Source organism: Brachyhypopomus gauderio, chromosome 4 (assembly GCF_052324685.1).
Source record: "Brachyhypopomus gauderio isolate BG-103 chromosome 4, BGAUD_0.2, whole genome shotgun sequence".
Taxonomy (NCBI): domain Eukaryota; kingdom Metazoa; phylum Chordata; class Actinopteri; order Gymnotiformes; family Hypopomidae; genus Brachyhypopomus; species Brachyhypopomus gauderio.
In genome coordinates, this window is record NC_135214.1 from 8,757,622 (window position 1) to 8,901,800 (window position 144,179).

The 144,179-nt window shown below is 41.1% G+C and overlaps 3 protein-coding genes and 1 long non-coding RNA gene across 12 annotated transcripts; 1 reads left to right on the forward strand and 3 right to left on the reverse strand.

Annotated features, from left to right (window-relative positions):
* Positions 1-25,330: 25,330 nt before the first annotated feature.
* LOC143512092 (uncharacterized) lies at positions 25,331-27,073 on the reverse strand. The gene is made up of 3 exons (XR_013130364.1): positions 26,977-27,073; positions 26,332-26,444; positions 25,331-26,044 (listed from the first exon to the last, which is right to left on the reverse strand). It is a non-coding gene; the product is annotated as an uncharacterized LOC143512092 (long non-coding RNA).
* Positions 27,074-37,103: 10,030 nt separating this feature from the next.
* Positions 37,104-47,973, reverse strand: arsh (arylsulfatase H). The gene is made up of 11 exons (XM_077002003.1): positions 47,163-47,973; positions 46,915-47,013; positions 46,666-46,809; positions 46,449-46,570; positions 41,982-42,104; positions 41,466-41,889; positions 40,716-40,852; positions 40,351-40,485; positions 39,352-39,514; positions 38,887-39,008; positions 37,104-38,025 (listed from the first exon to the last, which is right to left on the reverse strand). Exons 2-11 carry the CDS (start codon positions 46,932-46,934, stop codon positions 37,655-37,657), a joined length of 1,761 nt encoding a protein of 586 aa, XP_076858118.1. The 5' UTR covers positions 46,935-47,013; positions 47,163-47,973; the 3' UTR covers positions 37,104-37,654.
* A 3,200-nt stretch (positions 47,974-51,173) lies between these two features.
* LOC143512096 (uncharacterized) lies at positions 51,174-94,019 on the reverse strand. Of its 4 annotated transcripts, XM_077002010.1 has the most exons (20): positions 93,997-94,019; positions 91,659-91,750; positions 67,611-67,697; positions 63,563-63,592; positions 62,841-62,903; positions 62,348-62,377; positions 62,088-62,132; positions 61,963-62,004; positions 61,756-61,803; positions 58,948-58,983; positions 58,679-58,729; positions 58,233-58,268; positions 58,078-58,113; positions 57,863-57,898; positions 57,356-57,400; positions 56,694-56,726; positions 56,419-56,448; positions 53,855-53,971; positions 52,357-52,407; positions 51,174-52,022 (listed from the first exon to the last, which is right to left on the reverse strand). In XM_077002010.1, exons 1-20 carry the CDS (start codon positions 94,002-94,004, stop codon positions 51,994-51,996), a joined length of 945 nt encoding a protein of 314 aa, XP_076858125.1. In that variant the 5' UTR covers positions 94,005-94,019; the 3' UTR covers positions 51,174-51,993. The 4 variants fall into 4 exon arrangements, with proteins under 4 accessions (XP_076858125.1, XP_076858128.1, XP_076858126.1 ...); XM_077002013.1 differs by lacking the exons at positions 91,659-91,750; positions 93,997-94,019 and adding an exon at positions 68,694-68,709; XM_077002011.1 differs by lacking the exons at positions 91,659-91,750; positions 93,997-94,019 and adding an exon at positions 68,206-68,251.
* Positions 65,842-101,885, forward strand: LOC143512094 (polyprenol dehydrogenase). 6 transcript variants are annotated; one of them, XM_077002006.1, is made up of 9 exons: positions 65,842-66,253; positions 66,473-66,568; positions 77,152-77,259; positions 79,290-79,535; positions 80,212-80,280; positions 92,107-92,208; positions 94,113-94,320; positions 99,197-99,404; positions 100,961-101,885. In XM_077002006.1, exons 4-9 carry the CDS (start codon positions 79,490-79,492, stop codon positions 101,150-101,152), a joined length of 825 nt encoding a protein of 274 aa, XP_076858121.1. In that variant the 5' UTR covers positions 65,842-66,253; positions 66,473-66,568; positions 77,152-77,259; positions 79,290-79,489; the 3' UTR covers positions 101,153-101,885. The 6 variants fall into 6 exon arrangements, with proteins under 6 accessions (XP_076858121.1, XP_076858122.1, XP_076858124.1 ...); XM_077002007.1 differs by having other exon boundaries at positions 66,510-66,568; XM_077002008.1 differs by lacking the exons at positions 65,842-66,253; positions 66,473-66,568 and adding an exon at positions 75,843-75,858.
* Positions 101,886-144,179: the final 42,294 nt, after the last annotated feature.

Below are 144,179 nucleotides of genomic sequence, written 5' to 3' on the forward strand. Positions count from 1 at the left end.
GCCGCTCAGAGTCGCAGTCGCTCCCCACATTAAACACAAGACACACGGGGAGCGAGGCGACCGTGATGAGCGGCGACCGCGTCACACACATGAAACACTAAAAACATAACGACGCGCACGCACACTGATCCTCCGGTCCGTTACCCGTACACACTTATCACTCACACGAGAGTTTTCCCAGGCAGACACCCTGGTCCTCACCGTGCCACACACAAACAAACGCACGGCGGAACTCTCTCAACACACAATGGACACGAAGGGCTTTCCCAGGGCAGACTGCCCTGGTCCTCGCCGTGCTACACACATACACACACACACACACAAAACACAAAAGCACGGCGGAGCTCTTCAAACAAAACACCACGTAGGCAAACACTTACCACGAGACATGGCCACGAACGAAGGAGAAAGAAAAAGAGACTCGGCGGCTTCCGAAGTGTGGCTGGTCATTCTGTGACGGGCGGTGTGAGCAACTGAAAAGGAAGCGATCACGCCAAGTCTCAGGGAAAAAGGATGGTTTAATAGAAAGTGTGCAAACCAAAACCCGTGCAAAAGATCCAAATTAAGGATATAATGACCAGCGGTCAACTGGTACAAAGACAAGACATATATAGGCAAACAAACGACCCTCAGGTGAGACGAATCACGGGCTCCGCCCACCTGAGGGACGCACATGACGTCATCAAACAACAACAACAACAGCCGCTCTGGACGGAGGCGGCCGGTAGGGGGCCGCCTCACCGTGACATCTACCTGTAGCTCTGGAAGGACTACAGTGTATTACCGAGCATATTACTCCACCTTGCAAAATCCTCATACCTCTCGGTTTTAATATAAAAAACATAACAACAATCCAGGACACATATTTAAAACTGTATCTAGCTTAACTAGGAATCATGACCAAATCGAATCCCTATTCCCACAGGAGTGCAGCAACTCTTTCTTCTTCTTTCGGCAATTCCCGATTAGGGGTCGCCACAGCAGATCAAACTCCTCCATCTGGCAGCAGTAAGAGTTTTATGAAGTTCTTTAATGATAAGATTGATAAAATTAGGGAATACATTTGTCATGCTATCTCAGAACCTGTCAACCTGCAAATGCACGCTGACAGCTGTCTGGTGAGCTCTGACGCTCATTTGGAGTTCTTTTCCCCAATTGGTTGTGAGGAGCTTATTTCAATGGTAAATTCTGCCAAACCTTACACATACATACATGCAGTACAAACTCATCTACTCAAATTACTGCACAGTAATGTAGAACTTGTGTTTACTATAATTAACTGTTCTCTGAGCCTAGGCTACATCCCAAAATCACTTAAAAGTGCAGTCATCAAGCCACCAATTAAAAAAACGAATGTTCAGAATGTCCAAAGGTAAAAAAAAAAGTTTTTCCTTGCCACTGCCACCTCTGGCTTTCTAGGCAGTGTAAAAATTCTTCTTTATTGTAGTTTGTTCTAAATGTTCTTTAGCAATATCAAATCATTGTATTAATTAATAATAATGTATTAATATTGTATCCCCATTACAATTATAAACCCATTTAGAAATTGTAAGTATTTAATAGCTTTTAAAATAAACATATATTGATATCAGGTTAGTAGAGTGAGAATGTACACTGTTCATTTGATTTTCTTTATTAAAAGCAGCGCTTACATGGCAACTTTCAAAAAGCATGCTGAACCCCAAAGAGAACTGATCTTCCCTAATAGGATGGTATAAACCAGTAAACACTGAGAAGTAAATGTGACAGATAGTGCTGTCCAAGTCTGATGGAAAATATACACCAGAACTATCAATACCTGACAATATACTAAATAATAACTAACAACAATAGATGCATTTAAAATTACTTACATATTGTCAATCTTAGTCATTACTTACTTAATAAATTGTACATAGTCATTACTTACATTAAATTTGGTGTGCTGGCACCCAAAGACAAACTTAAAAATTGTCTGCCTGTTCAATTACTTACACATTGCACAGCAAGTGACTCAATAAATAATGTGAACCATTTATTTCACTGTGATGAATAGCATCAAGTGATGGGTAATCCTCTCAGAGTGAATTTATTGGACAGCTATACTGCATGTTTTCTAGGTCTGATCTGCCATATGGACAATGTTAGTGCTAACACATGCTAGCACTAATCAGCACACCCCCTTCCCCCAATCCAATCATTATGTGAGCATCAAACATCAAAGTGCCCTTGGAAAAGATGTCATCATACAGCACCCACTCTCAAGTAGGGAGATGCAATGAAACTTTTGAGTGGACTTTTGTTTTTTGGAAACACAGATCAAAGTGTCTTTATGGTAAGTTTATGGAACTTATGGGACACATTTAATTAAATTTTATTACACGCTACATGTTACTGATGGACAAGCAAAACAGCTAATGTAGGATGATATTTAACTTAGATAAACATAACATTTTACTGTTGTCACGTCCAACCCCTCCCTCCTCCCGCCTAGCTTCCCTGTTCCCATGGTTTCTCCCTCTGTCTGCCACGCCCCTGTCCTCACCCCCCACCTGCGTCTCGTTTCACCGTCATGTTGTCTGTGTATTTAAACCCTTCCGTTCTACACTCCTGTCTCAGTCATTGTTTGTACGTAAGTTCTCCTTTGTTTTTTTGTCAGCCAGCTATTATGAGTTTTCCTTTTGTTTGTCCTTGTTCTTACTTATGTTCCTAGTCTTCGTTGTTGCTACATGTTTCTCTCCGTTTAGCAGTAGTTTGGTTTATGTATGTTATTTTCTCCTGACGTCCATGGTCATCGGTTATTTATTTCCTGGTTGTCCGTTTAGTTAGTCTTTCATGGTTTGATGTTTGTGCCCGCTACCCCCTTTAGTCGTTGCTCCCTTTATGTTATAAATCTTCCCGTAATGTTTGTGCGGTCTTATGGATTAGTATGTTCTCATGTGTATTCTCGTTCCCTAGTCGTCTTGCTTGCCCGTTTGTTTGTGTCTCCCCTTCAATATTTAGCTTAGTCTTGTTCTGCCTTTTGTGTGCTATTGTAGCGACTACTACTCCTCGCAGCGAATTCCCTAACAGACAGGCACTTGGCCACTCAGGGAGTTTTAGCCCTGGGGGAGCGGTGCCTGCGTGCGCCAGGGGAAGAGGAGAAAACAGTGCTATTGTTTGAGTTGCGTAGAAAATAGTTTCCCTCCTCGGGATTTCTGGATTAAGCAGTTTCTGCCTCGGTTCCTGAACCCGCTTTAGTGGTGACCCCGACGTCTATTCGGACGATTCTGAAGTATTCGCATCATGTCGGCGAACGCAGTAGCGCTTAAATTACCAGAGTTTTGGGAGCAGCATGCCACCGTTTGGTTTGCTCAAGCCGAGGCTCAGTTCGCCATCCGGAAAATCACGGTGGATGACACGATGTATTATTATGTCGTCGCAGCCCTGAACAACGGCACCGCCTCCAGAGTGGTGAGTTTTCTTCAAGACCCTCCGGAGGACGATAAGTATGAAGCCCTTAAGTCGCTGCTCCTACAAATTTTTGAGCTGTCGGAGTCGGAGCGTGCCCGCAGGCTTCTTTCGCTGTCTGGTTTGGGCGATTCCAAACCTTCGGAGCTGATGGATCACATGCTGTCCCTACTGGGCGACCACCTGCCATCTTTTCTGTTCAGGGAGATTTTCCTTTAGCAGTTACCCAGTGACGTTCGCGCAACCTTGGCGGGTTCTACCCTCAGGGATTATCGTGCGTTAGCTAGGGAGGCCGAAAAGATTTTCTTGGCCAAGCAGTGTTTTGCAGCCACACATGTCTGTACACCTCTGCTCACCTCTGGCGCTGCCGTCTCCATGCCTCCACCCTCCCCGGCTCTATGTTTTTACCACGCACGTTTCGGAGCCAAGGCCAGAAGCTGCTGCCCGCCATGCGGTTTCAGGAAGGCGGGAAAAGTGAGGGCCGACGCCTGCTAGCGGCGTCGGCCGTTCCAGTAGCCTGCTTTTCCTTAAGGACGTGGTCTCGGGGACGATTTCTCACGTCTCCTCCCGGAGTTTCTTGGTCTGACAGAACCCACGTTTTCTTCGCTATCCTGTTCCTCATGTGCAAGATTTTTCTACCTGTCTGGCCGGAAAAGTCATATTTTCAAAGGTGGACTTAGCCCGTGGCTACCACCAGGTCCCCATGCATCCCGCGGACGTTCCGAAGACGGCAGTGATCACTCCATTCGGCCTCTTCAAATTCCTCCGCATGCCTTTTGGCCTCAAAAATGCTGCCCAGACATTCCAGTGTCTCATGGACAGTGTCCTACGTGATTTGCCTTTCCTTTTTGTCTACCTGGATGACATTTTGGTGGCCAGCGCCTCAAGGTCGGAGCACCTGTGGCACCTCAGGCTCCTGTTCGAGCGTCTCAGACAGCACGGCCTGATCATCAACCCGTCGAAGTGCCAGTTCGGACTTCGCCTTATTCAATTTCTTGGCCACCGCATCTCCAGGGCCGGTGTTGTTCCACTCCCTACCAAGGTGGAAGCTATCCAGCGTTTTGCCCGTCCTGGGAATGGTGAACTTCTATCACTGTTTCATCCCATGAGCAGCCGGCCTCATGCACCCTCTCTACACTGCCCTCAAAGGCAAGGCCATCAAGCACATGGTGGATTGGACTAGTGAGCGGCTCCTGGCTTTTGACGCAGCTAAGCACGCGTTGGCGGATGTCACTTTGTTGGCGCACCCCTCTCCTGATGCGCCCATCGCCATCACCACAGATGCTTCGGATTATGCCGTGGGCGCGGTGCATGAGCAGTGGGTCGATGGGGCTTGGCAGCCCTTGGCATTCTTCAGTCGCCAGCTCCGCCCCACCGAATGCAAGTACAGCACATTTGACCGCGAGCTACTCGCCCTGTACCTGGCTGTGCGGCATTTTCGTTTTCTTCTGGAAGGCCGCCCGTTTACTGCGTTTGTGGACCACAAGCCATTGGCATTCGCGATGGCTAAGGTTTCTGAACCGTGGTCTGCTCGTCAGCAGCATCAGCTGGCCTTCATCTCAGAGTTCACCACGAACATCCAGCACGTTGCGGGGAGACTGCCGACTGCCTCTCTCGTGGGGTCGTCGGCACCGTGCACCTCGGCATCGACTACTCCCGTATGGCAGCAGACCAGGAGTTGGACCCAGAGGTCCAGGCCTACAGGACGGCAATCACCGGCCTGCAGTTGGTGGATGCTCCCTTCAGTGATGCAGGTGTGATGCTCCTCTGTGACGTGTCCATGGGCCAGCCTAGGCCTATCGTCCCCGCCCGCTGGCGCAAACTGGTTTTTGATTCCATACATGGTTTCTCACACCCCGGTAGGAGGGCGTCGCAGAAGCTAGTGGCGGACAAGTTTGTCTGGCATGGCCTTAGGAAGGATGCTCGCAATTGGGTTAGGGCTTGTGTAGCCTGTCAGTGTGCCAAGGTGCACATACACGTTCATGCCCTGGAGTGGCGTTTCGACCACGTGCATGTGGATTCAGTGGGGCCGCTGCCACCATCCCGTGGTTTCTCTCACCTCCTCACCATCGTCGACAGGACCACAAGGTGGCCGGAAGCCATACCGTTGTCCTCCACTACGGCCTCGGAAGTGGCCTGGGCGATTATTGGCGTGTGGGTTGCACGGTTTGGCGTCCCGTCGGATATGTCCTCGTACTGCGGGCCTCAGTTCACTTCTGCCCTCTGGAACGGCGTGGCTGCGGGCCTTGGAGTACACTTGCACCGAACCACGGCCTACCACCCCCAGGCCAACGGGCTTTGTGAGCGTTTTTATCGCTCTATGAAAGCTGCACTCCGGGCCAGCCTCCGGGACGGCGACTGGGTTGATAGGCTCCCATGCTGGGCCTCAGGTCGTTCCCCAAAGAGGATCTCCAGGCTTCCTCGGCTGAACTCATCTATGGCCAGCCTTTGCGGGTCCCCGGAGATTTTCTCCCTTGTCCTACTGCTCCGTGGTCTGCTGGCCACCAGCGGCAGGCCCGTCTGAAGCCGGCCCACTTGGACTTGGATGGTGCTGTGGTGACGGCACGTCCAGCGAGCTGTGGGCGGCCCCCGGTCGTTGGTCCTGCCCGCCCTGCTGGTCAACCGGCTTGTGCAACTGCTCCGCCGGCGGGTGGTGTGAGCCGGTCTGAGCGGTTGATTTGTCCCCCTCGCCGGTTGGACATGTCTGTTTTGTGAATTCTGGGGGGGCGTGTGTAGCGACTACTACTCCTCGCAGCGAATTCCCTAACAGACAGACACTTGGCCACTCGGAGTTTTAGCCCTTTAAGTGACACTGAGGGAGCGGCGCCTGCGCGCCAGGGGAAGAGGAGAAAACAGTGCTATTGTTTGAGTTGCGTGGAAAATAAAGTTTCCCTCCACGGGATTTCTGGATTAAGCAGTTTCTGCCTCGGTTCCTGAACCCGCTTCAGTATTTTAGTGTGTATTTACTTCTTTTACAATAAATGTTCTAATCTCTGCAATTGCGTCACTCCTGCCATTCTAAAACATTACAAAATGACCGACCCAGTTGATATGACGCAACAGAGTGGAAAAACATTAGTTGTACCGATACAACTGTTTGACATGGATGCTTTCAAGGAGCAGCTGGACTCTATCCAAGCATTGCTTGTCAGAGACACTGAGGGTAAGCCTGTGGCGCTGCCCTCCCTATGTCTCTGTCCGGAGGAATACGATGGTGAGAACGGGTTGGTCAGGATATTTCTTTTCCAGTGCGAGTCTTACCTGCAATTTCTCACTGTTCCTAAACCATCTGAGGACATACAGGTGATGTTTATGCGGTCTCTATTGAAAGGAAAAGCCCTAGAGTGGGCTAACAATATCCTGGCACACCGGGTTACGGATGCCTGGACAGTGGCAGGATTCTGCCAATCAATGTGTGACAGGTTTGGTGGGTGTACGTACATGTCTGCTCCTCAGCCTCGATGGGGAATACCTGCCGACCTGTCGGTCAGAAACAGGCTCAGGGCCTCTACGCCTCCAGATGACTTTGACCCGGTGGCCACGCCTCCCAATGACTTTGACCCGCCTCCTGATGACTTCCAGATTGGCTACCATGTATGTCAATCAAAATACAACCAGCCTATCATTCATCCACTACTTTTTAATGTCATGCGATCTATCCACACTTCCTTCGAGATCGTCCCACACGTAATGGACACCCCTGCTGTAGTGCCTTTCAAAAACCCAAGGTCACTTTACAATTAGCACAGGTACATTCATGACCAAAGCAGAACAAAGTGTTGAGGGGAATTGAAGATTCAAGTTACATCAACCACACCCACAATTCCAACATACCTGAGTGCTGTCTAATTACTTAACATTTCTAAGAGAGGTGAAATAAGGAATTTCCCTGGCTGCATTGCAAAAAGTGTTATTATGGTTTTATTGTAAGAATGTGCATCAGGAAAAAAACCACACTATTTTCAGCAAAACCATAGCCTGTCATCATGTATCCAGTACTGGCATAGTCAACTTGTATAAGTACAATTGTCCAGAGCTTTGGCAAACCATCAAGCAGACAACAGGTACCGCCTGGGACAATAGTCAGTTGTAGTGATGAAAACATTACTACTCACTGTTTTCACTTATTCACTGTAGAGTTGAATATGATTTCAGATGTTTTTATTAGTATTTCAAATATAAATGACCATTCATTTATTCATTGAATACAGCCAAAGTTAGCAAGTATGCATTGTGGGTTTGTTTATTGTCAGTGAAGACTTAGTGGAAGCCAATGACAACGCTCTGGAGATTTCCCAGCCTGCTAAGAGGACAAAGTCTGAAGTATGGTCATGAGACTTCAGGATGGGGGAAATGTCATGGCTTGTCAGTATAACTTTCTAATAGCTTTTCAGTAATGTAAACTGAAGCTTTTAGTGCTACATTTGTAAGAAATCTACACACTGTCATAGTGGAGTTGGCACTTTTTCACCTTTGTATTTGTAAACAGAAGACCAATTTATTTTCTCCTTCTATATGGATTTTTCTGCATAACAACTATGTGACAACATTATTAATATTTGTCTTTGGCTCAGAAAATAGCCTTATGAACTGTCGGGGGAACTGAACATTGGAAAACAGAGGCATTTAATTTGCCCTATTATTATTATCATTATATTCTGAAACAATCTAAAAGGACACGTAGAAAACAACATGACCCCAAACTTTTGACCGGTAGTGTACAACACAAGTTTTGTGTTTTCCCTGAAATCTCATACTTTTATTTATCAAATGAGTTGCAAAATGAATAGAAATATAGTCCAGACATTGACAAGGTAGAACATTTTTTTTTTATATATATAATTTTCTTCTTTAAACTTTGCTTTCATCAAAGAATGCTCCCTTAGCAGCATTGCAGACCTTTGGCATTCTAGCTGTTAATTTGAGGTAATCTGGAGAAATTTCACCCCATGCTTCCAGAAGCCGCTCCCACAAGTTTGATTGGGTTAATGGGCATTTTTTTTTGTACCATACTGTCAAGCTGCTCCCACAACAGCTCAATGGGGTTGAGATCTGGTGACTGCGCTGGCCACTCCATTACCGATAAAACACCAGCTGCCTGCTTCTTTTCTTTACTTTTTTGGAGGTGTGCTTTGGGTCATTGTCCTGTTGCAGGATGAAATTGACTCCAATCAAGCGCTGTCCACAGGGTATGGCATGGTGTTGCAAAATGGAGTGATAGCCTTCCTTATTCAAAATCCCTTTTACCTTGTACAAATCTCCCACTTTACCAGCACCAAAGCAACCCCAGACCATCACATTACCTCCACCATGTTTGACAGATGGTGTCAGGCACTCGTCCAGCATCTTTTCAGTTGTTCTGCGTCTCACAAATGTTCGTCTGTGTGATCCACAAACTTTGATTCGTCTGTCCATAACACTTTTTTCCAATCTTCCTCTGTCCAATGTCTGTGTTCTTTTGCCCATATTAATCTTTTATTAGCTAGTCTCAGATATGGCTTTTTCTTTGCCACTCTGCCCTGAAGGCCGGCATCCCGGAGTCACCTCTTCACTGTAGACGTTGACACTGACGTTTTGCTGGTACTATTTAATGAAGCTGTCAGTTGTGGACCTGTGAGGCATCGATTTCTCAAACTTGAGACTCTAATGTACTTGTCTTCTTGCTCAGTTGTGCAGCGGGGCCTTCCACTTCTCCTTCTACTCTGGTTAGAGCCTGTCTGTGCTCTCCTCTGAAGGGAGTAGTACACACCATTGTAGGAAATCTTCAGTTTCTTGGCAATGTCTCGCATGGAATAGCCTTCATTTCTCAGAACAAGAATAGACTGTCGAGTTTCAATTGAAAGTTGTCTTTTTCTGGCCATTTTGTGAGTTTAATCGAACCAACAATCGTAATGCTCCAGATTCTCAACTAGCTAAAAGGAAGGTTAGTTTTATAGCTTCTCTAATCAGCAAAACTGTTTTCAGCTGTGTTAACCTACTTGCACAAGGGTTTTCAAGGGTTTTCTAAATATCCAATAGCCTCCTTACATAGTTAGCAAACACAATGTACCATTAGAACACTGGAGTGATGGTTGTTGGAAATGGGTCTCCATACATCTATGTAGATATTGCATTAAAAACCAGACGTTTACAGCTAGAATAGTCATTTACCACATTAATAATGTATAGAGTGTATTTTTGATGCATTTAATGTTAGCTAAATTGAAAAAAAAAACAACTTTTCTTTCAAAAATAAGAAAATTTCTAAGTGACCCCAAACTTTTGAACGGTAGTGTAGGTAAATGCAGACATTAGTTGGTCCTCTCCTGAACAAGTTAGATATTGTTTATACAAATAAATGTTCTTGGTGCATATCAGGCAGAACCCCACCCTCATCTCGGATACTAAAACCAAATCTATGTTTTTCTAGTCCCAGCATACAGACCACTCATCATACTTTACAAGCTGGTCATGAAATGTGTGGAAGCTTTTCATCTTCTGTCATCTCTGCTCTTCAGAACTGTTTTGGGTACACTGACTGACAAATATTTATTAATGCTCCAACCGACGGTGACACCACCAACTTGGAGGAGTACACGTCATGTGGAGGATTACATATCATCCGAAGGAGTACACGTCATCTTGAGGACTATAGATCATCTGAAGGAGTACACATCATCTGGAAGAGAACACGTCATCTGGAGGAGTATAGATCGTCTGAAGGAGTACACATCATCTGAAGGAGTATACGTCATCTGGAGGAGAACACGTCATCTGGAGGAGTATAGATCGTCTGAAGGAGTACACATCATCTGAAGGAGTATACGTCATCTGGAGGAGAACGCGTCATCTGGAAGAGTATAGATCGTCTGAAGGAGTCCACGTCATCTGGAGGAAAACACGTCATCTGGAGGAGTATAGATCGTCTGAAGGAGTACACGTCATCTGGAGGATTACACGTCATGTGATATGTTACATTGCCAAGTGCATAGATGACATCACTGTCGCAAAGAACATTATCACATGCTCCAGCCAGAAGCCATGGATGACTGCAGAGGTGCGTGCTCTGCTGAGGGTCATAGACTCTGCTTTCAAAGCCAATGACAAAACGGCCCTGAGACAAGCAAGGGCTGAACTTTCCCGGCCATAATAAAAAGGAAGTGCACAGCAGAGCATACACAGCCACTTTGAGAACAGCAGACATGCAGCATATATGGCGGGGCATCACCAAATACGAGACAACACCGCCTGCCTGTGACAGTGATGCCACCCTTCTAGATACGCTGAACAATTTCGATGTGTGATTTGAAGCACAGAATGATGTAGCAGTGAGAAAGGCAACCCCTGCTACTGACGATCAGTTGCTGTGTCTTACTGCAGCTGATGTGAGGATAGCTCTACGCAGATATTGCTCAGAGGATGTGCAGACCAGCCGGCAGACACCTTCTCAGACATTTTCAACATCTCTCTGAGCAGCACCATCATCCCAACATGCTTCAAGGCAACAACCATCATCCCCATGCCAAAGAAGTCTTCAGTGTTCCATCTCAATGACTACCATTCCGTTACACTCAAATCCATCATCTTGAAGTGATTTGTGAAGCTCGTCATGAGGCCCATTAAGATCCTGCTGCCACCCTCACTGGACCCCCTACAGTTTTGTATCATCCCAATCGCTCTAGAGACGATACCATAGCCACTACTGTCTTTATGTAGCACCCTGGTCCTGGAGGAACGTTGTTTCATTTCACTCAGTACCATCACACTCTTTATATGGTTGAAATGACAATAAAAACCCACTTGACGACTTCAGAATCACCTTCAGAAATTATCTAAAAATTGTCCTATTATACCAACACTTTCAGAAACCACCATGCAGAAGCAGTCTTGACTCTTTCCTTTGTGCTTGATTTGCAATGAATAACGCATCCTGAACTCTTATGGTGCGGAGCCAATGTGATGTAATTGAGGATGAATGAGTCAGGCACAGACTGCTTTCAAGGACTGGAGAGTGGGCATATACCACTTCAAAATGTAAAACAATGTTTTCTGTCTGTTTGGTGATGCAGACATACACTGATCATTCATTAGCCATGAAAATAATCTAGCAGGAAGTATGAACAGGTGAACAGTCAAAAGATTGTATGTAAATACCTTGGCATTTGGAAGAACCAAAAATGTTGCACGATTGTTTTGGACGAGCACACCAAGTTCATTCAGCTGCCTTGGTGTAGTGTTTAAAGGGCATCCGTCTCATCACATTCTCTGTCTGTAAGGCCATCTCAACAAACATTTCTATTCTTTGAACAACAGCAGCTGCAATCTATGCACCATTATGTCTGACTGTGTGTAATCACTATATGTGTTTGGTGTCTGTTTCTCCTGTTCCTCATTTACTGTGTGTGAGGGAGCAATGTTAGGCTCCCTCCTGGAACAGCCTTGTCCTACAGCGCCATCCTAGCTGAGGTTAAGAATAGGAATAGATCTAGTAAGAGCATTTAAACAAAATAGTGTCTTAGCACTCTTCACTGCCATGGACCCACAACCAATTTCTTTATTAACCCCTTTTAAAAAACAAATGACAGGAGAAATAATAACAAGTAAATCACTTTCCTTCTCTAAATTCATGAATGTATAGCTTTGGAATATTCAAACCATACGAAAAATCATAAAAGCTGCCTTTTTGGTTGCTTTTAATGTAAAAAACATCAGGTCAGTATCGCTGTTGGTAAAATCAAATGCAAAGTATCAATAAAATATCACTAATCATTTTGACTATCTGACAGTTTGGATTGTTCGATACCCACTGGACCACTGGACTTTCTTATAAACACAGTTCCATCTTCATCATGTCTAGAATCCTCCTCCCCCAATGCTCTCTGTGTGTGCCAGTCAGCATTGCTGGTGAGTGAGAATCCAAACAATGGTCACAGGCTCTGCTGTGCCACAGATGAAACTATTTACGTATTAAACGCACATTCTACACTTCAGAATTAACATCCTGTCCTTGTTGTTTAAAGTACAGTCAGCAGTCGGGACCCCTACTGGCCTGGGGCCCCAAGCAGTTGTCTGCTTTGCCTGGTGGCAAGTGGAGACTGTGCTTCTGCAACTGCAATACAAACTTTATTGCAGTCAGAAATCAGGAATGTATCATGAGGACATAAGTAGCATAGCTCTACTAAAATTATGCTACATATCAAGCAAAACCCTCCTTTTTAAGAAAAATGCTTGAAAAAAAAACTTAGTTATTTCTTGTTATAATGTTATTTCTTACTGAAACATGGCACACACCAAATGACTTCTTGCAACTGAATTCACCTTTAACTATTTATCTAAATCGTCATTTAAAAGTAGGTGAGGTTTTAGAAGTTATTGTGATGATGGATGGAGACAGGCACGACGACGGCTTTAGTGCTGACACGGTGATTTATTCAGTGATGACAATGTGAAGTCCTGCGCAATAGCGCAAGCACACGAACACATGTAGCTCACTCAAGCACGAACTTTAGACAAAGACGAGCACAAGACACTGCTCGAACGCACATTAAATAGGTGATTAACACAGACCCTCGTGATCTTGAGACAAGGCACAGGTGAGACTACGAACACGCTCACAGACAACCCACACCCACGGAAGTACATACATGGACATAACGACATGCAGACAACGTAGCGGCACGCCCACAGGGAAGGGTCCGGAGCCGTCACCGTAACAGTTATATTCAGAAATAATTTAAATCTTAGTGCCATAGACACTCATAAATTACCCTTTTGAACATCCGTTTGTAAATTTGCTGTGCTAATCTGTCGTCCACCTCTTGTGCAGATTATTAATCGGATCTGTCTGAACTACCTACTAAAGTATGTGCACTGTGGTTTCTGTTTGCTTTCACGCAGCATGTAACCTTTCTTAAAAATGAGCATGCTTATAGACTGGATTTCATTTGTATGACTGGTCTGGTTACCAATATATGTATATCACACCATTTTATTGATATCAGTTTTAATATTCAGTGACAGACACTCTACGATAACTATGGTGAATTACAGAATTTTTTCATCTCTGGATGGTTTATCTTTCTCTGTGAAACTTTGTGCTTCATCACTGTCTGAGATGAGATTCTGTGTGTATATAATAATTCCATCTTGTATACTTGTACTTACTAAACATAGACTATTACATCCTCCTCCTTCTCACCTTGTTTACCACTGAGCTCAGGGTCATGAGACCACTGCCAGACGTCTGAAGTGGCTTTATAAGAAAACTGACCTTACTCTCTAGTCTGTGCACACTATATGTCTAGACACATAGATGCGATAAACAGGCTCATTTTGCTTATTTATTGGTCATTCAACCAGCCCAATTCAATTATTTTAGTAAACTTCTACAGCTTCCTTTTGTAGATACAGTTAAATTATGCAATGCTTTTATTTTGTTTTTCAGCATAAAATGAAAATAATGTGTTATCCCATTAATTTAGTCCATTATTCTTTTCCTGGTGTATTTTTCTGATATTATCTGCACACTCTCACTCTCAATCCTATCTCCTTTGATCAAAAAATCCAATTCTACATAGTGTAGATCCTGCTCTAACCTTCCTTATTAAGGAATGTGTGATAAATATAGCCACATCTATCTCATACCCTTTTAATAGATGTTTTGTAACTGGTTGCATCCCTGTACATCTGACAACTACTGCTGATACCCCCGTACTAGAAGTCAGGTTTAGATTCTGCTGACAAATAATTATAGGATAATCTAACTTTGCATTTATAGCCAAGCCACTGGAATGACAGATGCCCACCTGGAAGCTAACCTGGAAATCTTTTTAATGTAGTTTTTGTCCTTTATGCAGTAGTAGAGAACATAGTTATCAAGCATGTGCAGATGATTCTCAAGCATAATGCTTTTTGACCATAGCTCCACTTTTGGTATGTAATGATATTTTACTGTCACATGCACAACATTGGTAGTACTAAGCATTGGTAGTGCTTTTCCTTTTTCTATTTACAATTTTAAAAACCTATGCGTCTCTTCATAGGGGCATCCCACAAGGCACTTTTCACTACTCTTTACTATGTACATGTTGACACTCGGCCATATAATACACCTGTGATGTTCGCGGGTCGGTGAAGGACGAGACAGGAATCCTCTCCAGGACGAACGTTACGTTTATTTTAGGGGTGGGACACAATTAAAAAAATTTATCGAATTAATCAGAAGCTTTGTAATTAATTAATCTAAATTAATCGCATTTTAATCGCATTTCAGTATTTAACATGAGAAATATTAATTTAAGTTTGAATGATGAATGAATCAATGAACATAATCATAAACTTCAACATCTTGTTTATTTTTCCACCAGTCTAATACACAGACCAATAGATGAGTGCAGAAAACAGTTCAGAACACTGGAAATTCTGACCAAAAATGTTGTTTAATTTTGGGAGCTTTGCTCAGGATATTGGAAGAATTTAAGTAAATCAGAAGATGTTTTTTAATACCATTTTAGATGGTATATTTTTCTTTAATTTCCCGGGCCTCTGCCACAGGCATCTCCATAGTGCCTAGAAGTGTCTTTTGCATGCTCAAAGCAAATGACTGGATCTTCATCATCTATAGATTCATCATATATAATATGAGCTGTCACACCAAGATCATTCTTGTTGCTAACAGAGGTCCAGTGATCCCCAGTCAGAGCCACATTTGTGGCGCTCTTCACAATAACCTGTTTTACTTCCCTTTCCTCATCATACAGCTGCTGGATTTTCTTCGACATTGTCTTTCTGGACGGCAGTTCGTAACTTGCATCAGTTGACGCAATGTGCAGCGCTTCTTGTAAGCGCTTCTTGTTCTGAGAAATGAAGTAAGTGAATAGACTTCATTTCTCAGAACAAGAATAGACTGTCGAGTTTCAATTGAAAGTTGTATTTTTCTGGCCATTTTGTGAGTTTAATCGAACCAACAATTGTAATGCTCCAGATTCTCAACTAGCTTAAAGGAAGGTCAGTTTTATAGCTTCTCTAAGCAGCAAAACTGTTTTCAGTTGTGCTAACCTACTTGCACAAGGGTTTTCAAGGGTTTTCTAAATATCCAATAGTCTCCTTAGACAGTTAGCAAACACAATGTACCATTAGAACACTGGAGTGATGGTTGTTGGAAATGGGTCTCCATACATCTATGTAGATATTGCATTAAAAACCAGACGTTTACAGCTAGAATAGTCATTTACCACATTAATAATGTATAGAGTGTATTTTTGATGCAATTAATGTTAGCTAAATTGAAAAAAAAAACTGCTTTTCTTTCAAAAGTAAGAACATTTCTAAGTGACCCCAAACTTTTGAACGGTAGTGTATACACACACACACACACACACACACACATATATATATATATATTGTAACGTTCGTTAAAAACCAGAACAGTTTACTGTTTACAACTTGTCTATTTTATTTAAACACTAATACAAGCGAACTCACTCGAGGAAAAATAACTGAACTCTCTCTCTCACTCTCGCTCCTCGCGCACCTTTTCCACTCACACACACAACTTAACTTAAAGAAACAGTAACCCAATAATCCTTTAAGGATCATTACACTGCCCCCCCAACAAAAAGTTCCTCGTCCTCGAGGGAACAACACAATCTCTGAGGCGGGGAGGTAGTTTGTGTTGCCTCTTCGGCCTACCAGTGCTCTGAGGGGTTGTCGGAGCTGTAGGGCTTAGAGGAGGGGATGTTTCCTGTTGGGACCCCCCCTGTGCAGGGGTATGAGGGCTTTGTACCCGTCCCTCCCTGAAACGGGGAAGAGAATGTCCCCTATAGGGAGCCATTCTGTCTCTGTGTAGGACTACTTTCCTGCCTCCTGGGGGCAACTGCACCCTATACACCACTTCCCCGACCCGTTCCAGAACATTACAGGGCCCAACCCAGCTATTGTCCAGTTTAGGACACCGTCCTTTTCTCCTCTTTGGGCTAAAGACCCACACCAACTCTCCAGCCATGAAGTGCCTCCCTCTAGATGTGACATCATAGTTCCTCTTTTGGCGCAGTCCCGCCTTGGCTAACTGATCCCGGGCGTAGGAGTGTGCAGATTCCAGCCGGTCCTGCAGTTTCGTCGCATAATCTGGGCCTGATAGTGCCTCTAGTGCATCCTGTGGCTTCCCGAAAGCCAGTTCGGCAGGAGTCCTCAGCTCTCTTCCCAGCATGAGCAGGGCAGGTGTGCACTGTGTGGAATCCTGAACTGCTGACCTGTAGGCCATGAGGATGAGGGGAAGATGGGTGTCCCAATCCTGCTGGTGTTCTGATGTGAGGATAGCTAACTGCTGGACCAGTGTCCTGTTAAACCTCTCCACCAGGCCATCACTCTGTGGGTGGAGTGGGGTGGTCCGAGTCTTCTGGATCCCGAGACGTTCGCACATGGCAGCAAACACCCTGGATTCAAAGTTCCGACCCTGATCGCTGTGAAGGGTCTCCGCTGCCCCAAACCGGCTGAACATCCCCTCCACTAATGCATCAGCCACCGTCTCTGCCTCCTGGTCTGGGATGGCATATGCCTCCGGCCACTTAGTGAAATAATCCATGGCCGCGAGAACATAGCGGTTTCCCCTCACAGTGCGGGGAAACGGGCCCATGATGTCCACAGCCACCCGTTCCATTGGTGCTCCTGCCAGTTGCTGTTGAAGCTGAGCACGGGACTGATCCAGTGGTCCCTTGTGCGAGGAACAGGGGTCACAGCTGCGGCAGAAGTCCTCCACATCCCTCCGCTGCTGACCCCAGTAATAGCCTTGGCGGAGGCGGCGCAGGGTCTTGGAGACACCGAAGTGGCCAGAGCCCGCGCTTCCATGGCAGCCTTCTAGCACTGCTGACCTCAGTGACTTCGGCACCACAACCTGCCATCTCTCCTCCCCTGTGGCTGGGTCCTTCCACGCACGCTGTAACACCCCCTCGCTCATCCTCAGAGTATTAAACCTGGCCCACAGTGCCTTGGTGCTAACAGACAGCCCAGCAACCTCATCCCGGTGGGGACGCTGCTCACCCTCGAGCCATTGCAGAACCGGCATCAGGTCGGTGTCCTGCTCCTGCTGTGCCCTCCATTCTGCAGCATCTATCACCTGGAGCACCCTGCATGACAGTTGCACCCCACCGTCTGATGCTGTGAGCTCTCTTTCCCTCTCCTCTCTCTTCTCACAGTAGCGGCAACCAGCTGCGGCGCACGGGCGGCGAGACAGGGCATCAGCGTTGGAATGGCGTGTCCCTGCTCTGTGCTGCACGGTGAAGTTAAAGGCCTGGAGCTCCTCCAGCCAGCGAGCCACCTGCCCCTCCGGCTCCTTGAAAGACATCAGCCACTGGAGGGCAGCGTGGTCGGTCCTGACGACGAAGGGTGTGCCACACAGATAGTACTTAAAGTGTCTCACCGCCATCACCACAGCCAGGAGCTCCCGCCTCGTAACGCAATAGCGCCGCTCACTCCTATTCAGGACCCGGCTGAAATATGCCACCACTCTCTCTCCATCGGGCCTGACCTGGGACAGCACAGCTCCAAGTCCTACATTACTGGCGTCTGTGTCCAGGACAAATGGCAGATTGGGGTCTGGTGGGGCAAGGACCGGGGATTCTGTAAGGACTCTGCGGAGGGTACTGAATGCCTGCTGGCAATCCTGGGTCCAGCTGAAGTCACAGTCTTTCTGCAGCAGGCGGAACAGTGGCGCAGCTATGGAGGAGAAATCCTTCACAAATTTCCTATAGTAGGAGGCCAGCCCAAGGAAGCTCTTAAGCTGGACCTGGTCTATCGGAGTGGGCCAGACCTTAATGGTGTGAATTTTTTCCTCCAAAGTGCTAATGCCCTCGTGACCCAGCTTGTGGCCTAGGAACTCCACCTCATGCCTCATGAAGTGACACTTGCCCGGGTGTAGTTTCAGGCCTGCAGCAGTCACTCTCCCTAACACATGCCTCAGGGAGCTCAAAGCGGCGTCAAATGAGCTCCCGTGCACCAGGAGGTCGTCCAGATAAACCAAGCATTGCTGGCGTGGGACACCAGCCAGCACGCTGTCCATAAGCCTCTCGAAGGTGGCAGGGGCATTGCAAAGGCCGAAGCTTAGGACTCTGAACTGCCACAGCCCCCTGTTGGTGCAGAAGGCTGTCTTTGGTCTGGACTCTGGGGAGAGTGGTACCTGCCAGTATCCACTTCGCAGGTCCAGGGTGGAGAACCAGGAGGACCCTGCCACCAGGTCCAGAGACTCATCAATCCTAGGGAGGGGGTAAGAGTCTTTTTTTGTGACTTTATTGAGTGGCCTGTAGTCTACACAGAAGCACATCCTTGAACTGTTTTTCTTAGGCACCATCACCACAGCAGAGGCCCACGGACTGTCAGATGGCTCTATGATGCCTGACTTGAGCATCTCGCTCAGTTCTCTCTCTTCAGCCTCCTGATGAGCTAATGGCAAGCGACGGGGACGTACTTTAATAGGTCGGGCATCCCCTGTGTCAATGATGTGCTCCACCATGTGTGTCAGACCTACTTCGCTCTCTTTAAGGGCAAAGGTGTCCTTAAACTCCAGTAGCACCTGCCATAAACTCTCCTGCTGCTGATGTGTTAGCCCCTCACAGTTCTTGGACCAGATGTCCCTCACAGCAGACAACCTCTCATCCTCTTCAACCTGCTGCACAGCTGATGGCAATTCAGGAGTCTCTGCAGCGCTAGCAGCTATTGCAGCAGGGGCTGCGCATACCGAGGGGGAAACCAGCTGTACTCTCTCCCCTGCAGGGAGTACTAGAACGCCCTTTCTCAGGTCTAATACACCACCAATGGCTCTTAGAAAGTCCAGCCCAAGGATGCAGGTGTCCTGCACATCCGCCACCCAAGCAGCGTAAGGCACGATGACATCTCCTACCTTAAACTGAAACACTCCCCTCCCTCTTATAGGGACCAGGTCCCCAGTCACAGTCTTAAGCTGCACATCAGTTGCCTGCACAGCAGCTCCGGCTGGGATGACATCAGGTCGAACCAGTGTTGCGTTAGACCCCGTGTCCAAGAGTGCCGTACAGGGCACCCCGGAAACTGTAACAGGGACGTGGCAGAAGTCACCAACCTGGGTCCAGCCCACAGCAATGACTGTGCCTGGTGAAGATGGCAGAGGACCGGGTGTGTTGATCTTGCAGGCCCGTGCACTCCCACCTGCACGGGCCCTTACTCGTTTCCCTGCACAGTTGGGAACCTGGGGCACTGTCTGATCAGGTGACCAGATTGTCCACATCCCCAGCAGCTCTGGGGTCGACGGCGTAGACCACCCCGAGACCCAGGTGACTGGAGGGCAGCTGCCTGAAACGCGACGAGTGGTCCCTCTGGCCTCCCCGGCTGTTCGACAGGGGCTGTCGTCACTCTCACTACCGGTGAGTCGTCGGTTCCCCCAGTGGATCTCGTCAGCATCTCCCTCTCCAGCGCAAACTCTAGAGCTGCATTAAGCGTGGCCGGATGTGCGAGCTGAGTCTGTATGCGGAGTTCTTTAGGACAGAGAGCCTGCAGGAACTGATCCCGAGCGAGCTCTGCCCGCACTGCAAGTGGCATGTTGTCATAAGCCCGTCTGCACAGGCACTCGATGTCATGGGCCAGAATGCGCAGGGGCTCCCCGGGCAGTCTGCGTCTGTTGTGGAACTCAGATTGCAGCAGCACAGGCTGGTTATACTGCCCGAACCGTCTCTGTAGTGCCCCAACTAGAGCAGCATAGTCCCTCCGCTCCTCCTCACTCAGCAGAAGCAAACAAGCGGCCGCGTCCTCACAGAGGCACAAAGCTAACTGCAGTGCTTTATGCTCCTCAGCCCAGCCAGCTGCAGCAGCTAACAGTTCAAACTGGGCAATAAACACCTCCCATGGCGTCTTACCATTGAACTTCGGTGTTTTTATGTTCGCCGCAGCGTTCTGGCCAGGACCTCCTCCGTCTTTATTCGCGTCGCGTGATGGTTCGAACCCGCGGTTGTGGCGCGAAACATTTTCAAATCTAGCGAAACCTGGCGAGAATCCAGCCTCCGCGGACATACGCAGCGCCGTCTCCCTCACTCTGCGCGCAGCAGACCGTGGTCGGGCACCCATCTCCTGCTCCTCCTCTTTAATCTTGTCCGCAAACATCGAGCTTCGGAGTTGGTTCGTCGTATAAGCTTCTGACACCAGTGTAACGTTCGTTAAAAACCAGAACAGTTTACTGTTTACAACTTGTCTATTTTATTTAAACACTAATACAAGCGAACTCACTCGAGGAAAAATAACTGAACTCTCTCTCTCACTCTCGCTCCTCGCGCACCTTTTCCACTCACACACACAACTTAACTTAAAGAAACAGTAACCCAATAATCCTTTAAGGATCATTACAATATATATATTAGTGGTGGGACTTTAACGCGTTAATTTCGATTAATTAATTACAGGAAAATTAACGCACTAAAAAAATTAACGCATTTTAACGCACGATACACTTTTGCATCGTGGAATGTTTCTCAGTGCACGAGTTCCAGGCATACAGATTATATGGACGCACGATAAGATGAGCATGATGCAGATGACTGAAGAGGCTACGCTGGTGGATGGGAAATTTAAATATAAGAAACTTCCAGATGGAAGTTCAAACAAAAATAGTGTTATTTACACTTTATGTAGGAAGGAGTTCGCTTATCACAGGAGCACTTCTACCCTTCGTTACCACCTCAACGCAAAACATGTTGCAGCTAAAGCTGGGCGTACACTGTACGATATTTTAAATCGTGTACTCAGCTCCAGCTCAAACTGTACGACTAACTCGTTGCGGAAAGTCGGCTCGTGGAGCTGCTTCAACAGTGCGATACTCTCACGAGGAGCGATTTGAATTTCAAACATGTTTGATATTCTTGCGATGCTGCGATTTCTGATCGGGAGTTGGTCGTGAGGTGTGAATCGCTCCTCGTTTACCTGTGTAAACTATACGATGCACGACACGCGATTGAGCCGAAACGAGTGAAAAATCGGCTGAAAATGGGCCAAAAATCGCACAGTGTACGCCCAGCTTAACGCGCAGGTCAGTAATGATAACTTAGCTGCTAAATGTATTCCTAGTACGATAGGGTGACCTAAACGTCCGCATTTCACATCTTGTCCCGGTCGTCCCGGTTTTTTTTAAAGTGAGGAAATGTCCTGGTTTTTAAAGTACCTTCATTGGACCATTAAGACTGGATTAAACTTTCGCGAGTGACCGTAGCGCGCAACTCCGCACGCGTTTATACATGACGCGTCATATTATTTGTGTTGTTCGCTCTCTGTGGTCGAAGATAAAGGCTTACAAGAAGCGCTGCACATTGCGTCAACTGATGCAAGTTATGAACTACCGTCCAGGGGTGAGTTTCCCAAAACGTTCTTAGCGCCAAGTACTTCTTAACCTCGTACGTAAGAACGAGGGGAAAAAAACAGGTTATTGTGAAAGGGAAGTAAAACAGGTTATTGTGAAGAGCGCCACAAATGTGGCTCTGACTGGGGATCACTGGACCTCTGTTAGCAACAAGAATGATCTTTGTGTGACAGCTCATATTATAGATGATGAATGGAAGATCCAGTCATTTGCTTTGAACATGCAGAAGACCACTTCTAGGCACTATGGAGATGCCTGTGGCAGAGGCCTGGGAAATTTAAGAAAAGTATACCATCTAAAATGGTATTAAAAACATCTTCTGATTTACTTCAATTCTTCCAATATCCTGAGCAAAACTCCCAAAATTAAACAACATTTTTGGTCAGAATTTCCAATGTTCTGAACTGTTTTCTGCACTCATATATTGGTCTGTGTAGTAGACTGGTGGAAAAATAGACAAGATGTTGAAGTTTGATTATGTTCATTGATTCATTCATCATTCAAACTTAAATTAATATTTCTCATGTTAAATACTGAAATGCGATTAAAATGCGATTAATTTCGATTAATTAATTACAAAGCTTCTGATTAATTCGATTAATTTTTTTAATCGCGTCCCACCCCTAATATATATATATATATATATATTGGGCCAGTCTGTCAGGAACTCCCGGGCCACTTTTTCTCCCCAGTCCGCCCCTGGCTGTGCCCTCCAATGGAGGATGAGTTCCTTTTGGTCCTCCTCAAAGTTTGGGAGTTTTTCCTTGCCATTGTCTCTCCTGGCCTGCTTATGTGGGATCTGGATCCATGAGCTTGTAAAGCTGCTTTGTGACAACATGTGTTGAGCTTCACCTATAAGTCCTTATATACATATAGTAAGATCGCTTGAAAATGTGGTCCTCCTTCACATTCCAAAATGTAATTTAATGTCTAAGGGTGATCAATTATTTAATCTTTGATAAAGACTTACTTGTGTTTATTAAGTGGTCAGTGCTCCTCATGTAAGTTAGTATTGCATGGTGGGGCCCCTAAGAAGATCCTTGGCTACTCATCTCCCTGTCTGGAGAGCTTATTCAGCTCTCCCTGCCTAAGCAGAGCAGCTAACATAGTGAAAGATCCATTCTACCCTTGACATCATCTATTTCACCTGCTTCCCTTTTGCTTTACGTCTATCATATCATGGACAAACAGACTTTAGAACAGGTTCTACCCCAGGGCCATATGAGAACTGGACACTGCCAAACACTAATTCGGACTGTTTGAGACACATTTGCAACACAATATATTTATAGAAAGGCTACAGATGTTACATTCCAACAGTACCTATGTATATATTCACTCCTAAATGACATTGTTTGGATAAAGAGCAAACCTCTCGAATCCCACATAAACCAGTTTTATTGTTCTGATGAAGAACAACTGTGCAGAACTCAAACATAAATGATTGTTAATTAGCTAAACTACTGTTGAGAAGACCATACGGAAATGGTTCCAAATATAGCATATATACTCTCAATGTGTAATATAAATAATATGCACTATGCAGTCTTCTTTTTGAATAATGTGCTAATATATATTTTTTTAATGGCATAATTAATTGGATTTATATTTTATCTTAATTGTAAGCCCTTCTAAAATAATCAGATTTAAAATAGTACTGAATTTTAAAGGTCTGCCAGGAAAGCCACCAGACATTGGTGAAAATCAACATAAATTGTAAGTGTTTTAAGTTGTATGTGATCTATATGCATTCCTTTGTGTTTTACAAGCACATTACTGTGGAAAGTCTCCATCTGCTGGGGTCCCATTTCCTGTGACATAAATGTTACATCTGTGCACACTTACACAGCCTCCTTTTTACATGCATGGCACCCTGGTTCAAATATGTTTCATTTAAGGGTGTTATATGTAGTGGAGAAAGCAAAAACTTTTCTATTACTTCACTGATCACGACACAGAGATGACCTTCCCTCGCAAAGTGTGAGGGACGTCCCTTAAAGCGCTTGGCAAAGGTAACAAGGAATGCAAGAAGGTTTTCTATCCATCACCTCTGCTCTGAGAAACTCATAGAACACAACCACAACAATGATCTCCCTTCCTAAAGTTTAGAATCCTAACCTTATCTGGTTGGTCCCTTAAACTCAATGCGTCAAAAACAGAACTCATGGTTATTGGCACCAAGTCAGCCATCTCTGCCTTTTCTGAATGCAGCCTACGTGTTGATGACACCTCCGTTAGCCAGTCGCCTACTGTGAGTAATTTAGGTGTTCTGTTTGACTTCTGTCTCATGTATGTACCACTCATCAATTCTGTCTGTAAGTCTGTCTTTCTCCATCTCCGGAACATTGCTCAGCTTCGACCCATACTCTCACCTACAGCTACTGAAACCCTGGTCCATGCTTTCATCACTTCTAGATTGGATTACTGTAACTCACTGCTCTATGGTCTACCAGTGAAAACACTTCGCCCTCTTCAGTACATTCAAAATTCTGCAGCCAGAGTCCTTATGTCAGCTAAAAAGTTTGAACATATCACTCCAATCCTCCATAAACTTCACTGGCTCCCGATCTCAGAACGCATCCGCTACAAAATCCTCTTAATGACTTTTAAAGCCCTCCATGGCCTCGCACCTGTTTACCTCTCCAACCTGTTGCACCCTCACGTTCCATCGCGTCAGCTCAGGTCCTCTAACTCCGGTCTATTAACCATCCCAAGATACAGATTTTCCACTATGGGTGGCAGATCTTTCAGTGTTCAGTGTTCCCTCTCTCTGGAACTATCTATCTTCCTCTGTTCGCTCTTCTGCATCTCTTCTATTTTCAAAACTCAGCTAAAGACCTTACTATTCTCTCATTACTTCCACTCTCGCTGATACTCCCTAACTCTCCTCTCTTATATATGACCATGTTCATGTAAAGCGATCTTGGGTTTTATAATGTTATTTAGTTATTTAAAATAAACTTAAAAAAATAAATGTATTATTATTATTATTATTATTATTATTATTATTAATGAGGGGTGTGTGGAAAATTCTTACATAATTTTTAAAAAACTTTTTTTTTAAAGGCAATAGCTGTTTTTAATATTGTAGCGTCGGTCCAATGGGGGACGGTGCTACTCCCCATGAGTCCCTGCGGCTCCGGTATTGCTTGTATGTCGGTATGTGTTTGTGCATGTATTTATTGATAATGTGTTTGATTATATGTGCTGTTAGTTTAAGTTACCCCATGTCAGTTTATATAGTTGTACTCTGTCTGAACCTCCTGCCATGTTTGTGTAATGTTGTCGCATTTATGACATCCCCTCATGTTTCACAAACAAGTTGAGTCTGTTCTGCGTGATCACAGCTCCATACGTGATTACGTTGCTGAGGCAATTTGATTAAAAGAGCCTTGTTGCATTGCAATGGATCTGTTTGCTGCCTCTCCTTCCTACACCATGCCACAGTATTATATTGAACACGATGGTAACAGACACAGCACATGTTGATATTTATCACTGAAGTTATGTATGTGAGTGACTGAGTGTGTGATAAACAAGAACAGACTGATGAAATGCTTGAGAGTTTATTGCTGAATGGAAGAGCAGCAGTAGTGAACAGGAAGCAGAGAGAGACATCAATGAAGATCTCTTTTAGCGTAAAATGTAAATGAAGGCAGGTAAAAGTCTGTTAGCAAATAAATTTAGTGCACACACTGATCAGGAACAGTTCCTTTACCAGTAGTAACACAGCGAGTACAACCGGCGTTGTTACAGCGGTACACAGGCACATCATTATTCATGCGCACAATGTTCTGTCTCAGAAACTGATTGTTAGGATTAGTTCTGTCCGCTGACCAAACCTGATTGAAAACAAAAGCTGTTGGACCTTTATGTTTTCTGAACATGCTGAGGGCGGGAAGGATGCTGTTGGGTGTTCCAAGTGATGAGCAGCTTCTCGTACAGGGAGAGTTAAATGTGTAGAAGACTACACAGCCATTAGGGTTTTTATCCAGGAGGGTCTTCATGAGGGGGTCGTCTGGGGACTCGTTTGGTGGGTTTGAACGGATCAGCAGGAGGTACTCAGAGTGAAAATTCTCTGCTATTCTGGGTTTGGCACCAATCAGCTGCTGACCATTGTAGACCCTGGCAGGTGTGTTCATGTCTGATTTCACTGTCTGTGACAAATCATCTGGGAGGAAGTTCTGATCAACTTGTGCACCAGTGGCACACCTGTCAGCCGGGACATTAATGGCCACTGCAAACTGATCAGTACCACTTCCATAACTATAAACAAACAGAGAGAAGAAATAAATCACTGAAAGCAGCATAATCACAGGAATAAATAACAGCTAAAGCAACAACAACAAAAAAAGACATGAACAATATTCTCTGGTGGGATTAATCTACCATTAATGTATTTAGATCACACTGGGGGCTGGTAAGAATGGTGGAGGCAGTGTTATGGTTTGGCTGAACTGGCAGGTCTTAGTCATTGCCTTAATTAATCAGGTCTGAACTTACATAATAACCTCTAAATCTAGGTTTTTTGTAAATAAAACTGTGGCTCTCACTTGTCCTGGAGGTAGGTGGTGATCCTGCTGAGAGTTTGGAGATCAATTTGAGCCCTGATATCAGAAAAGAGCAGAGAGAACAGGACGAGTCCTGTCAGGACTCCACAGCGAACCTGGACAAAACACACACCAACGTTAGAACCTGAGCAAAGCATAAATCGAGCCTTAACATCAACCTAAACATTTCACTATATATCCAAATAATAATCCATATAGACCAGGCAGCAGTCAATTAGTTAATGTTTTACTCAAATCAATCATAATTTTTGCTGATGTCTTTTAGTAACTGAATAATAATAATAATAATAAGAAGAAGAAAAACAACAACAAAAAAGAAGATTAATATGATGATGATGATGATACTGATGTATCATACTAACCCTAACCCTAACCCTAGGTTAACAACCTAACCTAACCTAACCTAACCCCAACCCTAGGTTAACCTAACCCTGCTCAGAGGGGAACAACAGAAAAATCAATGAGCAGAAATCTAAGAAAAGCAAAATTTACTGCTTTTAATTAATTGGAACTAAATGTATCGAGTTCAATATGTTTTTAAATTGAGAATTAAGAATATACTTATTACTTGAATAAAAAACTTGTATGTTACAGAAGTTACAGAGGTGTTTGTGTAGAGATACTTGCCATGCTGAGGTTCTACAATCAGAGAGAAGTGAAGCAGGTTTGTGATGAACTGGTGTTGAAGTTGTGCAAGAGGCTTTTTATATAGAGCTTCAAAAACATCATAATTACAACATTACAGTTCTGAGAAAAGAAGCTGTTCTCCTTTTCTCAGAACTGTAATGTTGTAATTATGATGTTTCACAACTGTATGAGCAACATTTATTAACGGTCAGTTTAATCTCACAAAGCACCTGTTGATAAGAGCAAATTAACAAAGTGTGAATTTTTGTAAATGTAAAATTTTTTAAAAGGGAAAGGAAAATCCTCCTCAGATTCCTAAGAGTTCAGTGTTTTCATTTTAGTTTTTAGGTTCAGTGACTGAGAATCAGTTTATTTAAATTTAGTCAGTTGTATGTGTGTATGTGTGTGTATGTGCGAGAGAAAGAGAAAGAGAGAGAGAGAGAGAGAGAGAGAGAGAGAGAGAGAGAAAGAGAGAAAGTGTGTGTTGGGAAGTTTTAATATTACATTTAATATTGGGATTAATATAATATACAGTCTAAATAAAATGTACTGTAATATATATATTTTCTGATGTCAGTAACAACGCTGTGTTTACATCACTAAAAATCAACCAGTACATCATTATTTTGAACCAGTACATCATTAATTTGAACCAGTACATCATTAGTTGGAACCAGTACCTGATTTTCATCCTGAGGTTTCAATGGATTATTTGATGTAAAACAAAGTCTCTGCTACAGAAGTTTATAAAACATCATATATAAAACTGTGTATAGGGCTTTTAAATTGAAATGACACACAGTGAGCAATAGCCTAGTGAAGAACATAACAAGATTTACAAATAAGTACATTTAATAAATTTGTGTGCAGACTTTATACACAGTCGTCAGAGGTGTCCCTTCAACACACACACACACACACACACACACACACACACACACACACACACACACACACACACACACACACACACACACACAGGACTGTATGTAACCAAGGGGCTGTAATATTTATACACTATTTTAAGTTTTTATAAACTCTCCCCACACACTTATACACTTCAGAACACTTTCCCATTCCCTTAATAACCTTTCCCACTGCACCTGTTTCTTTTAAAACACTTTAAAAAAGGAATTGCAGAACATGCATCTCACAGCTTGAAACGGAAGAGTGGAGAGGGGGAGCTGAGCTCGCACAAAAAAACTCCAACATGCCACGTTTACTGAGCCAATCAGCAACTTGAATACAGAGCAGCATTCTCTGGTTGGGCGTTTTCCATCAGTCAACTAATCATGTCATCTACGGCCGCTGGTGTAAGCATGCTAAAGGACTGTGCTTACCCTTAACGCAGTAATGTGATGCTTTCCGTCGTAGTGTATACCGGTGATGCTTGTCCAAGACTTATCAATAGTATCTGGAGATTCAGTGGAGTCACATATTCTGATGGTGGCCATCAGAATTGTTGACCCCAGTTAAAAGGCTCACCTCTCCATCCCATTCATAACTATGGTTACATCCCATCCCATAACTATGGTTTAAAGTGCTGGGAAGAGGATAACCTTTCTCCTGAGGAAACAGAGCTCATGGACCCAAAAAGGACCTTCACGCATAAATTGCAGAATCCAGCCTTATCTGACTCCCCAAGGTTTCAGCCCTGATTTGCCATCTCTTGGAAATTCCTTGTTAAACTTATACCAAAGGATGCAAATGTTTCAGAGGTCCTTATAACTTTACATCCAAGGCAGGAACTGGATCAAAATCTAGCCGAGAGGAAGTAACTCAGTGAAAGCAGACTAAAAACACCAACTCAGCAGCCTTCCAACCAAGAGAAAGGTCATTACCCTCAAAATCAGTGTCTATTTTACCAGCTCATTAGGGACCCCATGTAAACACACGACTTAGGATTCCTCATGTGTTAGTTATTAATAGATTCCACCTTTTATTATATAATCACAGAATACATATCTATGTATTCTTGTGTGTTCCACTATTTTAGGCATGCATGTCAATATCATAGACACCTGCATACCCATGTATTCCTGTGCTGCGCTATTTTACACACACACACACACACACACACACACACACACACACACACACACACACACACACACACACACACAATGTAATGTATAATGTAAAATATGTATTTACCGCTGTGATCAAAATGATGAATAAATGTTCAAATTTACATTGAACACAAGTCCTTCTCATTATATATATATATATATATATATATATATATATATATATATATATATATATATATATATATATATATATATATATATATATATATAATGTATTGATATATGCAATTTAGACATGTAATTTTGCCTTCATATAACATGCACAGACTTGATCAGAGAGTTTTGGTAATATAAAGGCTGCATTATATAAAATAGTAAATTTCCTTATTTTACTACAGAATCCGTAGTTTTGTACATTCCAGTGTTGGAAGAATTTTGATGAAATAGACATTGGCTGACACATAGACCAATGCAGCATCTTTTCTTGGACTGTGTTGTTTTGTTTTTAATTACTTATAGCTGTCCGATATAGTTTCACAAGCATACAGTATCCTGTATGTGATTTTAAAGTGAGCATTAGAGGGCATTCAGCAAAAACAACAACAGATGCTTTAAAGGAACATTTGCAACAACAAAGACTGAAAGAATGAAACCAATGTGCGTGATGTCATGCCTGCTGCCTACACCCACTACTAGTTATTGATAGTGTAATTAGTTTTGTTTGGATAAAGTATCTCTTCACCCAAACTCAATCACACTTCAGTTGCCCACTACATAGACTTATTGAACGAAGGTCCCCTAATCTAGTCCCTAATCTAGTAGGTCCCCTAATCTAGTAATTTAGGTGTCAGATCCACTACCTTTCACCCCCTCTCCTCTCCACTTGTTGGGAAGAGGCTTGAGTTTGACTGGTTTCTGGAGTGAGATGTCTATGCCATTAGTCTGCTTCCCCCACAACAATCTCCCTCATCCTCCTCACACAGCTCTTCTCATTTCAGCCAAGTCTGAATGGCGTACACCAGCAGCAGCGCTGTGGGTGCTTACCAAACCACACATCCCACACACGCTCATACACAAAAGGTGCCCATTATTCATCATGCCAAGGATGCAGTCCAGCAAAGAGTGGAGACTATTCAAATATGGTGGGAGAAAAACGTTTCTTCTGTGTTTCATGGCTACTTTCTTTTTTTTGGTGTGCAATAGTGTGAAACAGCACCAAGGTCATGACTCGGTCAGTGTACACTATCACTAGTCTGGTCCTTCTACTGTATGTAAATGTAATCAATCATTGATCCAGTGGGTGAGTGGATTAGCATATTATAAAATTCACCTGTGGCCACAATTTAAAATACTGAACCGTTTGAACTATACTGTTCCTTTTGAACTCCCAAGAGATGCTGATGCTAGCACTTGTTTGCTGTACTTGCAGAATTGTTGTACTCATTATTATGTTTTTTGTATTTTCTGGTTATAACTTTGTTACAGTTCTGAGAATTGGCTTGCAGTTTGAGACTGTCAGCTGTGTACATACACATTAGGTAAGTGGGGTGGCGTAATGGGGGTGTAGCAGTAGTATTTTCATCCAACAATTTAGATGAACTTTTATTAATTTGAGGAGAGATTGTGACTTAAAGCAGGAAGATGTGAGGGCTTAATATCAAGGCACTGGCCTTGGATGCTGTCACGGTACGGCGGGCCCCCTACTGGTCACCCCCGTATACAGCCGCAGTTGTCCTGTTGTTGTGGGTGTTGTGTTCGTCCCTCAGGTGGGCGGAACCCGCGATCCATCTCACCTGAGGGTCGTTTGTTCGTCTATATATGTCTTGTCTTTGTACCAGTTGACCGCTGGTCATTATATCCTTCATTTGGATCTACGTCACGGGTTTGTGCACTTTTCTATTAAACCATCCTTTTTCCCTGAGACTTGGCGTGATCGCTTCCATTTTGTTTCGCTCACCCTGCCCATCACAGATGCCAAATTCAAACTTTGACCGGTTGACAAGGACTTGTGCAAGACTTATATCACTTTTATGGGTTCTTCTAAAGACAACATTTTATATTTGTATATATTTGTATTGTCTATGTTCTTTAATTTGTTTAAATATAATTGTTTGTATATATGCAGGAATGTTGGAAAATAATAATCACAGTGGTCCCCCAGAGCTGGCCTAGGAATATGAGCAAAAAATACTTTAGATAAGTCAGTGATGTGGGATAAGCTAGGTGCTTCAGGCTTCAGAATGCAGGGTCTGGAAGCAGAAAAGGAGGTGGAGCTGAAGTGTGGAGTAAGCCCTCCCAGTCTGCCACACACCACTCTAACACTGGGTTTCAGAAGTTGATCATGTTTGCCATCACTTTCTGTTAAAATTGATTACATTTTGTACAAGAGAAACATCCGCTTTAACTTTAAGTTTAAAACAGTCAACAGTATATAAAAATTGTAAAGAAAAACAAAAAAAAACGTATTTTGCTGCATTTGTAATTTTCCAATATGTCTTTATTTTGTGTAAAATAAGATGTAATTGATCTCTGCCTTCTACAGAATAACCTTGGAATCTATTACTGCTTTACAAATCCCACAGAAAAGGTCAGTGTAAGTGATTTATGCAGCACATGGAATTTTAGTTGTAAGAGTGTTATGGTCTGAGTTTGAATACTTTACTATTTCCTTCTTTCACTGTCTCATGTGTATAAAGATGAAAGCTGATTGTTCATTCGCCGTTATGAAGTCCAGGAAGGACCCTGCTAATGGTACTGTCAGCCCTTGTGCAATACACTTATTCCCATTCAAGGCAGAGGCCAACAGCAGTGCCTTTCACTAATCAGCACTAACATTACCATGGTGCCCACGTCACCCTTTCCACTGAGCTCATCCCACTGAAGTCACATACTCCTATATACATACACCAGACGTTCAACTACACCTCTAGTACAATTACAATAGACACTTTTCTGATTTTACCTTACAAGATAACTGTGCAAAATTTGCAGGCACCCAAAATAAGAAGCCATTTATTTCTAAACAGACTTGCAACAGACTACAAATATTCAAATAAAAATTAATACAATAAAGGTAAACATGATCTTTTGTCTGTTTTAGTGGAAAGTACAGACAGATGTTGGAGCCTGTACTTATGTCTGACCTCCAGCCATCCTGACCTCCAGCCATCCTGACACACACAAAAAACCTTCAACATGAGAACACTAAAAGGTTACACACATTGAAACACAATTAAGAACTACATATGTCTCCTTAGAGAATGGTCAAATCACCAGCCCTCCCCACCCCACGCCAATAAGCATACCCCTCCAGCGTGACTACGTGAGAAAGAGAGCAGTGAGATAAGGATGGCCAACAAGAGGCATCTGCTCTCCACACTGGACAAGGACTCCAGACATTCAAACAAACACCATGAAGCACACAAATACTGAAATTACACTATTCAGTTTAGAAAAGGTAGGAATGATGTTTCACTATAAAGTCTTAAAATTTGTGACTTGATAAAAGAATGGCTGACAAGATATTTTCATAGGTGACTTAGCTTGAACTTTAGTGCTTCTCGGTCAGATATTTGCATCTCCCTTTCTCCAAGGTTGCATTATGTGAAAGCATTCGAAAATAATTTAATTAGTTTTTATCTTGTGCTCTAAATATCTGTAGGATTTGGATGTCACTTCCCTGTACAAAGGATGCTCAGACTTTCAGAAAAAAAGATTTGACTAACGAGCTATGTCTAATTTTCCAAAAGTTATAAATCAAGTGAAGGTATTGAGTCTTCTTTTTTATTGGAATTTCAATTGATTTTGATGTGGCCACAGACCAACTTTTGGACATTTGCTTTCTTTATACAGTTTTGTTTTTCAAGTTTCTTATAAAGGCAGCAGACCAAATCAATGACAAATGCAGGACTTGACACTGTAAATCTTACAGATCCCTGCTGCAATGGTCTCAACCCCAATAAAGCCAGCAGGAGTCCGTTTGCTTAAGAAACAGAGAATGACTCCCTTAGCATGCTTGACCTAAGTCAAGTTAGCATGCTAGCTTCCCCAATTCATCTTTAAGGACACAATGCTAGTAAAGACATTAGATGTCTTTAAAATCCACGTTTCAGCAGACATCTGGCAATATCTTAGTGAACAACAAAGGAATTATTCAGCAACCTCAAAAGTATATCTTTTCAAGTTGGGTGAATGCCATTTCTGAATAGAAACAAAGCACCCCGAGGGACAAGATGAGAGAGTGAATGCTTTATCCTTTCTGGAGTGATGCTGGGAACTGCCTCCTAGATTCTCTTCCAACAAGCAATTACATGGGTGATAAAAAGCTCTCTTGCATTGTCAGACTCTCATCAGTCACATTTCTAAAAAGAAATTCCATACGAAGCTACAATGTATTTCAGATGTCCAATTTAATGACTAGATGACTGAAAAGCATCCTGGAATATCTATGCATGTTGGTGCTTAATATCTGACTTTGTAAACACATGCAAGGTCATTGTAATCAGTAATAAGCCTATGGTACATGGATTGGATCTGTACAGATACTTCACGCACATAAGAGCAAACAAATAGCATATATTTCTCCTGGCCAGTTTGAGATATGAGGATGCAATCTGTTTAAGGTCACCACATATTAGATGTCACAATTTGGGAGGCCTGAATGGAATTATTCAATTTGAAATATCTTAAAATTTAAGAATGTGAATATAGGGTCCTCGGGTTGTGAATGCTCAGATGCATATGAAGCACAGTATGATGATCACATCTGTTACCACTGTAAAGATGAATGGATTTAATATCCAACCTTCACTGCCCATGCATTAAAAGAACAAAAATAAGCCTAATAAAAAATGGCTTAAGGCCATCACTCAACTATAGTACATAGCTACAGTAAAATACAAATTTCAAGCACTTCAACATGACCAACACCATTGATGATTTGTGGAGTTGACAATTTAGAAATTTCAAAAAAGATTAACACCATTGTTGGTTATTATGTAGGAATAAAGAAGCAAAATTCAAACCTTTTTTGGTCTGGAAATAAATATATTCATCTTTGGATTACTTTTCGGTCAATCCTCCCATGGCTGATGCTTGCTGGGCAGTCATGGCCTGGCGGTTAGGAAACTGGTCTGGTGACCGGAGGGTCGTTGGTTCAATTCCCAGACAGGCCATGACTGAGGTGCCCTTGAGCAAGGCACCTAACCCTAACTGCTCCCCGGGTGCCGGGCAAGGGCTGCCCACCGCTCTGGGCACGTGTGATCCACAGCCCCCTAGTAATCACTAGTGTGTGTGTGTGTGTTCTGACTGCACAGATGGGTTAAAAGCGGAGGACAAATTTCGATTGGGGTGTAAAAATCACAATTGACAAAATATGGCACACATTTTCATTTCATTGCTCATTGAAATCTGTCATCTGCTGATGTGTATTTCAAAAGTTATTTTAAACCTTTGTGAACTCAACTAAAACATCTCAACACTATGCAACACTATCCAGATCCTCAGAGCCAAAGGGATCAAGTGGGTTGGTTCCAAAACAAAGAAAGAAAGGGAGTTTGTGGGAGGAAGAAACCTTACCTACAACTTCAGTGAAGATCTGCTATTTCTGACAACAGACATTTGACCTCTGTCTTACCAAGTAAAGATGACAGTCCTTAACCAACACATATGGTTAGACGCAGTGTTGTGTGTTGTGTGTAATTCACTGTAATCAAACCATCACTTTCTACAAAAACCCAAGCAAACAGTAATTCAACAAAAAAAAAAAACTGAAATAAAAATTTATCTTCACAATTAACCATAACCCACATGGCTTTTGAACTAATTCTGATTCTATAATTCTGACAATGACAGAGATGTGATCAGTTACATGTGTATAGTGCAAAAATGTCTAATTCCTCCAAAAGCTACCCTCCTGCAGAGTTGAGTTCCAAGCCATAATCCAAAACACCTGATCCAGCTAATCAAAGTCATAAGCCGTCTCTGCATACTACAACCAGGTTTGTGTTAGATTATGTCTGAAACCAAACCCTGCAGGAGTTTGCTCCTTTGAGGGCAGGGTCACACAGCGCCTGTGCAGTATGTTTGATCGACTGAAATCTAGTAACTGGCTATGGTGCCCTCTGTTGGCAGGGGGTGATTTTGAAAGGCAACAGGCCTGTACTAGAAAGTCAGATTAATCTTCTCAAATTCATCAATGTGTGTATATTCAATTCAACTGTGTTAATATTCACTTATTCCATCAACCCTCCATAGAAATTTTCTAGTACTGTTTCAGTCACAGTGGGGTAACTGTCTTGTTATTTTTCAATGGAAACAGTGCCTCCTAGTGGCTATTGAAGGATATACATTAGTCATTTAGTTTGTAAATCTAATTTTTCAGCTTTTTTAACAGCTAAACAAATTAATGGTCAATTTAACTGCATTTTTTTTTGCAAGTAGAGTATAATATGATGTAAAATTAATACGATCTTAATTAACTTAATCTAGAATGTAAAATATGGTGCACAACTTCCAAAACTTGTTGCAGATCCTAGTTTCACCGTTTTATAGTAAGTGCTCCTTGAACTACATGAGGTATCACTCTATAGTCTCTAAGGCTGATTTACCACTCCAAAAGATGTTGCTCCCATACATAGGTAAAGCACATTAATAATATTTTTTTACATTTAAAGAGTTGGTAGAATGCATGTTTTTGAGAAGCTGAAAAGCATTATTGAAATCATGTGAACTGTGTAATTACTTGATATGAAGGCCTGTAAAATATGCATTTTACAGTAGATTTAAAGCATCTTCTATGGATAGGACACCTGTTATGATGATTGCTAATTTTCTTTCTTAATTTTTTACAAGCCAAAAGAGGTTTGACTACAAATAACAAATGTTAGCTGCAGCTGTGGAGTACACCTGGTGCGGTGCTTCAGTGACTAGTGTCATCTGTTTTACTGTGTATCTGGGTGGATAACAGTTCCTTCCTTGATCCTGTACCAACTCAGAGTATGTCTCAATCTAGATGGGACACACTCAATCACAAAATCCAGACTGGACAACTACCTACCTGCCCAACATTCTGTGTTACTTTTTACTATTTCCACAATTTCACACCACATGATAGCATATACTATTTGTGTATGGAATAACTTAGACAGCATGACCTTAGGAAAAAGTTCATGTATGGTCAACATATTTTACATTGCTGTCGTAATCCTTTTTGACAGAGAAATACTAATGTTGATGCAATCCCCCCTGCTTTTTGTCCTTTTGTTGTTTTCTACTTTTCTTGTGTGTTTGTTTTTTATTTATGGTTTTGTTCTTCCTGCAGTTCTATCCAGCATTGAACAGAGAAGGATGAGTCTTGGCACATCTTGAGGTTCCTTCCACACTCCTAAAGAGATTTTCTGAAAAATCTGTAATGCTGCTTTGAGATAAAGCCAATACAAAAATAATTGAATGCTTTCCTAAACTTGGCAGTTAAGGTTATATGGAAAAAAGTCTTTTACTGACACCACAAAGCAATGGAAAATTGGTGAATCAATTTAGAGAATCAAATTAGCAATCACCATAAATATCTTGATAGCTAATGCTCATCTGTTTTGGATAAGGGAACAAAACAAGGTCATCCAGTAAAAATAAACCAGGCAGCAGGACCATGGATACCAACTTCTGCAGTATCAAAACTAGAAAGAAAGTTTGTGAAACTTTAACTTAAAACCTTGTCTATGTTAACTGAGAAAAATTGTGTAATAGTTCCCAGGAGGGTCTAGTTTTTCTGTGTTCTGTGTTTGCAGCTTTACAGCAGTTTAAAATCAATGGGTTCTTATGGAAGGATAAAGGGATGAATGAAATGATAGAGGCGTGGTTAGTTGAGTGCTATCAGTATGAAGCGCAATTGGACCTAATAGTTCAATGAGTACAACATATTTAGTTACTCTATCTTTAATTTAGCTATTCTATTAGAGCAGACATGCTATATATATATATATATATATATATATATATATATATATATATATATATATATATATATATATATATATATATATATATATATATATATATGTATACACATTTTATTATTATTATTTTTTTTTTTGGTGGATATATCATATACATAGGAGCAAAAAGACACTTAAAAAAATTTATTGAAGCTAATGGGTGAAAAGCTAAAAGATAAAGAAGATAGTGATAGAGGTGACATTTGACAAAATGCCCATGTATGTCAATGGGATAAAGTGATGATATAGAGGGATGAAAAAGAATGATAGAAGCAAGGGATCACTATAAATTCCCAGGCAATTCTTTCAAGAATAGAACAAAGGTTTCTTGTTTGATGGTTCTACCTATAAAACTGTAGACAAAGTGTCTTCAAAATTTTTGAAGTGGAATAATAATAAGAAATTAAATTTTTTTAAGCCAACTTAACCATACTTCATATTTAAGATATGTCCTAAATCTCTCTGAGTGTCTAACTGAAGGGGAGGTGGTCGATAATAGGTGCCAAGCTCATACTTTATTAAAGAGCATGTTAAATTCTTCCAACTCTCCAACCTTTCTGAAATCCTGGAAAGGTGTTGTTCAATACTGTTTACATCATCTGAAAACCTGAAGAAAATTTGTGCTGGTATAAAATATATAGCTTTGGAATTGCCTTATGTTGTGTGTATGGAGGTGGAGTTGTCCTCGGAACAGGAGCAAAATGGGAATGTACCACAGCATGGCTGCAGCCAGGGCTTCCACAAAACGTTGCTCCAGGAGAGCTGACTTTCTACGGGACTCAGCGTTTGATGGTGTATCTCCACAGCCTCCTGGACCCGCTGCAGCACCTCTGCATAGCGGGGCTCTGTTTTTCCTGTCAGGGGAGCGCTCTCTGATGGGTCCCTGGTCAGGTCGAACATGAGCGGTGGGTCATGCTGGGTGACAAACTCGCCATGACACATGCACACCTTAGTGTGGTAGCAGCCTATGGCTCCAGGAGGGAAGAAGTTGGGTGTGAAGAAGTGCACCTTGAAGACTGAATTGCCTGAGAAGAAAAGTAAGATCAAAGACTTCAAATCCTCTGCTGACTGCTACTGATCCACTAGTATGCCAAGTAGTTGCTGACCCTCTTGGTTTGATTTTTGGGGTAACCAGAAAAAAAGAAATCCACTCACTGGCCACTATGTTAGGTACACCTGTCCAACTACTCATTAACACAAATGTCGAATCAGCCAATCACATGGCAGCACCTTAATGCATTTAGGCATGCAGACATGGCCAAGACGATCAAACCGAGCATCAGAATGGGGAAGAAAGGTGATTTAATTAACTTTGAACATGGCATGGTTTTAGAATACTGCTGATCTACTGGGATGTTCACACACAACCATCTCTAGGGTTTACAGAGATGGTCCACAAAAGAGAAAATATCCAGTGAGTGGCAGTTCTGTGGGCGCAAATGCCTTGTTGATGCCAGAGGTCAAAGGAGAATGGCCAGACTGGTTTGAGCTGAACAGCAACAGTAACTCAAATAACCAGTCGTTACAACAAACAATGCATTCACTGTAATTGAATGGCCTCCAGTCACCAGATCTCATTCCAAGAAAGCACCTCTGGTGGATGTGTGTGATGTGGTGGAATGGGAGATTCGCATCATGGATGTATGCATGGACTATGTAATGCTATCATGTCAATATGGACCAGACTCTCTGAGGAATATTTCCCGTACCTTGATGAATCTATGCTACAAAGGATTAAGGCAGTTCTGAAGGCAAAGGTGGGTCCAACCCGTTACAAGGTGTACCTAATAAGGTGGCCGGTGAGTGTAAATATATATGTGTATGTGTGTGCATATCTGAAAATACCACCTACAGTCCGTCAGTATGTGTATGTGTCTGACACTCACTGTCTGGAGGGTGCCAGCGCACAGCATTCAGGTACACGCCGCAGTAGTGGAACATGAACTCATGCTCTGAGCGCTCAGTCTTCCCCTCCAGTAGCGGCATTAGGTCATGCCCATCCAAAACTCTGAAAACACACACGTACACATACAAACCAAGACCAGCAATTGTACCTTATTTTTATACAGTAATATTATGATACAACAGTTTCATACTGAGGAACACAACTGGATCTCCAAACTTGCATTTACAAGAGATGCAGCACATGTAAGAGATGTAAATGATTAACACAAGCTGACTTGCAGTAATGCAAAAAACCCTGCAGTTAACCACACAAAGTGAAAAGAACCAGAACTCAGGAATGAGATCAGATGCAACCTCATTTATAGATAACTGGAAAAATTATTAATTATGATGCACTTTAAAATGCCACTAGTACTTAATCTAGGATCATCACCATTTCCTCTCACCGGTCCTGAGGCAGTTCTCCCCCAGCAAGCTTCACCAGCGTGGGGTACAAATCCATCAGACTCGTGGGTTCCTCCACAACTCTGCCTGAGGGCAGACGCCCGATCCAGCGGAATATTCCTGGCACACGGATGCCCCCTTCCCAGCCCCCCATGGCTTTCCCACCTACAAGAACAAATGCAAAACAAACCCTGGAAATGATCTCCAGGTAGCCTTTCCCCAGTTTAAAAAGCCATTGAAATATGTTCTGGAAATCAACATTTCAATGAATCTTTTACTGCTTTGTCTTACACTGTTTAACTACCATGAGCAGTCTTGTAAAAGCATGTTGACACAGAGAAATATGTGAAAAAGCTGTTACATACAATAGCCACAAGCAGGGAAAAGTGCAAAATCTAATTTGTGAAAACATTTGCTGTAAAGACTGGCAACACTGCTCAAACATCTGAGCTAAACATGTATTGTAAATTTGTTTTGAACAATCTGATAAATGTCAAAAATAGCGCATCTAATTATCCTGCATTTAGTTTTTCTTTTATAATTAAATAATGAATTAGTTCATTAACATGTAAAAAGTTCATGTTGATACCAGGAAGCCCAGACAACTGGGCTCTAAATAAACTGATTAGAGAAAAGGGGAATAAAGTAAGGTGAATTTTGATTAAGACCTGCTGACCTTCAACTGTTGTTCAATTTATCCTGGCTAAAAAATGAACCAAATGGTTAAACATTGCCGTAAAAGACTCTACTGGTGGATTGCTGTGGCTGACAAAGATCATCCTTCATAGCACAGGAAATTAGAGACTACTCAAGATGAATATGTGTATTTTAAAGCAATTACACAAAACAAGACTATATACATGAGAGAAGAAATGGAAAAATTGATAAAGAATGTATTTATTTTGACAATTTGTTTTTTAAATTTGTGACTCCACAAGTGCTTGCTGTTAGCAGTCACAGTCTGACCCCAATGATCAAAAATTTGATCTTGCTCACGTTACCTCGATAGACCCCATTCCAACCCCCTTTCTGGCCTCGAGTGTCTGAGTCTTCAATATGACCTCCGTGATCAGAGGTGAAGTACATAAGGGTCTTCTCAGAAAGGTTACGGCTTTCAATAGTCTTCACCATTCTGCCTGTAGGAGGAACACATGAAGCAGCAGCATCCAAAGATATTTCCTCAAAGGACAAAATACAACTGACTGTGGATCAATCATCAAAGGGCATGGCTAATGATGGCACAAACATGGAGACATCTGCTTGTGCTTAAACCGCTGAACAATGTGTAGAGAATGACAGAAAGAGTAAATCCAGGTTGTCTGCAAAAGGCAGAATAAACTAACACATGGCAACAGATTTGTCTCACCTATCATCCAATCCACCTCCTCCACATTGTCACCATACAGACCATGCTTGCTCATCCCTGAAAAATCCCTAGATGTGAACAGTGGTGTGTGGACATGTGCCAGTGAAAGGAACAGCAGGAAGGGCCTGTTCTGATTCCTACAATCATAAATCAAAGTGTGCATTTGTATTTATAAAGGTGGATCACAGTTACCATGTTCCTTGAGGCAAAGTACATTCTGTGTGGGAATACAGCAAAAAAAAATTTCACATGCTTACTTACACTTCACGTGAAGTTTATTTACATAACATTCCACTATTAAATGCAACAGGGATGATTAAGTAAATAGGCATGCGTTTTGCTGCTGTATATGATCAGTTCTGCCATATGTTCTGACAAATATTTTGTACTTCTGTTTTTACTTTATTATAAAATATGTCGCCTTCTGATTCTCAAACCCTTAAAATGTGTTAATTAACATTTAAATGGATTGACTATTGAAATCTCAATAGTCAGTTTTCCCAACAGGCAGTACCATTCATATCAGTGAAGAAGTACACAAATAATGAAGAACAATCAATCTTTAAAGGCATTTATCGGAAAAAAGTCATTATTATTGAGCCATACAATAATTAGAGATACCTAGAATTTCTGCATTCTGATGCTAGTGTATAAGGCACCATGAGAGATCTCTGAAATACTGTATTTACTGACCACAAACAGGCCTCAGGCCATTTCAAGGAAACTTTCTGGTGACTGGTGTGAACTCACCTTTCTACAAACTGCTCTGCCTCTGTCATAAGCCGTTGGTTTAATGTGTCAAGGTTCATGGGCTGCTCGACAACCTGATGGTTCCTCATGATGATGCAATTCCAGGTCCGCAGAAGCCCAAGGGGAACATACCATACCATGAAGCCCAGGAGGCAGAGAGCTGCCAGAGTTATGAGCAGCTTCACACCCACCTCCAGAAGTCCGGTGAACCTTACCAGAACCAGAGTCAGAAAGCCAAGTCCCACTACCATGGACAAGTGCCACAGTGCCACCTGAAGATCTGCTAGCACATCCTTGCCTTCCCCAGGCTTGCAGTCATTAAAATTTGTAAAGGGAAGGCCATAGAAGTAGTCAAAGCCATGGTTGTTGGGGTGGTGGCAATGATCGTGCCTGCTGTTGCAGTTCACACCCAAGTGCCACTTACCTACAGAAAAGTTCATACTGATCATGATCCAAGAAACATGACAAATGCAACCTCAGAACTCAGAACTAACCGATCTGCAGTGAGTGCCTCACCCACAATGCCTGTGGTGTAACCCTGCTTCTGGAGAAGTCTGGCAAAAGTAGTCTCATTGGGAGGAAGTCCTCCTGAGCCTCCAAGAAAGAGAATCACCTGCACTCTCCCTGTACTGCCAAGACCTTTGACACAAATCCATTTTAAGATGAGCATGAAGTACCACATTGTGTGCATGCCATACTTCTTCAGTATGTCAGTGATGCGTGTGAATGATGGATAGCAGGAGCTCTAAGATTTAATCACATTTTTTGTTCAAGATTATTAGTCCACTCCTGATCATTAAGAGACCACTAGTAATAAAAAGTGGTGTAAGTAGTTGTAAGTGTATATATATATATATATATATATATTGTCACGGTGAGGCGGCCCCCTACCGGCCGCCTCTGTCCACAGCGGCTGTGTTGTTGTTGTTTTGTGACGTCGTGTACGCCCCTCAGGTGGGCGGAGCCCGTGATCCGTTCCCACCTGATGGTCGTTTGTCTGTCTATATATGTCTTGTCTTTGTACCAGTTGACCGCTGGTCATTATATCCTTAATTCGGATCTATTGCACGGGTTTTAGGTTTGCACACTTTATATTAAACCACCCTTTTTCCCTGAGACTTGGCGTGATCGCTTCCTTTTTGTTGCTCACACCTGCCCGTCACAGAATGACCAGCCACCCTTCGGAAGCCGCAGAGTCTCTTTACTTTCTCCTTCGTTCGTGGTCATGTCTCGTGGTAAGTGTTTGTCTGCGTGGTGTTTTGTGAAGAGTTCCGCCGTGCTTTTGTGTTGTCTGTGGCACGGCGAGGACCAGGGCTGTCTGCCCTGGGAAAAAACTCTTCGTGTTTGTCGTTTGTTTGTTGGAAGAGCTCCGCCGTGCTCGTGTTGTTTGTGGCACGGCGAGGACCAAGGCAGTCTCCCTGGTAAGCTCTTCGTCTTGTGTGGTGTTAGTGTGTCCAGGTGAACGGACGTGAGGATCTGTGTGCGTGCGCGTTTGTTATATGTAAAGTGTTTTGTGTGTGTGACGCGGTCGCCGCTCGTCACTGTCGCCTCGCTCCCCGTGTGTCATGTGTTTTATGTGGGGAGCGACTGCGACTCTGAGCGGCGCGTCACCGTCGTTTATGTGTAGTGCACGCAAGTATCGGTCCCGTTCGTTCAGTGTCTGCGCACTAAGTTCTGTTTGTCGAGTCTTTGTGTGCATGTTGTGTCCTAACGTGTTGTCTAATGTTTGCGTGTAATTCCACGCATGCTCCTCCCCCTGAATGTGTGTTTGGGGGAGGACCGGCTGTGGTCCCGTGCCACGGGGAGTGGCACGGAGGGCGTCGCTCCCGAGGGAGGCCCTGACCAGGTAAATGGGGGGTTCTCCTGAGTTAGGATGGAGACCCCTCCCCCCTGGAGGGGAGATCAGGGTAGTGCGCGTTTGTGTTCTGTGTTGGTGTGTGTGGGTGTGTGTGTGCATTTGTGTTTTATGTGCAGGTGCTTCTCCCTGGCGTTGAATCGTGGCATCCCTGGACCTTGTGGGGGTCTCCAGCTGGCAGGAGCCCCCTTATGTTGTGGGGTGACCGGAGCCCGGTCGGAAAGAGCCCCTCCCTAGAGGGCTGGGGCCCCCGGATGTTTGGGGACCATGGGGCTCCGGTCTGAAGAGCTCCTGCACAGGACGGAGACCCTTCCACGGGGTCCTGGAGGTGACGTAGCCACGCCCCAGGGAGGTAACCTGCACACACATACACCCCGGACGGACAAGGAGCCGAGGCCCGCCGTCCTCGCACCTGTGGGGCTATGCGGCTTAAGGCCGGTTAGGGCGTGAGGGCCCTGTGACCGACCGGGGCGTGGTTTTGTCTTGTTGACGGCCCAGTCGGTCCAGGGTCCCGCCCAGGGAGGTGAGCTGACTAATGTTATGTGTTTTGTGTTTCAGCTCGTGGACTGCAGGAGGTGTGTCCCTGCCTGTCCTTGCCTTCCTGCCCCTTCGTGTTGTTGTGCAGCCGCTGTGTGCCACACACCCAGTGGAGGGGAGTGCGGCTTGGTGGGGGGGTCTGTCACGGTGAGGCGGCCCCCTACCGGCCGCCTCTGTCCACAGCGGCTGTGTTGTTGTTGTTTTGTGACGTCGTGTACGCCCCTCAGGTGGGCGGAGCCCGTGATCCGTTCCCACCTGATGGTCGTTTGTCTGTCTATATATGTCTTGTCTTTGTACCAGTTGACCGCTGGTCATTATATCCTTAATTCGGATCTATTGCACGGGTTTTAGGTTTGCACACTTTATATTAAACCACCCTTTTTCCCTGAGACTTGGCGTGATCGCTTCCTTTTTGTTGCTCACACCTGCCCGTCACATATATATATATATATATATATATATATATATATATATATATATATATATATATATATATATATATATATACTGCTCAAAAAAATTAAGGGAACACTTAAACAACACAATATAACTCCAAGTCAGCCACACTTCTGTGAAACCAACCTGTTCAGTTAGGAAGCAACACTGATTGTGAATCAAGAAGGAACAGGAGGAGCACTGCCAGAGCCCTGCAAAATGACCTCCAGCATGCCACAAATGTGCATGTGTCTACACAGACGGTTAGAAACCGACTCCATGAGGATGGTATGAGGGCCTGACGTCCACAGATGGGAGTTGTGCTCACAGCCCAACACCGTGCAGGACGCTTGGCATTTGCCAGAGAACACCAGGATTGGCAAATTCGCCACTGGCGCCTTGTGCTCTTCACAGATGAAAGCAGGTTCACACTGAGCACATGTGACAGACGTGACAGAGCCTGGAGACGCCGTGGAAAGCGATCTGCTGCCTGCAACATCCTTCAGCATGACCGGTTTGGCAGTGGGTCAGTAATGGTGTGGGGTGGCATTTCTTTGGAGGGCCGCACAGCCCTCCATGTGCTCACCAGAGGTAGCCTGACTGCCATTAGGTGCCGAGAAGAGATCCTTAGACCCAGTGGCGGACTTAGCAATTTGGGGGCTCAAGGCGAATTTAGCTAGGGGGCCCATCAACATTAATATGCGAGAAATAAGTTCAGGTTCACACTACACGATTTTAGGCTGGTTTTTCAGTCGCCGACTGTTTTTGTAGATCGCCGACAGAAACTGTGGTCGGAGGCAAATCGGGGATCATTCGGCGCTCGCTCAGTCGTGTAGTGTGAACTGCTGAAAGACGCTCGCCGAGCCGTCGCCGAGTGGTCGCCAACTCATCGCAGACGACCGGCAGATATCTAGCATGTTTAATATGTAGCCCAGTCGGCGACTGAGAGTCAACAGCAGCGTCTAGCTTCATACAACTTTACTACAACACTGTGTTTAAGTTACTGTGACAGCACTGGAGAAATAGTGCGATTGACTATATCTGTGTTCACTGCAACGGAGAGATGAAATAATTCTGGCAATTTGGGACTATGGAGTGGTTAAACGGTACAAAAAATAATAATAATAACGAAAATGTGGAGTACATGTACATTGTTTTTATCTTCTTCGTGGTGTTGCTGGTTCTCGCGAGTGTTTCGTTTTCGTGTTCTCGTGTTTTTGGACGGCAGCCAGATGAGTCGGCGATTCCCAAGTCGTGTAATTCGTGAGCCCGCGTCGCCGATCAGTCATGTAGTGTGAAAGCCACAACAACTGAGAGACTCGCGATTACAGCACAACCAGTCGTGTAGTGCGAACGGCACAAAAACCTGACGACTGAAAAGTCGTGTAGTGTGAACCTGGCTTTAGCTAGACAAGGGGGCCCTACAGTGGGAGGGGCCCAAGGCAATTGCCTAGCAACGCCTCTATGCAAAGACCGCCTCTGCTTAGACCCCTTGTGAGACCATATGCTGGTGCTTTTGGCCCTGGGTTCCTCCTAATGCAGGACAATGCTAGACCTCATGTGGCTGGAGTGTGTCAGCAGTTCATCAGCAAGATGAAGGCATTGAAGCTATGGACTGGCCCGCCCGTTCCCCAGACCTGAATCCGATTGAGCACATCTGGGACATCATGTCTCGTGTGATTTTGTTGTCAGCACATTCAACTTTGTACAGAACAAAGTATTTAATGAGAATATTTCATTCATCCAGATCTAGGATGTGTTATTTGAGTGTTCCCTTTATTTTTTTTGAGATATATATATATTAGTGCTGTCAAATCCAGGTGCCGCGATTAAAAGTCCTCACCAGGATTTTGCTCAGGCTTCCTGGATTGTGTTGATTCCACTAATTTTACCTGGATTGCTAATTAGAAAATCTAGCAAGCTTGAGCAGAATCCTGGTGAATCAACACAATCCAGGAAGCCTGAGCAAAATCCTGGTGAGAACTTTTAATCGCGGCACCTGGAATTGACAGCACTAATATATATATATATATATATATATATATATATATATATATATATATATATATATATATATATATATATATATATATGAGAAATGTGCATTTGGTCTGCTTGGAAAGAATAAAAAGGGGAGCATCATAACAGACACGCACCTGAGCGCAAAGCATACCGCCCCGTCATGAATGCAGTTCTACTGGGTGTGCAGAGGGGAGCAGCAGCGATGTGATGAGTTAGCTTCACCCCGTCCAGTGCCAGCCTGTCGATATTTGGGGTTCTGGGGGAAACTCAGCGACACACACAATCATATTACAGCACAGAAATGGTAATGTTGCAAATCAGAATCCATGTTCTTTCACCAGGTTCATTCACCTGATCGTATCATTCCCGTAGCATCCAACATCCCCTATGCCAAGGTCATCAACCATAATAAGAACAAAGTTGGGCTTGGGAGTTGCAGCACTTGAGAGACATTGGCTTTGGATGAGTAGGACGAATAATCCAAGCGACTGTAACCTAATTGTGCAAATATTCATTCATCATCTCAAAAAAGTGTGCTGATTATGATTACACGGTATATTGTAAAGATTTGGTGCAGGAACTGACACAAACAGATCGTACCTTACGTTTATAGATTCCATCAGGAGAGCTATACAGTTCTCCTTTAAGACATGCAGTAGTTGACGGGTTAAATTCCACTCTAAATTTCCTAGCAGGAAGCTGACAGGAAAGTTTAAAGGACAAAGGCCAGTTCACAAAATCAATGTGTAATGTAGTCTGACAAAAAAGTCTGAAAAGATTGTTTGCATAAGATGGGTAGCCAGTTTGCAAACATTTAGAATGTAATTTCCATTGAATCGGTCTCTTACCTTCTTTCACTCTGTATTTGCCTACTATCCCCGGGACCTGTCAAATATCTCAGGTCTCCATTAGTGACGTTTTAGACCGTAAATTTTCAAAATATCGTGAAGGTGAAGAAACCATTTGCACATCGACCGCTTTTACTACGACTGCTTGAATGAGCGCTTACCAGAAACACAGTCGATAATACAAAAATGTGCTTCCATTTCCTACTCACAAAAATAGATACCAGTTTGATATGTTATTTACGGTAAGGATAGGACTCAAATGGGTTTGATTGGTCGCTGATGTTTACTCTGCATTTTCTCTACTATCGCTTCTGTTTATTGTTGAAATGGCACGCTTATGTTTTTGAAAACCCCAATAATAAGTACAGAAAAAAAAATTAATATTTTAGGTTTCCAGCACGACGTTACTTTTTCGCAACATCCGATTCGGTTACATATTCGCAGCTTCTTATTCGCCGACTGACACTGGTTCCTTATTCATAAACGGTGTGTTCAAGACGCGTATTTGCTCTGCGTTTTACAACGATGGGTGAACCAAATTAATATGGGAGCATACATTTAAGAGTTTGTTATTTCCCATACTGATATTGTGAATGAAGAAAAATAGAAAGAAAAATATATATTTTCCTAGTGCTAAGGAGAACACTAGGCCTGGGCGAAAAACGATAACGATAATTATATTGATATAGCGTTGTCTCGATAGAAATATAAGACGCATTCGACAGAAATCGTTCAAATTAAATTCCAGCCATGTTTTGACAGACAGCATCAATAGCCAATGACAACAGCGCCGCCCAGACCAATCAAGCGGTTGAACGAGAGATCAAGCAATTTCAGGATTGGTTGAAGCACACAGCGCTGAATGTGGGCGTGGCGGTGGCTTGGCGCACGTGCTGATATTTTGGTTACCGCAGGCGCGAGCACGTCAGGACTCCGGCAGTGGTACTGAAAGAGAAAATGGCAGAACCAGAGTCCTATATAATATATACGGTCTCTGGGCAGAACAGCATAACGTGAGCGACACCAATACAGAACAAACGAAATGTCCCCCTCCCCCAATTACGTCCGTGTGCTCCACATAAAACGGCCAGTGTTTTACCGGCGCAACAGACCATATTGTCCAGCTTCTCCAGCGCCACCGTATGACAAAAAAAACGAAGAGACACAGTGAGATCACTAAAGCATACCTGTCAAGTTTTGTATTTAAAAATACGGGACATTTGCCGTATATGGCGTCATTGCCTAATTTGCATAATTGTTATTTGCATATAGCTGCAATCGAGGCTGTAGGAGAGACGAAAACATCTTTGGAGTGGCAAAAAGTGAAGAAAAAACACCCCAAATATGTTTTGAACTACAAATGTGACTAAACCCACGAGTTTTCAATTTTTATTTTTATTTTTAAAGCATTCATGTGCCTGTCACTAGCCTCGCGAGAACTGCCACCTGCAGTAGTCTGGGTAGCAGTTCTCGCGAGGCTAGTGACATAATTCTGTTTGCAGCGGCACATGAATGTTTAAAAAAAAATAAAAACTGAAAATACAGAAAAATAAAAATACTGGATGACACCGAGACAGAGCAGTAAAATACGGGACTTTCCCGGCCAAAACGGGACATGATGCCACTAAATACTGTAGAAAATGGCTAATTAAAATCATCGGTCCTCCTTACCAACTACCTGTCCGTAAACATTTCTCTCAGACGGCACTTGCACAGCTATACACAGAGAGAGACCATTGAAAAGGGAGTTGGAAAATGTCATACTTCGCTACTACATCAGAGTTGTGGTCAAGTCACATGTCTGAAGGATATATCAGCCTCACTGCTCACTTCTTTGACCAAAACTGGAATTTGAAAAGCAAATGTCTTCAAACTGCCTACTTACCTGAAGACCATACAAGTCATAGCATTAGGATTGAAAGAAGCACTTCAAGAAAGAATCACATCACTTAACAACTGGGAACGACTAGTGCTTTGGGCATATATTTCACACAGCTATAGGTAAGTTGTTGAGCAGAATTTTTAATAACAGTATATGCCTAACTCAAATAAAGATGGAATAATGAACTTGAAATCCCACGTTAATGTTAAGCTTGTTATTAAGAGTAATAAAAATGATGCTAATAAAATTATATTGAGTATGGATATTCAATTAAATCCTTAACTTAAGATTCATAAATAAATGACTGGTTTATAAAAAAAACTATGCTGCTTGTTATTTGACATTTTCATGAATCAATTTTAAATTAAATATTAATATATTAAATATTTTTATTTAATCTTTAATTTATTTTTCCATCTCTGCACAAAAATCTTTAATTGTATTAAACTTATCTGTTTACCTTTTTTTCTCAGAGAGAGCAGGGAAAGATAAGAGGGTGGAGCGAGCTGTGGGTGTGTGTAAAAAAGTGGTGTCTGCTTTCACTTTCTCTTGGAAGAAGAAGAGAGACTTGGCTATTGCCCAGGAACAGCATCACCTGCCCCAACACAAGCTGGTGACAGAGTCCCCCACCAGGTGGGGTTCACGTCAGAGAATGATTGGAAGGTTGTTGGAGCAGAACAAAGCAATCTCTCAGGTACTAGGTGCAGATAAGAAGACCATGCACTTGGTTCCCTCATGGCAAGATGTGGATGTGATGGAGTCAGTGCATGAGGCCTTGAGTCCACTAGAATTCCCTGACTCACACTCTGGTGAATCTTACGTGAGTGTGTCCTACCTCAAGCTGATGATGCATATCTTCAGAACACAGATTCTGACGACATCTGAAGATAAAACACAGTTCACAAAGGACATCAAGATTACTGTCATGGCATACCTTGATGAAAAGCAGAGCCAGAGTGGCTAATCGGGAAATTCGGGAGGATTTCCGATGGGCCGGCTCATGTCAGTCACTAGTTTGGACCGATTGGGAGGGGAAAATAATTTTGGGCCGGATTTGGGCATGAAACTCCCGGGCTGAAAAAGTGTCCCACTCCGGCCCTGATGAAAAGTATGCTGATCAGAAAACCGATGACCTGCTTGATGTGGCAAGCCTGGTTTTTAACACAGGGGGTAATATTGTCACCTGCCACAGGGCAGCTTTAACGCAGTGGACAGGCTTGTCTTCCTTGCCCGAAACCTGTAGCAGACTTGTCTGAAACACAGAGCACTGTGAAACAGTACTGCACTAATAGCACTTTCCTGTGCCTTTCTTTATTTGCTTTAGCATTAGCTGACCACAACTGGAATGAATGTTAATTTTGTTTGTTTAAACCTTTTTGAATTTATACTGAGGATTTAACTCAGAATTTTTATTATTATTATTATTATTATTATTATTATTATTATTATTATTATTATTATTTGTGTGAGTTTGAATCTGTACACGGAAAAGAACTCAGTACAGCTGTATTTCTTTGAGATTGCATTTTGTATTAATGTCACGGAACAGCTCCGGACCCTTCCCTGTGGGCGTGTCATTATGTCGTCTGCGTGCAGTTGTCTATGTTTGTACTTCCGTGGGTGTGGGTTGTTTGTGAGTGTGTTCGTTTGTTACACCTGTGCCTTGTCTCGAGGTCACGTGGGTCTGTGTAACTCACCTATTTAATGTGTGTTCGCGCAGTGTGGTGTGCTCGTCTTTGTCTAAAGCTACGTGTCAGCGTGAGTGAGGGTTTGTGTGCTACTTGCGCTCCACACCAAGCTATTTCGTGTTGTGTCCAATAAATGTTGATTGTGCACCGTAATCGTCGTGGTGTCTGCCTCCTGCACCCAACGATACAATTAATATATACTTTTATTTATTGGGGTAGACCAAATATTCTCTTATATAATGTTCTATAATACCTTTGTCTGCCTTATGTTAGAAAATAAATACAATAAAAAAAATTAATTTCTCTTCATTTCTCACTTAAAAGTATAAAAGAAATAATGATTTAATGTATATTGTGATATATATCGACTGATATGAAAAAAATATTGTGATAAGATTTTTTCCTATATAGCCCAGCCCTAGAGAACACACAAGTCAGCTATAAAACACATACAATAAATTTTTTATTGAAATTTTTCATTCTTATTTACAGAATTTCTTATCAAATAAACGTAATTGGGACTCAATTTTGTGTAATCACAATTTTTTTGTTTAAATTTAAGAAATAGTTAAGTCAGTGGGAAAAGATTTAACAACAAACATGTTTGGGGATTAGATTGTTCAATAATAAAGAATTGATGGTATATGAAAACAAACAAAATAGTTTAGTGTCAATGTAAGTTCCTCCCCCAAAATCTATATTCTAGCTAAGTGATTGCACACACACACACACACACACACACACACACACACACACACACACACACACACACACACACACAAACTCAACATGTATGCATTTTACATTCAGAGTATAACAGTCATATGAGTACAATAGTACCAGAAACTGTAGTCCAAGCTGCAGGATGTGTAAGTATGAAAAAGGCCTTTTGGTCTTGGAGGTAAAGACAAATCAAAAAGGAAAAATAAGAAACCTCTCTGGTCAATGTATTTAAGCTATAATGTCAAAGCTATTGCTCTAATGGAAAACTCCACATCCCCAAATTATCAGCATTCTTAGATAATGGTCAGGCGCTGCATTTCTGTCCCTCTTATTTCAACTGCAGCTAATTGTTAACATGGCTAAAAGCAATTAAGAACCAGTTAGCACAGTCCAATCCTCTGACTGCTACAATCCGCTTCAAGATCTCATTTGTTGAAATTTCCATTTGCATTTTTGTCTCATCAATTTCTTTAAACCAGTTCTCAGCGGCTTCATGTTGTGTGGCCTTGTCCAACTATTTCCATGGTTGTACTGAAGATTATGGTGAGTTAAGAAGGCTGCTGAGCACTGTAAAAGAAAATATAGCTCCCATGTCAAAATGAACCAAACAAAACTCCTCATGAGTTACATAGATGTATCACTGCAGTGTTTGTAGACATCATACTATATGTATACACTAAACATTCTACATAAAATGTGTGACTACATCTTACACTTTAAAATAATCATTCAAAGATGAGTTTCCTAAATTATTAAAGTGTTAGGATGGCAGAGCAAGTGTCTCTATGAATACTCTCTAATTTATTATGTGGGCCTAGATCTGATATTTTATGTAAAACAGTGCTGGTTTAATTGTTGAAGGCAGTAATGATCAGTAGTCAGAACTGAGGCGAGGTCTCACCTTGAGGCTCATTCTGTGTCCCATTCTCCTCTTTTGCTCTGTCGGGATTGCCTGCGTAAGGGGTATAACACGGTTAATCGACCACTTTCCAATTAGTCAACTGCATAGTTGGTTGAATTTTGATTCAGTTGTTGCAACAGAATCAAAATGTCCCAGATGTTATCAAAATATGGATAACATATACATAGCTGGATGAATTTTAATGCATAGCTTTTTAAGTGCATAGCTTTCAACTAAATCCCCTAGTTTACATACAGTGCTGCTTGAAAGCTTGTGAACTTCTTGACTAGTTTAGGGTTTTCTGTTTTTTACCATTGTTTTCTTACTGTTTTTGTATATAAAATGTCAGGTTTATGTTCATCAATTCCATTTACTTGTTTTGAGGAAAATGAGTTGCCAGCTGACTCCATAAAACATGGAATCAGAGCATGTGCAAAAGTAAATTAACCACTTAGGTAAAGGGTAAAGGAAATCAATCAAACCAATGTCATGCCAAGGCATAAAGCACACAGTTCAACAATGCTGAGAGGAAAGGAGACATCAGTCTGGGGAAAGCTACAAGACAAAAAACTCCAGCTCCATCCATCCACTGTAAGACTCATTTAAATATGGAGGGCACTCAGCATCACCACAACTCTGCCCAGAAGTGGATGGCCATCAAAACTTACACCAAGAAGCACCAGAAGAAGAAGAATTCAAAGGCAAGCAGACTTCTCTGGCAGTATCTGGGATAAACATACATGCGTCTACAATCAGGCAAAAAAATCAAGATATGGCATTCATGGGAGAGTTGCTAGAAGGAAGCTTCTGTTCTCAAGACAGAACAAAGTTTTTGTTGCCTGTCAAAGTGCCTGTTTAAACCTTTCCAGAGTGCACTTGGACAAACCAGTCTTTCTGGAAGCCCACTCTCTGGACAGATTAGTCCAAACCTGAATTATTTGGCTCAATCACAGGCCCCAAGTAGAAAAAAAAGTTAACACTGCATATAAAGAGAAGGACCAAAAAGCAGATGTGATAGACCCATTTGTGGATAAAGAAGACATTTGGTTGAAGTAATAGCTGCAAAGGGAGGCGCCACAAGCTACTAAAGAGTTCACATACTTTTGCACTTGTCAGATTTTCAGATTTTGAAGAGAACTTACCTTTGTTGAATGAAAAATGAAAATAAATATATTTTTTCTGTGTATCCCTTATTTGGAAAGTCTGCATTACAAATTGAGATTTGGATCTTCATTTCATATTTACATTTTTTATAGTGACAATGTTTCAAGCAGCACTGCATATATAAAAGCACCACTAACCACTTAGTGAAAATACAGCTAACCATTTGAAGCACAATTCATAACTAAAAAAAATTTATCCAATTTGATTAGTTTATTTTTACAATTAGTTTAGTTTATTAACTCATAATGCAATGATAAAATAACCTGGAAGCAGTGAAAATGAATTGGGGACTCCAAAATGAGAATACATTCTCTCACTAGGTTAGACAACTTACGTCCTTGGACCTTGAAGCACAGCATCTTTTTCTGATGAGTTATGTAGCTGAAGACAGCACCAATAATCGCTATGACGATTGCTGCCACTACCCCGACAACAGTGCCTGACCCCAGGCCTGTGTAGTGGGACAAGAAAAAGTGCTCAAAAATTAATTTACAGCAGGCTCACTATGGTTTCAGCACATATTATCTGAAGATTAATCATTTTTATTTAGAAATGCAGTGTATTTTTTAAACTATAACATCAAACTACTATATAACTATGAAAAACAATGTGTATATATGACCACCAGTAGGCAGTATTGCACTGTCATGCTGAAGCAAAAGCATTCTCTGCTTTTAGTGGCTACTAATTTGTTTATGTGCAGATACTTAAGTAGGTGACTTATCAAAAGCATGTCACCTATTCAAAATATGAGTCCTTAATGTTTAAAAAACAATAAAAGCACATTAACAAATAATTTACAACCCTAGACGCTATTATTTGGAGCTAATGGCTGTTTAATTTGGTTAAATTATTTGAGCTTCCAGAGGGAAAAGCTTATCTTGGCTAGCTGCTGTTTTATAGATTTTTGCTGTCCTGAAAAAAAGCCTATAGTTCCATGCTATTTAACATTGTCATTATGTATGACATTCTGTTCTAGACACCCTGCAATACTGCAGCCCATCAGTCAGATACATTATGCACAGTATGAACTTAACAGAGCCCTGCACTCACCAACACCTTCATGTCAATGCACTTGGATATTTTCTGATGTTGAATATTTCATAGAAATCACAAACGATAACTCCAAAAAATAATCCCTTCCGGTCTAAATTATCCTCAACTATCTCCATTACATCATCCTAGGCAATAATGACAAACATTCCTGTTCTGCTGTATTTGAAGCAGCTGTTATTAGGTCCTCCACCCCTCCAGTACATTTACTAGCTGTAGCTCAAACACACCAACAAGCACAGCAGTAGCATAAACCACAGTAGAGATTCTCTGGGACAACATTAACATAGCTACATAGTAATAGTGGTACAAGGATACTTAGTGGTTACCCCAAAACACAGACAATCTGTAGTGCATGGTCCAGGGCCTGCGTTAACCCTGCCAAAACCTAGAGCGTGGCCATGCAACAGCCCCGATTAGGATCTATCATGAGCACTGATGCAGACCAGAAGGCATCAACAGTTCACTCCACACAGACCTGCTGCAAAAGAATTTGTACGCTGGTCACAAATGCGCCCCTCAGGAAGTTACTGAGGCATCTGCAGGGCTTGACAGTGCAGAACAAGAAACGGCACATTCAGTGAGTGGAATATATGTGTGTGTGTGTGTGTGTGTGTGTGTGTGTGTGTGTGTGTGTGTGTGTGTGTGTGTGTGTGTGTGTGTGTGTGTGTGTGTGTGTGTGTGGGTGTGTGTGTGTGTGTGTGTGTGTGTGTGTATGTGCATGTGTGCATGCATGCATGTGTGGTTGTGTGCAAAAGTGAGCGGATGAAATTCTTTTATACCAATGACTGAGCAATACTGACTCTGGAGTCATAAATGGAGGTTTATGCAGAAAATAAACTAATTAGATATATTATGAGTGTAGTGAGGTCAGCACATGTGAAAGACCTGCAGCTAACTCACCAATTACCGATACAGAATAAGCAGCTTTACCAATGCAAAAAAACGTAAGACATACAAGTAATAGACATACAGACAGTTTAAAGTGGTCAGATCCCCAACAGCATATTGTTAGAAAGAACCTTTCTAGGTCATCTCAGACAGACATGAAAATCAATCCATGTGAATGGAAAAATGATCTGAACAAAGAACAAAGAAAGAGTTTTATGAAAGGTTTGCTTCCTAGATTATTACTATAATCTGTTAAACATACTACATGATGATTTTTAATTGTAATTTTCATTGTAACTTCGTATTATGCACTTGACATGAAGTTACAAGAAAAACACATGTCATTCAAACATATAGGGGACATTTTCAGTGATGGAATCTCCATGTAATCATCTGAAGTCAATTTGCTCATATATAAATGGTCCCTCCATTGTGTGCATGTGTGTGAGAGAGGAGGTGGGGGACCACGCAGGTGTGTGTGTGTGTGTGTGTGTGTGTGTGTGTGTGTGTGTGTGTTTGAGGGGGGACCACTCCAGTTTGTGTGCATGTGTGAAGTGGAGGAACCACTCCAGTGTGTATATGTGAGGAGGGGGGGGGGGGGGGGGGGCACTCCAGTGTGTATATGTGAGGAGGGGGGGGGGGGGCACTCCAGTGTGTATATGTGAGGAGGGGGGCACTCCAGTGTGTATATGTGAGGAGGGGGGGGGGGCACTCCAGTGTGTATATGTGAGGGGGGGGGGGGCACTCCAGTGTGTATATGTGAGGAGGGGGGGGGCACTCCAGTGTGTATATGTGAGGGGGGGGGGGGCACTCCAGTGTGTATATGTGAGGAGGGGGGGGGGGGGCACTCCAGTGTGCATGTGTGTGTGGGGGGGGCACTCCTGTGTGTGTGAGGTGGGGGGACCAAACCAGTGTGTGTGTGCGTGTGCGTGCGTGTGTGTGTGGAGGACATACTAGTCTCCTCTGATCCTTCTGCTTCTCCTGCTGAAACACAACAATAAAAAATATATGTCTAAAACAAACTGTACACTTAAAGCATTTGGCCTGACATCAATTTTTTGTTTGTATGTCTATGTGTGTGTTTGTCTTTTAAAATGTTTTTAAATATGTCTTTAAATTAATTACTTGTACGCAGGTGGACTTTTAAGTGTGTGATGAAGAAGACTAGTTGCTACTGCTAGCATGTAATATAAGGACAGGCATAAAAAAAATAATTATTATTATCATACCGTTGGGTCCAGCTACTGCTCCAGCACTGCGCACTATAATGCAGAATAAATGAAGAGATCATAGGTGTACATTAATTTACATGACATTATTCTTAGCAATAACAGCCTTACAATAGATACAAATAATACAAATAACAACAGACTTCAGCTGATGGATGTGTTCCTTTGGAACAACAAACCCAGTTGGATGCTTTGGGCAAAAGATCAAAGTTTCACCTGATTAACTGAGTGCAACTGTTAAAAAGATGAATAGAACGAGGGTTAACAAAGACAGAGCAGTACCACTGCCTGCCCCCTCACTTGGACTGTCTGTATCACCAATGCCACTTTCACCTCATTTATCATCATGACCTTTAGTCATTTAGAACAATAAGGAAATCTGTGATCACACTGCAGTGGTAGTGATGGCTAACCAACTGCTTCATCACATTTAACCTCACCAGGTCATACGAGGATACATGAAACCCAGTGACCTCATAGGAGGGCAGCTTTGTCATTACAAACTATTTATTGTTTAATAGTTGCTTGGTTTGCACTGGTTGTCTTGTGCTAGTTTTCAAAGATTAGCAAGGTTAAATTAAAATGCCTACAGCTTGAAGGTAGGGGTCTCAAAAGCAAAATGTAGTACCAGTGTACACTCCTGTATAATCCAAAAGTCTTACCTGAAACTTCCCCTACACTGGCCAGATCTGTCTCAGCATTTGTCGCTGCAAGAAATGCATCAAAACACACCATGAAGCAACGGCATTCTTCTTCCTCTTATATATTTCTTGTTCTGCATGCCTCACTAATAAGTAGCTTTTTTAGAGAAATAAGTAAATTCTGCAACAAATAAAAAATGAGAACCATCTGTGCCCAATTAAAAACAAGAACACTCTGTATCCGATTAAAACACAGAGACAAGGCAGCAACAATAATATAACACTAAATCAGGGATCACAAAAAAGGCATTCAAAGCCAGCTGGATATGAGAAGCCACCCTAACATGCACACCCAGCAGGACCACTTTTATGAGATCCTACTGATGCTGCCATTGGGAAAATGTTCAGGCCAAAAACCAGATCATCAGCACATTATGTAAGGAGGAGTATTAATAAGAACTCAAGAGATCTCCATCATGCAGTTAGCCGGTGTGATTAGCAAGAGTTTACATAAGCTCAAGATTCTACCTGACATGTCCAGAGCATCAGCCAAACTTAGTCCTTCTAAATGAGGAGGAGAGAAAGTATACTATGAAAAATATAATAAAGTAAGAAGAGAATCTGTTAAGTCTATCTTTTGTAAAATTACAGAGCATTACAGAGAATGCTTTTCCCTGTAACTAAGTATTGATTAATTCATTAGTTGATTGACTGAATGTTTGCGAGGCAAACTGTTGGCATACCCCCTTCTTCTTGTGGTGATGGGGTGTTCACTTGTTCTAAGGACAGAAAATATGTTTATATAAAAACTTCATAAAAACTGACACAAACCTTGGGAAACTGAGAATGTGATACCGTTATAAGTTTGCAGTGTTTATGACAGACACACATAACCTACCAGAAAGATCCAAATCTCCAGTATGTGGATCTGACTCTGTGGAGAGTGGAAACATACATGCACTATTCAGATAAACAATGTGGACTGTACACCAACCAGCAAGATCTCACATAGAAGGAATCATATAAATGACGTTACAGACAGCTAAGGTTAACAGCATATACAAGGTTAACATGATATATTTTATAACCTGGTTTGCTGGAGAAGTCAACAACTTGTTCTGACATGTAAGCACTACGAACTCATGATATCAAGGAATAAATCAAGAAGGTCCTGATTAGGACAGGTCCACAAAATTTACGTAATTCCATTAAGGTATGATATCAGTCTCAAGAGAGAATATAACACATACAGACATGGACAAGGGAATGGTTATAAGTTATATTTTTGAATGTGATATGTCTAAGGTGAATGTAATCTCTGAGATGGCTGTAATGTTTAATTACCTCCTTCAGGACCATCAGGGTTTTCAGCAGGGGCCTCCTCTTGAATGAGCCCTATAGATCATACATAAACAAGCTTCAGCACATGTTTCATCAAACACCTGGCAAGACTTCTATGCATACTTTTCGTCAGGCACACAGAAACACCTTTTACAAGAACGTTTGAACATCCATTTGCATGAATGTTTGCCAGACAAACCGGCTTTGCCTATTCTAAGTAGGCTATGGAGTGGTTCAGTGAACATCAGATTAGCACAAGACTTATCACTTACCTGGTTCTATAGTTGTGCCATCCATCTCAGGGGTTTCTACAAAACATTAGATTTTCCATGAGACTAAGTCCTGTTATTTAATATGATACACTCACCGGCCACTTTATTAGGTACAACTGTCCAACTACTCATTAACGCAAATGTCGAATCAGCCAATCACATGGTAGCAACTCAATGAATTTATGCATGTAGAAATTGCCAAGACGATCTGCTGCAGTTCAAACCGAGCATCAGAATGGGAAAAAAGGTGATTTAAGTGACCTTGAAGGTGGCATGTTTGTTGGTGCCAGACGTGCTGGTCTGAGTATTTCAGAAACTGCTGATCCACTGAGATTTTCATGCACAACCATCTCTAGGGTTTAGAGAATGGTCCAAAAAAGAGATAATATCTTGATGCCAGAGGTCAGAAGAGAATGGCCAGACTGGTTCGAGCTGATAGAACGGCAAAAGTATTTCAAATAACCAGTCGTTACAACCGAGGCATGCTTCTCCGAATGCATAACGTATTGAAGCTTGAGGCAGATGGGCTACTCCAGCAGAAGACCACACTGGGTGCCACTCCTGTCAGCTAAGAAGAGGAAACATTGCCTGGTCTGATGAGTCTCGATTTCTGCTGCGACATTCGGATGGTAGGGTCAGAATTTGGCATCAACAACATGAAAGCATGAATCCATCCTGCCTTGTAACAGTTCAGGCTGCTAGTGGTAGTGCAATGGTGTGGGGGATATTTTCCTGGCACATTTTGGGCCCATTAGTTCCAAATGAGCATCATGCCAATGATGAGTATTGTTGCTGACTATGTCCATTCCTTTATGACCACAGTGTACCCATCTTCTGATGGCTACTTCCAGCAGGATAATGCGCCATGTAATAAAGCACAAATCATCTCAGACTGGTTTCTTGAACACAACTGTACTCAGTTCACTGTACTCGAATGGCCTCCACAGTCACCAGATCTCAATCCAATAGAGCACCTTTGGGATGTGGTGGAATGGAAGATTCATACCATGAATGTGCAGCCGACAAATCTGCAGCAACTGCATGATGCAATCATGTCAATATGGACCAGAGTCTCTGAGGAATGTTTCCAGTATCTTGTTGAATTTATGTCACCAAGGATTAAGGCAGTTCTGAAGGCAAAATGGGGTCTAACCCGGTACTAGCAAGGTGCAGCTAATAAAGTGGCTGGTGAGTGTATGTAATCCTATTATCACACTATGGTAAACATTGTTTGATAACTACTATTTAACGAAATATAAAAATACTTGACAAATACTTAGTGTTTAACAAATAGAAATATTAATATCAAGTGCTTATCTAACAACTGTGCCCCGGATTTAGATTGTGTATTTAGATTGTGTGTATTTAGATTGAATGTTTCAAGATTGACTGTGGTTGACTGTGGTTTCAAAATCATTATATTGATTTAAAAGAAAGAACGAAAGAAACAGGGAAAGAAAAAAATGCTTATGTGAGAGAAACGCACTTTCCTTGCATGTCTGGATCATGGTAAGCCAAAAGCTTGGGCCATATCTCCTGATCAGCAATATTAAATAAACGCTATTGCAAGCTTAAGAAACATGTGGCTTTATCAACAAAAAAAAAAGATTATCTTAAAGAAGATGGTTAAACTTGTTACCAGTACCTGTTTTGATATATGGCTTGATGCATGTATTGGGGTAGATATCCAAAGGTATTTGTAAAATAGTGTAGTAGATATCAATAAGAGTTTAAGACTACTTGAACCTTTGCAACCTAAGGTCTCTGGCCAAAAATAGCTAAAACATAAATGTTAGGTGACATTATGACACAACAGGGTTGTTTCTGCATGTTTCCACGGGAGCAGTTTGGACTAAACAAGTCATACAACCATTTAGTTAAACCCATGTGAACTGAAGCAGGATTTTGTCAAGTAGAAGCGGGTATATCCACAGAAGAGGGTAAACCCACAGGTTTGTTTTCTGCAATGTCCTCATACCACCCTGGGGTGGCTATGTCAAACACCATTCTGTCAGCATGTGCATATCAGTCTGCACTCTTCACTACAGCAGAATTAGCTGTTACCAGTCTAATTTAATCTAATTTAATAGCACTCAGTCTGCAAACAATGCATTTGTCAATGGTCACATGGAGACAGTTGCTACAAAGCACACAAACAAGTGTGATCTGTTAAATGACGACAATGTTAACAATTATGTTGCAATTTTAATTTCCCTTAGCCTGTCATTTCAGAAATTTAATATATTCCAACAACAGCACAAGCACTGCCATCAGGATAGTTAAGACTCTTCCCTAAAATGATGCAAGTAGTGTGATGTCTGTTATGCTGTAATAATACTCCACTGTTGGAAGGAGAGGACATTGTGACATAGGCCATCACTTCCTGAAGGAGAGAGCAGCATAATGGAGACTCACTCGGGAAGGTAAAATCTGGCCTCTGTGCCAGGGAGCTAGCTGGCTCTTTCGTCTGGTGGTCAGGCACTTGTTTACCTCCTGGAAAGTTTGGTTTAAAGTCTGGGTGGGTCAATGCCCTCTGCCTTTGCCACACATAGGCAAATCATTTTTTTTTTTTTTTCATAAAATGCAGTCCTACTTTGCTTTGGATACTAATGCCAATGTCCTGCATATCAGGGCTCCTCAGGGTTTGGTGGCTAAACCAGGCATTCAGCAAGGATCATTAATCCCAAAACTGAACCTCGAGCCTGCACAACAGCACACTGGCGTGCAGGGGTTCCACATGAGGTCGAAGCACTGAATGCACACTATATGTGCACTATATTTAAACATTATTTACACAGGTTGCTGTACCAGTTGCGGAGTCCTCTCGATCGTGTAATGAAGAGTATGTAGTTACATCTGTAAGAAGAGAGACAGTAGCATCATACATCAGATTTACATCACAGCCCTCAAAATCATTTTAGCTGTTTTATTACCTGGTTTAGAACAGGTTCTGTATTGTGCACAAACTCTGTATTCAAAGTGCATGTTGATGCTTTTATACAAAAAGGTGTGTACCTTGATCTGAGCCAGTCACTTCAGGTTCTGCTTCTGGCAATGCTACAAAGGACAATTAAGAATCACCACTAAATATTCTGTTTGTTAGCAAATGCATGTGTGTGTGAATGTGTGCTTCAACCTACCTGTTGTCAGTTCCTCTGCATCTTCTACTGTGTCAATTGCTGTAGCTGTAAAGTAAAAAAAATATATTCAGCAAATGGTCTGCTTCTACTCTCCCTACCTCTATGAACAGCCATATTTATTAATGTAGTTCTTGGATTGTGTACATAACTACACTAGATGTTTTGAGAGGTTTTGTCTAGTGCTATGCTTTGACATTTATCAATTGTTCATTAGTTCCACCACAAATCAAAACTTTTTTGAAGTGCAAATAGGTGTCAACCTTCAGTGATATCATTTGGACTCCCAGCTCCTGAAACACACAAAATGCCATGTTACAGCATATGTTTACTCTACACACAGTTTATATATTTATTTTTATATATTTCAGGCCATATAACCCTGGGACATAAATCCTTCCGGTTTCCCAGAGCTCCATAGGACATCTGGACAATGAGCTAAGCAGAGGTATAAATTAAGAATGCACACACATTGTATAGGAGCTTTGCATTACTTCTTTTCCTGAAGTACATAATTAGGCATTTCAGCTAAATCTAAATAACTATTAAACAACTATTAACAACTATTAAATATGTTTGCTCTCCTTCGAATTTATGTATATTGATCTGAATGAGTGTTGTGTATGACAAAAATAATACTGTCTTTGCAGACTTTGGTTGCATTTCCCTCCTGGCTGGACATAGTTAGGGTGTCTGATTAAGGCTAGGGGCTGACCCTAGTGAAAGTCAGGCAGGGTCAGCAGACTGACAGTTTACCCCCATCCTCAGCTGGGTCCTCTGCTTCTGCTAAGACAGGGCCAGTTGGCTCTGCACTTACATCTGGAAAAATGAAAATAAATATGATGTGTTAAACACTATAAGCAATATAACCATATTTATTATGAACAAATCTGTTCATAGTACATCTTTATTTTGTTTATGCATTTATGTAGAATAATCTTACATACAATCTTTAATATTTTATATCAGTGGAGCTCCAGCACTGGAGTCTGATTTAATATTTTCAATATTTCCTTATCCAGTCTTTAATGCTTGTTCTTCTCTCTATGCAAAATATACTTTATGCTATTTTAATTTAGAGTTTAATGCAAAGACTGCCCTGCATCATTCTGTCCAAAAGTATTTATCATGTGAATGCTTTGATTCATCAAAACATCTATAGAACACACATCTAAGACCAGTCAGGATGCCTCCAACAGACAATAAAATCTGTGTTTTGTTAAATGGCTCTTTTGCATATTACAACATTCTGTGATACTGAAAAAGACAATAGGGAATAGCAATTGACAAACACCTCCACTGCACAACTTCTGGTTTGAAACACTTATGTAGAAAGCTAGACAGAAAAATGCTGGGTGGGTTTGTAGTGGGGGTGTTTGTGTGTGTGTGTGTGTGTGTGTGTGTGTGTGTGTGTGTGTGGGTGTGAGTGAATCATTCCACTGTTACAGCTCTGCTAACATGAAAAAACCTGAACATACTGGCCTCCTCTGATCCTTCTACTTCCCCCTCTGAAACACAAGAAAAAAAAGATGACGAAGGCAATACATAATGCAAAAACTGATTACAAATGACAGGCAACTCCATATATTTTCATATTTCAAACAGTTAACTGCCTTTGCACACTAATATAGGTGTACAATGTGACTTCTTCACAACACCAATCCTCCAAAGTGGGCTTCAATCTTGTGTTTTATACATCCTTCCTATTTGTTGTACGTTCAACTGTTCACTCATAAAACCTTTTGGCCTGACCTCTATTATTTTTTTGCCGTTTCTTTTGTTTTGCTCTGGTATTGCTTCCCAATAGTGGTTTGTGCCTCCAGGAGGCTTACAGAATGTAATGCGTGCCATAACTGTGGGCTTGCAGGTAGACACACACACACACCTGCCTGTTCAACCTACACACATGGACCCAAACAAAGAGTGTCTTTCCTCTCTCCTTACCTCTCTACCTCCCCCCTCCCCCCACAAAAAAGATAAATAGATAAATAAATAACAAGGCCAGGGCAGTGTGTGCCGTGACTAGCTCTCTCACACACAGGGCCATGGGAGGGAGACGTTCATGGAACTCCTCGGGGTGAATCCAAACCAGCCCTCACGTAACTCAGACGTGTTCTCAAGTTGAAGGGTGGGGTCCTGCTGCAGCTGGTGCTGAGATTCAGTTACCGTTGCCTATAACTCTTTCTTTATAGCCTCTGTTTCTCACAGACCAAATGAATGGTGTGGTGTCAGAACACCCAGCCAAATGCCAATGTTTGTTTTGAGGCATACGCATATTATATTGTACTGGAACGAGAAAAGCATAATGTGCATGTTATATGAGGACTGCCCATAAGGAACAAAATGTACTGGCAAAATACAGAGACCTGGTCTAGACTCCTGAGGGGGAGACCATAACTTCACATAGCACAACAATTCTGTCTCAGGGGACCACTCCAACAGTTACATGCCAACCATTTCTACATGATACCAAATGTCATCACATATAGGCTATACATACATATCTAAAACTAACATTGCCCGATAATTGGGCATTGTAAATGTGGTTTGTCATTTTTTTATTAGTAGCTGATGTAGGCATCAAATTTGTAAACGTTAAAATAATGTCTATTTTTATGTATTTAACTTTTATTTCAGTCACTCGGCTACAGGCAAAGATTTCTAAAACGTTTCTAACAACACGAGATAGTTTCGCACTTGCTAAATTTAATGACAATTTCTCGTCATAACTAAACTATTCATATTGTCATATATTCATATATCATATGTCAACATCTGTTCCTTAAAAAAAACATACCTTGTGTCCTCACTCCGGTCGCAATAAGACTCCCAAAGAACAAAATCCACAAGCATGACATCACTGCGGCTTGAATGAATCTGAACTACTTAAGACTTCACAAAGCAAGTACACTGTCCAGTTTTTACTAATAACTGCAGGTCCACAGCCGCGTGCAAGCAGTGGGTCTCCAACTTTCACACAACCTTTTGTTTTATAAAGTTTCAAGGGTGTGCCAGCGCAGAGTCTGCCCCGCCAACCAAATTCATGACTGACTTGCCTGAGATCCAATTGTGTGCTAGAAAAGTTTTTTTTTTTTCTGTCAGGCAGCTACAAAAAAAGGATGCTGTAGCTGAGGATGCTGTAGCTGAAGAAGGTGCGCGCGCTGAGGCCACGCGCTAAGCCCCAACAGTCGACCTCGCCTCACACCTCCTTGTGTAACTTGATAACATAAGATATATCAGGTTATACCATGAAATTTTATCCGTTAAAGTTATGCTAATTTCTGGGTTCTGTACATCGCTATGAGACTACAATCTTTGGTGTGGACTGCAGTGGTGCGCTACAGAAATACAGCACACAATCATAGTTTGCGGACCCTTTTAACCTTTTAACTTTGTACATGGCACACCCCACTCTTCGTTTGAACAATAGCTCAAGCATTGCGTATTCCCCCGCCATGTAGTCGTTGATCAAACTGCGAAAGTCCCTTCTCGACGTATAAACCCGTAACACTGGTTGCTAACACTGCATCTTGCCAATAACATATTTTCCCCTGCCAAACCGATGCATGTTGTAATTTATTAGTGTTTCTACGTTTCAATTAGGGAACACAGACGTGGCTCTGTGCACATGTATTGCCATGGACTACTGTGAGGCATGTCAAGTGCTTCAAGTAGCATAGTGTCTAAATTACCCACTGATTTATAACCGTTAACTATTTTAGTATTATGTTATTCGAGCAGTGGACTATTGCACCGATGACATCACTAGCATAAGCACCAATCTTAGATGAACACATAAATATGATTGCTATCAATCATCATCAGTGTTGGCGTCATCATAATTGCTAAACTATGACAATCATACGTGTCCAAAGTTTACTATCAACAAGTTTCCTCTAACACGACTGGAGTCAGTCTGCAAATCCTCGAGGCAGGGGGGCATTATTGGATATCGCCTTTCCGTGGAGTTCCCAAAGCTCTCGTGGGAACTGGAGAGTGAGTGGCAACCTGTTCTTCACCACTGACCTGCCAAACTTAGGATGTGAAATCTCTCATCTCGTCATTGCTCTGTGACTTCCAGCAAAGTCCCACGGCAACAAATTTCGTACGTTACACTGGCTTCGCATTAAGGAAGTTTGACCGACGACTTATGTACAGTCTGAAGGAAGGTATCTTTTCATCACCAAAAATCAAGGCTTTCGTCCTCCGTTGTCGGAGACAGCCGTACATCATCCATGCGCCTACACTATTGTGAATTGAGCTCCGTTTCAGCAGCTGGATGCTGACATGCAGTCTCTTATATCTCCAGTGACTAAGGCTATTTTAGTAGCTCTGTTTATTTTTGCTATTTTGCTCATCCTTTATGTTATACTTTGGTATATATGCAGAGACGTGGACTGTGATCACGGCATTTGATTTTCGCAGTTGAGCCAGGTTCGTTGGGATACTCGCTCGCTGGCTATGGAGAAGTCAGGGTGACCCTGGTAAGTGTATCGGTATGGATGTTTTATCGCTCAGAAACATCGTGAAAATATCGTGGAAAATATACGTCCGTGAAATTGAACGAGTTCTGGTCTTAAGGCTTATACATTTTTTAAATGACATGTCAGCATTGACGGACGCATCTTTAAAGAGCAGCTTACCTTTTAAATGTACGTTGAAGAGAGCGCAAGTGGGGAACCTCAGACAGACTATGATTTGCTTTCGTTAGCCCAAGACCCTTTCATTAAGTACCTATAGATAAGCGAATCAAAAAGTGATAACTGAGGTATCAGTGTAGTTTCATTGATAAACCACTCACGAAATTGTTCAGATAAACAATTATGAATCAGTGCGTAATGGTCTATTCCAGAGGAACATAACACAAAAGAGTTATCACGTTGAAAAATCCTACAAATAATACTTAGGTTACAATATATGCCTCGACTTGCCTGGTGAATCATTGGTTCATCAATACAGGCTAATTAGTATTGGTTTTTTTGGTATGTGAAAACAAATGATTTCGTTTTCAGTTCTAGGTGTAGTTAAAGTATAGAAATGCGTTTTAATAAACAATCTTAACAAAAAATGTGATCTAAAATACAATTTTTTGTCCTTTCCCGCTAGTTCTTGTTGCTTTGGTCCGGGGTTTTTAAGTGCTGGGTGGGCCGACCAGTGTTGCCAGGTGTACGATAATTATCATATTTGTACGATAATTTTGTCCTCTGTACGATGTACGATCAGTAATCCAAAAAATGCCAAATATTCGATAATGTGACCGTTCAGTGAACGCGTGATTGTAATTGGTGATACTCAGCCTGGCACAACTGTCTGTAGGAGTTTTTTGTGAACCCTGAAGCATCTATGAAGTTGCAGATGAATCCAAACTGTACTGCCGCCACAAAGCTGTGTGGGCCTGTTAGACACTACTCAACACTAGAGTGACTAGCGCATCAATAGACTTGTTATTTTATGACAGGTGTACGATAATTTCCCTCGAAATGCGACATTTTTTTGCCTCTGGTACAATAATCCTACATTTCTCACCTGGCAACTCTGGAGCCGACCGGTCCTGATGGGAGAGGGTTATGTCTGTGCTTTCCTTCTTAGCAATGGACGGGGCATCATTATTCACTACAAGCCAAAAAAGAGATGATAAATGTTATTTGACTTTAATGCAAAATATTTACGATACCGTAAAGCTGTTTTAATCTTTCAGGTTTAACATGTGCTAGCTAACTAGCTGCCTTGTCGCCATGTCAGTCGACATTAACATGCATTTATATATTTTACATTATTAATGCAATTAATACATGCATTAATAATATTGAACTTTATTATCTTAAAACGAAAAACTGATCCTAGCTACTGAAGTATAGGCCAGCTTCATCAGAAAGTGATTTTAGCCAGTAGAGATGCCTAGCAAATGTTTGCTAATCACGTAGCTGGTGTGCTAGCAAAATATAGCTAATCAGGCTATATGAGGCGCTTTTGGGCAATTGCAAATGTTTTGGCCGACGCAGATGTGAGCGGGTTTAAAACACATTTAAGCAAGTTAAATTTCAGACAGGGGCGGTATGAAGTACATGACTGCAGATGTAACATCACAGCATCAATTTCTACCCCTTCTACTAGCACACACTTCCGTTTCTCCCAATCAGCGTCAACTTCATCCTTGCCGTCCAGGACCCAATATCCAAGAAATGTTTAAAGGTAATAATGTTTGGGAAAAAAACCTTCTAAAAAACCCTTCTAATCTAGCATCAGACCAACTCTAGTGGTGAATCTATGGTAATTAGCTAGCACTAATTCCAACAGTTGGAATAGGGAATAAATTGTCTATGAATATAGTAATGCAAGGTAATCATAATTTAAATAATTGAATTGGGATAAATAAGAATATGAGCCTAGCTAATATTTTGAAAGTGAAACAAAGATGAAATGTCTTTAGGCTTTACAGTACTGTACTGCAAAGAAGATAAAACAACCCAGTAGCAGAGCTGTATGTAATCTCTCAATGTTTTTTATATCTGTAACTATAAAAGGATAGTGCTGAGTTCAATAGGTTGGATACACAATACTGAACTTGAGTCCACTAGCTTGATTTAAGAAAGCTTACTTTAGCCTTACTATGATTTTAAATGCAGTCCTAATGTGTTGTAGGAATGTTTATCTTGGAGAACTCGAGAATGGAAAGCTGGTGAACAGAAGAATGGTGGTTGAGGTTTACTGAGCAGGATGCCAGTCATGATCTCCAAAGTCAGTGCAATGTTGGCAAGTGAACGAGCCTCTTATTTCAATGAATGACAATGGAATGGATATTCTAGACTCTGAAAAAAACAAAAGGTATTCTTGTGTGCTCCTTTTTATTTTTATGTTTGTTTAAGTCAAACAATGACAGCTTGGGAAAACCCATGGATATTTGAAAAATAATCTGTAAATATAATACCTATGTAACTGTGTAAATATGTATAGTTTAAATAGTTAAATAGCAAGCTGTCAAAGTAACATATTCATATAAGTATATTGTAATAATATTTGATTGTTTGTTTCTGTTATAAACCAACATAACGCTTAAGCATCAGCAGACAAGCAAGTGAATATGAAAACCATATTAGGCTAGACAGCATATGATTGCTTTCACATGCACACACAGATTGCATAGATGTAGCCTTCGGCAAATTACTATAAAACCCTACAAATATACACTGTATCCTAAGTATGTTTATATATATATATAAATGTTCAAATATAGGCTCCTATTTTTGGAAGCAGAATGCACCAAAAATTATAGCTGTAGCAGATGCTGACATATTTTTATTAAACTTTGTATGCTAAATTTAGTATTTTACATATGCATGCAGAGTTGCCAACTTTTGATGTTTGCTTAGAGGGAGATTTTAACCTGGAGGAGGTGGCGAGTGTAAATTGTTGAGTGGGGGGGGGGGGGGGGGGGGGGTGGCGAACGTAAGTTGTTGAGCGGGGGGGGGGTGGCGAATGTAAAATGGACACAAAGTAAGTATTATATCGCGGATCAGATGTGGATCAGAGGTAGATAAAGTGGATTTTTTTTTCGGCGTGAGATATCGGAAGTGTGGCGTGGGAGCGTGTGAAAACGGTCAAATGCGTGTCAAGTTCAATGCGTGAGAGTTGGCAACCCTGTGCATGTATTTATGATTGCCTTCTTTTTTACAAAAAAATATAAACATTTTACATTTTTTTCTCAAGTTACAGACATGATGACATTGGGCTTGTCTGAAAAAATAGAGGAGGTTGTCCTGGTTGTTCAGGGTTTGTTTGAGGCCAGTAGTACCATCCAGGCAATCTGTGACCTCACTGGCAGAAACTTGGGAGACAACATTGGTAATGACCAAAGAACACAAGGAATATGAGGCATATGCGTATCTCTGGCTTTGCCGAGGTCAGATTGAGAAGTAATTCAAGTTTTCTTATCTTTTTGTGTTTAACATGTGCCCTTGTTTATTGTGAATTATTTGTACTAAACTTTGTTTTCTATATTTTGCAGAACTCGTGCAAGATCCAGTGTTTGTGGTCTGCTGCAAAAAGCCAGGTTTCTGGTGCCAGTATGTGGATTCAGAGTTCACTGTAATATCCAAAGTGTCAGGCTGAGTTCCCCAGTAATGTGCTTAGGGTTCCTGGAACAAAATCCTGAGAGGAACTTACTCTTCCTGGATCCAGATTTGCCAACACTGTTTAAGGTGTCTATCAATAAAAATGCTGTTTGAATTCATGCCTGATTTTTTTAGTAGTAGACTAAATAATGACCTCATTCACTGATCTGCTTAAAGCCTTTTCAGACCAGAATCCATAGGCTCATCTGCCCTTTGTGTGCTGTGGTGTCCTCTCCTTTCTCTAGCAGCGTTTCCAATGTCTCATGTCTTTGTTAAACATTTAATTAGTTACAGATTTGTATAGGACTAGAGATGTCATCAGACTTGATTTCACTAGAATTGGGTAAGTAATGATGATATGGATGAAAATCTCTTGTCATTTCAGTTTGATTAAAAGAAATATAAATATATTTTGAAATATTCAGTTCTTTGGATTCTGGAATTTAAAATGAAAGAAACATCACTTTGTTTGACATATTTTTAACTAGAAAAAGGAAAGCTGTTTTTCACATTCTCCAAACAAATTTACAAATGCACCAGTGATATCCAGTGGGTTGTTGTCATTCTGTTTTTTTTTTTTTTATACAGAATAATTGATCAAAACAGGTTTAGACAAATTGGATATTTGGCATCAAGATTTTTATTCTTATTTATGCACTTTTGCCTTTCGTAGTATTATGCAGTTCATATACGTTCTGCTGCCATTGTGTTTGACATTTTTGCCACTCGGTTTTCTACATTGCAGTGACATGGTGACATGTCGCTTTGTAGTTACACACTGCATTTACTCTGACTCATGGAGCTTGCTGGCACTAACGCACCCCCTTTCCTCATTCAGTGTTGGATATTCACCCTTTCAGCTAGTCAGTTGCTCACAGAAACTCTGCAGTCTGATTGGCTAAAGGTATGGATAATAGAATGCTCCTTATTCTAAGGATACCACAATATTGGTTACAGGGGGGTTGTAAAGGACAAGTCAATGACAATATGCAAATCCTACTGCAGTACGCAACCCATTAAGCAAAGACCTGAGAATTTCAAATATTTTATGCTTCTGTTTGTAAAAATTGGTGATATGAAGGATTTATTAACCTAATCATTCAAGCTCATTAACAGTTTTATATGGGCACACTTATACTTGAATTTAATTGAATTTCACTACATAGTTTTTGTCATGTTGTGTAGTTTATCAAGGGACAGCTCTTCAATAATCAGGTCCTTTAAAATGGGACATTTTCAACAGGGAATAAACACACCCTGACTATAATAGCTCTTTATAATGTCTCTTCATGATGAATCAAAACGGATCCAAAAGACATGTCACTTTTAACAACAGCAGGTATTCCCCCCATCCATCCAGTCAATTTGCCCCCTCTCAGTCCTCTCTGCTTAACAACCCACCTCTGTGTCCACTAATGGTCAATGAATTGGTATCCTTTGCAGGCTACGATAGATCTCTCCTCCAGAAACTACACATTTGCAGTCACTTATAGCCACTGTCATAATGGACAGTAATCATTAGTACTAAAATAACATCCTACAACAGCAGCCTGGCATCTCCCTCTCAGTCACACTGACCAGGAAGCAAATAATGCTCCATTTAGTCCCAATTTGAAATTGGTGTGAATCCAGACCTCCATGCATAACATGATGCCCTGAAGTCAAGGATATTGTAGAAATGCTGTCATATTCAATAATGTACTATGCAAGGATGTCTTAGTGAGATGTTCAAAACCCATGTATTGTAACCCATGTGTCATCACCATGCAGTCATGCATTCTTACAATGAATGATATGTGTTAATGTGTTCATGATTCCACATTTTTCTGTTGCCATGAGGCAATATGTGTTTGTGAGTTTTTAGGTGGTTGTTGCAGGCAGCTTTGGAGTGGATAGGAATATATAAGGGAGATTGAATTGGAAATCTAAAAGATTGGCACTGTCAGGAAAAATGGACCAGGAAGTGTCCTCTCAGGAGGAATTCACAGCAGCCCCTTATATCTCACATCTGCAAACACCCGGCTGTCAGTCGTACTCCTTCCACTCCACCTACGGTGTGATGTGGAAAATATGGCAAAGTCAGCCAAGCGGACACCTAAGGAAGGGCCGCATAAATCGACAACGTGATTTATTTGAAGTGCCACTTGGACTGGGCTACTCGCAACAGATTTTATAATCCAGATTTGATTCGATTGAGGGGATAGATTGAGGCTGTTTGATGGCTTTCTTTCTATGTTTTCTCCCTCCTCTGACAAACAATGTTTTGCAGAGTGTGTTACACACTGACACTGTGGGACATGAGGGGAATGTGATGTCTTTTGTACTCTTTCAGGCACTTTTCAAAAGAAGCTCTGGAAGACTGAGAGGTAAAGGAATAGAGGTCTGAATGGTAGTTCTCAACCATGCTGTAGGTCCTACGCAAACATAGGCTCAGAATGCAGTTTCCAGGTCTGATTTTATTTTTACCACAAAATCAACCAGAGAAACACAAACTCAGTTCAGATATATTATAGACACAGACACATGACATTAAAAGGTACTGCTGAGAAAGGTAATTACCATTAAGGTCTTCAGCAAAGCGCAGTCAGGAGCCTCACTCTGTAGACAGCAGATAAGGTCAGCCGATAAGATGGAGGCTAAGCGGCTCTGGGTTTTCCACTCTCATCCTAGGTAAGGTGACTCTCACACAACCTGTGAATTTCAATCAGCTGCCCCTAGCTTACTTCAAGGCTGTGTAATTGCAAACTTACAACAATTTCTAGACATGTAGTCCTGTTTGCCTGTTGTTTCAGTGACAGGTGGCACTGGACTTCAGAAGCTAGGGCATAGCATGGCTCTGTCATTCATCATATGTTTTATTATTTATTATTTGTTTATTATTTATGATTTAATCCTGTAGTTTATTTATTTATTCTGGAACATGAGAGAAAAGCTTAATTTGAGACGACACCTCCTACTTCAATTTATAGAATATACATACATTCACAGCAGTAAACAGCAGTTGCTGATCATATTATAAACACTGCCTTATATGTACATACACAGTTTATTAGGTACAACTAATCTTTTAGATATTTTGGATAGGAGTACCATTGCAGACTGTAGCTTATATTATCACTGTGCTCTGGTACATGTGTATCAGGCATAGCAACAGGGTGTTAGCATTTTATATGTCAATGTCATGGTCAACCAAAGTACAAAGTCAAAGTTCAGTACACTTTCAGGGTTTTTTAATTACTAAATATTTCTAATTAAAGGTGGTATGTTGACTGTAACCCTAAATTGGATTGAATGTAGATGGATGGGTTCCAGACATGTCCAGATGACTTTTTGCTTGATAGTAGTCATGAGTGTAAATTATGCAGTAAATAATGTTTTAAAAATAGCTGCCAATTGCGTTGTGTCATTATTTTCAGCAGAAATAACTTTACTAGGGTAAAACATCATGAGTTCCTGTGTTCACAGATCAGTTATATAAAACCACTGTCTGACACCCAAATTAGCTCAGTTTTGACTCTACAGTATATTATCCTCTTTAGAAGCTGTAATAAGTGATCATCTGTTCAGAATGGTTTTACTCACAACATTTTACTATTTTTATTTACTTGAAGCATTAAAAGTGTTAAAATGTGTATTTGCATCTACTGATGCCTAGATAGCAGAATCATTTCCTCATTACTCCAAAACAGGCTCACAGTTATAAGAAAATCTTTGACAGCAATAAGGAAAGTTCAGTTAACCAATGTGCCATTCAGAGCTCTTACAAGTCCGATTTCAGTGACAAAAACTATATTGAAGTGTTCAGCAGCACCACCTGTCCTAAGGAAGAAAAGTGTCATGGGACATAACTAGAAATGTTCATAGCTTTGTCATATTTGTTACCACTAAAATCTCTCAAATTCTAGCAGTGCATCTAAATATATTAACTCTGGGGCTCCATAGGGAGAGTAGTGCTTTTGTTATGGGTCTCCTTTCTTGCATGCTGAAACATAAGCCAGCCTTGAAAGCAGGAATTAATATGCAGACACAAAGAATTTCACAGGGCACAAGATTAATTTGATAACTTGAACTCCATTTACCTTGGATAAAAAGCACTCAGGGAATGGCACCTAATGAAATACAACTAATCAGTATGTTTGCATTGATGCATGAGATGAGCTAAATGGAGGTACACTTGAGTGCACGTTGATCAGGATTCTTCACTTTTTATGAGATTGTGATGTTGGGATGTAAGCATGTTGTGATGTGAGACAGGGCAGTCATGGCCTGGTGGTTAGGGAACTGGTCTTGTGACCGGAGGGTCGTGGGTCCGATCCCCAGACCTGAGGCCATGACTGAGGGGCCCCTGAGCAAGGCACCTAACCCTCAATTGCTCACTTGTATAAAAATGAGATAAAAATGTAAGTCGCTCTGGATAATGCCATAAATGTAAATGTAAATGGTATGATGTGTGTACTGTTTGGGCCCCAAATCAGAATGCTATATGTAGTTTGCAGCCCAACTACATTTGTCCTGCACATGAAAGATACACAGATGTTTGATCACCAGTTTGTGATCAAAGCTATCTTTGTGGTGGATTGCTTCCTGTCATGCAACAATGGAAGAAAAGTGACTTTATATTGTGATGGGTGAGGAGTGCAAAACAAAAAAGGAAGCGATTACGCCAGTCTGAGGGGAAAAGGAGGATTTAATGGAGAACGTGTCATGCACCAAGTGAAAACCTGTGACACAATCCAAATTAAGGATTCAATAAGCAGGGGTCAACTGGTACAAAGACAAGACATATATAGACGGACAATGATGAACATAACTCAACAATAACAGGACAACTGCCGCTGTGGACGGGGTGGCCGGCAGGGGGCCCCCATATTGTGACATACAGTATATGTTCACACGACCTCATAGTATGGTCTGCATTTGTCACATGCTGGACATTACTATGGGATCAGTATTTATTATATGTGTATATTGAGTGTAGTATGCAGTATGTAACAGGCTATTTCAAACAGCCATGGGCTGTGTTCCAGACCATGACATAATGTCCTGATGTGGAAGCAGAAACTAAAAGGCTAAAAATGTTAAACTAAAAAAAAACTAAAATGTTAATTTACCAGCTACATAATAAATATTGTGTTACATGTAGGTTTAATTAATGAATAACTGACATATAAATGAATAGGTAAATAAATTAGTCATAACATCAGGCATGACAATGCAGGATTTTTGAAATTCTTCATTCTGCAGATCTCAGAGTAGCATCAGTTCAAACACTTAAATAGTTCCCATCATAAAAAGTAATCCTCTCCATAAATTATGTAGAAAAATACGTCCTTGTCTATTTCCTTCTCAAATTTTCAGCACAATTTAGTCTCCTTATATGGGAGCAGTGTTTTGGTCTGTTAAAATTCGAGCTTTCGGTGGAACTATCAACATGCTTTTGCGCATTAGTGAGTGTCTGGGGAAAGGGGAACTGTAACACTGCGACGCGTCGACCGGTGGGAAACAAGAAATGCACGGGGCTGTGCGATAACGAAGACGCGTGTGGCTTCTAAAGAAAGCAGACATGTCGATTCTGACATACATCATCCCTGTTTTAAAACTTTACATTATTGGCGTGAAGGTTCTGTGGTATCAGCTCTTCCACAGACCTTTTACTGTTCCAGGTCAGCTGTTGGGAGTTTTCGTTATGGTTAGCCCGTCTACTCTGTCGAGCCCTTGCATGGTTTAGTGAAGTCTTTAGGCACACTCGCTCGGTTCCGTAGCGCTATTTGAAGCAGCCTTTCCTTCCTGCTGAATGTAGTTACAGTGTGGCGAAGTGCTGCGTTTCGTGTTTCTGGCTAGCTAAATGACGTTAGCTAGTTAGCCATCTTCCGTCGTTACCACTAGACTAGCCAGTAAATTGCCTCTGGGTCCATTGTGTAACGTTATTTAAGTGCCACAATCAAAACAATTACAACCACACATCTACACGTGGGAAGAAATTAGACGCTCGGATTAATTTTCATTGTTTAGCGCGGACATGTCACTAGATTTGTCAAGTTTCAGCTGGCTAGCGTACCCAAACATCTAACACTTCTACTCCGCATCCAGTGTTCATTTGACGTCCCGGAAAGACACAAACACGTCCGTAATGCTCACCCAGTAAAATAAATTAAATAAAAAGATTACACAATTGTTCAACCATAATTTTCATACATAAAAATATAATTTTAGCTAAATCTTTATGTTAATGCACATCCGAATCTTTTCTGTGTGCCTTACAAAACACCTAATAACATTTGGTACCTGCACATATAAAAGATTCTGTGGACCTGCTTTAACACAATGGGAGTGGGGTCAAACTCATTCACTGTAGCTTAATGCTTTTTCATTACGTTAATGGCACTCCAAAGCCCTATAAATATAAGCTATGAACTATCAGAGCTGTGTTTGCTCCCTCTGCAGAAACACACAGGTCCTGAATGTGAGTATAATATCAGCCTAGGAGTGCAGAACATTTGCAATCCCTTCAGAGAGTAACAAGTTGGTCATTGCACAGTATTCTGTAGCTTAGACTTGATTCAAGCCTCACTAGATTGATCACCTATAGCCTAAACATTTTATGCAAGTCCAGGTGGAAACATAGAACTTTGTTAATAAAAAGGTGCTCTACTGATGGGTCAATGGAATGTAAGCTTATTTCAGCACTGGAAGATAGATTTGCTGTTTAGGTGTATTTGATGTAACTGAGTATTTGTGAGATGGTTCCTGAAGGTTCCTTCTTGCTACTGTAAACGGTAAACAGTAAAGACATTTTTTCCCAGAATGAAATTACTGTTATTTTTAACCTAGTTTTGTTTGGATACAGACACCAGTCGTCTTACAGTAATATGCTCTTCTGAATTACAGTACTGTGCTCTTAACGACGCATGAAAGAGCAACATGTTGAGCTTCCTCATCTCTTCTGTCTCTTACAGCTTTGCCCAAACAGCATGGGAAGGTTTCCATAGTGACAGGGGGAGCCAGGGGCCTGGGATATGCGATAGTGAGGCAGCTGGCTGGTCTGGGGATGCATGTTATCATAGGTAGCGTAACACTCTGCACACACACACACAATGGAGATGCGTGTTATCACAGGTAGATTAACACTGCAAACACACTCATGATGAGGATACATGTTATCATAGGTAAAGTAACTGCACACACACACACACACACACACTATCAATGGGGATGCATGTTATCATAGGTAAGGTAACAGTGCACACACACATTCAATGGGGATGCATGTTATAGGTACACAGTCAGGATGCATTTTATCATTTTATTTGATCATAGCTGGAGTAACACTGCACACTCACACACACAACTCGTCTCATGTTTCATGACGTTCACATTCGGTTATCCCTGACCTTTTCTGCTCTTGTAAAATGATAAAGATGAGAGTGTGTTATGTAGCTCACCCCAGGGTTCTGTGGGCCTCTCTATTCACTGCCCACACTGAAGAAGAATGAGCTTGCACAGACATCAGTGAAGATCAAGCAATGTTATCTGAATAGTCTGATGCATGCTGCATGATCCGCAACAGGCATTGCACTCATGCAAAAACGCTATCACATGCAGGAAGGCTAATTTATATTGGAAGACAGAGTATGAAAGTGAGTGCAAAGCCTCTTCTAACTATATTGAAGAGCCATGACTGGCAAAGAGTTTCCTGGTAATTAGTAAATGTTATTTAACTGCAGTGAGAGACATGTGTGAGTCTTCTTTATTAGAAAGCTTTCTGTCACCACTGGAATTTCCTGACTGCTGTGCAGAACTGATTTGTGCTTTGTGGAATGTACATTGAAAACTGCCTCTTCTTATTACAGCTTCCAGGCGTTCTCAGAACATGAGCACTAAATATCATTAAACACCCCCTTCTCACTAATATTTCACTTGGTCTTAGACAGGTAATGTAGACTAATACACACAGTAGGTTTTGTCTTTGACTGAAGACATTGGCCCTAAACAATGGAGGTTTTATCCATTAAGATACTTAAAGTAATAATTGACATCATTGACAGTGTGCTGTAGTCCAAGACTAAATCAGACCCAATAATACAGCCTTGTGATAGGAAAAAGGGCATCTTTAGCTTTGATTTGTATGATACCATGGGCTGGGTCTGCTCCTCCCTCATGGTGCTTTCAGCAAGCTTTTCCCCAATCTGGAAAACCTCTTACTAATGGTTGCCTTCACTGTGAGGCTGCTGTGAATGTGGAACATTCAGATGTAATTTTAGCAAGAAAACACATTTTTTCGGAATTCTGCTTAAATTTCACCTTTAATAAAATATAGCCTATATCATCATTTCATTACATTATCAGGTTGACACTAAATGTATGGGAAAACTTTAAAGATAACTCCATCGGGCAACATATATTTCTGAGAGAAAATTTAGAAATTGTCCCAAAATGTGAAAATTATTGAGTGTACAGTATAGACTGCATTAAAAAGGCTGCTGTTAAATCCAGCCAGTATCATTAAAATAGTTGAAACATCCTGATAGTTTTATATGCTGTATTTTGTCTGAAAGAAAAATGGTTTTGAAAGGTAACTGAGCTGGAATTGTTAACACAGTCTGTTCAGTGAGCAGTGAAAACACTACAAATCTCTGGAGTGAGGCTGCATTCTATGTTGCTGTTTTCATGTACATATTGGTGTTTTGCATTATTGATACCGTAAAGGTCATTTTATCGTTGTGGCTTCACTGTGTGTGTGTGTGTTGTGTGTGTGTGTGTGTGTGTGTGTGTGTGTGTGTGTGTGTGTGTGTGTGTGTGTGTGTAAGGTGTTTGGGTGTGGTGTATGAAGTCAATGAAATGCTGAAATAAAACACTGCTAGACATAATGAAATGTACTACTGTGAGATATGCATCAAGTGCCTACTGATGCACACAAGTGCAGTGTTATCAGCTAGGTAATGAACTCTAACGGTTATCTCACACAGTGTAAAGCACAATATGTAACGACATTTATAATGACACACAATTTATTGCCTAGTAGTAATAAGATAATCAGCACAGATGTGTCAGCAACAGCCATCTGGCCCTCTGCGATTGTTTATTTTCTATTCAGAAGCCTCTGTGGAACTGGGGAACTATCAAGAACAAGAACAGGCATGGGGATGAGTATCCTTAAAACATAACCCCAGCAAAGATGACTGTGATGATGTGTTTGCATTCATGCCATTCAGTTTCCAAAGAGAGCAAAACCTTGACACACAAAATTATGGTCTGTTTTTGTTCAGAGGAGATTTACAGAGATAGTAAAATAAAATGAACTGTGATCTTAAAGACTTTCTGGAATTTCTCTGTAAGGAGAGTAAGTAAAGGTTTATCTGTGTAGTGTTTTGCAACACCTATACAAAACACTTGACTGGAAAAAGATACAGAAATAAGACTATAAAATAAGCTCCAGTGTTCCAGTGTGGTGTGTATTTGAATATTTTTGTAGCTTCCCTATAAAGTACTAAATGACAAAAAAAAAGTATGTATGTTCTTTATCCTGATTTTGTCTTTCTCCTAATTTGTGAGTTATTTAATAGGATTAATTAGGTTATGTATTTAATTCCCAGTAGCCAAAAATATTACTAGGCAAATTACTGCCTTTGGGTGTTGATGCTCTGAGACTAAAATAGACATAGTCTACTTTGGTTTGATCCCTTCCTCACACTGTGGATTTACTGTTAACTAAATAGTACCTGTGGTACCTGTCATATCATTTCTGAAATATCACAGAAAACTGACAAAGCATTTTCTAAATCAGGCTAGTATTTTTATGAGATCATGTTTAAATTCATTATTTCATTAGTTTAATGAAACCTGGACATGTAGAGAAAGATTTCAACAATTAATGGTGAGTGCATTTTGTGCTCCTTAGGCTCATCATTCTCATCATCAAAGCAGTATTATACGGGTTGTTTCTTAATTTTAGCAATGAGCTTTTAGCAATAGTTATGTGATTGCTGTAAGCCATAACGTGTGCTCTCTCTCCCCAGCCTCACATGATGAACAACAGGGTCTGGCTGCTGTGAAGAGTATTCGGGAGGAGCAAAGCGGAGCTCATGGTGAGGATATAGTTTTAATTTATTTTACTCTATATTTGCACATGTACACTCTTCAGCTGCTCCACTCTCAGAAGGGGTGCCTGAAGGTGCTAGAGGCAAGAGATTTTATGCATTCCTGTGTGTTCTGGTTTGAGTTGTAGCTGCTCAGACGTTCTGAGGAGCTTTTGGGTTTGCAGGATCTTGGTAGAGATTATTCAGGTTTGTTTGCAAAAACACATGCCGTGCCTTATGCGCCAAAGCAGAACACCTGTTTGCCATCTCAGAAATTACTGCTTGATCTACATTTGGGGGAAGATGTTTGTTAGCAATCTGTTCTGAATTTGTGGTGCAGCATAACTCGCAGGCATAACATTCAGGGATTTCTTCACCACAAAGGGTACATGGACATAAATCCACAGCAGTCCTGGTTTTCCTAAACTCTTATTTACATTGCGAAGTATGGTTTCTTGCCTTTCAGCATTGGCACTTTTCTTATTATTGGTATTTTATGGCAAAATCGAGTGTTCATTATTCTTTAGGAAAGCCAGAGTGTCAAGATTGCCTGTCCTCAGAGAGTGTGCCACCAGGCCAATGATGTCAGGAGCATGCTAATCTACACCAGCTACAGGTTGAGGGAACACAGTGGAGTATTAAACAAGTTAAACATCCCCAGGAGGGTCATGTGAAGTCACGACAGGAGTTGTAGCCAGTCATCGCTGTAGAAGAAACAGCATGGTACTCTCATTACACTGGTGTGAGCCTGTCTGTTGTAAGCATTTCCACTGAGCGCCTGTCTGCTGAGAACCTCAGATTACAGACATGCAAGTTAAATCTTCTAAGAGAAGAAGAACACAAGGCAACTCAGTAGGCAATAATAACCTTTATTTCTTAGGTTTAATTGTATTTGGGAAAACTAACTTCTGTTGACTGAAGAGACTTTCACATCACTGCCTCTGTTCTATGTGCAATTATCTTTTAACCTCTCTTTCATGCCAAGCAAACTCTACAAACAATTAGATGTGCAAGTAATTACATCTCTCTGTCAGTGTTGCATTTTAAGTAGCTGTAATAATGCCTAATGTATTTCTCAGTAAACAAAGGCCATGAATTAATCTTTCATTGTATCATATATCAAACATTCATATGCTCATATAAAATATATACTAAAACTTTAACTTAAATTAATCGACAAAAGAAAGACTAATCTGCACTTTAAAACAATTTACAAAAGAAGTGACATTGTTTTTAATCCAGTTGATAAAGGTGGAATTCTTGTTTGAAGAAATTACATTTACAGGAAGGAAACAAGCACACAGTGTTCTGATACCAGCTTTTAACAGGAACAACTTTCCTCAGTTATAGTCCTTCAATCAATCCACTAATAACCAGTGCTTAATTTATAAATCAAACGATGCCGGAACGCAAACAGCGGACAACATAAAATGTTACCGGATCGAGGCAGACAGTTACCGGAACACACGCTTCAAAATTAAAGAGTTCCCGGATCCTGTTCCGGCAGGATCTGGCTCAAATTAAGCCCTGCTAATAACCATGCTTTTTCAGCAGGACACCTCCCTGATTTTGCACAGAATCTTAATGTAGATAATCTTCAGTGTAGCCATTGTTGACTTCTCCCTAAATTTAAGGAAAAACAGTCCTGGATGTCCTATTGCATCTATTTATTTGGCTATTTATTGGACAGTTGGGGGTTCACATCCCAGTTCTGCCATGCTGCCATTTTTGGGCCCTGGAGCAAAACTCTTAACCTGTCAGCTCCAGGACGGGCATATAAAGCCCGACCCTGCACTCTGACCCCAGCTCACAAAGAAGATGGGATATGGAAACAGAAACATTTCATTGTACTCTAAACGTGTACATGTATATATGACCAAATAAAGGCATTCCATCTGGCCTAGATCTTAATCTACTTTTCCAGCCCAGCAGAAATAATATATCAGTTTATTAATGACATTATTCACCCAACTATTCAGTCCTTACCTACATATGTTAAAAACACTTCACATTTTCCACAATCCTTAAATGCCTGAAAGAACATATATACCCTGCCAACTCCTTAAACGTCACATTTATACACATCATCCCTAATGAAGATGTAAGATCTGGAGGGGCCTAAATTGCAGTGTAGGACAGTGCAGTGTTCATTTCTAGGAGATATCTGACAGTGGGTCTTCATCAGCTGTTTAAGCAGTATGCTTCTGGAATTCTCTAAAATCATAAGATTCCATAAGGGTGTAAAGTTCTGAGACTGTATATCAGTTATTTGAGTTTTCTAACTTCATTGCTGCCATGTGTACTGTACACACCCTTCAATGTTCTTATTATGCATTATATACTGTATGTTATAATGCATTCTCATACATTACTTTGGCAGTTGGTGCTTTGGCAGTTTTTTCATGGGTGTTTTTCTCATCCCCGACGCCCCCTTTCCATCTTTCCACTGGTGTGCTGCCTTTAGATTTTGGATCTTGTGTGGAGTGCCCCATGCATTATGAGGAGTTTCCTGGTCTTGTTTGATAGATAGTTAGCATTTAATTATGAGTGTAGGTAATCCTTGTTGAATAATTCTCTTTTGCCATTCAGCTGGCCCTCTGGACCAGGCCATCTTAAATCTCTGTGAACAAACACAGCAGGACTTGATCTGTCTGCTGTAACAGAGCCTGAAAGGATAAACACTAAATGTGTGTTTTTGTCTTAAAGGTGGCTTAGCTGCTGCTCACAGTCCTGTAATGAACTCAAAGCTCTTTGTTCTGTAGAACTGGTCACTCCCAGCTGCTTTTTTTCCTGGAGAGGCAAATATGATCAGGAAAGTGGGTGTAGCCTGCTGTCCCACAAGCCAGTGTTAGTACTAAGCCAGTGCTAAGGCTGTATGTATGTACTGTATGTATGTTTTTTTACACTTAGTATATTTGTGTAGTTTGTGCCATAAGCTCACTGGGCTGAAGAAAATCCTTGACCATCTGTTTAAAGATGTGATCTGTCACTTTTCAGAAATAAACCTGGGCACATGAAGCAACTCAAATAAACAAAAAACCCTCATCTCTCGAACTCTCTCCCCCCTTTGTGTGTGCGGTCATCAAGCTTCCTGATGGTAGAGAGGAACAGCAGGGATCCTGCACTCCTGCTGTTTGCGAGCAAGACAGTCTGCTGCTAATTATAGTACTGGACCTAACTGCAACTGTGTAAGATACGATGTAAGTGACCCGCAGAAGTTCATTTTTCTGAACACCTAAAGGCATACAGACTAAGGATGTGACAATACATTGCCCTACAGTTGGAATCTGGCAGATGAAATGAAAAATTAGTTATCTGCTGATTATTTATGTAAAGTTGAAGGTCAATGCTGATGGTTTTATATCAGTCAAAAGGGAAAGAGAATAATGAAAATAATTCCTTTCATGATGCTTCTATCAGAGAAGCTGAAACTGCATTATTGTTTCAGTTGAGACGGAGGAATTTTGGAGAAGAGTGTGGCTCTGCCAATATTGAAGCACCAAGAAGCCATGAAAAGACCTGCTGTAGGCCAGGCCTCAGGACTTCCAGCTTATGGGTCTAGCTGGGAGACCATGACTCAGCTGATCATGGCCACTTAGTACAATCATAGAAGCATGACTGTGTGTCAGAAGCTGCAGAGGACTATTTTATACACTTCTGCACTTTTATTCTGAACAAGATGTGGAGCACCATGAAGTCCTGTTTATATGAAGTCCAGTACAATGTAGTACAATGCAAGTGCATCTTGGCACTTTTTGGTTTCATTATCAGTCATTGGTATAAGCACAGCATGGTATAATTCAGGTGTAACTATTAGTTTGCCAATCAGTCAATCATGTTTTTTTGTAATGTTCAGTCCTGACACAGCTCTTCCTGTACTATTGTACCTTTTGCTTAGACGTCTAAAGCCTGATTTTATTACTCAGGTTAAGCTACACTACAAGCTTACTGGCCATGGCATACACTGCTAAAATACTAGTCAGTGTTAAGAACTGTAGAACAGGACTGTTTTCTGCAGTGCTTCTCCTGTCACAAAGTGCCTTGCACAAAGCTGCCACATTTCTTCAGACTGGACTCAGGCTATACCACCATCAGAGACGGTTGCCAGGGGTTATATTCTGTAGTTGTCTTACATCCAAATTTAATTTGTGAAGATGATTGACAACAAAATCGCTTTTAAACCCCTTTTTATTCATTTTTACAAATATGCTTTTTATGCTTTTAATCAGATCTAGTTTTCACTGTAAAATTCAGTGAATCCAAAAGACACCTGTGTGAAACCTGTTTGAACAAGTGGAACATCCATCATCTTATTAGATATCACCTAACTATGTACTATGTAGCATTTTAAAGGTTGATGAAGCTTCACGTGCAGGGCAAAAGTGTCGAGTGAAAAATTCAGCAAGTGGGACAGCTATTTCAGCAGGATTTCACCATATTACAGGGGCATGTTACAGGGGCAACAGTGTAATGTAAAGATCTGAGGTAGAATGCCTATGGAACTACATGGAACTACATGACTATGGAACTGGAGTCAACAGTGTACCAAACAGCATCCACAGTGTAATAATCAGCGTCCACAGTGTAATAAACAGCATCCACAGTGTAATAAACAGCGTCCACAGTGTACCAAACAGCATCCACAGTGTAATAAACAGCGTCCACAGTGTACCAAACAGCATCCACAGTGTAATAAACAGCGTCCACAGTGTAATAAACAGCATCCACAGTGTAATAAACAGCGTCCACAGTGTAATAAACAGCATCCACAGTGTAATAGACAGCATCCACAGACTTCAGCATCAGTGCAGCAAACCCTTAAAATGCATCATCTGAAATCACAAGTGCTGATGAATAAACTGCTTCAAATTACTCACAAGGCCACACATGCACAGAACCAAAAATAAACAATTCTCATAATTTTACATTTGGAAATAACTCGAAAGCTATACCAGTAGTGTCAGGCACAGTCACACAAGTGCTCAGCAGGGGGCGCCACTCGTCACCCTCCCAAACAGGCATCTAGTGTGAAGTTTCCAGCTAGCTGTAGCCAGGTTGCTCCTGATTATCTGTGACAACAAAGCTGGGAATGAGGGCATGGGCCACAGCAGGGTCAGAAACTGACCCATGGTGCAGAGCTGGAGGATGGTCAGCACAAATTGTACATAGCAGCAGATATATACTTTACACAGTGATTCTAATTCATCAGATGCTTGTAATGAAGTGGGTTGGGAATGCAATGCTTTAAGCATGAGTCACTTGTGCACTTATATGGTGACGCTGATAAACGACACCATCTAGTACAAAGAAATATAGCAACTTCTCCCTAATTTAGCAGCTGTAGTCAACTCCCACCTACACCACTCACAGCTGTGTCTCTTTTCATAGAAAGGACACTTTGATGTATGTGTGCTATATGAATGTAATCTCATCTCAGAGGTATTCTCTTTCCTGAGGGCTCTGAAGTGGAGTGCAGAGGCCTGAGGGGCGTGCAGCTAAACTGCTGACCCGATTAACTCTTTCAGTCTCATTCTTTGCACCTTCGTCACATTTCTGATGGGCTCAGAGCAATACTGGCTGTGCCTTGCGCCCTGTCTGAGAACAGTATGTCAGTATTAATTGTATATGTAAAACAGTATTAATTGTATATGTAAAAATACAATTTAATGGTGTCTCTGAATACAGCATTTTTTACTCCGTATGCCACACTGGTGCAGGTAGCAATGTTGTTTGTTTGTTTTTTTCAAGATCATTATGCTTAATGCCATTGTTTTTGTACTATTAGGTTAAAATGTTAGTTAGGAATCATGTGTTTCATGACTTTACATGTGTAGAGGTTCTCCAGTAGAACTTCCTTATACTCCCCGACAGAGGCCTGCTGCACTGAGAAGTTGAATATTATGGTAGAATTTAAACATTATGGAAGTTGAATTTAAACATTATTTTGTTTCAAGAAACTAGAAAACTAGGAATTGTCAGAATCTAGAAGCACATATCTGAAGTACATATCAAGAGGAATCAGTATTCTGGCAGTTAAATACAGTTTGTCTGTGTTATGTGTTTTGATGGATGTTATTTTGCCTTTGTTATCCTTACTCTCCTTGTGATTCTATGTCTCTCTGTCTCTCTTTTTTTTTGAAGCATTTGTTGTTTGAGGGTGAAAGGCCAATATTGTGATTACAATTAAACAATATATTGTTCAACTCTAGATGTAGTAACTTCAGTCCCAGATGGGACTCTTCTCCAGGTTGGCTGTGATGGAGTGTAAATGAGGTTAGCTGTCTCCCTGAGGCTTTGGGAGACAAACTGGAAGCTACAATATGGCCTTATTATTTCCACTTTTCTACCAGTTACTCCTGCACATCAGATAACACAAAAACAGTTGTATATTATGTGAAAAGGAGGGAGGCCTTGTCTGCTGGCATGGCTTTCTACCTCAGCTGGTGGGTGTGTGGCTAGTCAGATGTGTCTGTGTGGGTTTGTGTTTGTTGGGGAAGGCTATCCAAACCTACTGTTGTTATTTGTTGGGAGGGTTGTCCCAAAGTTAATGCACACTTAAGTGGAATGGTAGTGTCTGGACAGAGCGGAGCGGACTCTGGAGACGGCTGTCTGCACCCCTGTAGTCCTTATGCACATGACTGAGGAGCGAAGTGATTTCACAAAGTCCTCTGCCAGCCTTAAGTGCAGACATTTGTGGGTGATTTTGACTTTCCACATGGGGAAATTGGTGCAGCGTGGAGCCAATACTACAGCAGACTAAAAGATTAGAGAGGCATTTGGGTAATTGTGGGAAAATGTATGTCACTTCCGCAGACTAGACGTTTTTTGTCTTTAATCCCAACTGCAGTGATCCTGTATAACGCATCATGATGTCATGAGTCACTTGGACACTTTACTGCTATCACTTATGCACACAGTGTACTTTTACATATGGTACAAATCTATTTTATTTATATACAATCCCACCCATAATGCATACTATGTATTAGGGGTGGGAATCTCCAAGCACTCTACGATTCGATTCGATTATAAAATGATTATTGATGCATCTTGGTAGTAGCAATCCATGATGAATTAACTTCAATTTTATTTCCATTTTAAAACTCCCATTTTATTTTATTTAATCAAACGAAAGCAATATGGCAAGTACAAGGCCACACTCCAGAGAACTGAACAAAGAAATACAAACTGAAAAAGTGCATCTGTAGCAGCATGTTTGCAGTAAATTAACAGATTTCAACAAATGCCAACTCTTAACCAACATTATGTGCAAACAACAAACAAATATGTGGTACCAAAACCACAGCTTCCACACAAGAGTAGAATTATGTGCTAGCAGCTGACTTAAAACAATAATGTGATAAAAAAGCGAATTATTTCGAATAATTTCGAGTACATGTATAAATATTTAACTTAATTAAGTTTAACGTGCTGGGAAATATAGAAATGGACCTTGAAAGTGACGTACAAGTGCTTTAATTCCACCTTGTAAAGGTGTATGAACCCTTCAAACATGACTTTGTTCATTGAGCTGAGGCGTGGCGCGCGCGAAGTTACAAAACTCGAGAGGTGCACGACCTCGCAAATCGACAGCACGAGAGACCCGCGCGCACGGACGAAGTCACCGCGATTACGTCATTTTCGCCGTGCGGACCCTTGCAAGTATAAAACCAGGCTTCAGTAAGTTAGTGTCGGCTGGATTTGCCGCTCTTCTTGCGTCTTTGTTATGTGCGCAGCTAACGTCTAGACAATCGATTGTTGTCATTTGTGAATCGACAACTACTAAACTAAATCTACAATCTACTAAACAATAGATTTGTGAAATAGTGTTTTGATGTATATGTCTATATGTGTATTGCTATATTTTTCTTTTTTATTCTATTTTTATTTTATTTCATCCTTACCTGTACTTGAGCTGCTGTAATGTACAAATTTCCCTGAAGTGCGATCATTAACACTAGGAACCCGACGGCCGCGAAAATTTTCGCAAGGCTTAAATTATTTTCTCTTATCTTAAGTTGTATTTGGTGCCCTTTGGGATAAATCAGTCATCTAAACTCAAACACAAGTCATGAGCAGCAGCATCCATGTGCAATGGTGAGAAGTTCAGAACAATCCTATGTTATCTCCTGTTGTCATGTTACAGCCCCAGACCCCTACCTTCGTGTGTGTATGTGTAGTCTGTGTCTATTCATGTCCATATATGTATGTCCATTTGGTGTGGTTACTGTTAGGTAGGGAGCAAAGTTATCCTGTCTTCATGTTTGGCTATTTGAGGCCACCGTAGCCCCACTATGCCTTGGGGCGGTTTTCCCTGTTTACCGGCAAGTTCAATCTGCAGTAAAACATACCGCGACCTCGCTCTTGTCTGTCTCCTCATTATCAAGCTAACTAAGTAAATACACGACAACTTGGCAACGAGGATGTGTCTGATCTCATGTGTGGAAGTTTGGAGTGTTCATTTTTGTAAATAGATGTTTCGTTTCCTCAAGTTACTCGCATAGTTGATTTTTTATTTTTTTTTGTTGGAATGAGCGATACCTCAGCCGACGAACGTGCGGGAGGAAGTAACAACAGCCTAGCACTGCCAGTGCCACCTGAAAACAACACCGAACAGCAAAGTTCATATCAAGCGACTGTCAACGAGGCCATGTTATGGATGTGGCCAACATGGCCATCCTGCAGCAGAGTGCTGGTCTAAAAAATTGGAGTGCCGTGCCTGTGGGGAAAAGGGTCACATTGAAAAGGCCTGCCGTGGCAAGAAAAAGGGAACTCAGTCAATGCAGAAAAACACTAACAAACAAAAGAGAGTAGCTGCACATAAGAAAACAGTGCATGTGGTGGAAAAAGAAAATAGTGCCAGTGAATCCACAGACGACGAGTTGCCCCTTCACATTCTGTCGCTGACTGGAGGATCTGACAGCTACTGGACGACACCCTTGCTGGAGGGTAAACCAGTGCAGATGGAAATCGACACGGGGGCAGCAGTGTCACTGGTTTCAGAGACAGTGCATCAAGAACACTTACACCACTTACCAATCCAACCAGCACGAGTGGTGCTGAAGACCTACACAGGGGAGACAGTAGCTGTCAAGGGCTTGGTCAAGGACCAAGTGGAGTTTAACAGACAACGCGTAAAGCTGCCCTTATATGCCAATATCACTAGGTAATGATATTGACTCCTGTAGTTTAGTAGTTGTCTGACTCAATGGTGTCTTGAATTCTGGCCTATTCGTACTATTACCTAGGATGTATTCTGTGATCAGAAGCAAAGCACTTTGTAAGTCGCTCTGGATAAGAGCGTCTGCTAAATGCCGTAAATATAAATGTAAATATGTTGTCTGAGGAAGTTACCCGTCCCTACTAGGCCGCTCATGGATGGATAAGGTGCAGATCGACTGGCCTACCATCCACATGCTGAGTCGAGGAGAGTCTGCTCTAGAAGCTTTATTAAAGAAACACGACGAACTCTTCACTGAAGGACTAGGGCACATGAAGGGTATTACTGCAAGGCTGTCCCTGAAACCAGGCAGCAACCCCCAATTCATTAAGGCGAGACCGGTCCCATACGCACTGCGACCAAAAGTTGAAAAGGAGCTGGACAATCTGGTGAATAGTGGGGTGCTCGAACCAGTGTCTGTCAGTGACTGGGCTACCCCAATCGTGCCCGTCCTTAAGTAAAAAGGGAAGCCTACGAATTTGCGGTGATTTCAAAGTGACTGTTAACCCAGCCTTGCAAAATGAACTCTTGTCTGTCTCCTCATTATCAAGCTAACTAAGTAAATACACGACAGTTATGTGTGTGTTTGTTCATTTGTCGCATCTGTCTCATTTTAATGTGTTGCACTTGGGTCTTGTTATGTTTAAGTATTTACTGTGTGTCTGTGTTCTGATCTGTGATTGTCTTTGTTGATTGTCTTTGTCTCTATTTGAGTCATTCCTTGTTGCGTGTGTCTCTCATTAATGTTACTAAGCGCTACCGTGTTAATTAATAAATGTATCTTTTTTAATCAATGCCTTGGGCTTGTCATACCTGTATTATCTCCTGTATTGTCTCCTGCATTGTCTCCTATATTATCTCATTTATCATCTCATTAGCTATCTCCTCTCTTATCTCCTATATTAGGATATTGCTTGTATTATCTCCTGTATTACCTCCTATATTATCCCCTATGCTATTTCCTATATTATCTCTATTATATTACACTACCTCCTATATTACCTCCTTTATTGTCTAGTCCTCATTGCAACCCCATGCTTTACTGACACTATACTTTGAGTGCCACAATTCTGCTGACCTTGCTGTACTGTTTATGTATTAAGTACTCATTCAATTCAAAGCACACTAATCCCAGTAATGCAATTAACCTAGAAAGTTTTTTTTGCTGCAGTCATTTTCCTACAGTTGTCCAGTTTTCCCTCAGTTTACCCTTAACAGGAGTTGTTTATGGCTGTAAGGTGATGAATACTGCCAATTCTTCTGTTTCTTGGTCAAGTCAGGAGTTTTCTTTAGATTAGCACAGAATCTTTATTAGGAGCTAATTACCTGTTTGTTGGTACCTATAAGGTTGAAAAATCTTTAGGGTGACTGCGATGAATTCAAAGTAATCCAGTGTTTGTATTTTAGTGCTGCCAATTCCAGGTGCCGCAATTAAAAGTCCTCACCAGGATTTTGCTCAAGCTTGCTAGATTTTCTAATTAGCAATCCAGGTAAAATTAGTGGAATCAACACAATCCAGGAAGCCTGAGCAAAATCCTGGTGAGGACTTTTAATCGCAGCACCTGGAATTGACAGCACTAATATAAGAGACAGAATACATAGATCATATACACTCAGGAGCTACAACCGGGAAAGGCTAGGCAAGACGCTAGACTAAACATGAACACTATAACCAAAAGCATAAAACCAGAACTAAACAACCAACCTAAGAACATAGAGGTATGAGGAGCTTACAACGGAAGAGACAGGAGATACCAAGGGAAAGGGAAGACAATACTAAGGAGTTTAACAGGCACAGGGGGCGTAGAGGGATTGTACAGGGAATGAACACTGAATGAAACAGACCGGGCCACAATGCAGATGGGAAGCGACAACAAACATACACAGCAAGGCAGAGCATAGAAAGGATTTGATATATACACACACGCACGCACACGCACAGCATCAACAACAACAACCTAAACCAGACGGAAGAACTTACGAACACAATGACCGACAGAGGGGTTTAAATATACTGCAACATGGAGGTGAAACGAGACGCAGGTGGAAACATTGAGGACAGGGGCGTGGTAGACAGAAAGGAAACCATGAAGACAGGGAAACAATGTGGGGCAAGGGCAGATGACACGGGACTGGGAAGGAGGGCGGAGCTGGACGTGACACTTACTTTGGAAAACTGGTGTGCTTCTTGTGATAGTCTTAATGATGTATAAACAACAATCGTGAATATTCCCGGCCCCTGTCTGTAGCTCAGTCCTGCTTTTGGGGATAGCATACTCAGCACTGTCTAGAACTGGTCAGCAAATGCTTTAGCAAATACCTGTACTAAAGTTAGAAAGTAAAATGTTGAGGTAGCATCAGTTGAATTAGCATTCATCTCTTATAGCTAAGGGGTGCATTGTAGTCTCTTTTGGTCTCTCTATCTCTCTCTCTCTCTCTCTCTCTCTCTCTCTCTCTGGTTAGTGGTCATGTGAACTAATATTGAAAAATCAAATGGAATGGTGTCTAAGACATAATAAAATGTTTCACTCAGTCTGACTCTGTGTAAATAAGTCCAGGGGCCTTAATTTCTACTTTCTGCTCATTGTGTATGTCTCTGTGTGTTTTGTTCCCAGTGGACTTTGAGTTTGTTGACCTGGCCTCCCTCAGTTCTGTGCGACAGTTTGTGCGCAGGTTTCAAAATCGAGGGCTCCCACTGCACGTGCTCATCAACAATGGTGCGTTCCGCCTCCTGCCTGATTAGCCTGCCTCTGGTCTTTCTGTCTATTCTAATGAGATTCTGTTCTAATGCTCTAATTTACTTTAAATATTGCATATTAGTAGTAATCATTATATACATATATGTATATAAAATATTTCTAATATACACTATTTTGCCAAAGTATTCACTCACCTTCCTTGACTCACATATGAGTTTAAGTGACATCCCATTCCTAATTCATAGGGTTCAATATGACGTTGGTCCACCCTTTTTGGGAAGGCTGTCCACAAAGTTTAGGAGTGTGTTTATGGGGATTTTTGACCATTCTTCCAGAAACTCCAACCCACAAAGTTGGGAGCATGGAATTGTCCAAAATGTCTTGGTATGCTGAAGCATTCAGAGTGCCTTTCACTGGAACTAAGGGGCCAAGCCCAGCTCCTGAAAAACAACCCCACAGCATAGTCCCCCCTCCACAAAACTTTACACTTGGCACAATGCAGTCAGACAAGTACCATTCTCCTGGCAACCGCCAAACCCAGACTCGTCCATCAGATTTCCAGATGGAAAAGTGCGATTTGCCACTCCAGAGAATGCGCCCCCACTGCTCTAGATTGCAGTGATAGTGTGCTTTACACCACTGCATCCGACACTTTGCATTGCACTTTGTGACGTATGGCTTGGATGCAGGTGCTCAACCATGGAAACCCATTCCATTAAGCACTATGCGTTTCACTATCTGCTGACCCCACTCCATCAGTTTACAGCTGAGTCCGATAATTTGAATGGGTGAGCGAATACTTTTGGCAATATAGTGTGTGTGTGTGTGTGTGTGTGTGTGTGTGTGTGTGTGTGTGTGTGTGTGTGTGTGTGTGTGTGTGTGTGTGTGTGTGTGTGTGTGTGTGTGTGTGTGTGTGTGTATCAGTCTGTGGTATAAATCAAGGTTGAGCATGATGTTTGGGATTTCCTTTGTGTTAAAAGTCAAGTAAAATCACAAACTCTCAAATCTTAAAATCTGAAAGTCACCCATAACATCTGATTAAAATGCCCCACAGTGTTCTTATTTGAAATAACACTTCAACACTACACAATTCTGAATAGTTTGTAGTTTGGAACACTGAAAGCCAAAAGGCCATATAGATCAGCTGCTAAACAGAAATGTGTGGACAGAAGTGTGAGTTCCATAGATGGAGTCTGAGAACTGGGTGTGTGCACTTAGGGAACGAATCTGGCCTTCCACTGTAATGCATGAAAGCACAGTCACTTCCATCGCACCAAAGGTAAAGATAGCATTCATTCTCAAAACATTTCAGAACATTTTAATAGGTTTTCAGTTGAAAATTCATGAACTAGAACTTAAGCCAACAACTGTACTCCTAGAGATTTCTTTTCTCATCTATCTCTAACCAAAATCTATGACACCATATCCAGCTAATCAAGGACTCCTAACAAGACATGGATTAGATGGTTCAGTTGTAGTGGACTGGTGTGTAAAAGATTGTTTACATGAAGGAGCATGGGTGGTGACTGCTAGACTATACTGTATAGACTATTTGTAGTAATACTATTAGCACCTTAGTACTATGGTATTCTCTATACAAGGGTAAAGAGACAAAGTACTGTGCAGTTTAGATGTTTCTCTGCTTTTTCACACCTAATTCAGCTTACTAATAAATCAGCATGGTTTTAGGGAGTGGAACATATCAGGGAAGACTCTAAACTGTACAGTGTTGCCACCTTTTGGGTACTGAAATTGCCCACCCCAGCTCTAGGAGGACATGGCAGAAAAACAAGAAAAAGCTCTTACCTTGCCATCTGCTTGAAAGGAGTCCCCTCTGTACTGTTCAGTTGTAGTTTTTTCAGTTTTCCTAATGGAAACTTGTCACCAACGGCACACAGTAATACTGAGGTATTCTGTCTCAGCGGCCGTTATGCTGGTCCCCGAAGGCAAGACAGATGACGGTTTTGAGCTGCACTTTGCCATCAACTACCTGGGGCATTACCTGCTGACCCGCTTCCTCCTGGACACCCTTGTGAATTCTGGGAAGGATGAGGCGTGTTCTAGAATCATCAGCATCTCCTCCTCAGCACACTACACAGCCAACAAAGACTTCCTGTTCCTCAGAAAAAAGTGAGTGTGGAACTCTTAAAAATGACTAATATACTTTTCGCTTTGAGGTAAGGCTGGGCGATATGAACTCAAATCAATATCATGATTACTTTAACATTTTTATGGAGCTTTTTTAGTGTCACTTAGGATGAGCAAACAAACTCGATGTGTAAGGTTCAACGTTATCGCTAAACAGTATTCTGAACTAGTAATTTAGAGCTGTCTAGCTGGATGTCGGCTAGTATCTTTCACTCAGCATAATTTTCAAACAAACGTTATGAACCATCTTCATTTCAACAAATGCAACAAATGGCGATTCGGAGCTCGTCTGGATGATTTAAGCGAGTGGCCGATACGCAGAGTCACCCAAAAGACTCTTTAGATGCCTGTCAGCAGAGGCAGGCGACGTTTCTGGACAGCGGAGGCCACAGTCACACAGCACTGGCCACACTAAGTGCCACGATTATGTGGCAGCTGCCACAAGGTGCAATTTCTGGGTGGCACAGTGGTCACTTTTGTGCTCCTTACATGCTACTTACACGCCAAACAGGGACCACACTCTTACAGGAAATTTAGCAGAAAGATGCGCCTCCCAATGACCTCTGATATGTTTTGTGATTGGCCAGATGCAGTTCGATTAGCTCTGAGTTTTGTTTGCTCATCCTAAGTATCCCGGATGCATTCCTGACCCGAATTTCAACCTGAACCTGTATTTCGACCCGAACCTGAATTTCGACCCGAACCTGAATTTCGACCTGAACCTGAATTTTAACTTGAATTTTTGCATACCTGAATGAATTTTACAGACTGTTTTTTCAAGTAATAACGATTTCAGGTACAGGTTCTGGTAACACTAAAAAAGCTCCGTACATTTTACCTCGATTACGGTTAATGAACGATTTTGTTTTTTTGCCTTATAGTTCACTGACAAGTGTTCATTAAAGCTGGTCTATTTTTTCAAACGAAAGAGGTCATATAGTGATTATATTTACAAAAAGGATGCTGACTGGACTGGGCGGAGTAATGGATTTACACGTGCTTTACAATAGTACATGAAAAGAAGTACATTAATAGTTTGCAAATTATTAACATATACCATATTTTCTCTAATATAGAGCGCATCTCAATATAAGCTGCACTATACCGAAGTTCACATCTGACCACATGACTTCGAAGTATTGCAGCAGTCTTATGTCTAAATGTCTAGTTAGGACAAAACTAGAGTGCTCAATGAACTTAGTTATAATCACTGTACCTCCCGAGTATCTGTAGCGTCTTTATGCGTGTGCTAATGAGGAGAGTCGGAATTTGGCACAACACATGTTGGTTTGAAACAATTTATCCGTCGTGCCTGCTGCTTGCATGTGCTAAATGAAAATGAGCACTTTCTTCTTTGATTTACAACTTTGACCTACCACGTGATTCACTTTCTGCTCTGCCCCCTGACGGGTGAAGAAAAACCTACAGAAAAGCCGCACCTCATTATAAGCCGCATGGTTCAAAGCTTGGGAAAAAAGTAGCAGCTTATAGTCCGGTAATTAAAAATATAATTAAAAATACTGTAATTTTATTAAGTATATATCAAGTATTTTAAGTAGGCCTGTGTACTATATGATATAATTAAAAGCTATAAACCTAAATAACCGACATGGGCAAAATTATGTTGGCAATGAATGAATGTATTTTTGATTAATTGCCCAGCTCTTCTTTGAGGATTATGGACTAAATGCTATGAGATATTTTTCTGTGTTATGCTTATGTATGTGTTTCTCCACTAATGGTGAGAGATGATGATTCTGTGAACATTATCTTACAAAAGCTCCAACTGATACATGTAAAAGTGTTCAATTCAACTCACTTCTCTTATCTACCTAAGCTAGCAATCTGAATATAAGACAGTACTATTGGAAGATATGCCTACTACTATGCACTACATACATGTATGTCTCACTACATACATAAAACCCAGCAATCCCACTACAAGATGCAACTGTTGGTATAAGACCATGTAGTGGGACCATCTTTTTCTGGCATTGTCTTATAGTTCTTGGAAGATGGAAGAAGACATCTCTCACTCTACAACTCTACATAGGTTGTTTCATTGTTGTGTTTTGTCTTAGTCAAGAGTGTGGTGTGCCATGTCTATGTCTGTCACATGAGCTGGAGAGTTAGTAGTAATAAAGAGCTTGCTGAGTGTCAGTCCACCAACAGAAACCCTCGCTCAGTGTCCCTAAGCTTTCCATGGGTTTTGCTCAGATCAAGAATCATAATTTGTTGTAAACACACAAACACCCCACAGTTGACTGTAGATCTGACACAAACAGTACACCTCAAAACAAGAAAATGTTGACTGTGAAGTTTAAACATCAATATAGTCCTTACAGTATATACAAAAATGCTGAACAAACAGGACCTCAAACTCTTCTGCCTTTATCTTTTTTCTTACTACAAAACATAGAAGTTCTATTCTTAGCTTCGACTGTACGTAACTCAGTATACCCGCGGGTCCTTAAAAAGTCTTAAAATGTCTTAGTAATTTAGTTTTACATATTCAAGGTCTAAAAAGGTCTTAAAATGTCTGGAATTTTAGGAGGGGCGGCATTAAATATGTGTGTTGTTCAGTTTTTCTGTTTTATTTTACCAATGTATATCCCACAATAATGATCATTGCATATCGTGCAATATGCATATCGAGTCATTCGCTGCTAACTGCAGTTTAACTGTAAGTGCCAAAAATGATTTGTCTACTTACTGGGTAGGGCGACCAAACGTCCGTATTTCCCGGGACGTATTTCACGTCCTATCACAGGTTTTTTTTTAAGTGAGGAAATGTCCTGGTTTTTAAATTACCTTCATTGGACCATTACAATTTAAATTTACAGGCACTAGGGCACTGCGCACGGCACTGCATGTGCCGTAATCCCTGAGCCACGTCAAGCTTGGTTTATACTTGACACGTCGCGACCAGTGCGAGGTTCCGCGTGCCGACAATGACGTAATCGCGGTGGCTCCGCCCCTGCGCGAGGTCCCTGCGTGCTATCGCTTCGCAAGGTCGTGCACACCCCCCCCTTGAAAATTGGCAACCCTGGTATTTTTTTTTCTTGTGAGAGGTATTAAAAAGGTCTTAAAAGTCATTGAATTTGAGATTTAAAAATGTGCAGATACCCTGACGTAACTACACATTCTAGCAGCAGAGACGATGGCAGTCATGATTGGCTCTTCACTAAAGTCACCATAGCAGACAAGAACATCTCTTCAGGAGAAGGTGGAACATGCAGATGAGTCAGTCAGGTACAGATGGAGGGTCCATGGTGGTGAGACAGACAAGCAGGAATTCTCCTTCAAGGTCAAGTTTTGCATCAGTATCACAAGAGAAAAAAGTATAGTTGTACAGCTAGCTAGTGAAAGGAAACACAGACATATTTAGCTCTGTTTAAAATACACCAGACAGTTATATATCCTTAAAAGAATACAACAGAGCTTCTGAAGATGCTCTAACAGCTTAGCTAAAAGGAGCGAGCCAGAATGTAGCATGTTTATGAGGGCTGCATGAGACACCAGCACCCCTCAGCTCCACTCTCAACAAACCTGTGTGAACATTTGAGTTGAATCATGCCAGTTTGATCATTAGTTTGGTAATTAAGCTTTGATGCCTGTTGTTTTCATACATGGAAAACACTAATTCCATGCAATGCTGAAATTATTTCAGGACTGGATGATTTCAGGACTGGACTGAGGACCTATGACCTCTGAGCTTGCATGTACTGAGCTGCGGTACAGAAGAGACCGCAAGAGGTGGATGCCCTCTCATATAGCCTGAAGCGAGATTAGGAAGGGTTAAACGCTCCAGCTGGCCTTATAACACTTCTGTGAGCTTTCATGGCAATGTTTGCATTTGACTCACCCAATATGAATTTTCCCCCTGGGAAACCCCCAGGGAAATTGATTGGTTGCTGCTGTGTCTTTGTGTTCCCTTACAGAGCTATAGAGATAGAACTGTTCCAGCTTTGTTTGAACAGTGACAACTTGCCATAAAATGCATCTGGTGATTTGAAACCTAGGGGAACCAATCTGTGGAGAATGATTTCTCAGGGGAGTGGCATATGCATAAGAGCCCAAACTACTTTCTGTGCTATGCAACAGTTGTATGTTCTGGAGAGATACAGTACCCTCTTCGTCCCCACCCCCCTGCAACATGCACACTTTAATCTCTGTCTTGATTTTTCATCTGACCTGAGATGAGGTTCTGAGAAGCCATTAGGAGGTGGTGACGGGGTGAGCACACAGCGAAAGAACGTCTCATGTGTCAGCTTAAGAGCTAGAGATGGCTCAATGGCTCCGCCATTCTCTAGTGGAGTAAATGTTCATTGATTGTCCTTTTTAAGACTGAATCATTAAATATCTCAGACAAAGCTAAAAACAATTTTGTATCTACTGAATATGATGACATTTTTCTGAAAAAGAATGTTTTACATTTTCCCTGTTTTAAATGAACTGATTTAACATATTTTACCTGGTTCTGCAGAGTAGACAGAAACTGTCTTGGTTCATTTGGTTTGATTTCCATTTGAAATTCGCCAAGCGTGTAACTTCAAAATGATTGTCGTGCCCTATACTTTCAGATTCATTATCCACACTCCTGAATATCTGCAAAGTTTCATACACTGAGATAAAAAAAAACCCTCCAAAACTTTGAGATCTAAACTTAAAGCAGACATTTAAAGGAATTCTAAACTACAATTTATTGTTTGTCAGGCTATATTTAATTTATAAAAATTATCCTGAATTTGGGATTTGGTGAGATGTGAGATGGATCCTGGATTTGATCCTGCACTGGAGACTCATTCCGCTGACTGCTGAGCAGTGAGTGCCATTTTGTCTGTTCTCTGATCTGAAGGCAGCACTACAGCGCCCACAAGGCCTACGCCGACAGTAAGCTGGCTCAAGTACTCTTCACCTACCACCTCCAGCAGGAACTCCAGTTCTGTGGGCACGCAGTGACAGTCAGTGCCGTTGACCCAGGCATGGTGGATACAGACCTGTACCGCAATCTGAGCACCCTACCCAGACTGGCACAACGACCCATCGCTCCCCTCCTCTTCAGGGTAAGACCCTGCTGTGTGTGCAGTAGTGTGCTATTGAATTTCTTAGAAATTTATTTACGTGTTTTAATCAATACAACTTTGTTGTAAAAATATATACATGCATTTATAAGCAAAACCCAGGTGTTCCTGAGAATATTAGATCCTTAATATCCCAAAGGAGGTGCCTAATATGTGTACTATAAAATATCTAATATATCTGCTCTGATATGCATGATTACATTGATTGCAATCATCTGCCACACAAGGTCTTCTGTGGGTCATTGAGGAACTCTTTACCAGAGTAATGAGCATTGTAGAGATCCTTTTAAATTTCCCCCTTCAGAGTTTCCATGTCCTCAGAGTGTCAGTCTTTTCACATTTCCAATCTATACCTTTATTTCCAAAACATCCTTTCCACACTAGCTTCAGAGGAGGATCTGATTGTCACCTTTTTCTTATTTTGGCATGATAAAAGTCAAGAACTTTACTAAAATACAAACAGAAAATACAGTAAATAGGTACACACACACAAAAAAAACACAGTTATCTGCAAAAATGGCTGCACAAAAACGTCAGTATTTAACGTTTATAACGTTTACTATATTTAATGTTCCCTTGTCACTAAGGACATTTTGAAATCTTTTATGGAGACTGTCTTGAAGTTTTCTGAAGTGATTTTTGGTACCATTCTATTCAGGTTACCTTTAGGTTTAGGAGAGTGAGATTCCTGCTATTGCTCAAGTATACAGTCGGGAAAATAAGTATTTAGTCAGTCACCAATTGTGCAAGTTCTCCCACTTAAAAAGATGAGAGAGGCCGATAATTGACATCATAGGTAGACCTCAACTATGAGAGACAAAATGTGAAAAAAAAATTGAGAAAATCATTTTGTCTGACTTTTAAAGAATAAGCGCAGACAGTGCACGTAAAACAGGAACACACTCACAGACACGTATGACTCAGACAACGACGAGCACAGGACACTGCGCAAACGCACATTAAGTAGACAAACCACATAAACCCCACGTGATGACGAGACGAGCCACAGGTGAGATGAATCAGCACAAGACGTAACCGCACCCACGGAGATCCACTGACACAGACGAGTAGACGCAGACGACGTAAACACACGCCCAAAAGGAGGGGTCGGGGACCTCAATGTGACAATTCTAATATATTCTAAAGTCATTTTAATATATAGTAATACGATATTTCAGACAATTATAAAAAATAGTTTAATTAGTTTTATTTTTATATTGAGTAAGCTCAATGTTACCATACAAATGATACAAGGTGACTCAGCTTACATTTCAGAAATGGAATAGCATTTGTGGAATCAGAAAGCATTTGTATGTAGTCTAATGTATGATCACACATAAAGGCAGGTGCTTATACATATTGTTTCTAACGTATATGATTATTGAAATACAATACTCAAAAGTTTATATAAAATCGAAATTATTTAATCTCAAACACCAGTAATGAATGGCCTAGGGATTTTGTGCTTTACATGTCAGATCATTGGAATGAGGTCTATTGTAGGTCATTGTTTGACGTTATAAATGATGTCTCCCCAGAGCCCTGCTCAGGCTGCAGCTACGGTCGTCTACGCTGCTGCGGCTCCTGAGCTGGAGGGCGTCGGGGGGTGCTACCTGTATGAGGGCAAGCCCAGCTTCTCCTCAGCAGTCTCCTATGATGAGAAGCTGCAGGCCCAGCTGTGGAACAATACCTGCAGCCTTCTAGGACTCCCAGACTCCCTCTTAGCATAGCCCAGTAAAAGACAAAAGGGAACAGTGTTGACATGAATCTCTTATGAATATTCTGTAAATGAAGAGTGAAGGTCTGTTTCTCAGATGAAATATCAGACTGATTAAAGCCCTGTTTTTGTGTTTTTGGGTTTTAGTCGAAGTTATTTTTGTTTGTTGTTGTTTGTGTTAACAATCTCTTCATACCCAAAGACTGTGCTTGACTGCAGTATAATAATAAGTAAATCTGTGAAATAAATCTCTTGTGGTTTTATTGGAATTGTTTGTTTTTAAAAAGGGCTCGATGTATATGGGAGGTCCACTGTGAAATTCCCTCCCGCTATCCCATTGTGTGTGTGTGTGTGTGTTTCTGTGTGTGTGTGTGTGTGTGTGACTGTTCTTGCTGCCCTTTGATCCTCCAGAAGAAAAACAGCACTTTGCCTGTGCAGTTCCTGCACCTGTATGGGCTTTTTGTCTTGTCCTGTCTCATTCCGTTGGGTTTCCTGTCATCTGAGGTGTGTTGTTGTTGTGATATTGACCTGTAAATGGCACAGCTGCTGCTTATGTTGTCTGTTGTGTAATATAAGTGCTTGTGGGTGTTTTTTAATGAGAATGTGTACTTCAGTTAGATGGATTTGCTATTATTATGGTGTAGCTCCAGATAAAAACGAATGACAGAATCATTAAAGCAAACATTATACAGAAAAGGATGTAATTGGGCATTAAACTTAATCGAGTCATTATTGTTATATATATATATATATATATATATATATATATATATATATATATATATATATATATATATATATATATATATATATATATATATACACACACACACACACACACACACACACACACACACACACACTTGATATTATATTCATGGTAAACTGTTAATCAGCTTGCACAGCTGATGAAGGACCTCTTTCTGAAATGCCCTGATACTGTACTGCCATTTTAAAATTAAAATAAAATATCCTCACATCTTTTATCACAGTATCCCCCTGCAGTTACCTTGCAGCTTTTATTACAGTAAACCTGAAAGTTACCATGCACCATGTTGTGTGTGTGTGTGTGTGTGTGTGTGTGTGTGTGATGAAGGACCTTGCACAGCTGATGAAGGAAACTCAGTTTCTCTGGAAATGTTATGTTCTTCACTACAGTTTTTAATAACTTTATCTAAGTACACTGCATTTACTTGCATGGAATCTTCCTCAGATTCGTATATCTTTTATATATATATATATATATATATATATATATATATATATATATATATATATATATATTCTAAGTCCTAACATAATCTCATAATACACATAATAATTTGCTGTGCGTTTATTCTTGGTATGAGTCGTCCGATTTGAGATTTCGGAACACGTGCCATGTATCCATCCATGCAGTCAACCTGTAGGTAAATCCCTCCACCTGTATTCATAGTTGTAATAGTTGTAATTGTCTGCAGCTTCTAATTATACAAACAAAATGGACAAATAGGTTGTGGCAAGAACAGACATGCAACTGCTTTGTGTGTGTGTGTGTGTGTGTGTGTGTGTGTGTGTGTGTGTGTGTGTGTGTGTGTGTGTGTGTGTGTGTGTGTGTGTGTGTGTGTGTGTGTGTGTGTGTGTGTTTTACCTTTGCTCTGATGGATCACCTCTGGATAAACTCTTTCCACTTTTTTCCTGTGCTCAAATATTTGCTGCTTGTCAATGAGATATTACTGCATCTTTGGCTGAACAAACCACAACCTTTTTGGTTTACAGTTCAGAAAAATATTGTGTGACTTCTTATGACATGCCAAGCTGAGCTGTAAAGCTCTGTGTAAACACAGGGGACATGTCATGAGCTTGGCTGGACTCAGCAGGCCGCTCCCAGGATCTGCTGAACACTTACTCAAGGAGACACTTTATTGTCGCATTGTTTTCATTCCCAGAGCAGAAGGGGATAAAAAGTCTCAGAACATGAGATCACGGAGAAGCCGCCTCGTCGTTCCCCACCCGAGTCAGTTCGGGTTTCGCTTATCCATTTCATCTCAGCATCAGCACACCCTGGCTTTTGTCAACAGTCATTGTCATTCAGAATTATTGTGCACATTATTACTTTTGTATGTGAACAAACAAAGTGCTGTTGAAATTATTCAGCTTTGTGATTGGTAAGGCCAGAAGCCTGGGAACGAATTACCTCTTTCAGTATGTTAGCCAAATAATTGCTTTTCCAGGTACATGTATGAAAATAAAATGAAGAAGCTTGATTGTGTTGTGACTTCAAATCCGCATGTATCCCTCATGAGGTTGGAATTCAAGGGACATGATACCAGACATAGTCAGACTTTCCTTTTTTGTTTGTTTTCAAACCAAAACAGCTATTTCTTTTTTCATAAAGAAATAACTTGTAAACAGACTACAAAATAGATTCATTTGAACTGAGACTGGATATGCTTAAACTGATAGCATTTGAACATAGCCAATCCCAGCTCTAACACTGCAATAGTGTCACTATTATTATTTATAAATTGTATTTATCACATTGTACAATGTGTATAGATTTGAAGGGACAGTCCAGCACTTTGAATAACATAATGAATAACAAGTTCATTATGTTTGCAATGCAATAACTATCAGTATAGTGTTGTGGTCTGTGGATCATTACATGGACATCAGTTCAGAATGATCTGTGAGCTGTTATTTTACCCTTCCCTCCTTTCTTCTGAGAATATGCTGTTGCAAATATGACATGATGAATGTAGCCTATAAGCACAAATGTGTAAAAAGACTAGAAGAATAGCATATAGGGTTTACATTTGACTTACCCAGTTTCACACAATACATAAACATGCTAATAAAGTAGTAGATTAATAAGAAAATGAACTACATGTAATAAAGTGTCTCAGTAGTAAGGTTTATATGGCATCTTAAAAAATTTGAAGAAAAACCTTGTGTTCTACTAAACAGATTTTTTTCCACTGCAGTGCTTGTTAGGTCATTAAAGGTATAATGAGGTCTTTAAGTAATATCTGGATAAACATTTCAAAAGTTAAATTTGTAAAAACTGCAGCTGCAAAATATGTTAATAACTTCTCCATTTGTGCTACATCACTACCATGTACACTACCAGTCAAACGCTTGGACACACCGGACTAAATGCATGTTCTTAATTGTAAAAATGCATTTTAATCTAATGGATTATGCTTAAATTAGTTCATAAATAAAATTTGGGAAAGATGTATATGTGATGTATGTATATATGAATTCATTGTCAACACACACAAATATTTTTGTTCACATGATTAATGTTAAGCATATAATTATCTTGAAGTCATTTTTCAGATGCTGGTAAATATATAAGAATATTTGTTGCTTGTGTTCCACAATATAACATTTTATTCATCTGGTCTAAATATTGAGCATTTGAAATAAAATGTATGTTGTGACTTGTAAATAAAGTCTTGATTTCAGTATTTATATATTAAATTCTTTCTGCATCATGGTGATGACAATTGTAGATTTGGTGTGTGAACTTACTATGTTTGACTGTGCTAAAAAGTGCTTTGATTATATAAGATAACAAAAATGATGATGAGAGTGTGGATGTTTTTGACAGACAACCAGCTAAAATTGTTCCCCATGCAAGTTTAAACCTTATCACAAACTGATACGACATGACACGACATGGAACGACATATACAATAACAATGTACATGTACAATAACAAAATGAAATCACAAAACATAGCATTAAAAAAATTATTCCAAATCCTCAGACAGTAAGCTATATGCAGATGAACACTATTCCCTAAGCTTTGTTACATTTATGCACAGTTAAATGTAACTGCATTATGATTTATGACAATCTATATGCATAATACATTAAGGCTCTGTTATATGACTTTATTGCTCCTACAAGTGTAGACCTTTCAAATCAAATGTTTTAGAGAAATCTAACAATGAACCAAATACTCTTGAAGAGAGCCAAGATGCCACAAATGCGCTGTTTTATATGCATTCATATAAATTCAAGACGTGCACGTTGAAGCAGAGTGCCATTCAGAATAGCTCGTAATAATCCATTGACACAATTAATTACCAGCTCCACAAATAACTGCAAACAAAGCCATGCAATCAGCTGGAGAGAAGGGAGTCATTAGATTGTCATTAGCAGCCCTCCGAAATAAAGGTGCCGATGAGGAGCTTTGCTGGGTTTTCTGAGGCAGATGCTGAGGCTTTTCCCCACTCAGCGTCACTCTAAACACCACCTGACACCACACGATCATTTAAATTAGGGTTTTTTGTTTTTAAAGGAAGAAGGCAACAGCAGGTGGGTAACATAAATAGGAGGCTAATATGTATTTTGAATCACAGTTTGAATTGCAGTGCACACCAGAAACGTACACTTTTCTAGATTTTATTAAATAAATTTGACTATTTCCTGTTTTGATGGGTAGTCTGTACTCCACCATGAACATTTAGAACTGATAACATGTTGGTTTGCCCTGTGGAATAGACCCTGACACCCTGTACCATTCCTTTATCAAGTCAAATTAAAGTAAAATATAAAGTGCCCCATGCATTGTGATGTATTTACTAGTCTTGATGTCAGCAGCTTCCAGTGCTTCTTTGGCCAGGTTATTTTGCCTGCTGGTATCTGAAGACTGGCATATTTACAGCTTAATTCTTATTGTTCCCATTCAACTGGCTCTTGAGGACCTGCCTTGCCCTATGGAGGTACCTTCTCATTTCTGCCTCATGGTTCATATGTGATTAGAGAATCCCCAGATATTTGTAGCTATCCTCCAGGACATCCTTGTGAAAGTTCTATTCCCTCTGTCCTGATCACTGTAAAATTCAGACTTATGCATAACATCAGTGGGGATATTACATCTCCTTGATATATACCACATTTTGTGGTTACCTGGGACTTGTCTTTGACCGTTGTCAATCTGCATGGAAACTGGAATTTAGTAGCTGGGTCATTGTTCTACTAGTCAGACTTGTAGTGCTGTTAGTTTCTGTAGCCATGGATCTTGTGTGCACCAGGGGCTGCCCAGTTCTTCATGTTTCTGACCAGCTCTTGGATCTGCTATTGTAATGTTGACTGTTTCCTGCTCTGAAACAATGTGGTGCTCTGCTTTAAGGTCTTATAACTACTGGTGTTATATGATGAATCATTTCCCCATATGGTCTTTCGGTACTGTTCTGTTTCAGCTCTGGTTGGAGCCACAGTCAGGGTTCTGAGGTTCATACTGCAGTGGCATATACCACTTTATTGGTTTCTGTTATACAAATTGTTGGTATTGTGCTTGTTGCTGCATTCATATCTGCTATTATTCTGTCTAATGGTATATTAAATTGGTAAGGCAGGAGGTGGCAGGCCCAGGGTGGATAGCAGGAAAGGCTCGTTTCTCCTTGTCTCAGTATTTCTCGGGTAGGAGGGCAGCCATTTGGAGGGACAATTAGCTCTGTATGGAATTAAATGTGGGACAGAAGAAATTTAAACATTTCTGGGGTGTTGCAGCAACTCCGTTATTAAATTATTACAGCCTAGCTAAAAGGGCAGAATCATAAAGTAACACAGACTTGGAAGCATCCTGAGACATTGGCATCCATCCACTACACCATCAACAAACTTGAGTGACCATGGGAGCCAATGCAGGGCTGATAAGAGTGGGCTGAAATTGTCAAATTTTCTCATTCTAGTTAGAACTCTCGCTGCAGAATTTTGAACTACTTGGTCAGAGTTGAATATGACACCGAGATTTTTGGCTACTGAGCCAGGAGTAATGGGAACTGGAATTTTCCGTCTTGCGGCCTTTGGGCCCAGAAGGAGAACCTCTGTTTTGTCACCACTAAGGTGGAGGAAGTTTAGCAACATCCAGCATTTAACATCTCTTATGCAGTCCTCAATTTTTCCTAATCTGGATTTGTCATCAGGTTTGGCTGATATGTAAAGTTGGGTGTCATCTGCATAGCAATTAAAGTTGACACCATGTTTGTTTATAACTATTCCCAATGATAGTATGCATAATGGAAATAATAGTGGTCCTAAGATGGAGCCTTGCAGAACTCCATATTGGAGGGAATATCATTGAGCTCTACAAACATGAAAGGGTTCAAAATGGGTCTGTAACTAGATAGTACAGTTGGATCAAGATTTGGTTTCTTGATCAGGGGTTGAATGTCTAATTAGTTTACAGGATTTTGGCATGTGACCTCTTGTAATGGATGAGTTTACTACCGATAGAAGAGGTTCAGTCACAACTGGTAAAACGTAATTTTGAGGGAATTGAGTCTAATGTACAATTATTTTGTCCAATTCTGGCTTTGGGAGTGGATGAAAAGCTTCAAGCGTTTCTTCTAATGCAAAATTTTATTCAATATCAACTAAACCAGACGACAGGCCAGATATATTACCTATAAAAGTATTTATACGTATTTAGTCTAATATTCTCTATTTTATTATCAATGAGATCCACAAAGACATTACTAGTTCGGTTTCCTGGAATCTGAGGTTCAGCTCCTGATTGATTTTTTGTAAGTTTAGAAATAGTACTAAAAAGAAATGAGGCGAGGTATGCTGAGCGTGCTTTAGTGAGAGCCCTTTTGTATTCAATAAAGCTATCCTTCCAGGCACAGTGGAATACTTCCAGCTAAGTAGATCACCATTTCTGCTCTAATTTACTTGCTTAATTTGTTTTAATTTATGAGTTTGGTCTGTGTACTACAGGGTGAGCTTTTTAAGTCTGACCTTTTTATATTGGAGTGGATACTTAAGTGAGTGAGTACTTAAATTAGTCATTATGATCTTCCACAACTTACATTCTAGTACTCATAGATTCCAGATGTGTTATGATCATCCTTTCTCAGATGCAGTACTGTAGGTACCTTTATCCAGGCAGTGGTATTGCCACTTTATTTCATTCATCTCCAGTTGTGATAGGAGTCATCATTTCACAATGTTTCTGTACTCAGTGTGTGTGAAGGCCTTTTCCTCACCCAAGAGTTCCCTCATGAATTTCATACAGCCTTTTATATATATAACATTTCTGTATATTCACTTATTTACTTCAATATAATATTATTACTTACTTCAACTATATATAGTTGGGTGGGATATATTAGGCAGCAAGTAAACAGTCAAGCATAAGCCTAAGGATATGAAGGATTTTCACAAGAGCCAAATTTGTGATGTAGAGATGGCTGAGTGAGGCCTTGTGAAGCTTTGAGGCTTTCCCTGATCCGAATACCTGGAATATCTAAAACAGTGACATCTAGTGGTTCGACATGTTATAGCAACAACAAACTTTTGATTTGATTTGCTGTAGATCAAGTTCCAAAAGAAATTTCTTTATAAATTCCTGGTAATTTTATTCATTTATTAAAATAGCAATAAATACTTTATCTTCTGATCATTTTATTAATTTATTAAAAGTCTCAATAAATACCTATGAGTCAATATACTTGTCAAGGTAATATAATAAATAAATATTTGTTTTGCAATATTCCTGGACAGAACAAGCTCCAGCTGACTGTCACAGTACAAGATGAAGCAACATTCAAGAGATCAATGTACAAAAAGTAGATGGAAAGAAAATGAATAATTTGTGTGTGTTTGTGTGTGTGGGGGGTGGAGGGGGTGGGGGTGGGTGGGCTGGGGGACATGATTATGTAACATCAGACAGTGTTTGTGTAATAAGAAAAGGGGAAGGTCTTTTTTATTGAGTAATAAAAGCTGTTTCAGAGAGAGACAACTTCACCAGCCTTGGAGGACAACCTTTCATAAAAAAACAGAGGACGATGGTGTGCATAAAAATTGTAGTGGCAGCTGATGAAGGTAGCTGATGAAGGCTTCTATCCTTGACAAGGAGTTTATGCCAGATATCAGTCAACTTCACCAGTAACATCTTCTGTGGCACTGGGACTGTTTCTGCTCTGGTCCTTAGAAGGAGCTTCCACCTAAGAAATGTAAATGGGAACAGCACACACAGAACATCCTCTTTGGCCTCAAACCCTTGGGAGTGAAGTGGGCCAATGTTTTTTTTTGGAGAGGCCAGGGAAGCCCGCAAGGCTGATGCTGCCTCTGGTGGTAGAGGCATTCTACCATGCAGAAGATGCTGCTCCACAGGGTTTCTATGTCACTGACCAATTTAAGTACGGTTCTGCTCATCTCCTGCTGCATTTGGGTCTATTTTTCCAATGTTCTTTTAAATAATTAATTTAAGCTCATTTGTAAAATTCTTGCAAAAACAGTCATATTTGGAGCAACACCTGTGACATTTTTCTTTGTTCCTAATGGCCCTCTCATCCATAAGATGTTTTTCTCTCCACTGTTATGTTTTCTGCAGTTCGTTGTTTGTTAATTCCTCTATGCCCAACATGACTATGACCAACTAGTCAATTTCATCTATGTAATGGCAGGTCACAGGAAAATATTCATTCATTTCCATGGATGTCCACATTCAGTATCTGCCAAAGGGGACATTGCCACCATCTTCCGGATCTTCTACATCTGTGACTGGAGGGTCATGGGTTCAGTTCCCAGCTAGACTTTGACTGAAGTGCTGTTGAGCAAAGCACTTAACCGCACATGCTCCTCACTACTCTGTGCACACAGAGTACTCACAGCCCATAGTGTTCACTAGTGTGTATGTGTGTGTTCTCACTGTACGAATGGGATAAACTCTTTACTACTTTATTCATTTATACATGCACCCTATTCTATAAACTACTGACAACATCAGGGTTTCCAACTCTCACCCATTGAGCGTGAGACACACGCATTTGACCGTTTTCACACGCTCTCACACCACACTTCTGATCTCTCACGCCGAAAAAAAAAATCTAGTTTATTTACCTCTGATCCACAAATATGATTCAATGAGTTACTAGTTCGCTCTGGCGCCAACCACCGGCGATCGATCAATCGCGATATAACATTTAATTTGTGTCCATTTTATGTTCGCCACTACACAGTCGACAACTTACGTTCGCCACCCCCCCCCCCCCCCGTCAACAATTTACACTCTCCACCTCCTGTGTCCAAATCTCACTCCAAGCGATCTTCAAAAGTTGGCAACCAAGCAACATGTATCCAAAATTCTAAACAAAAATTTAGAATTTATTTGCAGAAAATGAGAAATGATAAAAAAGAATGCAGTGCTTTCAGACCTCAAATAATAAAAAGAAAACAAGTTCATATTCATGTAGAAACAACAATACTAATGTTGTAACTCAGGAAGAGTTCAGAAATCAATATTTGGTGAAATAACCATGATTTTTAATCATGTGTCTTGGCATGTTTTCCACCAGTTTTTGACATTGTTGAGTCAGCTGACTGCATGAAGTCAGCCCTTCTATTTACATAGAAAATCAGTGAGGTCTGTTTAGGAAAGTCAGTGAAGTCTGTTTAGTGAAGTCAGTGAGGTTGTAATGCCACGGGTATTAAATAATCAGAAGGCAGACACAAGTTCTGAGAAGAGTGTTTTTTATTTATCACATTTAACATCAACATCTTCAATTAACAGTTGACAAATGGACAACATGAGAACGACAAGGCATGGCAACAAAGTTTATTAATCTAATAAGACAAACAATAAACCAGACATATATGTAAGGGTACTAAACAGAAAACCACATAATCAAACAAACACATAAAACCATATAACCAAAATGAACAAACTTACACACACATTACATTTACATTTACATTTACGGCATTTAGCAGACGCTCTTATCCAGAGCGACTTACAAAAGTGCTAAGTGTTTAGTCAGAACCTAGATCATAAACTAACCAAGGACTGAAGTAAAAGTCAAATTTATTTATATAGCGATTTTGTCACACAACACATGTTGCTACAAAGCAGCTTTACAATCATATGCTTAGGCTACAAACATATCAGATTACCAGAAGACTCAATGACTGGGCCCCCCTGAGCTCCACACCTTCAGATGTAGAATATTAACTGAAGGCTTGATGAAACAGGTGAGACTTAAGTCTAGATTTAACACTAATCCTCCGAGAGCTACGTAATATTGGAACTGTGTCAGAATCTCGGATTGGAGCTGGAAGTCTATTCCATAACTGAGGGGCTTTAAAGGAGAAAGCTCTGCCTCTGGCTGTAGTCTTACTAATGTTTGGGTCTAAGAAAAAATCCTTTCTTTAGGGACTGTTTAGAGCATCCAATTAGAAGACAATTACAGTAGTCCAATCTTGACTAAACAAAACCATGGACCTGAATCAGATAATGAAAGTAAATGTCTCAGCTTGACAATATTACATAAATGGAAAAAGGCAGCCTTTGTGACATTGCATATATGCGTGTCAAATGAAAGATCCGAATCAATAGTGAAACCTAAGCTTTTTAGCGTACATGTAGGTGTTACTGAAAAGCCAGCTAGAGTAAGAGGAATATCAGACCAATTGCTTCTAGCAGCTTTTGGTCCAAGAAGCAACACTCAGTCAGACACTCAGGAATTTAGAAGAAGAAAATTAGACGGCATCCTGGTTTTTATGTCCTGGATGCAGTTCTCAATTTTGGGAATAGTATTGACATCATCCGGATATATATACAAGATAGAAGATATATACAACTGAGTATCATCTGCGTAGCAATGGAAGCTAATATCATGCCTATGAATTATTGTGCCCAGCGGTATCATATACAATGAGAATAATTTGGGGGCCAATACAGATCCTTGAGGGACACCATATTTTACCTTTGTACATTCTGAACATTCATTATTTACAAGTACAAATTGGTAATGATCTGTCAGGTAGGATTTAAACCAGGAGAGTGTATTCCCTTCTGGTAGACCCATTGACCACTTGGAAAGACAAGTTGGCTACCGAAGAAGAATGGTCACAGTGAGGAAAGACTGCTGACATCTGGAAAAGACCAGAGTTGGGGTGTGGCGGCTTGGCAGGGCAACCACATTCTCTGTGAGGAGAAACCCACATAATCGCTATGGAAAGGTATATTACAAGATATCCCCGGGGCCTAGCGAGAGCGGGGGAGGATGATCGACCCACAGGACAGAACAATGTTATAACCACCATTGTCAGACAATCGACTGCGGAACAGCTGAGCGATTCATCCTGGGTCTGCAGATGTGGGAAGAAATGAAAAATGAGAAAGGGTTGAAGATACATCAGACAAAGATGAAATGCTTGCAACCTGAAAATAATGTGCAACATACCGGGAAACCTGGTGAGACGGAGGAGAGGCCGGGGGAGGACTCAAACCACAGTCTCCAGAATCTCCAGGCACATGACGAGGAGGGGGGCAGGAGCAGCATGGAGGTAGCAAGGCAACAAAACGAGAGGGAAGTCACCCAGGATACCAGACGGTTGGTTCAGAACACTTGTGAAGGAGATGTCCGGAAAGAACGAGTGAACTGGCCAACCGCAATTGCAACAAAAGAATGGGAGATGTTTGATTGCGACGTGGACCAGGTGCTAAAGAAGAGAACTCTCCTGTGATCTAAAGGTACCAAACAGGTGGTGCTTATCGAGCTGACTGTTCCCTGGGAAGAGAGGATGGAGGAGGCACACAAGCGTAAGCTGAGGAAATATCAAGCCCTCATCCTCAAGAGCCAGGTAAATGGATGGAAGACCTGGAATCTCCCGGTGGAGGTGGGATGCAGAGGCTTTGCAGGGCAGTCACTTTGGAGAGCCCTTGGACTGCTGGGGATCAAAGGGCTGGCCAATTGGCTGGTAGCCAATACCATTAAGCGGGCACAGGAGGCATCACACTGGATTTGGATGCAGCGGGAGGTGCAGAGCCGAAGGACTGAGGGACCAAAGGACTGAAGACAGAGTTGGATGGTATTCAGTGGGGGTAGATCCAGGACGCTGGACCTGCCGTTGAGGCTTAAATCAACGAAACACCAGTGAAGGGGGTTGCCCATTTGACAACCTGCTGAAGTTACCAAACTCCTTTTCCAGTCGCAGAGACCTGATGGTGCCTTGAGGGAAGGAGACAGGAAGAGCGATGCCACTGGTCCACAGATGGTGCAGGACCGAGTACCTGTAAAGGTGGGCAAGTTGCGATACCCTTATCGTATTTTGCATATGCATATTTCACCTCTTATGCCAATGAGTGTGGTCATTGTACCAAGGCATCATTCTTTGTAGATTTTCGAAGTGGATGTTAAAATCGCCAACTATAATCACCTTATCAGCTGATAACACTGTATGAGATAGTAAGTCTGAAAACTCATAATTTTGAGTATGAACCAGAATTTTTAAGAACTATTTTTGATATATGAAGAACAGACACAGTTTCATTCCAGTGTGACCTAAGTGACGTCTTCATCAGCTTTATATACATACACCAGTGGTTCTCAAATATTTTCTGTCATGCCCCCCTAGGGAACATAAACATTTTCATGACACCCCTTGAATTTAAACACTATTGAGAACCTGATAATAATGAACTTGTCACGTAGGGCAACGCCCCCTCTCATAGCTGTCACTCTGGGTTCCCTCATGTCTGTGTTCCCTGCTGGTTTATCCCGCCCAGCTCATTTGTCTTCGTGATTCCTCGTTTGTTACCACGCCCCTGTATTATCGTTCACACCTGTCCCTCGTTTTCAGTCCCATGTATATAAACCCCTGAGTCTCCCTTGTCCTTTGTCTGGTGTTTGACTTGTTTGACTTTGATTTGTGCATCGTACTTGGCCGTAGTGTGTTCCTGCTTTGATTCTTTGTATGTTCTCGTGTCCCCTGTCTTTGTAATGCCCGTGTACGCGTGTTTCTCGGACTGCCCTCCCGTTATGGACCCGGACTGGCTCAGCGATGACGATTATGGTATTCCCTTCAATAAATCTCGCTCTTCTCAGCGATTGTGTCCGTCTCCTCGCTCCGTGGCACGAGCCACGTTACAGAACTATTTATATGTACAAACTGCAGTTTTACTTTCTGGCACCACCATTCTGCATATAATCCCACCTGTTTATCAAAACAGAATAATAAAATTAGCTACAACAACTTAAAACAAATAACAATATCAAGTCTGACAGAGTCCTGCACCGGGTCAGGTACCCGCGGGTACGGGCAAATAGATGCTGAAACCGGTGGGTTTTACACATACCGCAATTTTGCGGGCGGGTAAGTTAAGTAAGTGGTCATTTTTAGTAGGCTTTTATTTTCTATGTAATGACCATAGTGTTACCTTTTGCCTGATTACTGCCTCTTCACCCGTTATGGGGTAATACCCAAACTTCGGTTCTTTTCCACCGGAAACATGAGTATGTTTTTTTTTTTTTTTTTTTTTTTTTTATGTTTCTTTTATTTATACTGTAAAGCACTTTGAGTTGCATGTATGTATGAAAGGTGCTATACAAATAAAGATTATTATTATTATTATTATTATTATTATAGAGGCTGGTTATAACGCAGTACCGGGCATTTATTGTAGCTTGCTTGGTGGTTACAAAGTTAAATGGATGGCCGTGCTAGAACAAGGAAAAATGACGAGAGAGAACTTGGCGTTTAGGATTTGTGATCTAAGAGCGCAGAACGCAGCTCAAACCTGGGACTGTGGACGATATATGTGGCATTTGTTCCCACTCGTTTTGCATTGTGTTATGGCACCAGTTGGCTACATAAATTGTCTTGCGTTTTACCAGTTGCTACTTTTAGATAGGAATACTGTTCCTGCACAGCATCCTTAGATTTTATTTTGTGTTGTACTGATGTTTTTTCAGAGGCACATTGAAAAATAAAGTGCTCTATATCAGAGGTCACCAACAGGCGGACCGCGGTCTGGATCCGGAACCAAACGCAGTCCTGTCCGGACCCAATCTCATTCCTGATTACGGACCCAGAATAAATATTATTCTTATATATTATATAAATATTATTATTATAAGAATATTTTTTTATTTTGACGGGTGAATTAATTTTAAACCGGAGCATTTATTTCAGCGCTATTGAAAAAAAACACTCCTTCACGAGTGTTATGCCCCCCCCCCCCCCCCCCCCCCGCTGACATACAGCGTACAGTGTACTGACATACACAGAGCTGATTCCAGTGCAGTTCCTTCTGCTGCCACAGGGAGGAGCTCACGGGCCAGTTCCAGGTGGAGCCCTCACAATCAACGATGATCTGCCACAGCTGTCTCCCTCTCTACTTTAAGGAGAGAGTTGTGGCAGTTCACTGCTGAATCATGTGGTCTTTATGCCGTGCGTTTGTCAGCCAGTTTCTCGTTGGTCTCAGAGTTGCATTCTTGGTGTCTTGTCACCATTATTTCTCTCTTTCTCTCTTAATATCTTTAGTTATTCTAGTACTTGTCTCTTGTGCCACTTCCTGGCCTCCCTCAAGTTTTCCTCCTGCTATTATTTTTCTTATCCAGTTTGAGTTTGGTTTTTGTTCATCACGGCATTTGCCAGCCAGCCAGCAACTTCCCCTGGCATATTTTGTTCTTCATTTTGCTTTTTTGTTTTACGTGTTGAGTATTCTGCATATTTCGGGTTTACTTTTGATGTTTGCTCCCGTGTGTTTTCTAGGGTTTAGTTTTTGTTTTGTGCATTGAGTATTAAATTTTATTTTTTTTCTTTATTCGTTCACTAGTGATGGCAAACCGAAGCTTTGTGAAGCACTGAAGCTTTCCTCCGAAATGAGTTGAAAAAAGGTTCATTACTCGAAGCTTCATTACACGGTGCACAGTACTGGCATAAAGTGCTTCATGTATCTTTTGGTTTGAAGACAAGGGAACTTTTTTTTTTTTAACTGTTTAAATGCATTAAAATTTTCACAACATTGCCTATTTTCCATAGGCAAGGCTCATGTGGGTCTTCTGTATGAGGTAGTTAACAATTTTATGATCATGGATGTGGAAGTAGTCAGAGTGCTTTTTCAGTGGGGCATTGAACATTTAATTTTATTGTGGTTGGTCATGATTGTGAACATGGGTAATGATTGTACTATAATGATTTGTATTGTACATTCTGCTGTGAGACGTTTTACAGCAGTTTGTTCTGGCTACAGAAGCCTCCAGTTTTATATCTAAAAGTGTGGCCAGTGTCATGATGCTCATTGTCTCATATGAAGACAGCCTTTCAGTTAACAGTCTTAAAAGGTTGCTGCACAATTGCAAAGCCTGTTTATTATTATTATTATTATTATTATTATTATTATTCCTTTATTTAGACAGGATAATCTCTTGAGGCTTACAGACTCATTTACAAGAGAGACCTGTTTTTTTGAAAAACAGCAATATAAAAAGTTATACAAAATACATATACATACAAATCATTACAATTACATGCAGTATCGTCAAGGAATAAGCTTTCATTTAAAACAAGTGCAAGTGCCTATGAATGTATTTTCCAGATCTTTCAATATAACTTTAAACTCGCCAAGTGTAACCAAACTGGACAGCTTCTGATTTCAAGCATGTTCCAGATGGAGGGACCAGAGAAAGAGAATGCCTTTTTGCCAAGTTCAGAATGAACCAACGGAACACTGAATGTAATAAAGTCTTGGGAGCGAAGGCTATGATGTTGCTGTCATGGTGCATTTGTGACTGCTTTATGTTAACGGCATGTCTCAGCATACGAACGAAGGGAATAACTTTTGATCCAGATACTCTCCTTTCCTCTGATAATTCGGTTGTTGCCTCATGGAAAGTAGATAGCACTCCCAGAAACTCGTTTATGGTGTGGTATTCCTCAGAGGTTAAAGGTGTCGGATCTGTCTTCAAAGTGACTAAAGCAGCACCAACTGGCTCTCTTCCTTGATATAACCTCTGCAGCATGGAAAAGTACTGTTCCAGCGGGTCTCCACTTCTTGAATGAGTTTAAGCGTAGGCCTACCCATCTGCTCTTGGACTTGAAGTGCTGTAGTGGCTGTAGTGCTGGACCTGAAGTATCCAGCTATCTTTCTGGCCTTTGATCTGATGTCTTCAAAACCAGGTGTTTGATCAATGGCTTTTTTTTACAACCGAATTTAAAGCATGAGCAATGCAGACTGTGTGCCACATTTTTAATATACCTGCACATGCCACCATGTTAGGTGCAGCATACGTTACAAGACATCTCACCTTCTTCTGAATGCCCCACTCTGCCATCAAAGCTGTCTTTGCTTCAACCAAGTTCTCAGCAGAATGAGCCTTTGGGAATTTTCTCACTCCCAACAGAACAGTTGACAGCTCATCCTTCTCATTAATAAAATGACCAGTGATGGCTAAGTATGCATCCATATGTATAGATGTCCACATATCAGCAGTAAGGCTCACAGCTTCTGCTTTCTGCACCTCATCTTTGGCCTTTTTTTTTTTTTGCCTCTTCGTACTTAGATTCCACCAGAGGTGGAAAGTAACTAATTACATTTACTCACATTACTGTAATTGAGTACTTTTTATGAGTAATTTGTAATTTTCTGAGTAGTTTTTGATATATGTAATTTTTACTTTTACTTGAGTACATTTTGACCCAAGTAGTTTTACTTCACTACATTTGAATGCCCTCACATTACTGAGTAAAAAAATATTGATGGGGAAAAATTAAATGCGGGCAGAAATTTTAACTTCTGAGTCCCAGAACTGAAGGCCAATTACACGCCCTTTCCATTGTCTCATAATCAGTTCGTAATCTGGTGCACTTTTTTTCCAAAAGGATGAGATTGTTCTATTTTTAAATCTTCTATCTATCAGGTTCTGTGGGATCCTGTGGACATTTTATTGTGAAAAGTGGAATCCTGTGGGCACTGTATTTTGAATAGTTGGATTCTGTGAGCATTTTAAATAGTGGAATCCTGTGCGCATTTTGGTTTATTTTGAGATGTGGGATCCTGTGGTCATTTTATATTTTATTTTGAGTTGTGGCAACCTGTGGGCATTTTATTGTGAATAGTGGGATCCGGTGGGCACTGTATTTTGAATAGTTGGATCCTGTGAGCGTTTTAAATAGTGGAATCCTGTGCGCATTTTGTTTTATTTTGAGATGTGGGATCCTGTGGTCATTTTATATTTTATTTTGAGTTGTGGCAACCTGTGGGCATTTTATTGTGAGTAGTGGAAATCTGTTGCATTTTAATTTGATTTGTGGCATCTTGTGGGCACTTCATTTTGTGTGCATTTTGTTTTTTGAATAATTTGTCATTTTAATTTCTTTATTCTTATCATAGTGTTGTCCGTTGGACAATAGGACTGAAAATTGTTTGCACTTTATGGTACAGGTTGTGACTGTCCTTGTGCTGTGAGGAAGTATGTTCCTGAGCCCAGCTGATCTTTTTGCAAGTGTGGATGTGCACTTAAATACACTTTGAAATTGATTAAAACAACTTGTGCTGAATTTGGTTCATGATTCATCCATGCATTAAATAACTGAAAGTAACTAAGTAACTTTTACTCAAATTACATTTTAAATGAAGTAATTTTGTACTTTTACTCGAGTAAATTTTGAGATGGGTTTACTTTTACTTTGAGTCATTACTTTTAGGCAAAGTAATGATACTTTTACTCAATTACAATTTTTCAGTACTCTTACCACCTCTGGATTCCACCATACCTTTCAATGCTTTTCGAGACGGGAGGATGTAAGTAGGATCTAAAATACCTACAAACTCCCTAAATCCAGCATCATCTACAATTGTGAAAGGCTGTGAATCTTTAACAATCATATTCACCAAAGCCTTGTCAATCATTTTTTGTCTGGGTCCTGGAACAAAAAAGTTGTTGTTACATATGCATAGTCCAATTAAGACATCCAGGAAATTTTGGCTTAGTACATACCCACCAACGTAATATGGTTTAACTTTTTCAAACAGTGTACTGGTTTTGCACAGCACTGACAGGAAAGAGGAAAGAATACGTAAGCTGATACTACTTGACAAGGCTGCTTGGCTTTGACAAGTGATGTTTTCATGTTTTGCTCGAAAATGTCAGCATTGATGAGGTGTTGTTGTTATAAGCCAATTGCTGAGAGCAAACCAGGCACTTCACATGAAACAGAACATTTTTTTAATTTTACAACCTAAAAGTCACACAGTGATTTTAAAATGATGAAAGAGAACATTTGATAATGGTGCACATCTTAGTATCCAAAACAATTAAAATTAGTGATTTGATGACATGAAACACTACACACAGTAATGTGATGGATTTTATACATTTAAAATATAATTCATAATTGGTGCACAGCCTATTATCTAACAAACTTACAAAGTGTAATTAATTGCTATTAATAAGGCAATTGTCTTTATTCTTATAATTTTTTTAATAACCTTATTTGATGGCAAAAGTTCGAAGTGTTTCCAGACTTCAGAACGGCCTCTTTTTGGCAATGGTTCCATTCTACTCGCTAATTTCTCTCTCTCTCTCTATCGCTGTCGCTGTCGCTGTCTCTATCGCTGTTGCTATGCTCTCTCCCAATCCTCGAACCACCCTCGAAGTGTCCGCGAAGATTTGCTATTTTGAATCAGTCCCTGAAGCAGTCACATGGTTGTATGCCGAAACGAAGCTTCAGATGTCAGCGGTCACCTGATCATTGTGGAATTAATCAAGCGGGTGTCGATTTTGTGACAAGCTTCGAAGCTTCAGGTTCAAGGGTATCATCACTATCGTTCACCATCGCCCTCAGTGTTCGCCTGCCTTTCTCACCTCTCTGCAATCTTTATTTTGTTTATTTTGTGTGAGACAGCACTTGGGTTCACATCCCTCACTAACTTCCGCGGTGGATTCCAGTAATCCATCCTACCGCGTCACAATCTCCACTGACATGTAGATGTCGCAGCTTCTCCAAATTGGCAAGTTTTGTGGGGTGTCCCCTGTAGGCACTGATAGTTACATACCAAAAGTGGTCCAAGGAAGGAAAGCTAAAGGCTCAGTGATACCTGTGGGGAGTGGAGGCTGTTGGCCTGGTCTGATCCCAAAAATACACTATTGTGGCATAAACTTCTGAATAAATTATTGCTGGCTATGATGGAAAGGTGAGAGATCACACAGTGCAATAATTGTGCATATGAGGCCTCTTAGCCAGAGACCACTCAGAGTGCCCCTGCTGGCACCTGTCCACCACCAAAAGCAGGATGTTTTGAGCATTCATGTGGATGTTACTTTGACACATACCACCCACAATATTTAGGAGGTGGTTTATATAGCTTATGAAGGAGATCTCTGAAGGAAGCATCAGGAGAAACCTTCAGAAGAACTAGGGATGAATAAAGCTGTGGAACATTGAAGTACAAAAGAACTAATAAGACTGTGGCTGAACTCTTCTACCAGCTTGGCTAAAAAGGGCAATCCAGAAGGTAATGCAAATGACTTTTATCTAAATAGGTTTGATGAGGTCAATACACTTCCTGTGTACACACCTGAGGGTCGTTTGTCTGTTTATATATGTCTTTGCACCAGTTGACTCCTGGTTAGTGTATCCTTCATTTGAATTACGTTATGGGTTTTCAGTTGGTGCACATTATTCAATAAATCCTCCTTTTTCCCCTAAGAGTGGCATGATTGATTCCTTTTTATTTGCACTCTCACCCATAACAATGACCTTTATAGTCCGTAGGCCAAGGCTGGCCATAGCCTTAAACTTTTTTATAGGCCTATATGAAGTATGGCATTATTTTGTGTGTTTATACACTGCTCAAAATATAAAGGGAATACTTAAACAACACAATATAACTCCATCAACCAGAGGTACCTTTTGCCATTAGGTACCGGGATGATATCCTCAGACCCATTATGAGACCATATGCTTGTGCAGAGGGCCCTGGGTTCCTTCTGATGCATGGCAATGCTAGGCCTCATGTGGCTGAAGTGCGTCAGCAGTTCCTGCATGATGAAGGCATTGATGCTATGGACTGGCCTGTCTGTTCCCCTGACCTGAATCCAATCGAGCACATCTGGGACATCACCCAGCAACACCACATTGCACTACAGACTGTCCAGGAGTTTACTGACTCTTTAATCCAGGTCTGGGAGGAGATTCCTAAGGAGAACATCCGCCGTCTCATCAGGAGCATGCCCAGACATTGTAGGCATACAGGCACGTGAATCTTTATGTTTGGAACTCTGGAGGTATTTTTGTTTGCCACATGGGGATTATTCACACATACTCCATGCCGGCTCTCTCATAAATGACTACACAACAAACGGGACATTTGATTTATAAAAGACTGACTTAACAAGTAAGTTGTCAATCTAAATAAAAAAATAAAATTGTGTCTCAGTCCCAAAGACTGAAATGTTATTCCAAAGCTTTATATGAAAATGCCCTTCCTGCTGTTGGTAACTTAAATGACTGCCAATATATAAGAATTTATATATATATATATAAATCCTATATGCCCATTCATACTGTCAATCTTTTATAAAATTAAAACCGAATGTCTGTGACTGTTTTTTCTCAACTGATGTCCTGTTTCTCCTGTTTATCCTGATGCTGTTAAATTTCAGTATCCCTCATACCAGAGCTCCGTCTCTCTTAAACCCACATATATCACTCTGGTTCACTCTGGTTTCTCCCAGGAACCGGCCACTGGATCCGGCTTGCTCTCTGGAGCGGATTATTTATGGCACTTATTCCATGTAAGTGCTTCAGTAACTGCTCAGTTCACTGTTCATTTATTCTAATAGAAACCAGTTGGAGGTGACAGCTAGAAGATGGCAGATTTGTTGCATCTATTCCTTCTCTATTCCAAACAAGGACTTTGATTTAAAGGGTGTCTCCTCAAGACTGCATGTTTCAGCTCTTTCCAGATGGATTCAGGATTCAGGTGAAGGTTCAGCTACATAACAATAGACCAGCAGTCTTTGTTCATTCTTAGAGGACTCATGACAACTGCAACTGAGGCAGCTTTATGACACTTGGCGTGTCTGTCTGTCTGTAGAATGCCTTTATAGTGTTTTCAGTCTGCCCTGCACAGATTCAAGGCATCCTATGTTTCCCAAATCTTCCATGTTTCACCTTACAGTATGTTTTTTGGTTTTGTTTTTTTCATTTGTGAACATGGAGCTGATGAGATTTGCCAAAAAGCTCTAGTTTTGTCTCAAGAGTCCAAATGACATTCCCTCAGAGGTATTGTGGCTTGTCAATATGCATTTTAGCAAATTCTAGTTTGGCTTCTTAAAAGATTTTTCTTTCAACAGTACCATTCTCTTGGGAATTCATCCACTGAGCTCTCTGTCAACCACAAATTGATGGATTGTGTGTGTTATCATACACTAATGTACCTTCACATTGAACTTTGCATTTCTCGAGAAGTTTTCCTTGGCTCTTTCTACCATTCAACGTATCTTTCTTTTCAGTCTTGAGTCAGCTTTCCTCTTGTGGCCACATCCATGGCAGTTGGCTGCAGTCATGGATCTTAAATTTTGTAATAATATTTGCAGTCACAGGAATATCAAGCTGCTTGGAGGTGGTCTTACAGCCTTTATTTTCAACATGCTTGTCTAGAGTGTTCTTTCTGATCTCCCTAGACAACTCTCTGCTTTCTTTGGTCTGTGCTCAGTATGGCACACAAAATTATTCCAGTCTGTATGCTTCAATAGACTGAATCACTGATTAAAGATTGAAAACTTTTAGTGTAATACTAATTATAGAAATTTTAAATCAGTATAATCCAATTATTTATCATCTTTTATAGTGTTACCAGCAAATCTGCCTTGTTAGAATATCTTTGTAGAATGAGCAATACTGTTTATTTTTTCACATTTTTTATTTACTCTTTAATATATCAGAGGTATGCAGATATATGAGATAACTGCTTTTAATTTAATTGCTTGATAGGACAAATGGGGAATTGGTTCACTGAGCTGTGACTGTACTGTATTCCTAAGGCTCTCAAAGAAATCTTAGAGCAATAAATATTTATACGGTAGGTTTTTGTAAGCAATCCACATTATTCATAAAAAACAAAGAGCTTGCTTATATGTAACGGTGTAGAATAACTTGTGAAATTCCTGCTAAAATAAGTCGCCACCACGAATCTGACGTCAGCACTGCAGCCCGCTAGGAGTAGGGGATTATGGGATACTCACGGCAGAAACGTTTGTGCACTGCCACAAGTAGGTACTCCTTCCCACATCCTGGAAAATGTATTCTCACTGGGACACTTAATGTTGCAATTCTTAATTGGATAGATACATTTCTACCGTTTCTGTCACATCCCAATGTTTTTTTTTTTCATCAAGCACTCACTTACCCAGCCAGCCGAAGGTCCTTGTGGAGTGAGATCGAGACACTTGGGGGATTGGGGCATGAAATCGACAGTGAACCTGTTACATCCATCCATCCATTATCCTTACCGCTTAATCCCGCTAGTTGGGGTCACTGGAGTTGGGGGGGTGGAGCCAATAACCTGTTACATCTGTTACATTATTCTTGAGGAACAACCATTGAAATGAGTGGTGAGATGGAGGAGGAAATTAACTACTGAATGTGACAAGCCAATAAAAAAGCAAATAAAAGTTCAACATACTTCAATAATGGCTGGATGAAGAATTAAAGTACGCATGGCTAAAGCCATCCCCAGGCGATACACTTTCTGCTACTTGCTCCATATGTTTAACACTAGGGTAAAAACTATTTGCATGACCTTGCAAAACAATCATGTTCTAATCAGTGGAGGTTTAAAAATATCTGAACTGGGGCGGCCAGACTGGGACCAGTAGGTCTGTTAGAGGGGTCGATTACTTTACTTACCTTATGGAGCTGGCATTTAAGAAGCAAAAGTAAACATTCAATATTAATCATTTAAAACAGTTCTCTTATACATAAGATGGTATAAGCTGGTATTTCTAGCACGGTAAATCAAACCTGACTAAGTAACCACAGTGTATTATGGGTAGGGGATTGACACAAGATTACTCAACTGAGCAAAGAAAGAAGCTGCTTCTAACATACAAAATGCTGTGTATTATGTACCTGTAACCAAGTTGTTTCTTTTGAACTGCGTTTATTTTAAAAGCCTGTTACTTTAAGAATTGGTTCAGCAGTATGTTGTGAGGCAAGTCACAAAAAGCTTTTGTTTATGATGTTTATGAGTGAGTTTATGATGGCATGAGTGATTATACCTTACTTGCTTGTGCCTGCTAGAGCATACTATACATACTCTACATACTAGAGCTGAACTAATAGTGTCTATTACCGCTCTGTGAGACTTTTCTTCATCGTATGCTTTTCTTATTATATAGGACCTGGAGTGTGGAGTGGGACAGCATACATGTTTTGCTGCCTATCAAGTAAGGCCTGAAGAAGCCAATTTTCTTTTGGGTACCCCCTTTTTTCACTAGCCTTAGCTTGCAGATTGGCAGGGTCGAGACTAAACACACATACACAGTATTATTTTTATTTAACTGTCGATTGTTTATTCATACATTTGTTTTGTGTATGCTATTGTTGGTAAGCATGCTCTAGCACCAGAATACTCTTTTCTGAGAGACTGCAATAAAGGATAAGTAGGCAACAAGCAACCACAATTATTATATTGGAGAGAGTGGATGTTGGTAACAAAGGGTTGGTTGTAACAGCAACATGTTTACCAGTAAGGAATAACCTAAAGATTTAGGAAGACCACTTCCTTCCTAACAGTGCATGTGAAATTGCATACCTGTGTGAAGACCTATGCAGATTTTACTGCCAAAACCTTTTATTTTAATGTGAAGCCAGCAGGAGGTGGATACATTCAATGAAAAGAGTGGAAAATCCATAATCACTTGTATTTATTATTTATATAGCACTTTTTACAACACATGTTGTCAGAAAGCAGCTTTATAAGCACATGGGTCCAGATACGTAATGAGCAAGTCAGGGGCAAAAGTGGCAAGGAAGATCTCCATAGGCAAGGATTAGGAAGAAATGCTGGGAGGACCAAGACTCAAAAGGGAACCCATCCTCTATTGGGCAGCCCAGCTAGAAGCAGTTCATGTATATTTGTCAGGGCTGGCTCGGATGCCACACCATCTACCTCCACTAGGGGCACCCGAGTCAGTCCTAGACTACATCCACGCAATCAGCAATGATCCGTCTCACCTGTTGCCATGGCTTCTTAAGGAAGCTTTTGGAGACGGATCATTGCTGATTTGTTTTGGTTATGCCGGCACGACTTCAGCCCTTCTCTGCTTTCTCTGCCTTTATTGTGAGGTGTCTCGTCACCTTCCTCTCTCTCTTGTATCTCTTGCTATTCCTGTCACTTTCGAGTTTCTATCTCCTGCGCCGCTACCTGGCCTATCTCAAGTTTTCCTCCATCTGTTTCTCTTCCTATCCGTTATTCGTTTATTTTGGGAAGGTTTTGTTTTGTTGCGGCGTTTTTGCCTGTAGCCAGATTCTTCCCCTGGTGTTCTTATTTCGGTTTTGCGCGACGAGTTTTTTCCGCGTCTTTTTAGTTGCCTTTGTTATTTTTTTCCACCCTCTCGCTACAGGTGAGTTTTGCTTTTCATGCGTGAGTTTTCCGCATCGTTTTTGTTTCTGTCTTCTCCCGAGTATCTACGGTTGAGTTTCAGTTCACGTGTTTGAGTCTTCCGCGTTGTTTTGGTCAACACTGAGTGAGTCTTTGTTTATTGCAGGGGCTTTCACAGCCTGGGGGTAGAAACTGTGTCTCAGTCTGTTTGTTTTTGTTTTTAATTGTCTAAACCTTTTCTTGGAGGGGAGGGCGGAGAACAAGGAATGTCCGGGGTGATTAGAGTCCATTGAGATGCAGATAGCTTTTTTTCTGAAGACTGCTCCTATAAAGGTCACTGAGAGGTTAGGTGAGGTGCCCAAGATTTTTTCTGCCTCTTTGACCACTCGCTGCATGTCTTTCTTTTCCTGTGATGTGCAGCTGGTGAACCAAACTGTGCAGCAGTATGTCAGAAGGCTTTCAAAGGTGGCCTTGTAGAAATTGATCCGCAACTGTAAAGGGAGGTGAGCTTGTTGAAGCTTCCTAAGAAAGTACAGTCTCTGTTGTGCTTTTCCCACTAGGTGTCTGGTGTTGGTAGCCCAGGTGAGGTCCGCAGAGATGTGCACACCGAGAAACTTAAAGCTCTCCACTCTCTCAACCTCTGCTCCGTTGATGTAGAGAGGTGTTGTTTCGGTGCGTTTGGATCTTCTGAAATCTATGACCATCTCCTTGGTCTTAGTTGGTTTCAGGTCCAGATTATTTTCGATGCACCATGCTGTCAGATGCTGGACCTCCTCTCTGTAGGCTGACTCATCGTTATCCGGGATCAGTCCTACTATGGTGGTGTCGTCTGCGAACTGGAGTTGGAGGAGTGAATGGGGGAGCAGTCATGAGTGAAAAGAGAATAGAGGAGGGGGCTGAGAACGCATCCCTGTGGTGTGCCTGTATTCAGGAGGATGGTTGAGGATGTGTGTTCTTCCATCCTGACAGTCTGGGGTCTGTTGCTCAGGAAGTCCAGTATCCATGAACATAGTGAACCACTCAGGCCTAGACTTTTCAGTTTTTTTGTAAGTTTATGGGGGATAACCGTATTAAAGGCGGAGCTGAAGTCTGCAAACAACAGCCTTACATATGAGTTTTTGCTTTCTAAGTGTGTGAGGGCTGTGTGCAGAGCTGGGATCACAGCATCCTCTGTTGACCTGTTTGGCCTATATGCAAACTGATGTTGGTCAAGGTTGACTGGGATAGCAGATCTGATGTGAGGGATGAGAAGTCGCTCAAAGCATTTGGAGATGATGGGAGTTAAAGCGACTGGGCGGAAGTCATTTAAGCAGCTCACTGTGTTTTTCTTTGCCACTGGAATGATAGTGGCTGATTTGAGGCAGGTGGGAACTGTGGATTGTTGCAGTGATAAGTTGAAGATTGTGGTGAACACTTCTGCCAGCTGATCTGCGCAGGTCTTTAGAATGCGTCCAGCAACACCATCTTAGTGTTTGTTAGGGTTATAGTGGAGACTCCACAGTTATAAAGGGTCACTGAGCCACTGCTTTCCACCCAAATCATTGTTACAAACAAGAGTGAATGCATGACATGGCTGGATGACAGCATCAACATCTCAGATTACCAGAGGACTCAATGATTGGGGTCCCCAGACATCCACACCTTCATATGTAGTACATTAACTGAAGGCTTGGTTAATAGATTAGCCTAGATTTAAAGATTGGAACTGTGTCTGAATTTTGGATTAGAGCTGGTAAACTGAGGCTGAACAGCTGGAAGCTCAAATATTACTAATTACTGTAGGTCAATTGACAACATGACAGGGTATAAAAAGAGCTTCTCAGAGTGTCAGTGTCTCTCTGAAGCCAAGATGGTAAGAGGATCACCAATTCCATCATTATTGCGCAGAAAGATGAGCAATACCAGAATGGTGTTACCCAGCATGAAATAGCGAAGACGTTTAAGTTATCATCATCAACCGTGCATAACAGACTCTGGAACAATCGCTGTGCGTAAGGGTCAAGGCCGTAAAACTCTACTGGATGCTTGTGATCTCTGGGCCCTTAAACGTCACTGCACCTCAAACAGGAATGTCACTGTCAAGGAAATAACAAAATGGGCTCAGGAATACTTCCAGAGGAACCCATTTCTAAGCAAGCTCCACACGTGCAGACATTTGCACTGGGCCAGGAGTAATTTAAAATGGAGTGTGGCAAAATGGAAGACTGTTCTGTGGTCAGATCAGTCACGATTTGAAGTTCTTTATGGAACACTGGGACGCCATGTCATCCGGACCAGAGAGGACAAGGACAACCTAAGTTATCAACGCTCCATTCAGAAGCCTGCATCACTGATGGTATGGGGTTGCATGAGTGCTTTACTAGGCTTGTAAACAAACCATGCACCATGAAGATGTAGCAGTCTGTCACCCTCAGAGCTGATGAGGTAACCGGGCCATGGCACAGACCGTTTGTGCAGGTGAGAGTGCAGGCCGGCTGGGGAGCCGCATGTAACCAGGCAAAGAGCCGCATGTGGCTTGCGAGCCGCAGGTTGGCCACTCCTGTTCTCGTGCCTGGATGCGCTCCTCTAAACATGAAATCATTTCCATCAGGCTAATGATTAATCAACACTTTTCACATACAATATTACCACTACTGATGGTCTATATTTTAATTAATACTGATACTGATGATGGAATAATATTACTTGAATTCTACTAAAGAGTTGTCTCTTAGGTAAAATGTAAGGTATTTCATCTATGTTAATTTCAAACCACTATGCAGCTGCACCTAACAACCTCAAAAATGACTTACAGCAGGGATGTCAAACTCAAGGCCTGTGGGCCAAATGTGGCCCACTGCATCATTTTATGTGGCCCGCAAGAGCTTAAATGGCCATATTGTTTTACATTTATGCAAATATATATGTAACTTGAATAAGCAATACATTCAGATTTATTTAACATTAACTAAACTAAACAAACTCTTAAAGAAGGCTAGCTCTGTGCTTGGAACTACTCTGGAGCACAACAAAACTAAAGTGATTCTAGATGAATTATTCTAATTATTCATTATGTTCACTACCAAGTGAACATAATGGCTTTTCATGGCTTACCTTTGATAAAATCATGGTAAGAACTTACTTTACACTTACCTTTATAATAGCTAATCAAGAAACCCTTCAGTTGTGACTGGATTTTCAGGGTTTCTGAATTTGTAGAACTTCTGAATTGTAGTGTATGTGTTGTCATTTTGATGAATTTGCTTTGTGTATTTGCAGCATGTTTTTCTTTTCGCAGTGTGTTGGGTCTTCTCTGCCTCCATAGGCATATGTTCCTCTGGACAAGATTTTAAAATATATGTTGGACAAAATCTCAATTTTAAAAGATATGTTTAACAGTTTTATTTAAAAGAAAAAATCTTGTAAGCATATAAAAGTTTAACAATTAAATCCAAATTTAAATTCTTTCATATGAAGACATACAAAAGCTGGAACGTGGTCTGATTGATATAGCTTCTTCTGTGCATATGTTTTAATTAAAGTGGATCCCCAGTGTTTAAGAGTCACGATACGGGGGGCTCCCCCTGCCGGCTGCCCCATCCACAGCGGCAGTTGTTCTGTTTTTGTTGTGTTGTGTTTGTCCTTTGGGTGGGCAGGGTCCCATCATCAGGCCATCATCTGAGGGTCATTAGTCCATCTATTTATGTCTTGTCTTTGTACCAGTTGACTGCTGGTTATTGTATCCTTAATTTCGATCTTGTCACGGGTCTTTAGTTGGTGCACGTTATCATTAAACCATCCTTTTTCCCTGAGACTTGGCGTGATCACTTCCTTTTTCATTCGCACTCCTCGCCCGTCACATTGAAATACTTGATATGTCATTTTGGATAACACTGAAAGATTCTCTGTGGAGAACACAGCCATTTAGCAACTGACAAATCTATTAATGGAAACTGTCATGTATGCCAAACTGATAAAAATGAACCCTCAGGATTTACTTCATTTTATACAAATATTCACTGGAGATGAATATCTGATGCTGTTATACCAGAGGTCTCTAAGAAAACTCTCCAATATTCAGTTCTCTTGAGGTATACACTTCATAAAATTACTCATTATATATCTGAGAAGATTCCTTGATTTTTTAAACAGCACTTTTGTTGACACCTATTATCTTTAACTTGCTATATAATTAAAAGTGATTTGACTGACAGTTCTTTCCTATCATCTACCACTTTGCCAACCGATAATGAATTTAATTATATCACAAAACCACTCTATTGTACCACTTTTTTATTTGCATACTCTTCTCTGTCATTGTTTATAGGAAACATTATAGGAGGAACTCCTAAACTCAGTGTGGAGGACAGAGAAGAGTCAATCACATCAGCCATAAATGCAATACACACTAGATCTCCAAAATGATTAAGGATTGCATGAACACGTCCATGTGCATATGCATGGGTTCTCTCTCTCTCTCTCTCTCTCTCTCTCTCTCTCTCTCTCTCTCTCTCTCTCTCTCATACACACAAGGTAAGCAAACTGTAGTCAACATGCTCATTTGTGTGGCTCTGTGTGATGCGTGCAGTTCAACGACTCACCATTACAACAAAGAATGACAGTTATAATAATATTATGGAATCTTGGCTTCCAGAAACAAATATAATTGTTATGTTATCAGTGCTGGAGATAATAGAACTGACATTGTTGCAAATATTAAAATTTTATTGAACAGGTAATAAAACCAATATTAAGTGCAGAAAAATAAAATACTAGAAACAGTCATTGGAATTTGGCTTAGAAATGTACAGTGGAACACTTGGGCGACAGAAGAGCATATGTTATTCTGAGGTGATTATGGGGAATGGTCTTCAGACATGCTATAGCTCAGGGCAGATGAAAGCCTTGGGAGCTATGCTGTTGAGGGCGTGGCTGAACAGGCTTCATGGGATCATTCTCTTTCAGGAAGTAGCCATTTTACACACAGCCTTCACACACATGAAATTATTTTTTCCCCAGTATGATAACAATATACACCACAGCAGAGATTCAGCACAGTTCAGTGATATGCATAACCCTCAAGACATTTCTGGGTTGAATTGATTTTTTTCCCCCATTTCTCTCAGAATACCTTGTTCAACAAGAGAGAAGCAACATGTTGCTATGGTTACTTGCTTAAGTAACATAATATAACCTCTGTGGTTGATTAAAAAGCATCAGACTTTTGTTCTTCAAAAGTATGTGTGTATTCTGGGATGCTGGGAACTGGGAGTGAATCCTCAATGGAAAACTGTATGGTGCCCTAAAAAGAGACCAGCATCTCTGTATGTTTATGGTAAACCAACAGATGTGTTCAGATGATTAAGGATTAAGGGAGTGTCACACATCAAGGAGTGTGTCCCAGTACTTTAAACATTTGGACTTTCTCCATGTTCTCTTGTACCATGTATAATACAGATTAAATGGAATGTTTGCCATTTCTCACAACAAATTATTTATCTGTCACTGTGATATAACACATAATAACTAGGCTACAAATATTTTATGGCATATATATGTGTCTTAAAGCACAAAAGGTTAAAAGTGGCTCATCCTGAATGGTTTTCTGTTCTCTCACATCTCAGTGTGTGTTAAAGAGGAACCAAATTAATGAAGGTTGTCAGGCAGAGGGGGAAGGGTCATGGGGATAAACACATTACACTGACCATTACTCACTTGTCAAGTCAGATCTCACTGTCTGTCACCTTGCAGGAAAACCTCAGTGGAATGTGCAGGGAGCCGCGAGCTAGACTCTGTGTCTGGGTGTGTGTGCTCAGTGTTTGGTCGTTCTGAAGTCATCACAGACAAATGCTGCAGTTTTTTTGGTTTGCTTTCAGTTAGGATTTGAATGAGGAAAGACTTTCAGTGATTTGGTTGTTCTGGGGAGATCTGTCTCATTGTGGACCTGCTGGGTGGAGAAATCTCTTGTTTGTCTCCTATGATAAAAAAGTTATATTAGCAAGTTATATTAGCAAGAAAAGCTTGGTGGCTGCTTGCAAACACAAAGATGCCAATGTTTTTAAAGTTTTTTTCTCACATAGTGAATAAATCTTAGACATTGTCAGGCCTTTAACATCAGACTGGCTTCTCATGAACTACATTCCCCACATTCCCCCTGTTCATTCCCTATCCCATGATTATTGATTGATTATCTTGTTTGTTTCTCCCTATATATTGGGTTTTCTCTCTGTATATCATTGCAAAGGCTAATTTGTCTAGACTTTCATTCTGAGCTGTATTCTTTGCTGAGTTCTTTTATGTATTTTTGCCTGTGTTGTTGTGACTTTTGCCTGCTTACTGGTTTTCTCTCTATGCTTACCCCATTTATGGTCTGTCTGTCTAAATTTATTGCTATCCTGTTACAAACCTATGACTGTTTTTTGACACAGTGTTTGGACTTATTGGATTTTACCTGTGAGTGATTCCATCTTCGACATCTGATAGACACACTGATACACATCCTCTCACCTCTCTTTTTCTCCCTTACTCTATCTGTACAAATTTTATTATATTAATCTCTAATCATAAAGTGGCATTATTACCATTTTAAGATATAAAAGATGGGTGGGCAAGATTAATTGGGCATGAATGAATGAAGTTACACTTATATAATGCCTTTCTGTAACGAATCTGCCAGGTAGGCAGCCCGAATAAGAAAGATAGACAGGCATGACAACACTCAAGGAATACTCACAAGGCAATGGGAATGACACTCATAAACCGAACAAAGCTCACAATGATCACAAATGACAAAACAACAGAGATCGCAAAACAACCGACCTACGACAAGGGAAACACAGGGACTATAAATGTACAATACTAACAAGACACAGGTGGGAACACTGAGGACAGGGGCATGACAGACAGAAGGGAAACTATGGAAACGGGAAAACAAGGAGGGGCTAGGGTATTTGTAAGATTTGTTCGTCTACATCTATGTATGGGTTTTCTTCTGTATCCGTGTTATAGTATGTGTATGTCGGTGTTCTCTGTACCACATTTGATCATGTTCTGCATGTGTTGTGCATGTGTATTTAAATGTTGCTTCTCGTTGCTTGTCTGTTGTTGTTAGCATGTGTTGTGTTTTAGCGCTGAAGCGCTGTTGCACGCTGCTTGGCGCCTGGCTCTTACCTTGACACAGAACAGGAAGTATATTCATGCAGTGTGTGTAAATTCAGACAAGAGACATCTGAGTGGTGTGACATGATAGGACACAGTGAAGGTCTGATATACCAAAATGTTTACATGACAACAAAATCAAACGAAACAGAAGGCATGGAATGAACATTTTCAATACAAGAGCTGCAAACAGTCATGGGTGTGAAACACTGATAAATGATGTGCAAGTGAACGAGAAGCATTTTATATTAGATTCAAATATTAAATGTACATTAATGAAATAATTAAATGAACCCCTGAAGAATGCAAAAAAAAAAATCTTATTGAATGAAAAAAAATGAAAAGCATAGAGGTGCTTGGAGAAGTAGAAGTAAAAAGTAGAAGTGAACTATCAAAGTGAACTGAAAAACCATGAAAGCTGGAATGTTAACACTGCACAACAATCAGACATGAGGAGGTGTTTGGGTCATTCCTACAATTCGGTGCCTTTTGCAACCCCAGTACTGATAACTATATTTATTTTTGTAAAAATGCAAGCAATATAAATTCTGTAAATCCTGTTAAAATAGTTTTTCACTTTTCAAATGTTAAACATAATGCAGTCTACCCTAAAATGTATTTTTATACCTTTAACACTGTTTTTATTTATCAGATGCTAGGGGTTTTCCCATATCCCTGGAGCTTTCTGTTTTTGTGATAGAAATATGAGGTATAATTGTGACGGGCAGTGTGAGCAACTAAAAAAGGAAGCGATCACGCCAAGTCTCAGGGAAAGAGGATGGTTTAATAGAAAGTGCGCAAACCAAATACCCGTGACATAGATCCAGATTAAGGAAATAATAACCAGCAGTCAACTGGTACAAAGACAAGACATATATAGACGAACAAACGGCCCTCAGGTGAGACGGATCACGGGTCCCGCCCACCTGAGGCACGAACATCACGTGACCAAAAACAGGACCGCTGCCGCTGTAACCGGGGGCGACCGGTAGGGGGCCCCCCCACAACGTGACAGACCCCCCCACCAAAGCCGCACTCCCCTCCAGATGTGCGGCTTACAGCGGCAGCACACAAAACACAACAAAGGGGCGGGAGGGTGGGGACAAGACAGGGACCCGTTCCCTGCCGTCCTGAGCTGAAACACAAAACACATAAAAGCTCCTCGTCACAGGATGCAGACCAGGCAGGGACCCGTTCCCTGCAGTCCTGGAGCTGAAAACATAAAAAGACAGACAGGTTAGCTCGCCTCCTGGGCGGGACCCTGGACCGACTGGGCCGTCAACAAGACGATAACCATGCCCCGGTCGGTCACAGGGCCCTTGCGCCCTAACCCGGCCTTAGGCCGCTTAAGCCCCACCGCTGAGTGCGGACCGGGAGCACATGGCCCAACAGACGTCACAGGTGTGGATTTGTGCAGGCCACCACACTGGGGTGCGGCCACGGCTTCCACCGACACCTCCCGAACCTACCTCCTCGCTCGGATCTGACCCCTGCCCTTTTCGCTAGGGGTCACCCCAGACTCCTGGGGAGTGAACCCCTCCCGGGGCCCCTCATCTCAAGGTGGACTCCTCCACCCAACCCAGGAGCGCCAGAGACCAGGGCCCTGGCAATGCGCATCAGGGACACGCTGGTCACCCCGAGCTCGAAGGAGAGGGTCTCCTCCTGGAGACCCCACTAGGTCCGGGAGTGCCGCAGTCCACCACCAGGAGCGACCTGCAACACATCACACACACACGCACACAGACAACACAACACAACACGCGCACTGCTCTGACCACTGACCCCCCTTTTACACAGGGGGGAAGGGACCCCTTCTTGGCATGAGGAGACACCCTGTCCTTACACCCTTACAAAAAAGGAAGCGATCACGCCAAGTCTCAGGGAAAGAGGATGGTTTAATAGAAAGTGCGCAAACCAAATACCCGTGACATAGATCCAGATTAAGGAAATAATAACCAGCAGTCAACTGGTACAAAGACAAGACATATATAGACGAACAAACGACCCTCAGGTGAGACGGATCACGGGTCCCGCCCACCTGAGGGACGAACATCACGTGACCAAAAACAGGACCGCTGCCACTGTAACCGGGGGCGACCGGTAGGGGGCCCCCCCACAACGTGACAATAATCTTTAGAATATTTCATTATTTTAATATTGTTTAAAAATATTGCTCAAGTCTTCCCTAAACTATATATTTTTTTCCTCAATGAGGTTTATTTTATCATCATTTTTAAGGGTTAATATCGCATGTCCCTCAAGTTACTGTCCACCCTGTTATGCCTAAGTATCTGTCTCTTTAAATGAAGAGCTTTTTGCACAAGTACATAATTTCCTAGAGCTCACATACATTTGTTTGAGGGAAACAACAGTGGAAGGTGAGTGCCTATCTCCTCATGTCAATGTCTGTTATTCCTCATTTTATCCCATCAGTCTGACATGGTCAACCACAACATGTCCACTCTGTTACAAGAAATATGAGAGCAAGCAGAAAGTTTTAATAATGTCATAATAATCATATAATTATTTATATTATTTATTTAATTAATAATAAAAATATACAATTCTTTGTCTAATTTCCCTTTTTTGACTGGTTTTGCTCACACTGGATAATGGCTAACTTTATTTTAGAATGTCCACCCTGTTATGGTCCACCCTGTTACCATCAATGACGTAACAGGGTGGCCATCATAGTGTATCTATGAAAATGCACATGTGTTTTATGTAGTTGTATTATTCAATTTAGTCAGAATATTGCTAGAAATATTGATTTTAAGAGTGCATCCCTTAAAAGAATGTCTGCTGAGAGACAGAAGCATTACAGGGAACGTTAGGATTCTGATCCTTTAAAGGAGATACACTATATTGTCAAAAGTATTCGCTCACCTATCCAAATAATCTAAATCAGGTGTTCCAATCACTTCCATGGCCACATGTGTATAAAATTAAGCTCCTAGGTGAATCATGCTTCTCCATCTGGCAATCTGATGGATGAGTCTGGGTTTGGCGGTTGCCAGGAGAACGATACTTGTCTGACTGCACTGTGCCAAGTGTAAAGTTTGGTGGAGGAGGGATTATGGTGAGGGGTTGTTTTTCAGGAGCTGGGCTTGGCCCCTTAGTTCCAATGAAAGTAACTCTGAATGCTTCAGCATACCAAGACATTTTGGACAATTCCATGCTCCCAACTTTGTGGCAACAGTTTGGAGCTGGCCCCTTCCTCTTCCAACATGACTATGCACCAGTGCACAAAGCAAGGTCCATAAAGACATGGATGCAGTGGCGGTTCTTGGGGTGGGGCCACAGGGACATTGGCCCCATCTGAAATCTGATTGGCCCCCTGAAGTGCCCCTGCCCTGTCACTCATCTGTCCTTTGCCAGAGAGCGATGATCATCAGATTATAGGTGGATGCAATTCCATACCCAAACACTAGTGGCACCAAATCAGAATGTCCTGCGTGAATAAAGCTTACAGAAGAAGATTTTCACAATCCCACGGAGAAAGTTTTTCTATCCACAACCGGTGGCACTTTTGAGGAGTTGGTTGGTAAGTCATAAATCCATGTTTACTCACAGCTGTCACGTAGCGTAAGTCTGATTAACATTAAATTAATGTTAATCAAATCAAATATATTTGTATAGCGCTTTTCACAAAAGTCTTTAAATTTCAGTGAATTATGCACTCATTCACTTACTGTTGCTGAAAGCCATGAAAGTTAAAAGTTGAGGGATATTAACAATTGACTGTGTGCTATTGTGTGCAAGGATGTTGGACAAATACTTGGCCCCTCTATGAATATTGTGGCCCCGTGATTGCCCCTTACTCAGAAAAATCCTAGATCCGCCACTGCATGGATGACAGAATCTGGTGTGAATGAACTTGAGTGGCCTGCACAGACTGACCTCAACCCGATAGAACACCTTTGGGATGAATTAGAGCAGAGACTGAGAGCCAGGCCTTCTCATCCAACATCAGTATGTGACCTCACAAATGTGCTTCTGAAAGAATGGTCAAAAATCCCCATAATCACACTCCTAAACCTTGTGGACAGCCTTCCCAGAAGAGTTGAAGCTGTTCTAGCTACAAAGGATGGACTAACGTCATATTGAACCCTATGGATTAGGAATGGGCTGTCACTTAAGCTCATATGTGAGTCAAGGAAGGTGAGCGAATACTTTTGGTAATATAGTATAAATGGTGGAGAGATAGGCAGACAAGCAGGAAGAAGACAATAGCTGAAGTCAATGTCACAGTAAATGCAAGAACCACAATGGATATAATAAATACTTCTGGCTGAGTCCACAAAATAATATCAGCTGGAATAATGATGACCAGGTATTCTGCCTAATGCAAGAGCCACAGCCTCTGAACAAATGGTTATTCTAACTTGAAATCACATGGAAGTATGTAAAAGACCTCTTAGGCAACAAAAATATTAGATTTTTCCCATATCATATAGGCTGTATTTAATTGCAGATTTTTTCATGATGAAGGCACAATACATTGTTCATGTAGTACCATGTACTGGACCATTTATTATTATTGTATTTTTTAACCAGTATAGGCAAAGTTAATCTTATTGGCAAAGTTTATGTGATAATTTTTTTTTTTTACTTTTAATCTCGTAATTTATTACCTTTTATTTGTCCACCTTATGTCCACCCTGTTACGGCTATGTCCACCCTGTTATATGTGAGTTTTCTGTCTATAACTTAATTAAGATAGTACAAATAATGAATTTGTAATAAATTAAATTGCATTAAATTAAATTTGCATTAAAGCAGGCCACATCATCCTTAAAAATAATAAAAATATTTATAGGATTAATTTTTATCTAAAATAAAAAAAAAAATGGAAATCAAATGCTGGTGAGAATTCAGACACACAACTCTGAAATTTTTAAAAATAAAGAATAAATGAAACACTCACTTCAAAGTTGAAAAGGGACATGTTAGCTCTCAGTTAATGTCTGTTTTGCACATTATTTTAAACCATAAGTCTTTCAAAAAGTTATGCATATGTCCATAACAGGGTGGACATCCTGGGTCAGAGATTTCATTAAAGTGTTTAAAAAAATGCTACAGATTATATGCCTGAGCTTGACCAAAATTAGTTTTTAATAGATTAATATGTCCCTTTCATAATGAAACATGAAAAACAAATAAAGACAATGTTTAATATTCAAAAAGTTTTGAGGTCCAAATGGCACCGTATCCCAGTAATGACCCATTTATAGAACAGTCAAGAACTTTGAGAAGAGTGGGTGTCACACCACACACTCTACAATGATTCTGCCATCCAGTTCATTTTGTCATTTCAAACCACAGTGAAGGCTAAAATAAATTGCTAAAAGGAGGAATTTCTTCAGTAAAATTTTCATTGTGCTGAGTTAAAATGGAAGAAAGATAGAAAACACCTAGGTGAATCCTGTCAAAATGATTATATGTAAAAAGAAAAAAGTTTTTGGTTTAGTTTTAATTGCATATGTGGTAAAGAACTACAATTCCCTGCATTCATATGTAACTTAAAGAACTTTCGGTTCTATTGTTATCTAGCTTCAGTGCGCTTCCTGCCTCAGTTGTGTAAATTGAGTTTTAGCACCCACTACTGTTAGTAGTGAACTGCAATTACGCTACGTTTGATCAGTCTGAGCATAGTTAGTTGCCAGGTTCGCGGTTTTCACGCCAAATTGGGCTTGTTTGAAAATCCAGCCGCAGGTAAAAATTCTGGGGTCGTGGAGTGCGGTTTTTTGGGCTACTTTTGAGTTGGGCTACCACGGGAATTTCAAGTCAACACAAAGAATCGATCGCGATATAATACTTAATTTGTCTCCATTTTACAGTCGCCTACAGAGCGTTTGTTGCTTCGACAATCCAGGGCTAGCCCTTTTTCAACTGCAGCAAAGCTACATAAAAACCAGAAGAAGCTGTATCTACGGCATTAAACAGAAAACAACAAAACAATTGTGTTCCATTTGCCAAGGCCCATTGCTTACAGAAAGGATGGACAGTGGAAAAGTGGCAGAAGGTTGATTTTTTTTTTTTTTTTGATGAATCATCCATTGAACTGCATCCTAATCACTGCAAGTACTGCAGAAGACCAGTTGGAACCTGCATGTACCCAAGATTCACCCAGAAACAGGCAAGTTTGGTGGAGAGAAGTTTGGGGTTACATTCAGTATGGGGGGTGTCCGAGAGCTCTGCAAAGTGGATGGCAACATCAATAGCCTGATGTATCAAGACATTCTTGCTGCCCATTACATTCCAAACTACAAGAGAGGCCAGATTCTGTAGCAGGATGGTGCTCCTTCTCATACTTTAGCCTCCACATTCAAGTTCCTGAAAGCAAAGAAGATCAAAGAGGTCCAGGATTGGGCAGCCCAATCACCAGACATGAACATTAGTGAGCAAGTCTGGGGGAAGATGAAGGAGGAGGCTTGGAAGATGAAACCAAAAAATCTCGATGAACTCTAGGAGTCCTGCAAGACTGCTTTCTTTGCCATTCCAGATGACTTCATTAAGAAGCTATTTGAGTCATTGCCAAGACATATGAATACAGTCCTCCAAGCTCATGGAAGTCATACACTATATAAATAATTTTTTCCAAAGCACCATGACTTTGTTTTAATGTTTTTGTACCATGTTTGTGTATTCAAAATAAAGTACATGAATAATTAACTATTTTTGTAAACTACAAGACTTATGTCTAAGCAAAGTCTGGTTTTTCTGTTCTAATTATATGATCAAACTCAATGACTGATACAAAACTGACAAAAAATGAGTGCAGGTACTGTGACACAAGTACGGCTGCTCCGTTGAAGCGTTTTAATTAACGGCACATTAAGGACAAAATAGGTAAGTATTTTCATACTTTCCATCATTAATGTAATTTGATTTAACAATGACAATTCACGGATGTAGTTTGTATTGTAAGCCAATTGTATGGTGGTCATAGTGCATGTTATACATCAATATACTATAAACATAAATCTTGTTTTAATGTCAAGTAAATGGACAATTAGCCATGGCTAGACTGAGGCCTGCCATGGAGCTTCAAACCCTCAGGTCCCACCATCTCAGATGGCCAAAGATAACACTAGGCCCCATAATACATACAGTGTGAGCCCTTAAAATCTGTCCAATCAGATCCCTCAGGCCTCTTGTTGAATAAAGTGTAAACAGAAAGGCTGTGCCACAAGGAGAAGCAGTGGGGGAGGGGTCCCTAAAGATCTCATACACCTCAGGATGGTAGTATTGAACCAGCCCTGCAATTAGCATTTCTTTTTCAATTTAATTAATACATTTGCATTCGTAAGTTTGCATTTCTGCCATTTCAGTGAAGAAAATGTAAGTATGTTAAACATGCACTTAATTAAGATTTACTGCCCACAATCACCCTGAACATTTTCTGCTTTCATATGTTAATTGCACGTGTGCATCTTGTATATGGCCAAATAATGAACGTGAAAAAAACAGAATTGGTAATGTTATTTCATGTGAAACATTGCAACTTTATTTGGTGCTGGTAGTCACTGACAATGGTCAGTATCACATTTTTGAGTTTTCATTTATTCTCATATCCACTTTGGATGCGTGCAAAATAATTAAGTCATGTTTTGTAAGTCATTCCCGTCTATATTTCATGTTCGGACTGCCTACCTGTTATGACCCCTGCCCGTTATTTCGACTCTGCCTTTGGAATTCCATTCAATAAATCTCGCTCTCCTCAGCGTTGGTGTCTGCCTCCCTGCTCTGCGTCATGCAGAACGTTACAGAAGAAAGTCAACTTGTGCATGTCTACTCATCTCACCATTTTACAAGACGTGAAAAGAGTGCCCTGATGTAGCAGAGACATTGAGCCTTCAGGGACCCATCCTATGACATCAGCAGCATGAGCTGGTAAATCAGAGGAGGAAGATCCAGTACTTCCGGGCCTGTGTGTAAAGAATGTCCACCTGCATGGAGTCATTAGTAGCCCGTCATGCCGGCACCAAGTCATTCTGAGCCTTCTGTGCCTTCAGCAGTGCTGTCATACCACACCGTGATTCTGGAAGCGTAATAAAGAGTATCTGAAGGGCATAGATGCCTTTGTTGTGCAGTACTTTACATTGCAGCTTCTCCACATGAAGTGGTCAACCGGGCAATCCTGTATGACCATCTACTGAAGGAGAAGCATTTTCATCTCAGTTCCCCTGCCCAATTACAAATCTAGCTGGTGCCAGCACAAGAAGCCCTTATACCAGGGATGTCAAAGTCAAACACACAGAGGGCCAAAAAACCAAATTTGCTACAAGCAGAGGGCCAGACTGGTTCAATGTTTATTAAAACATATTGAAATGATTGCACATAGCCTATTGAACCAAGACCTAACACAGTCTATATTATTTAATGCTTAAAAGAATAAAGCAATATTTTCGTATGGATCTGTCAGTAATTTCAAGTGAAAACATTTTTCAACAAGCAAATGTAACGTGGTGGGTGTCGGGGTCGGACACATTTGCGGTGAAGAGTGGACTGCTACCTTAGCGGAGCTAGTCTCCTTTAAAGAAACCGCGCCCACACGGAGAGTGCGCGACTTACGAGGCATACCAAACTAAACTGGAACACTAACGAATGAATACAATGAACCACAGCGACTATGAAAGGAAAATACATTTATGTAAAATAAAAATTCTGAAATAATACAAGGTACAGAGAAACACAGCAGAGACTAAAGTAAACAAGATATACAAAACCACAACGACCAAATACGCCAGACCACTAATACTTACACACGGGGGAAAACCATCGGGAACTAGAATCAAAAACACAGAAGCTTAGACTAAGAAGACACAAACGCCAAGACAGACAGAGTTAGACAACGTAACAGATCACAAAGCAAACACCAGGAATAAACTAAGAATGAACAGGGAATGCACTACTAGGAGTAACTAAAGCTAAAACATACAACGGACAAGGAGACTAAACTAACCAAATGCAAATACTTACAAGGCTTTTACACACAAAACTAGGGCTAACAATTAGAGTAACAAGACCTAAACCACCAGGTCACAAACACACACAATAACCCACAATAAGAACACAGAAAACCAGGAACTAAATACCAGAACAATAATGAAACAAACAAGAAACAGGTGAGAAGGCAAATAAAGGCAGGATTAATACAAAGGTATGGCAGACAGGGGGAGGGCGGAGCCAAGCGTGACAGCAAACAGATAAAAACAAACTTCCTTCAAAGAAAACATGTCCTGTACATTAAATGAATAAAGTAATAAAGGTTTGAAAAGTGCTGGAATTTAGGCTAAAGTACTTGAAAATGCTTGAAATTGTAACTACTTCGTTTCACAACAAAAATTGCCCTGAATGACAGTTCTCTTGTATTACGTTAACAAATACGAGCCTCTTGTAATTCCAGGACGAAACATGAGAGAATGTGAAGAAGTTAAGATTGGCGTTTTGAAAATAAACGATTAAGTAATGTGAATAAAAAGCCAATTATTTCGAATCATTTCGAATATATGTATAAATATTTAACATAATTAAGTTTAACGTGCTGGGAAATATAGAAATGGACCTTGAAAGTGATGTACAAGTGCTTTAATTCCACCTTGTAAAGGTGTATGAACCCGGCAAACATGACTTTGTTCATTGCGCTGAGGAGCGGCGCACGCAAAGTTACAAAATTCGAGAGGTGCACGACTTCGCGAATCGACAGCGCGCGAGGCCCTCGCGCACAGGCGGAGCCACAGTGATTACGTCATTTTTACCGTGCGGACCCTCGCCGCTTGTGCGCGCTACAGTGACTTCGCAGGCTACCGTTGCATTGTGGGGAATGTAGTGTTTGTGCGTGCAAAACGGCTGTGGCCTGCGGGCCGGTTCTAATAGTAATTGAATATCATCCAGGGGGCCATAGATAATCAATTTGACTTTGACACATGTGCCTTATACCCATCAAGGCCCAGCCACCCACCTACTGGGTAACACACACCTCAGCCCCGAGGAAAGAGAGGAGCACCCAACAGCGCCTGTGCATGAACTGTGGGGGGGTGGATCATGTCTATCTGTATCTGCCCACAGCATATGACTCCAGTCATATGACTCCAGTTGCATGGCAAAAAGTGTTAGATTAATACTCATTCACCAACCTTATGCATTAGACCATTTTGCACTAAGTCCTACGTTCAGTGCTAGTGGACTCTGGAATGGCAGCCTCTATAATGACCCTGCAGCTGCCTAAGGCTCACCACTGTCACTCTCCTTGGCTGTGTGAACACTTTATAGTCATCTACACATCATCTTCCATGCTAGTGCATTACACTATGAACACTTATCACTTATCATACTTGATCAGCTCTCAAGAGGAGAACATGGTGTCATGGAGCAAAACCCATGGTGTAGAAGTTTGCCAACTTTTAAGCAGATTTCTTTGCTTGTTCAGATTTTGTCTGCTTGTCTGCAACCACTCACTGATGGGCATACTTGCCTGGTCTATGAAGGCTAAAAGAGACTCCATTGTCTTGAAAACTGCATTCACTACTGCCCTCCAAACTGCCCTCCATATTGCTTGTAAGGGCTTTTGGTTATGATATTTAACCATCCTATCTGCTTGCCTAAAACCAAGGACATGAGTAAAAACATATAATTATCTGACTACAAAATATATTTGCTAAACTCTATTCTAAAATAGCTCAGTGTAGGTTAAAAGATATACCTAGGGGTTGGCCTAATAAACATGTGTAGCAAATAGGATACTTTATATCGAATTGGTGTTAGAATACTTTTACCCAGGGCCGGCGCCACGGGGGGGCCAAAGGGGGCGTCACCCCCTCAGGCGAGGTGTTCAACGTAAATAATAAGACCATTTATTTTATTACAATCGCTGCACGGCGCCCCCTCGCCCGCTCGACAATCGTCACACGCCGCCACCCAAGCGCTCAACAACTTACGTTCGCCACCCCCCCTCCCCGCTCAACAATTTACGTTCGCCACCCCCCCCCCCCCCCCCCCCACTCAACAACTTACGTTCGCCACCTCGAAATTTTCTGACGCCCCCTCACTGTATATGTCCTGTATATGTAAAAGCCGGCACTGCTTTTACCTTTATTTGATACTTATTATGAGTTCATCTGGCCCACTATAGCTACAACCAAGGGAGATCATGGTTGCACAATGGACCAGATTTATTTAACAACCAACAAAATATTAAACAATAGAACAACTATTCTAAATTAAAGTAGCACAAGATAATATACACAATGGAAACAGAGTTATACAAACCTGTGCAGGGTGCCTCACCATGCATGAAAGAGAAGAGCCCCAAGAACAAGAGAAAAAAAAAACAATGCAGAGGAAGATGATGAAGAAAAACAGGACAAGATCAATGGAAAATAAACACAGCATAAAAAGAGAAGAAGAGAATCTATTCCAAAATCCAAGGTTAACCAGTGGGAATCAGGTTGATGACAAGAGGACATTTGCATTCTGTCCTATTCCTATTTTATCTGCCACATAGGCTGTAGCATGTCCCATGTCAATCCTCATCTGCCTGTTCTTGGGCTTCCAACCTCTGCTA

Excerpts from the sequence above, each read along its gene's own strand:
- LOC143512094 (XM_077002004.1), top strand. The coding sequence starts at position 75,759 with ATGTCGATTCTGACATACATCATCCCTGTTTTAAAACTTTACATTATT. Across the intron at positions 80,281-92,106 it reads GGAGCAAAGCGGAGCTCATG|TGGACTTTGAGTTTGTTGAC; the intron begins GTGAGGATATAG and ends TTTTGTTCCCAG. Across the intron at positions 94,321-99,196 it reads TTCCTGTTCCTCAGAAAAAA|GCAGCACTACAGCGCCCACA; the intron begins GTGAGTGTGGAA and ends TCTGATCTGAAG.
- LOC143512096 (XM_077002010.1), bottom strand. Across the intron at positions 62,378-62,840 it reads GGACCCAGCTGAGGATGGGG|GAGCTGGGAGTCCAAATGAT; the intron begins GTAAACTGTCAG and ends TGTGTGTTTCAG. Across the intron at positions 58,984-61,755 it reads TCGAGAGGACTCCGCAACTG|AAACCCCTGAGATGGATGGC; the intron begins GTACAGCAACCT and ends AATGTTTTGTAG.
- arsh (XM_077002003.1), bottom strand. The coding sequence starts at position 46,934 with ATGGAATCTATAAACGTAAG. Across the intron at positions 40,853-41,465 it reads GCAGAGCAGTTTGTAGAAAG|GAATCAGAACAGGCCCTTCC; the intron begins GTGAGTTCACAC and ends TTATGATTGTAG. Across the intron at positions 39,515-40,350 it reads TTGGAATGGGGTCTATCGAG|GTGGGAAAGCCATGGGGGGC; the intron begins GTAACGTGAGCA and ends TTGTTCTTGTAG.